A 144,179-nucleotide genomic window follows, 5' to 3' on the forward strand; every position below is an offset into this window, starting at 1 on the left:
TAAAGAACCCCAGGTGGTCGAAATTTCCGGAGCCCTCCTCTACGGCGTGCCTCATAATCAGAAAGTGGTTTTGGCACGTAAAACCTCATAATTACTAATTATTCGTTTAATGAACCGTCGTGATTAAACCAGTGATAAACACCGGGGCTGTACGTTTCCGCTGCGCTGGTTAACCATCTGTAAGCAGTGCTCGGGCGGTGATTTTTTTTTCACACACTTTACCTCAGTAACACAATGTTCCCCCCAATCGCACATTTTTCATCCCCTCATTAGCACAAAGTATCGCCCATTTTCGGCCGGACGAAGAAGTGCTAAATTCACCTTTAGCATTGTGTATTAACGAATGGAACTCCCTTCCGTCCAACATCGCCGAGATATCGCATCCTTCGACATTTCACCTAGCGCCGCTCGGCCATTCAAAAGTGATAAACATTGCTAACCTGTACCTGCTCGTCTTCGTTTCATACATGGGCTTCGTACGCGATATGTACGTAGTGTTCTTTCCAATGTACTTATAATCAGTGTTTTAATGGCTATTTAACAGAACGTTCTGTACTCATCATCAATGTATTTGGTTGATTTTCCTTTTCTTTCTTTTTTTAGCTACGATATTCTAGACACCTTGGTTTAAATTAACTCGCTGTTTCTTTCTTTTCTTTGTTGTTAGTATTCCTTTCTTCGATTTATATTATTTATAAACGAGATTTATGTACTCACCTGAAATCCCCTCTTACCTAATGCCCACTACAGCCTTTAAGGTATTGAAATAAATAAATAAAAAGTGTGCAATTTGTTAAAGGCAAGTTAAATTGTGAATGAAACTGATCAAAATAAACAGTTTTGTTGGAAAGTAGGCAGCAAATCCGCAAGGTCGCACAAGCTTGTCCTTTCTGTTACTCTCCAATTTCAGACCGGTAGGTTAGCACCGACGGAATGCACTGAGTGCAGTCTTTTCAAGCTTAACAACAAGCCGCCGTTCATGACATGGGAATTCATTCCATATGCTGCAATCCATTTCTTTAAATACATTTTCACGGTCGCCCTGCGAGTACTTGGCATTGCTCTTGCATAGCTTCTAGAGGCTAACTAGCAATAACGTACTTTCAATCTCTTGTCACGCTACTCAATATATCACCTTAGACCCCTGCATATTAATCCTTAAATTTTTTTCAAGACTCTGTCAGTTAACGTAGTCAGTCATTTGCTGTGAGTCATCTCCAGCATTACTGATGGGGACGTGCAATATCATATGCAAAGTGCACATTGCCGAGATATTTCCTGTTGACTCACACAGCTCATCCTTCCCAGCTAGTTCTCACAGTTAGAGCACATACTTTTTCCAAGCAAGCAGTGCACAGGAGAGACTGCATCTCCTTGAATGATCTTATTTTCAACTTTTTTTAAAAACCAATTGTGGTAGATGCAGGATCTACATAATATTCAAATATCCTTCCTTTACTCCTCGACTGCATAATGCCCTTCACGACTGCTGGTATTTCCACTGGATCAACCACTTCTTAGTAATCTATGAAGGTCATATAGAGGAACTGATCATATTCTACAGGCTTCTCAGTTACCCGGTTCACAACAAAGACGTGATCCATTGAAAGATACGCGTTTCTGAAGCCATTACGTTTTCTCGGTTTTTTGACGTCAAGTTTTGCACCATTCTATTCAAAATGACCTAGTGAATATTTTGTAAATTGTTACCAAAACCAAAACTAATGGGCCCATAGTTGTGTTAATTATTGTCTCTTTCTTTAAGTACCAATATTATATTGGCATTCTTACAAGTGGCATTTGAAGTCATGAGGAATTGCATATAGAGTCACAAACTGTTTGAGTACAACCTAACCTTCATCTTTTACAAGATGAGCTGTTATTTCATATTCTCCTTATGCAATTTTTTGGAAATATCCAGCGGAGCCTATCTACCTTTATCTGTAGCTACACACAGGTCTTTCATTTCTTTTTTGCAATTATGTCTAACAGTGGCCACATTGCTGTTATGGCTACTTTACAGTTCAGTATGGAATTCCTATGCTTTTACAACATCATCAAAGTTGCTGATTACATTGCATCTGTTTATATTTGACAGCATAAATCTTTTCCCTGATAATGCTAAGTCTGCTTCTTGCCGATTTCATGCGTCCATTTACTGCCTTTTGAGGACAATGCTTCGACTCTTGTAAGCACGAAATGACCCACAACAGATGTTTGCAGACGAAAACAATTTATTGAGGCAATGTCAAGGCGACAGAACAGTCACTGTACGAAGTGCACTCACTGCATTGATTTTCCGATGCACCACTGCACAGAGCTGAGGCAGTAAGAGCAAATCAAATGCTCAAGGCGCCAAGAAAACGTCCGCACAACTTTCCCACGTGGCTCACAGGTTGAGTTTCACTGTTGCTCTGGAGTGATGCAGTTCACTTGGTTGAAGAGCCTGTCCTTGATCACTTGGGACATGAGGCCATGGATGACCTCAATGGTCGTCTTGCAGCTGTCGCGCGTTGCCTTTGCCAGCTTGTCCTCGGTGCGCTTCTCATGCGGGTCCAGGCCTAGGACAAAGCCACCTCGACCGAGCTGCGACTCGGACTGCTCCAGCTTGTCCGACAGGTCAAACACTTGGCCTGTCGTGTAGTCGGCGTTCTGTGCGGTGGAATGTACAGAAATTAGCCGTCAGAGTAGAACCACATTTTAGTAACAAAGACAGTGCAAGAAACGGGACAGGAAAGAGAGATAAACACAACCAGTGTTGTGTTCGCCTCTCTTTTTTATTCCATCTCTTGCAGTGTTGTTGATCTTAGCATAGTGTACCAACTAGCCCAACAGCAAACTCACATTTTAGTTGACTTGACGCAGAATACACACAAAAACCGCGATAACGAAATTCCGCAACAACGTGATTCTCGTGACAACAACAGATTTTCACATTCTCGGCGAACGCGCGTAGGATTCAATGCATTTCGTATTACTTGACAACGAAATACATACTGTGCTGGACTGCAATGCCGCATTAAAAAAATTTGACAGAACATTACCCTGCAGACTACCTACTTGTGCAAAGCTAGCAGACTCCGAAAAGTGCGCAAATGTCCTTGCGTTGCACTTAAATTGCATAATATGCCACTGCATTACTCTTGCACAAGCACTGGCGTTTTTGTTTACAAAAACAACCTAGCTCCGGAAGCAATACAGCTTACGCTGCAAATGCATCATAGCCTCCATCTCATTTTTTGACCACCCACTTCAAATGGCCCGGCCACATGTCTCTATTGACAAAGATTTGTGTGAAGGGGCTGTATTCTCAGTCGATTGCTCTCAGGGATACAATACAATCAGTTTCTCGCTCGGCGCCAGATGCATCACCATCTACAGGCAACAGCGTGGGCTCGATGAAAGAGCGAGTGGTCTCGTTTGAGAGAGTATCTTTCTGCCTCACTTTCATGCCTAAAACGAGATTTCAATGCTGCTTCAGAAGAAGGCTACCTCATTTTGTGGCGTGAAATGTATATTTCCACACTTTTTTTAGTTTAGTTTTTCTTGCCGTTCTTATTGAATAATAATTTTTGCAAGTCCGAAATTTTGGGAGGCACTGTCTCTCTGCTACTCATTCAATTCTCCTTTCAATTTTTTTTTTTTTACTGAATGCCAGAGAGACCACTATGATATAGTGTTTTAGGACATGGCAACATTTTGAAATCTTGTAGAATTCACCGCTTGCAATTATGCAACTCTACAATTTCATAACTTGATCTAAAATATAGACACAAGCATTAAAATGCTAAGTTGCACTTTTTGTACATTCAGAAACATACCTGCTTAATTCTAGCGCTTTTGCTGCGGTACATTTCTTGCAACTTGCCTCGCAAATTTATAAAAAAAAAATGTAACTTTCTTTTGGTGTTGACTTAGGAAAAAGCTAATTACACATTTGCAATCAGCACGCAAGATTAAATATTTGCTGAAAATTTGATGTGTCTAGGGTTAATAACAAAAAATGTTTTTCTGGGAACTCAAGCACCCCCTCCAGGGAACATATGAATGCTAAGTGCAGAACACACACGAATTTGGTTTCTGGTGAGTATGGAAGTGCCTGACTTTACAGCAGATGACTTCGTGTTTGGTGGCACTGGCATTTTTCTGTGCCGCCCCTGTGCAAGCACTTGGAAGAGGAGCAATAGCAAAGTGAAAGCTGCACGCTGGCTTGTTCCCTTTCACTAACGGTGAACTGCATCGTGCCCACTTAATGATATACTCTGTAACCAAAGCTAAGAGAGCTATCACTCCAATACAAAACACGTAGACACATGCTAGTACCGAGGCCAATGAACTTACTGTGAGTAGACTGGACGAACTGAGTGTGTTGACCCAGTACTTGTTCCAAAGCGAGTCCAGGAGCCGGCGGTCGAGCGAAGACTTGAAGTAGGACACCTCGAGAGAGTAGTACTGTTTGCAGTGGACCCCAAAGTCTTCAATCTTGTTGAGCGGGATGGTCTGGTACTCCGCCGGACCCTCGTCTGGGGGCTTGTAACCCTGTGGAAGGAACACAGGACATGTCCACAAATGCTGGAAGGCGAGCAGAGAAACTAAAGAAAACGGTGCTGCATTTACGTAACTGTAATGCTTGCTTTTCACTAAAAGAAAAAAGGGCTGCTTATAGTGACATGCATATAACGTGCAAAATGAACACTGTTATCTAGCAGCACCTCATTGCGGTCAAACGTGAATGAATAAATAAACGAAAGGAAAATAAGAGTGGCAGTTAGCCCTGCTTGAATGCACTGCTGCAGCATGTGTGAATATTAAGAGCACTTGTGTCCATTACACCTTCTGCTGGTTTTCTGTATTAGCAGGCTGAACGCTTTTTTAATAATTTAGGATATATTGTGCTTCAATAGCTTAACGCAACATAACGCCAGAAAAGGCTCTGAGGCTAGATGGCTGAACTAGCACGGAACAATATTATGAAGCACATCACATGTAACTACGGCATCAAATTTAAACCACCTTTTCCTTTTGCCAAAAGAAGGTAGAAATTGAGATGTAATGCACGCCTTGGGCATTTCCAAGGCATCCTGCACCCAGTGATCTGGGCAGGAACCAATTTTCCAGAGCAAGTTTAAAGGGGGCTGTGTAACAGATGAGGGCAAGACAAATGCAGTATAGGAAATGAGATAGGCGACAGAACATTAAATCCTGTTTGAACCATCATCATCATCATCAGCCTAGTTACGCCCACTGCAGGGCAAAGGCCTCTCCCATACTTCTCCAACTACCCCGGTCATTAGACTTCAACCATTAGACTTCAAACACTTGTACTGTAAAGAGCTCGTGTTTCTGATAAAGTACTGCCCCACTGAACCATGTCTTGTTACAGCTGAATAAAATTAATGAAAAAGTAGGAAACATGATTAAACATTAAGTACATCACTAAGACGTCCAAGCAAAACACAAGAGGAAAAGAAAAAGAAGAAAAATGCAATACCTTCGGATAAGTCCTAAAGGCACCCAAATTCACTTTTCCAGCCGAGATGGTCCTCACAGGGTCAATCTGCAGAATAAGTGAGACACAGACGGGAATATAACATATGGCAGATCCACACTACAATAAGCAGTACCCAATAACAGGACCAAAACAAATTTTCAGAGCTGAAACTCATAAAACATGCAGCCCAAGTGTTCATGCAAATCTGATTCCAGGAACATCTGAAAGTGATGTTTGGAGGGTAGCCAGCGGTCTCCCTGCTGTGACCAATGGAGGCATTTCTGGCAAGTGCACAAGAACACATCACATGAACCATTTTGCGCATGTGAAATGTCACACATGCCACGGCGAGATATACACCGATGGGTGTTAGATGTGCATGCCACTTTTAAAGTCAGTGACCACAACTGCTCAACATAAAGCATGTCTAGCTACAGTATTACATTATAACTCCTCGCATCCATCAATGAAATACAAGCAACATTTACACACTAGAAATGAGCATGACAACAGCAGGTTTTGTTAATCATTTAATTTAATCATGATAGAGCCTACATTACATAGAGCCTACATAAACATTTAATCATGATAGAGCCTAATAAAGATCAAGTTTCTCTATCACTATTGGCTCCCTTCTGCAGCTTATGCAAAGGAGCCAATCACAAAAGAGAAATTCAATTTTGATCGGGCTTAATCGCAGTCGAAGGTGCCCAATATAACACTGATATTAGCCCAGTCTGCATGATTGAGGAATACTAGGCTTTATTCAGATTAGTCATTGCAAGTGCCTTGTTAGACATTTCACTGACCCCTTGAACAGTTGAGGTTTATCAGTACCGTGTTCATAAACCCTACAGGACCACTTCAACATTCTAGACAACTCTAGGGGTCCATGGACTGCAGTTCCCTCGAAACTATGCTCGTGAAGTCCAAGCAGAAACATTGCAGATGCCATTGATGACGATTGTCAATGTAAGTGAATAGCCAAACACTCCTAGAAAGCTAATCACTTTATTGCAGTGAGGATATTTAGATAGTGTTCGTTGGCTCATCACATAATTCTATAGAGAACAGAGCCGTTAATCAGGTCCTCTGTAGCGGTAGTATAGGCGGAAAACCTGTGCGTCTCAAAAAGTTGCTGCATTCCAAGACGAACGTACCCTGAAACTAGGTTGCATCGGCACGCACCATTTCGTCGGTGGTGAAAATCCAGCTCCGACCACTGACCATGGAAACGGGTGAAATAGAGACAAAGAAAGCTATCTGCTTTAATTAAAACAATCCAAAATGTAAGCGTGCTCACCACAATGGCAACGAATGGCTCCTGAAACTGCTGGTTGAGCATCTGGGTGCTGACGTCAATGCCTGACAGCCAGCAGCCATATCCTGGGTGTGAGTGGTACCAGCCCACTACATTCTCTAGGCGGCCAACAGTCTTGGCATTCTCCGTGTAATCGGCCATGTACTCGTACGCCTGAGCCTGGGCGTTCACCCTGGTCTCGGTTCCTTCGACAGGCAGCGCAAACGAGTCCATCACTATCATTGTATTGGCGTCAACCTGGCAGAAACAGACCGTAAAGAGTTGTTCAAAACTCCTTCAATACAGACAAATGGGGGTGTCTATTTAAATACCTTCAGGGCCAACAGCGTGTTGCAGAAGACATTGTAATAAAAAAAAATGCCACAAACACAAAGATGAGGACACAGAACATTCTTCACGCACATTTTTCAAAGAAATCCAGGTTTGTAATAGAGACAATCAAGTTGGAAAAATGGTTCCAATCATTACATGTTTGAGTAATGAAATAGTAAAAGTTGGTTTATATGACGAGAAATGGACACCTTATGACAACGTGATTCCATTATCGAAATCTCTGGCAGCATTCAAATATATATAAGTTGAGCTGCATGTATTGTGATTGATTCTAGGTATCCCAAAATGATTACAGCACATCATCTTGCCATTCCTAGGCTCTAATGACTGATAGGGCAATAAGTAATGTCAGTATCATCACTGGTGGAGGCCCAGAATGAAAACAAAAAAAAGAAAAAGCCAAATGTCTCACTCAAGGAAATCCTTACACACAAAAAAGTATAGCTGACCATCTCAGTGAAGCACTGAATCTAGTTACTGTATTCATGTCCTCAATATGTTACGTTTAACAACCGGTGTGAAGCAGATGTGCTAAAACCACAAAAGGAAGACGAGCAACTGGTCATGTACCAACTAGCCCAGCAGCAAGTTTGACTGTCTTATGTTTACTTTATCGTTGCCATAACTGCTCGACAATAAGACTGAGCCAGAAAAGTTTGGCAAGACACTAAAGGAAAAAGTTAAGTGCAGTTAAACTGAGGGGCTGACATAACAAGATAATAAATGCATGACCATTAAACAGAACGAATTTCCTGAACATTAAAAAAAAAAAACAGTGCAAATGTAAGGAATGGTGCCACTGGTCGGGGAATGCACAACCACCTCCTTATCATGCACACTGTCATGCCACTGACTTGCCTAGAATAGTCAGTCACTCGTAATGAAAAATAAATTACACTGCACATTAAAATTAAAGAAAATACAGTTTGCAATGCAATTTCAGTCTCAAATGAAACATCATTTTCTTTGTTGCCGCACAGGTGATCCGACAACTGAGAAACTATGTGCAACAGTTAACATCTTGCCGGATAACTTGCACTGGTCCAGCAAATGCTGCCTCATTTATAGGCTGCCTTCAGATTTGTTACATTATGTAAGCTTTCCATGGAGGCTGCTAATGACACATATGGCAAATGTAGCGAGTTATAAAGTTTAAGGTGATGGCTGATGACATTTGCTAATGATGATGACTGCTAGTGTCATCCCCTTTGAATCAAGGTGGCTATAAAAGACACCTAGTCAGTGCTTTACTATATGCATTGTAATATAGCATATTGGCCTATCTCTGCTTTATTTCGTAATGTCACCTATGTTCGTGACGGTCCGATCTCTTCCCAGCTTTTTTATTTTTCCACCAACACTGTCTTTTCCTTACCTCTACGACCGACCAGTCAATACTCGCATCAGCTTCAAACCCCAGTGCTTCTTGAAGGCAAAAGTTTCCCCCATGGTTTTTCTGTCTGGGTGGACATCTTTGCATTACATTTGAATGTGCCGAGTCATCACTCGGTAGCAAGCAGACAGCGCTCCCTATTTTCTGGATAAAGCAAACTTTGACCTAGACTTCTGCATTCAACGAGAGGCCAGAGGTAACTTGCACCAAGGAACCATCCTCATCGTTCAGAATGGAGACAGCGGTTCCTCGGCGCAGGCGAGCTTCTGCCCTCTCGCCGACAAAGGGCTGGTCAAAAACTGATTTTCTCGACCGCGCCGTCTCGAGTGTGCACATGGGCGCTTGTACAGATGAAAACGCAACACCATGTAAGCAAAAAAAAAAAAGAAAAAAGTGCTGCAGGTTTGGCCAGTATACTATAAGAATTCATCTCGCTCGATTCCATTCCTTTTATGATCATCCACCGTTCACGGCCGGCGCTATGACATTGTTCCACCGGCGAAAAGAAACGACATTGGAGCACAATCGTTGCATGATCCGAGTGCTCTCTCAAGGCTACTCACTTTTCCAAGAAGGAGGCCCATGACCTCGAGCGTTCCACCAGAACGTGCATGCATCACCATCTTCAACAGGGCCAGCGCGGACACCTTCATGTCTTTGAAGTAGTGAGGGCTGCGGGATATGGATGGCAACGATTAGTTAGCCGAAACGTACGAGCACGCCCCAGTCAAAAGCATTGCTCAAACCAGTTGAAAATTTCCAATTGGAACCAATTGGATATTTCCAATTGTGTTTTGGGAAACCCATTGGAAAAATCTAACAGGACCAATTAGTTTTTATGAACACGATTGGACCCAATTAGTCTCTGAATTAGACTCGGGATCAACATCAAAACCGAAGGAAAAGGGAAAAAAAAATCCTAGATGGGCCGTTATCTTTATGACACAGATATACTTGAAACTGCTTTCGACAAGCACGCTCATACATGAACACACTACGCCAATTCTCTTCATTGACATACCCAACACTCAACACTTCACTATAAGAGATACATGTCAGGTGCTATATACGTGAGCAAAATTTGGTAGACCAAGTTGTGCCGGTGGTTCATGAGAAATTGGTAAAATTTCAAGATAAATATTTAACTTGACAGAAAGCTAAATGCTTCTCTCCATTGATAACATCAAAATACAAGGATATTTTACTTTAAAACTGACATTATAGTTGTGCTATTATTATTATCAACTATTCTGTTGTTTCGTGAGGTTACTCATCGACTTTCAATTGGGTTCATTTGGGACCAATTGGCATACCAAGCTCCAGTGAAGTTCAACTGGACTTCTCATGATGCTTAATTGGAACCTGGGCCTCCGATGGCGTCCCACTGAAACCAGTTGGGTCCCATTGAAAAATACAAATGGTCTCATTGGTTTCTTTTTCCTGGGGCGCGTATTAAATCGCCCGCGGATAGCACCAGAGTTTCAAGCCATTCAGCAGGACATACATCTGACATGTGCAAACGTTTTCGTCTCCCACGCAACATTATCCTGGGCTGACATGCTGCGATAGCCAGTCGCTTTAACCGGTCTGGGCTCAATGATTGTAAAGGGCTCGGACCAAGCTAAACCTGCTTACATAATTTTTCAGGGAAGTGCCATAGCGACCTTAACTATTTCGACAGATTCGGGAGGACATATGTTACGTAGTCGCAGAAAGTGAATCGCGATGCGCCGGTGGCAACAAGCGCAAAGCAATGACATAAATTTCAATACTCTTTGTCCCATGGCTTGGCTGTGAGGATGTCCTGCTGCTGTTTTTTGTTGTACTTGTACAAATCGTCCACGCTCTGCACGGTCTCCACGTTGTTGCTCATCTCCCAGGTCTTCTGTGCCATGTGGGTGTCCATGATTGCGTTTATCCGCCCGAAGTGACCAGAAATGGATCGATTTTTTTCAGTCGATTTATACGAATGTCTGCAACATCTATCTGCAAATCAACTAGAGGCGGCCGCCATTAACGCAGCCACAGGTCCGCAGTATAATTTTGTTGTTAATAATAAAAGTTTAGCAAACAAAGTTATAAGGAGTCCTTTATCCTACTTAATAATAAACAAATTATTTAATTCAAATTTTGTGGTAAACATATAAATTATTACTGTGCAATTTCTGCGGTCCTGCGTTCTCCTTCAAGCATCGCACACGGTGAACTTCACGAAGGCAAGGATGGCAGCAGCAGTGGTTGTAGGAAGGTCACTCCTGCGAACTGTACGACAGACCGTTTGCATCAATGCTGTGCGGTTCAAATCGGAGGAAAAGCCACGTAAGCCCTGCTACTGTTTCGCCCACGCAGTTCACTTTCGTTTCCAGCTTACCCACACAGTCCGTGCAGCGGACGCACGGACTAAGCCTAGCCACACACATCGTAAACTGCAGCGTTTAAACTGAAATATCAAGCGCCTGTAACCCGCAGATCTAATTTTTCTACGGTGAATTGATGTGGAAGTGTTGGGCGCTCGCGTTTGTAGCTCGCGTGTCAGTTACGTGCTGGGGCGGATTTCGGGTAGCACCGAAACACGCCGGCTTTGAACCCTTTGCTAAATCACTTTGCCGGCCTTTTCGAATCACATCGAAAGTGGTCGACAAATCCCGATGTGTCTGCAGACGCTGCCTATTACCTTCGCCTGTGCATCACTGTCGGCTAAACGTTTGAAGTTGACCGACACATGCGCACGCCTTATTCTGCCGACTCTCGACCGAGTCTCAGTCGTAGCGGTTTCGGTATTCCGAGTCCCGAACTCATGGCAGTTGATTCCGTAAGCACGCCTCTCGAACGACTGCGTGGCTCTTTATGGTGGATGAATGACTGTGGTCTGTTTACATCAATTGTAATTATTTACCGACAGCTGCACATGTTTTGTATGGAGGGGCGTAAACAGAGTTAGTACCAGATAAAATCGGGGCCGACGATTTCCCCACAAACTCCGAACTCTCACGAATGTAGTACTTGCAAGCACTTCCGATCTTCACGTGCCTCTGACCTATCTTTTTTTTTTTTTCAGGTTTGTACACGGACATGGAGTATGCCACCGGACGTGAGAAGCAGGAACTCTTAGCCATGGCAGCCGGAAATGATGTGCGTTCGAGTGCTTCACTGTGTTTCTGGATGCGCTGATTGTCGCAATAACTAGTCTGTCACTCAGTAGAGCATTGATTAGAAAGATAAACCAACATTTCGACCTGCATGGGAGGTAGTCTACAAACCAATCCCCGTGGACTACCAACCAACCATTCTATATTTCTTCAGGGTCGGTATAATGTAAGGATTCATTTCACTAAATACTATTCCTTTTTTCGTTATCCGCCTTTCATGGCTGGCCGATCCCTCTTGTAGCTTGGGAGGGAATAGCATTGGATAGAATTGTTAGATTATCCCAGCCATTGGCTGCGTTAGGCTGAATGCACCGGTTGTCGACAGATCGCTGGAGCAAAGTGTCACTCAGCTCAACCAGTGCTTGAAAGAGGAATTGCCCGTGAATGTTGAGCACTGATCTTTCTGTTGCAGAGTAGCTCTGGGGTCGTGTTTTGTAACAATTAATTTCATTGATCATTCTTTCCTTTGTCATTGGCTTGGATGCTGCTGGGATCGGCCAATTGGCTTGACGAGGAATGGGAATAAAAAAAAAAATGGATCTATACACAATGCAGCCCGAGGTGCTTGCCTTGAGCAAGACTGTTACAGGTGTTAGTAGATCCACCCCTTCTCTCCACTCTAGCAGACGCTTATTACAAAACTTGCAGCTGCAAGTGAAACTCGAAAGATGTGCTTCCCTTGAGATGAATGTATAAGGTGTTCCAGCAAGTATGGACGCGAGCACAAGTAAAAGGAATGGACAGGAAAACGCCGAACATACAACAGTTGTAAGTCCGGTGTTGTCCTGTCCGTTCCTTTTACTCGTGCTCCCGTCCATATTTGCTGGAACCCCTTATACGTTCACTATGCACGAACTGACGCAGCAGACCACACTACTAAACTGCTTCCCTTGAGACACTTGTACCTGTAAGCAGTTCTTGAATGCAAGAGTTTGAAAGTTAGCTAGTTGGTTTGTGAATTTCATGGTGGTTCAGACAGCAGGACAAGAAAGAGTTAACACCTTTGCTATCAGCTGGTGCTTTCAATCAGAATAGTGTAGAATATATAACATTTGAGTTATCAGAGAGGAACGCGACATAAGAAAAAGCCTTTTCACAATTGATAGCCCCCATGTGCCTTGTAGCATGAAGTAATGCAAAATAAACATAATCACATGGGACAGTACGAAGACCACGTGATTGCCAACTTAATGAGATGACAATTGTTGGTAAGAGTAGAAATGCAAATGCACCACTGATATTGGAAGCATTTTCGGTACAAAATAGTGGAAGTGATTGTACCGACCTTTATAATAGATTTCCTTGACATGTGCATGTAGACACTTTCGTTGTGATAACCCTGTTTCACAAGTTTGCTGTTTGTTTAGTGTATGGCCTACATGGTTAGGCGGTCTATGCCAGTGAATAATCAGTGGGAGTTAGGGCTTGCCGTTAGTAATCTTCCATGCGATTATCTTGCACTACTCTCTCTTAACAAGCACGTCTAGCACGCGTAAGCCATGAGAGCTTTACAAGCCATAGGCGTTTTTCTTGTTCTTCCCCGATGAGTCGATTTTACATATTCTACACTATCTTGATGAATGAAACTATTTGGTAGTCAGCGCATGTGTTCAATATTTCTTGTCGTCCATGCTGTTCACCGTCATCTAAACATGAATGCGTCAAAAAATTTCTCAAGTTTGATCCAGACAAATAAAGGCTCCAGAGGTGAGGAAAATAGGTGCTGCAGGTAAAAAGCATATAAAGCAAATTCCTGTGCCGATAGTCACCATATGCATTTCACTGAAATGAAGTTTCACTTGATCAAAGATAGGTTGATCAGGTCCCTTGAAAGTTCATTTGTAAATTTTTAGTAGCAGTCCGAACTATCCTTTCAGGTTCTTGATACAAGCAACATGCTGGGGTTTAAAGCTGTAAATTTGTGAGATAAGTGCCATTGAGGCCCATGTGAACATTAGAGCACATTGCAAGTATTGTGGCCACCTCCACAATTAGGGTCTTAAAGGGAAAACTTCAACCAAAGTTTATTTTAAAAACCCACCGTTTCGGAGCCCATCCGGCTCCTCCTTCAGAGGTGAGATGGCGTGAGGCATATCAGTGTTTACATGCGTTCTTGGCGCTTTCACAGGCGTGCCAACGCATCTTGTAGAGCTTGAGCATAAATGGCGGGAAGTGTTCGTGACGAAAGATTGATGTTACCCGGCATCTTCTGGATGTGCCAGCATTACAAAAGGAACCGCTGCCAGTGGTTGTTTTCTCTCTCCAAGACGACCATGCCACTGGGGCTAATCCAGGGATCAAAAAGCTTGCAGCGCTCAAGGTCTACGAAAAGCGCCTGCACGCCCGTGAAAGCATCAAAAACTTATATAAGCTCTGCTATGCCTCATGTCCTTCTCACCCCTGAAGAAGCCAGTTGGGCTCCGAAACGTCAGGTTTTTAAAATCAATTCTGGTTGAAGCTTTCTTCCTCTCTAATTCAGTTGTCCCCAACCAGGCAGACATCTGCCGAATGTTTACCTTAAATAGGGTCTTGTACGAAAAGGAAAAGTAATATTTGAGATTGAAGGCATTATAACTTAAACATTTTGAGAAATTTCATGACATTCCTGCATTAACGTACACCTACCGTAAACCAAGTCTTTCTTAGCAATGTTTAAGCTAGCAATAAGTTGCTGGCCCCTGTGGTTGCATGTCATAAGCAGCGAAAAGTGTGTTCATTATGTTGCTGATGTTTTTTAGGTAACTTTAATGGTTTCTAACATGCAGCCTGACAAAATTGCAATACTTACGTGTGTGTGTGTGTGTGTGTGTGTGTGTGTGTGTGTGTGTGTGTGTGTGTGTGTGTGTGTGTGTGTGTGTGTGTGTCTGTGTCTGTGTCTGTGTCTGTGTGTGTGTGAACGATAAGTGTTCCTAACAGTATTGGTATTTTAGTAAGTCCACATTGGTAAACACAGGTGAACACAGGTTATAAAATCCAATATTATGGCCAGGGCTAGCCTTTATTAAGAATAGGCCGGTCTTCAGCTGCAATGTCAAAATAAATTTGTGTTTTTCTATGTTGACTCTTGATATTTTGTTGGCTACCTGTTTCACATTGAAAGTATTATTATTATTATTATTATTATTATTATTATTATTATTATTATTATTATTATTATTATTATTATTTGTTTTGAGAACATATATACATTTGACTGGAAAGGAAAAGCAAGGAGCAGGCTGGCAACTGCCACCGGAAGGGGCACAATGCCTGCCTTCTCTTCAGAAAGGAGGCGACAGAAACACAGAAATGGAAGATAGGAAGAAGGGGAGGAAAGAAAGAGTAACAGGCCATATGTAAAAGAATAAAGTAGAACACACAGTAGGGCCGGCCACTGAAAGTCACGCTACTACAGAATGTTGAATAAAGGAAATAATGGCTGAGCTACAAACGTAGATCGAAGTTAATTCTAAAGTAAGCTGTGCTCCACAAAAGCAGACATTCATATTGCCACCTTCCATTATCTAAACAAGCAACTCCAATAGCTCTGGTGAAAAATGCCAACACTGTTTTACCTCTCCTGAAAAAGCGGAGTTGAATTTTTCAGAACTAGTACCAATACCAAGTGTTTTATTTTGTGATGCAGTGTAAGCTTTGCATTCTGTATTTGGCATACATTTCTTGCGTTCGCTGATGCTCGTAGCGACTTTTGGATTTAATGTAGTTGTGGAGGGCTTGTGAATCATTGTTAGACTGCTTTTCGCTACCACAGTCTTCTTTAACAGCAACGTAGGATGAAGTTAAATGTTGCTTCGAAGCATGTGGGAATTTGATTTGTTGGTTCACCCGAGAAAAGATCTAATGTTGGCAGGGACCAAACATGAACTTTAGTGTTGACATGCTTTAAGAATGGGAATTTTTCATGCTTGAAATATGCAAGATGCATGCCTCGACCTGAAGAGCAGTATTTCACTTTTTTGTGCAGGATCCATTTGACATGAAAGTCTTCAAGAGGGGCCCAGGCACCAAGGACAATCCAAACCTGATCCCATCCCACTTAGAGAAGCGAATGATTGGTTGCATTTGTGAGTGCTCTCTCATGCAAACTTGTGTAAAACAACCTTTCAGCGATGAACCATTAATCATTCTTTTGTTGGGAAATTTGTGTAGGAAACTGGAATAGATGTTAAAGGATAACTGTGTCAGTAAACGACATGTGAAGGCTGTTCATGTGGAAAGAAAAAAGTTTTATGTAATTAAATTCATTGTAAATATTACCGGTGCAGAATCGGAGCAGGGCACAATGAGATTCCATAAACGCTAGGCCGCAACTGATAATTGAGGGGACCATACCAAATAATCATTATTAGAAGCTCCTTCCTTCCAGTGAGTGAGTGACAGTGACATTTATCAATGCTTGCTTAAATTGACGCATTTCTGTTGTAACCCTCATTGTCATGAGTGATAGCTGCTCATGATATAATCTTCATGAAATGTGGCTCAGTATAAAGTTCTTGTCTTTGCTTTTATTTGTCCATTATAGCAAATATACACTTAAATCAGGCATTATTAATTTGAAACTTGGCAACATGCAGAATGCCTTCCTTTTTTTCTCTTTACCAATGTTTCACTTAAGGTGCATGTTTTATACGTGCTATAGGCAACTTTAATAAATGCTCAACCTATGTGTACATTTAGGACATCTTAACTCCACAGCTACTGTTCTTCAAAGAAAAAAATTTGTTGGGCTGGCTAATGTTCTTGCGAGGTAAATTTTACTCTGCATTATTTTTACAAACCTCCCATGTATTTCTTCTTTTCAGGTGAAGAGGATCAGACCCACATCAACTGGATGTGGCTTCATCGAGGGGACCCAAAGCGTTGCGAGTGTGGATACTGGTTCAAAATTGTCGACGCGAAACCATTGTAGCAAGTGCTATGCCAGGCCTAGTCCAGTGTAGACCACAATTTTTATTTCTTAAAAGGCAGAAACACAACGCAATATAGGAGTATGGCAGCGCAGCTTGCAAGTACAGCACAATGTTTGTTTTGTTTCTCCTTGGCGAAAATAAAAAAAAAAGAATGCCAGAAGTTTCATTTGTTGTCACCGTGTCTATTCTTATGGGAATGCTAAGAAAAGCAAACTTAGTTGTGTATGTGTAACTGGTGTGCGGAGTTTTCGAAATAGGCGCTGCAAACGGTAAGCTTCCTTGCGTTTGCTATCATCATCAGTAAACAGGGCGTTGCTTAGCGTTTGCGCAAGTGTGATTGAGTGCTGATATTTGTTGTTTATTCTATAGCTTAGGTGCATAATTAGCGGAACAAAGCGATTAGGCGCCCAATCCTGTGACTTGCGTAGCGGTTTCATTGGGATTGATACATTCCGTTGGATCCGGCCGCTACGACAACGCAACAGAAGAGGCCGTCAACTATGCGCTGAAACAAGCAAGACGAGTACCGCAGCTTAAGCTGCAGCGAGATGTTGACAGACAAGAAGATAACGTTCCGGTCGAAGCGTAAATAATTTATCAGACGTGCCTCGTTTTCACAGACGACGTGGTATGGTGTGTACTAAACGGCGACTTGCACGTCGGCGGCTGACTTTGACGTCACCTTTCGGTTTCAGTATGGCGTCGTGCGGCTGGTGTTTGGACGAGTGTCTGTGCTAGGCCAACTTTGGAATCTCGTTTGCAGCGCGGCGATTCTACCGTTGTCAGTGTGCGAACGATGTCAATCAGGTAACAAGAGAGAATGCGCACAGGTCCGAACACAGGCGAAATGTTCATCACTCGTGCTCTGGAGAAGATACTAAATGATCGGGAAATCAAGCGATCCTATCACTCGCAACTGAGGAAAGCCTGTGAGCTTACACTCGGTAAGTATACATTTTTTTCTTTACCCGCTTCGTAGTTCCATGGCTCTTTTTTTTTTTCCTGTTTCGACGTAGCTTCGCTTACTCTTTTATCCAAACGACATTCACTGCCTGTACTACTGTCCCAGTGTGCGAGTTAAGTGTGTGGGTTTGGGTCTGTCCAGTGGAGAAACGGACATGAAACGAGCGCAGGTGTTTCGATCTCGTCGGGGTTTATCGTTCATTGAGCGCCCCATTGGCGTGGAGGTCCTTATTTTTGGGGGCTCCGGCGAAGATGAGCGACGATCTGAGCGTGTTTTGCGTTATACTATGTCGCAGTGCGGCCCGATTAAACGCGCACAACCCGATCTCGTACGAGACATACGCCGCAATCCGGAGCGGGGCCCGTGCTCGTTTTTGTTTTCGTTATTTTTGTTCGACGCGCCGGAACCATCTGGAGCCGTGCCTTAGTATTCACGTTTATTTTTTTCGCCTACAAGGTCCTCGCATTGTCGCCACAAGTGACTGTCGTCGCCGTCCCCCATAGCCGCGCTCGCTCAAGTTTCTTGTCATTGATTGTAGTTACTTTCCGTCTTCACGGTCGGCCTTTTCAAACGCACACGTGGGGTGTTTACGCGTGTCGGTCTGCAAGACCGTTCGTTTCACCTTGACAGTTTTGTTTCTCGTGCCCCCCACTTTCAGCTCGAACGCGATCTGCGTTGTTATCAAAAGCTCTGGATTAGTTGAGACTTGCGCCGCCGGGCAGCTGTGTTGATCTTAACTGTCATTCGCTCGTGACCGTCGGCGCGGTCAAAATGCCCTCTGCTAACAACCGCGGCGGCCTTTTCCACTTCGCTGGGTAGCTTTGCCTGCGTGGCGCACGTTTGATTCCTTTGCCAGAGTGTTGCGTTTGATAATAATTGCAGTGACTTCAAGTCACTGCAAACTAGATTGCAAACTTCTACGGGATTGCGCAATATGCGGGGTGCTTGCTTCGTGCGGAATGTTGCGTAATACGCCTTGGTATGTATGTTGCATAGTGTCGACTGCACAGAAGAAGAAAGATGAAAAGTAACGTCGCTGTTGCTAGCAACCAGAAGATAGAAACATTATTCCGTTGTGTTGACAAGATGGAGTTTTGATGGTAATAAGTAGTTCCAGTTTGCATGCACCACTTCGGCTATAATAAGATAGCTGTATATGTCTACAGAGGCTACTTGTTAGCCACTGAAGACGATATCTTCAAGGAGAAAAAGGTCCTACAGGGTTTAAAAAAAAATGTATCCTTTAATCAGGAGCCAGCCTAGATCTACTTACTCCTACTGCTGTTTCGGCTAGTTTTTGTGTTGGTACTGTCAGTGAAACTTAATAGACTAAACTTGGGAATATAGAAATAAATAAAAACATGCCGAGTGCTAGCCTGAGAGTTGTGCTGCTCGGTTTACTACAGTAAAAAAAAAAAAAAAAAAAAGAATGGCACAGAAGATGTGGTGATGTTTCCAAAAAGGACAAGCACTTTATTGAAGTTTTAATTCAGTTGCAACTTTTATCCAGTTACTTTGCTGCTCTAACATACTTATTCAAGTTTAATGTGGGGCTGTTGAGTTACTACCAGAAAACCATGTTTAACATGGATTTTGTTTTTGCAGCAATCTAATCATTTGTTTGCTAAAACTTGCAAACAGTTTTAACTTGCAAAGTTTGTTGCAATAACCACTCATTATAACATGGCTCTTGTTATAAAAAGCAGTGTGCATTTTTTTCTGCCGTGATATTGCAAGCCAAGCTAAGGTCTTGCCTAAGAAGTGTAACACAAAACACAGGAAAACTTAAGGGAAACTTTATGTTGGGGCCATCTGTGACCTCTATTCCAATATATGTAAAATGCAAAAATGACAGCTGGACCGATTTTAATAAGATTTGTTGCATTTAAGAGAGAATGCTGAATTCCAACCACTGTAGGAATTTAGGGTCTCGTGATTTTTACAGATATTGGCAAAGTTTACATATCCGTAAATCCGCACCAAAAAAAGATTTGACAGCTCTGTAAACTGGTCTTTTGGAGCATCTCATGTGGACAAATTTGACATACAGCTACAATTGCCTCGATTACTACAATGCTTGCAAGGGTTTTTACAAAAGTCCTTTACCCTAATTAATTATATATTTCAGAGTGGCATATCAATTTCAGATGTCTCAACACGTGCATTCTTGAATAGAATGTAACTGTCTCTTAGTGCCAAGTTACAGAGTGTTTCACTTGGCTCTTCAGTTTGTTTTATTTATTTATTTATTTTTCAAATTCTGAGATTTAAAAAATTGGTAAAGATTGATGGCCTAAATAAAAAGTGTTACTCATTACAGTCAATAGATTTTAACTTTTAAATGCAACAAACCTCATTAAAATTTGTGCAGTGGTTACCAAGAAATGCAATTTCTCCATTTTCATCTATTTCATATGGGAGCTTCCTGAAGTAAACATTCCTCTTAACCTGGGTCATTCATTAGGCTTGACTAGCGCTGCTTTCTAATGCAGGCTATTCCAATTCCTGCATTACGCTTTTCTGAGATGTGCGGCATAGTGTAATTTACCTACTCTTATTTTTTTTTCTGCAGAAGAGATCAAGAATGAAATCAAGAACCAAGCACCAAGGTATGGGATCTGGCATCGACAACAGCACTTGTATTTTTACAAGCCGTGTTTACATTTTCAGTGTGTTTCATAGACTTGCAGTAATTCCTGCATGGTTGAATGCACAGCGTGTCTGTAAAACTAAGCCAAGCAGATTTCTAATTGGATGCAGTGGTATGTTGAACATAGGAGCAGATGTTTAGAATGCGGTTATCTTTGCAGTTATGAACATGTTTTGAATCCACACTAACCCTCTCACAACCTCATTCAGTTTTGAAGCTACTATGCACATTGATGAAAGTTTTGCATCTTAATTGCGGTGGTTAAAGTTCGCTTGGAGCTGTGTTAGGGTCATGGATGTGATTTTATGCCACGTTTGTATTGGACACCCACATCTTGCTCATAAATTTTTATTGGAAACTGAGGAAAAACCATTGTGTTATCAATGTGAGCAACTTCTTACAGTAAACCATGTTTTAACAACATGCGTGGCCTTGGAACAAAAAAGACAAACGCTTTCATGAACTTTATAAAACACTAATACCACTTCATCCATCTTTGATCGTATCGGAAAATGCACTTATATCCCTTGACGATGGGTTCGAGTTTTTAGAGGTAGCAACTTTTCTAAAATAAACTGTGGATTAATGATTTTTGTTGCTTCAGGTGTTTTATCTGACTGTAAAATCTGACCTTGTTGTTGGCGCTTCATAGCTTCAGTTGTTTCTGTGCAACCCTGCATAACTAATACGGGTGTCACACGGTGTATTCGAGACCACGATCAAGCCCATACGGGATTGATTTTTTTTACAGCCATTGGCTCTTGCACAAGGAATTCAATTGCATTCGAGAAATGCTTTGTGTAACGCATGTATAACCGTGCTGGTATCAGCAGGGCAGATGGTTGACCATGTTGTGCAACATCACTGAAGTTTTCTGCATGCATTTTAAAAGCACATGATTGAGGAGGCTTAAAGATGTTGTGACCTGAGATAGAGGAAGATCCACATTTAGGGGTGTGCGAGTATTGAACACTTTCGAATAGTGAACTGGATAGTGATTCGGCCTTCGAATCGAATAGGCACTATTCACAAACGCAAATATTTTTTTTATGTATTTTGAATATTTCAAAGCTTCAACTGTGCCCATATAACATAAAATTGGAGCAAAAGTACAGTAAATTTTCACCCCTGCAGGCTTAGCAAGGACATAAAACACAAGTACTTGCATAGTGAAGCTAGCTACGTCACTTAGGTAGCCTACTTTACCGACTGTGCAGCGATTATTTGCACTCTCTGATGAGCCCTGTGTATGTAAAGAAGCTACTTGTTTGTTCCTAAGGCTCCATTTGTGCTTTTAATAAAGAACGCTTCATAACACACTATATACTGAGAGAAACTTGTTAACTTTAGAAATACTGAGATGTGAATTTCATTTTATCTTATTATGAGAACGGCTATTCATAATTCAGATACTATTTGAAAAGTGTTCAATTCGATTCACTTCTGACACTATTTGATTCGTATTTGATTCGGTCTTAAAAATGACTATTTGCACACCTCTACCAACAATGGGACATGTCAGTGCCCATGAAATTATTCATGAACACATTATACCTTTTTAAAGATATAAATTGTGCGTCTAATAAAGCTTTCATGCTGTAGTTCTTTGGTCAGTCTAGGTTGAGCAAAAGCAACGCTTTTAGGTTTTATTTTCTTTATTAATATTAAAATCATTGCACCTCTCTTTGAACCTTTATGAACTGGGCATTTTGGGCATTTCTACCTTCTGTATGCTGGAGATACTACAGTGAAGTTGTTAAGGGACATTCACAGCTGTGTTCGTATGGCAAAGGCCAGCGTGCAACAGTGTGATCAATATTAAATCTAAAAGCAAAGCAGTATGTGCCAGAGCCCTGAATTTGCTTTGGAATGTAATGATTAATTATTATAAAACAAATGTTACCTTGCGTATATGTGAATTGAATAGACAGATATATATATATCATAAGAAGCCAACAAACACTGACACCAAGGACAACATAGGGAAAATTACTTGTGCTTAATAAATGAAATGATAAATTAATAGAAATTAAAATGTATGAAAGAACAACTTGCTGCAGGTGGGAACCGAACCCACAACCTTCGCATTTCATTTATTAAGCACAAGTAATTTCCCCTATGTTTTCCTTGGTGTCGGTGTCTGTTGGCTTCGTATGATATGAGTAATAAAAATCAGGCCCCTCTGTTAACCCCCTTCCTTTTCGTTTATATATATATATATATATAGTAGATTTACATGACTTACTACTTTTTTTTTTTTCAACCAGTAATTCGTAATTTTTGTTTCTCACATCACATCATACCAGCTGGGTGTCAGAGGTCACCTAGCAGTTTGCACATCTGCACTCGGAATGCAAGGCCGTAGACCAGCGAATATACCTCTAGTATTTGTGGAGGGTGTGAGCAGATTACATCATACATTACATCATTACATCATGCTCATACGTCAAAGACAGCAAAGCTATCTTTGATGTATGAGGGATGTTCGAAAAGTAAGTTTCGCCATTTTTTCAAGAGAAGATGGTACACCAGGTGAAGCAAACAAATGTCATAATAATCCTTGCCTGTTGCTAGTTTAGTGCTGGAACGAGCATCGGTGGAGGAGGAATGACGCATGCGCAGAGCGCTAAATATGAGCGAGTAGCAGCAGGTCAGTGTGCCCGAGGTTTGAGTGCAAATCACAATGGCAGACAGATGTGTGCTGAAAACGTGGTCGGCAGTGGAAGTGTGTGGTGTTATCCGGTATGAATGGGCACATGTTTCCTGCATTGAAAACTGCACTCTCGGGACGTCACTTCCAAAACAATGCAAAGCTGGAGCAGGCTTTGTGACAATTCCGTGCGTCGCAGGTCACCGAGTTTTACGAGAGTTGTTTTTTCAAACTGATTGCACGCTATGACAAATGTCTCCATGTTCATGGCGACTATATAGAAAAATAATGCAAAGTGTATAGTCCATGATGCCGTGGTGTATTTTTCCTTTTTTTTAGAGGGGCAATAATGTTTCAGATTGAAAAATGATGAAACTTGCTTCCGGAACATCCCTTGCATCAGTGGCTCAGATTGAAATAGATCTGTGAAGGATCTTTTAATATTGCACTAAATAAATGCATAGTGAAAAGCAAGCCTGCCATTCTGCTATCCCTAGCCAATCCTACTTTACTTTTGCATGTCTGGTTCTTGTTTTCCAAGTAATAAACCGGTTGAAAGGTGTGATTGCCTACTTCAACTTTCAATCTTTAGTCCTTGATGCCATTATGGTACTTTCACATGCAATATAGTTGTCGTCCGCCAATCAGTGCCCACTTTGTGATTTTTCTCTTCACAAATGTTCAGTGACCAGGAAACGTCGTCGGCGCTTCCACTGCCGAAGGGCCAGGCGGGGCTGGAAGCAGAGAAGTACCTGCTGCCTTTTGAACTGGCTTGCCAGTCCAAGTCACCGCGCATTGTCATGACAGCGCTAGACTGCATCCAGAAGCTCATCGCCTACGGACACCTCACGGGTAACCTGCCGGACCCCATGGAGCCCGGGAAGCTGCTCATTGACCGCATTGTCGAGACCATCTGCGGGTGTTTCCAGGTAGGCTACTGTTTAGGTGCATCTTGTCATGGGTTAACATGTGACACATGCAGGATTTCAAACAGAGAACCATAGTCAGAAGCCAACAGTTTACTAGCTGAAATTGTGCCCCCCTAAACATCGATGAAACCGAATACACCAGACTCCACTTAAACAAAACTTAGAGAGACAGAAAGGTGCGTTTCGTTTGTCTGAAGTTTTATTTAAGAGAAGGACATTTTATTAAGAGAAAGACATTTTATTTAAGAGGAGGACAAGATCGGCCAAGAATCGTTTTGTTTTGAAAACGGTATTGAGTGATTTGATATTACTCTGGTGAAAGAAATTGACTTTATTACGCTCTGCTTCTAATATTGCAGCTTCTTTTGGGGAAGGTTGGTGGTCACGTGCATAAAAAATTCGCAACATTTGTTTGCGCTCTTCATGTTCAAAATGGCGCTGCAGACTTTCAACCGCATATCTTGCTGTCAGGTCCGAAACTGTAACTCTCCCTGTCACACTAATAGTACAGTCAAACCTCGATATAATGTTGTTCTTGCAGCATGAGACTTTGTTGAATCGCAAATTTTGTTAATTTGGAGTTTTAAAGTTTCACCAGTAAAACTAATTTCACTAATTCCCAGAACATTCCTGGTAGATAGTATCCTGTCAGTAAGCACTTATAAACGTTGTAAAAAGTTGGGCCATAATAGCGTGGTTATAAGCACAAGAACGTGTGGTGCAGGTTGCGACACACAATAAATCTGGGATGCCATGGCTCTCCGCGCTTAGTGCCCTCAGCCGTCATTGGATGCTCGCCTGCACTAAAAAAGTATAGAAATATACAGATATTTGTCCTGAGGAAAACAAAATGTCGTAGTTCCTTCACATTGGCAGAGCATTGATGGCGATAGGAAAGAGAAAACAGCACAAAGTAAGGTTTGTAGTTTTATTGGTGTCACACGCAATCAGGCAAACATGAACAGGGGCCCTGTAATGTAAGACTATTCCAATGTGTTTTTATTCCCATCTCCTGACATCAAATCAGGCGAAGTCAGGGGGGGGGGGAGGGTCCAAAAAAGTTTTTGACCAATCGTGGAGGGCTGATTGCAGAATTGGAATAGAAAAGCGTGGAATAGCTTTACGTTATAGCACCCACATCTCACTCAATGACCGTGAACACTTGCTATCACAATACGAGTGGGCGCGCGCACGGGAACACAATGTGCATCGGGGCAGCGAACATCTCGGCACGGCCTTTGCGTTTGCTGCAGATAACCTCCAAGGTACTTCATGTGGCTTGCGTATGGACAGCTAGGTGCAGCCTGGACAAGAGTAGAGAAGGAGATGCCCACTTCCCCTGCCTCCCCGCCCTTGCTAGTACGCTCTCGATCACATTGCAACAGTCATCCCCTCCCCACCCTTTTTGCGCTGAAGGTGTCGGCTCACCTGTTTCTCCGAGCTGCCAAGTGCACCACTGCTTCCTCCCCAAGTTGTTTACCAGTGCGACAGATGGCGCCGCAGTGTTTTTGCGCACGCCTCTATCCACATGTGCACTGAAACTTTTCGTGTTGAAGGACGCTCGCAAATAACCTTTGCCTCGGTTGACACATTTATAGTCTTGCTGCACAGCCGTGATTACAGGGACAGCCGCAGCTTGTTTATACGCCTCTAAATTAGATGTGCAGTTTTAGGGATGCGGCAACATGGTGGACTTTTATATAAACGTGCATCCTTGTCCGCATCGTCATTGCCCTTTGCTCGTTTTCTTGCACATTCTTGCATTTTCTTGTGCTTCCCCAGCGCAGAGGACCAGGCCAGAGCAAGCTCTAGCTCAGGCCAACTTCTCAGCCTTACTGGAAATAAATTTCTCTCTCTTGTGCACATTGGCTTCAGTACTTATAAAAGTTAACTTGAAAGCCATTGCATGAAATATTCATCCTTGATGTGAAGTTAGACACGTTTAGTACTGCGTGGAAGTGGTTTAACATTGTTCTTGCCGTCAGCTTCTTAAAAAAGGGACACTAATCTAGTGTGATCTAGTGTGACATCTAGACTGTTGTGTTGCTACAGACGACGAAACGCACACATGTGCATTTCAGAAACTGTGAGATTGTGTGAAAATCTAGGACACATGCCGATCCTCCACATGACAATACAGCATCTCTATGTTTAGGCAAGAATAAGCGGTTTTGATCATAGCAAAACATGAAGATTCGGTTACTTTGCTTACGTACATGGATATGCTTCTTTCAGCACTCAACTGCATCACTTAAGCAAAAAATGAGTGTTTAAAGCTAGTAAAGCTGTTCTTGCTTTTCATGTCACAGTAGGAGATCTGTACTAGCTGAAACCAGGCCTTTTGCACAGTCATAAATTTTGCAGTCGGCCTTTAAATTACATCACATTTTTACTACCTTTAGTCAGCCCTACCGGTGCGAAGCATGCTATCTGTAGTCCCCCTCCTAGCTAAGCAGCAGACACGATTAAGGTATCTTCCCTGTACAGTGGGCACTTTTTTGTGTAATGTGCACTGGTGCGTGTCTGTTCTTAGTCCATGTTTTATTTTTGAGCCTCCAACCCCTTCTAGTCATGTGCCAACTGGCCCGACACTAGATATTACTGAGAGACCTAAAACAGTGTTGCTTCCACAGGGCCCGACGACAGACGATGGTGTGCAGCTGCAGATAATCAAGGCGCTGCTGACGGTTGTCACAAGCCAGTGGTGCGAGGTGCATGAGGGCAGCGTGCTGCAGCCCGTGCGCACGTGTTACAACATCTACCTCGCGTCGCGCAACCTTGTCAATCAGACCACCGCCATAGCCACGCTCACCCAGATGCTCAACGTCATCTTTGCACGCATGGAGGCGTGCTCCGCTGCCAACGGCAGCTCTGTCCCCGTTGTGGGCAGCGGCGGCGTGCCCATCGCGACGACGCTGCCGGCTGCCATCTCTGCTCAGACCGAGCTAGGCTCCGCCGACACGGATTCACGACGCTCAGACAAGATCGGTCTGCCACAGGATATCAGAGACCAGATAGAAAATTCCAGGTATGGAAGCCCTTTAATAAAAGAAATTCAGTGTCCTTAAAAAAGAACAAAGCCGAGAACCAGTATAACTACTTGTAGGCTTTGGTGCTGTATAATCATACTGTGTACCGGGTACTATACTTTTGAAGGTAATGGAGCGTTTTCAGTGATCTTCTTTCTCTAGTTGAACAGAACAGCAATCAAGGACAAGCTGCTATATGGCCTTGGTTCGTGATCCCGAACCAGGATAAACTTTTCTTTAACTGGAAAGCTTTCTTTCTGAGAAACCCGGATGAGTTTCCTTTGTAGATTCCTGCTACACTCGGGTGGATGACAATTTTTACCGTTCATGAATTTTTTTCCTGTATGACAAATGAAACTTGAGGATTGAAAGTGGATTTGTCCTCACAGTTCCGTGGGTACAGTGCTGAAGTTACAGAAAAGAAACTTGACAACTAAAAAATGCAAAGCGACTTTTGTGACGTTTGCGTAACTGTATCATCTAGTGACTTGTGATGAGAATGAGGAAGCGTAAGAGCAAGTTTATTCGCTTGCCTTTCACCTATTCTTTCTTTTACCGGTGCAGCTCGGTGACGCCACCTTCCATTGTAGAGCCCTCGCAGACCTCGCCTCCTGCAACATCATCTGTGACCGAGGACAGCGCAGCCGAGGAGGACGACACGAGCAGTGTAACCGATGATCGGAGTCATGGAGTAAGTTGATGGGCCTGACATGGCAGTCTTCTCATTTATTGGCATCAAGCCTGTTACTGGGAGCCCCTGTCCTCGTAATGAGTGCAACTCGCCAAACCCAAGCGATGCAGCCAGAGAGCTGTGCCCAAACATTCATTTAGATGATAGAGCCTATACAGTCGACGATCAATTTTTCGGCCCCTCAAGGGACCGCAAAAATGTCCAAAAAATCAGGCAGTCCGAAAAAACAAATGTGCCCCTAAAAAACTCAATTTGTTGCTTACTTTTGAGTTAGAGGCTGGAAAAAGTAATTAATGGTCTTCTGAACCATGCTTCACTTGTGTGCAAGCAGGTCCGCCTGAATTTCGGCTAGAGTCGTCGTGTCACTGTAAGCCGACGAAAGAGTTGCGACCGCTTGCATCAGCTCAGCTTGCGTCGGCTGCGCTGCTGCAGGCGAGTCGTCGTCATCGTCGCTCTCGGACTCTGCAAGCACTTGGTGAATGATTTCTTCATCCGTGAGCCCGGCGCACAGTTCCAACTCGCAGTCCACGTCCGTGAACTCCGAAAACGAGACGGTCGAAGGAATTTCGACGCCTGCAGTGCGAAGGTCGTCGATGAGGTGCTCACTGCCAGACAGCTGCTCAACGACACTATCCTCGTCCAAGACAGCTGAGTCGCCATTCAACACCAATCTCGCGTGGCGGAAGCAGTTGCACAGCGCTGTGGGTGCCACCAACTTCCACGCATCAGCGAGCATGCTAAGTGCTCCAAGCAAATCAACAGAGCAGGCTTTTACACTGTCGAGGCACAACACCACACGAGAAAGCAAGCGTGACCAATAGTTCACCTTCAGGTTGCGTATCACGCCTTGGTCCATCGGCTGTAGGATACTTGTCGTGTTCGGTGGCAAGAACTCGACTCGCACAGACTTCAAGTTGTTTATGTGCCCGTGTGCAGCCCAGTTGTCGACGAACGACAAAACTTTGTGGCCTTCTAGATCAAATTTACAATCTAGTTTTCTCACATAGCTTTCGAAAAACTGCTGTGTTATCCATGCCCTCTTGTTCGCCTTGTACAAGACAGGCAGGGACTTTACGCCTTTAAAGCACCTCTGAGCTTTCGACTTGCCGATGACGGGCATCGGCAGTTTTTCTGTCAACGACATATTGCTGCCGACCAGAACAGTAACTCATTCCTTACTGTGTTTTCCACCATGGCAAGGGTCACCAGCAAAGGCAAGAGTCTTCTCTGGCATAAGCTTAAATAAAAGTCCGGTCTCATCGCAATTGAAAATGTCGTCCGGCAAATACTCCCGTAAGAGCGACTGCAGCTTTTCACAGCGGTAGTCCGCAACGACGCTCAGGTCAACAGCTGCACTTTTTCCGCACAGTTTCTTAAAACTGAGATCAGCACGCTTTTTGAAGTTTCTTAGCCAGCCGTCGCTGACCTTAAATCCTTCAATGTTCATCTGAAGCGCCATCGTCTCGGCTTTCTGTTTGAGGAGGGCACTGGAGATGGGAACCTTGCTGGCCACTGTTGACTTCAGCCATACAAGGAGGGCCTCCTTGAGCTTTGGATAGGTGCCTTGGCTTACATTTTTCTGACGACGCCCAGTAGACTTTTCCGCTGCCTCCAAAATCTTTTGCTTGTTTTTCTTGTAGTCCAAAAGAGTCTGGAAATTTTAAACTAATATGCGACGTCTGCCTGTGATCGGCCACCTTCGATAAGCTTGATGATTGCCGCTTTCTTCGCCATCGACATTGTGGCGTACTTGCCTCGGTTCATCGGAACTCTTGAGGCCTATGACAACATAAATTTCTTCTGCATTGTGAATCGGCATGCTTGGTTTAGCAGCACGCACAGCGCAGTCGTCGGGAAGTTGTCACACCTACTTCGTTGAGTGCCTCCTCGCTGCCACATTGCACGCAAAAATAAAAGTTCCGGAAACAGCGTCTTGAAGCACTGAAGCCGATTCAATCAAATGCGAGCCACAGTAGCGACAACGTGGTTTTCGCGTCTCCGCAGCACGACCACGACTAGGCCTACTCGCTAAGCTCGTCAGTGCACGGCAAACGAAAACAGGCAGTTGAAGGAAGAAAGAAAAAAAAGCATTGCGTTACGGCAGTTACGCTGTTGCGGAAGCGGAAGCCACTTGAATATAGCCTCAATCCAGCGTCCGAGTAGTTGAGGAACCGCCATGCAAGACCGGCACCGGTTTCGAAGCTACAGGAGGAAATGTAAACAAGCAAGATGGTGGCGACACAGCTCAAAATGCGCGGCAGTTGGCCCGGCTGATGCTTGGAAAGTCCGAAAAATCGAACAGTCCTCCCTAGAGTGTCCGAAATTTTGAGCCACATAATACATTGACTTTATGCGGTATGTCCTGGGTCTGGGAAAAAGTCCGAAAAATCAAGCAGGTCTGAAAAATTAGGTGTCCGAAAAATCAGTCGTCGACTGTACGTTGAGAAAGGTAGAGGGGAGGTGTTAGCTTTTGCGAACAAAGGGCACAGCAACGCAGTAACACAAACCCACAATGAGTACATAATAATGCTAACACACTGATACAGTGAAATCTCGATATAATGAACTTCAGGGGACGACGGCACATTGTTCGTTATTCTGAAAGGTCGTTATAGTGAGAGCCCCGAAATGAATCACTTTGCCTATCAACCCATCAGTTTACCAGTTGTCACCGTATGAGCTATCCACGAAAACGTAGCTGTTGGCTCTTGGCCTGCGCTGCTGCTATTTTCCATGCATTCCGCCACCATGCACCATTGCAGCACTGTATATAGAGTGGCACACACAAACAAGACACTGACACCGAGAAAACCACTGACAAAGAAGAAGCTCCATGTTACTTGCCTACAAAGCGTAATGTTTGTTTTTCACATTCCTTGCCATGGACACTGCAACTGTCTCTTTCAATGTGTACACCTGAACTATGCCAAAGTTCAAGCGCATGTAAACGACACCTTTGTGAAAGTGCGGCCTTGCGGCATTCTTGCGAGCATGGAGGTTACAAAGAAGTGCAAAAGAAAGAAAAGGCATGTCCAGAAAGAAGGGCGACAGAAGGAAAAAAAAGTTAACTGCACAAGCGATGAAACGAGAAATAATGCGCATAATGCTAAGGAAAAGAAAGACGGTGGTGTGTATTAGAGAGCAAATGGAGGTAGCTGATATTCTAGTTGAAATTAAGGGGAAGAAATTGAGTTGGGCAGGCTACGTAATGCATAGGGTAGATAACCAGTGGTATATTAGCGTTCATGAATGGGTGCACAGGTGAGGCCATTGGAAGATTAGGTGGTATGATGAAATTACTTACAACTGTTCAGTTGCCATTCAGTGTGCTGAGGGCTACCCTATAACTGTATTCACTTGATTGGAACGCAAGTTTTTTTCATAGTTTTCGTTGCTTAAGGTTGACCCTCTCATTACGCTTGAATAAGGGCGAAATTGACAGTTTTGCAACGAATAATCTGAATCCTGTTATTTCTAGTGTTATGTTGGCAGCCTGTACCTTTACATCTCGATCCAATCTATAGACAAGTGAGCCGAAGTCAAAACTTGTTTTTTGCTTGAATGGACGCCATTTTCGAACGGAGGCGAAGCCTTTCATGCTTTCACACCGCTACTGCTTGGCGGCTTGGAGTCAACAAGTCGGCGATCAGAGGATGGCAGGACCAGCGGGAGGCCCTCTATAATTGTGAGGCAGTGTGAATTACGGTCTGTGGATCTCGTAGTGGCCTGGTACTGTATGAAATGGTTGTGTAATCTTTTAAGGAGTGCTCTCACACAAGCTACAAGGCACGGAAGATTACTTGATTCTTGGGCGATCACTTTGGGAGATAGTTTCGCTGTTGCGAGACTCTGCTCGTCCCTGCACCAAATCCCTCGAAGTATACGGCCGAGAGTGCTCTTGGCACCACGCGAAGATAGCAAGCTTGGCATAGCGCCAGAAACACTTGTCGAGGATGCGTTTGGTGCTGAGTCAAGCAAAATTTCATGAAAGTGAAACTACAGTCAAACCCACTTATAATGATACCGATTTGAACAATATATCGGGTATAACAATTAAAAGCTGCTGCACCATCAATTTTTGTGTGCTTTCTATGGGGAAATAAACCGCTTACTGCAATGTCCCCCTGCCGCATTATTGGTTGTAACGATGAAGTCTGGCTGCTGGGTGCCCATGCTGGAAGGTAATGAATGTGAAATCCTCGAAAAGAAAAAAAGAAAAAGTTAAATGCGAGCCGCCGCGCAATCACCCGCCACCCCAATTGCCACTGCGCGCTTCTCTCCATGAGAGACGCACGCCAGCCTGCGCGCATCTTTGGCGTCGCTCTTCCGACAAAGGGGCTATGTCCATAGCTCTGCCCTGCGCCACCTTCCGAAACAAGAATTGACCGTCCCAACTGCACTGACAACGCTGCCGGTGCTGCGGGCACTGCTCTCAGATTGCACGCTGTGGCTGGGCCTTCACTCTGCGCAATCATGCTAACGAGTTAAGTTGCTCGTGCTTGTCTTTGTTCGTTCCTGGCCATATAGTTTCTCAGCCTCGTTTGACAGAACATGGCTGATCCACCCGTCAATCACCGGCAATGCACGACGTTGCCGGTGAATAGAAAGCGCCAGAAAGTGCTTCTAACTGATGAGGCGAACGTGCTTGCATTGGATAGCGACAGTGGTGGCCACGACAGTTTTTTAAATTCAATGACCAGACAGTTTTCAATGCCATTCTAGCCAAAACAAATGACAACATGACACCAGTTTGTCGTCCCTGAAAAAGGTGTGCAATATTAGCGGGCACAAAAAGGAAAGGTGTCATCTCGTGACTTGGGTAAAACATTATTTCGTGGCTGTCATGCAGTGCATACACAGCTTGTGGACACGTTTGCAGACTTTGTGCAGGAGCTACCTGCGCGCTCGCTGCCAGTGAGAGTGCAGTCAATTGTCTGCAAAGCTGCTGTGCCTTTGTAAAAATAAGCAAATGTAGTTTCTTTTTTTTTTTTCTTAAAGGTACAGAGTCGACCTACCGTACTTAGTGATTCTACCGTGCTCTCGATTGCAACGAGCACCTGTTTCCCGTGACCAAAACAAAGGAAGAAAAAAAAATGACCTTGATTGTAATGCGCACCCGTTTGCGGCGATTAAAAAAAAAAAGAAAAGTCCTTTACAGTACCGCGCAACTCATTATTTCTTACATTTCATTTGGAAAAACAGATTTACTCCCAATGCACTAAAGTTGCGATAAATAAAAGAAGTCGCAGTTTCGCCCAAAAGGCGAAGCTTCGATTACGACAGCAAATTAGTAGACAACTATACAAGAAATAAGGTTAGTAGTTTTATTGGCCGTATAAACTTTTAAACATTCTCTTGCTAACTAAACTAACAAGCATGGTTTCACGCGGGCACAAGCAAACATGAACACATCATCACGCAATGACCACAGAAACTCTTTTATCAAAACGCTGGAGTGGGGAAGTGCGGTAGCATGAGCAAGCAAATTGACCGTTGTGCAGCCTCTCGCTTCAGTGCGCACTAAGCGACAAAAAAAAAAAGCGCGGTGTGCCTAGATGCATAGACTCTGTCTCCATCGCAGATCGCTTTCAAGATAGGGTACGTACGGCTACGGCGTCTGCTACGTACGCAGCGTACGTAGCAGCCGCCGGAGCAGAAAGCTTCACCTGTTTGCGCCTGTCCCATGCGCAAGTTTCAGGAACTCCGAACGCTCGTACTGCGGCCCGATTTCCGTCCACCTCCGCACATGTGATCACTTTCCTTTTAATTGCAGCATCGTCATGAACGCGACATGTCTTTGCAGTTGACATTTCCATGCTGACAGAGCAAATGTGGAAAACGGGAAGACAGACGTTGCACTCGAAGCTCGTGCGAGGCAGCCATTTAGAATGCCGATGGCGATATGGTAATGCAGATTTAGAGCCGTACTCGATTCTAACATGCACACAATTTTTGGACCTGTTTTATCGGAAAAGAAGTGCTCGTTAGATTTGAGTAAATACAGTATAGTTCAGTTTATATGGTACTGCTACTACTACCAGCACATCTTTGCAGCAGTAGTGACATAAAAAAAGTCATTTGGATTGACTTATTCCTTAATCTTTTCCGTTTGCAGGAGTCCTCAGAAGAAGTGGTGGCTACAGTGCTTCAGGAAATCCTGAACAGGGTAGTTGCAGGTTCTGGTGACGCGCCGACATCGTCGTCGACGGTGTCCTCTACGCTCCCAAGGGCGGGATCTCAGGAGAGCGTAGCTGCTAGCTACGATGGTGGGGGTGCCGCGGTGCAGGCCCACTTTGCACACGTGGTGCAGAAAGATGCTTTCCTGGTCTTCCGATCGCTCTGCAAACTCTCCATGAAGCCTTTGCCCGAGGGGCAACCTGATCCCAGGTACGACTGCCAAACATTTTCTACCGTGTTACAACTGAATGTGGCAATGATCATTGCAAGAACAGCCTCCACTGATTATCATTGAGAGACAGCGTGCTTGGAGTGTGAAGCCACTTACTTCATGGGGGTGTTTGTCAGCAGCCCCTCAGAGCAGGCAAAAGTGACACACAGAATGGCGCAACATTTAATAAACTTAAACTCCACAACATACAAGCACCAGTGTTAAACTTAACATAAAACTTGCATCCTCACGAAGAGTGGTCACAAGTTATCCCTAGCCCTGGTCACAAGTTATCCCTAGCCCTGGTGGGGTACACGCTGCACACATGCGCACTTCCTACAGCAGTCCGAAGCAGTTTCCCCCTTGGGCAGTTCTGGATTCTGAAGCTCTGGAATGTGTATGCTTGTAGGCACAGCATTGTCATAGCGACGGTTGTAGTGCGATCGCTTTGATCAGCAGCGGACGTGATGCCGGAAATTCTGACGAGTGTCGGAGAATGAGTGCAAGTGCATAATGCGACAGAACAGCGTGAGAAGTGACATGGACTTCATAAGACTGGGCAGGCTGTAACTTTGAACTGGTCACCCTGCTTTGGTTTTCTATGTAAAGAAAATATATGGGTACGGTAGTCAAAGGTCGAAGGTCATGGATTTCTACGCTGTGCAATGTTGCAGGAAAAGGCGTGGAAGTCATTGTGAAGGCAGCCGTGGTCACAGCTGCACCCAGCTCAAGTGGTGCCGTGACTGTTCACTCGCGATAGTACAATTTTCCTCCTGGAAGAGCAGTTGATGGCAGTACCGTACCTACAGTGTGAAACTTTGAACATTATACAAAGTTAGGTTTGGCCTGAAAATTCGTACTGTCCCACAATTTGTGTTAACTGTGGTCCTTTCACATAGGTCTTAATAGTGCTGATTTGGAAGGGTGACTTAGTAGCTATAGCATTTTGCTGCTTAGAAGGAGGTTGTAGGTTTGATTTCTGGTGATGGTGACTTCATCCCAACAGGGGCGGAATGCACAAATGCTCTTGTACTTACATTTACGTTCACGTTAAAAAAGCACTAGGTGGCCAAATTAGTAGGAGTCCCACACTACATCCTCTCTCGTATGCCATGTGCTCCTTTGGTATATTAAGCCCTATTAATTTGGTTTGATTTGAGTTGCAGCGGTGGCGTAGAGGTAGAACACCTGCCTCACGTGCAAGAGGTCCGTGGTTCGAATCCCGGTGCCGGCAATTTTCCACCGGATTAAAAAAAAAATCCGCGTATTGATAAAATTGCATAAACAGGCCTGGAGTGTGGCCTGATCCCGGTGACCAGAACCGGTAACGCACTCCCTCACCAGAGGATTTGATTTGAGTTGACTGATAATGCAGCATGGCCTCTTAAAGGGACACTAAAGCAAAACAACAAATCAGTTTAGACTATTAAAACATTGTTTGAGAACACTGCAGGCAGCCATTTCAAAGTAATAGTATGAGTATTAGACGAGAAAATGCAGGTCGAAATATCAGTGTTTAAATTTCGCGCCTAAACCCCGATGCCAGTATGTCTGTGTGACGTCAGGGATTCCAAAGTATGTTTTCGCATTTGGGCCGCGTTGGCTTAGTAAAGGTTCCCGAAACTTGCCATGTTGAATATTCGGTTCCTTTAGAACACAATGTAGTCAATCTGTACCGCTATATAATTATGTAGGCTCTGGAGGATGCCATCAAAATTGATGACGTCACAGCGACCAGGTGCGGGAACAACAAAGGGGCGTCGCCACCCATTTTTCATTCTTGCACTTTTTCTGGCTTACCAAGCGCCTTATCGTGGTAAGAGTGGTGTTTTTAGTTTAGTAGAGAGGCAATCTACTGATCCAGAAGAAATAATTTTTCTCTTTAGTGTCCCTTTAAGGTGTGGATTAGCCAAATATCATGTTTCCATTTTGGTTTCACAGGTCCCATGAACTTCGCTCGAAGGTGCTCTCGCTGCAGCTGCTGCTGCTGATCCTGCAGAATGCGGGTCCTGTGTTCCGCACCAACGACATGTTTGTCAATGCCATCAAGCAGTACCTGTGCGTGGCCCTGTCCAAGAATGGCGTGTCGTCCGTGCCCGAGGTGTTTGAGATCTCGGTGACCATCTTCCTTGCGCTGCTGCAGAACTTCAAGACCCACCTCAAGATGCAGATCGAGGTGTTCTTCAAGGAGATCTTCCTCAACATCCTTGAGACATCCAGCTCCTCCTTCGGCCACAAGTGGAAAGTCATTCAGGTAAGTGCATATAACCTATCAGGCTCAGAATGCTACTTGACTGGTGGTTTTTTGAATGCCACATTACTGTTGCTATACTGGCGCCTTAGAGTAAAGTACCACTTTACTAGAATTTTGGCGCTGCAAGTACCAGATTGATACACCTGGTTTTGCTTCTTCGGCAGGTGCTAACACGGATCTGCGCCGACGCCCAGAGCGTGGTGGACATCTACGTCAACTACGACTGCGACCTGAACGCAGCCAACATCTTCGAGCGGCTGGTCAACGACCTGTCCAAGATTGCGCAGGGGCGCCAGGCCCTTGAGCTCGGTGCCACCGTTCATCAGGAGAAGTCAATGCGCATCAAGGGGCTCGAGTGCCTCGTCTCCATCCTCAAGTGCATGCTCGAGTGGAGCAAGGACTTGTACACCAACCTGACCGGTAACGCTACGGGCTCAACTGCAACCAATGCCAACACCGCAGCTGGCACCGGTAGCACGTTGGAGGCCCCTGAGGTACTTTAGCCCTCGCAGGTTTCCATTTGATTTGCGTGAAATGCTCCTTGTAAACGCTTTCTGGCATGAGACTAACTGCTGCACCAGTGTCCAAGAGCATTGAGATGGGCATCCCATCAATGTTTACCGAAACTTCATAGCCACGCTTTCCTTCCGATGCGCATAATACAGCATAGTAAATCTGGGATTCCTCAGACTCTTCGTCAGAATTTTCGACACAGCTTACCGGGCCCTTCACTTGACACACCACTCGCAAATATTCAGTCCTTCCACATGCTTGACATTTGACGTTTCGGTACCAGCATCTGTCGGGATCGGGATCTTTTCTGGTAGAGCGGCTGCCCCGGAAAGGTGGTGGTCCCGGGTTCAAGTCCTGGACCAGGATAAATTTTTCTTCAACTGCGAGGCTTTTCTTTCGGGGAACCCATATGGGTTTTCTTTGGTGGATGTCTGATTTTCCCTTTGTTAATTACTTCTCTCTACCTTGCGGGTTTCTGCAGAACTATTACGTCAAACCTTTTCTGCAATGATAACAAACACTTTTTCTTTTCTGAGCAGTCTTTCTTAGTGCCAAGCGCATGGTATTTTCCCTTCATGCTTCCACGCACTGTGTTCACTTCAGTGCGCTTCGCCTCTTCTATGTGCAGCTCTTTGATTTGGCGGTCTGCGAGCTCTTTCTCGAGTGCGATTTTACATTCGCCTCCAAAAGTTAAGCGCCCCATCGTGAAAAGAACGCTTTGTGCCTCTTGGTCGTGCAAGCCTGCTACTAGACGACTTCTGAGGGCATCATTTAGGAACACTTTAAACTCAACATTGCTTGCCGAATGCTTGTGCTCTGTCATGAAGTGTTTCACACTATCGCCTTCTTTCTGAACTCAATTATTAAACTTCTAACAATTATTCTAACAACTTCTAGCTCAATTATTGGTCTTCTAACAACTCCCACACTTGGTCGAAAGTTTTGTAGGTGAGCTTGTTGGGAACCAGAATTTTCTTAAGGTACTCGTACGTTCAACCACCCACCACGCTAAGGAACAGCTTCAACTTTTTCTCTTCCAGCATATCATTGAAGTCGATAAAATTTTCGAACCTTTCAATGTACGACTTTATGTTGTCCGCCTTCGGATTGAATTCTGCCATGCTTCCCAAAGGCCTTGAGGCATCAGGCGCAGCCGTTATGAAGAAGCAGTTCACTTATCTCTTCCAGCAACCACTCCATCCTTCGCCCTGTTCTTGCTTCTTAGCTGGTCCACGTTGCCACTGTTGTACACTGTGCTTCACCAGCTGTTGTGTCGAAATGCTGCTGCGGTGATCCCATCCTTGCCGCCAGTTGTTCTATCGTGGCTGAGACATGCGGCCGAACCGACGTACGGTTCGTGCGCCGCCCAGATGGAGGCGTCTGAGAAGGCGTTTGTGGCAAATGCAACAGACACAGCACAATCCAAACAGGCACGTGATGCCAAGAAGAATGATCATTTATTCGCATTGAATGCACTTCTTATAGAGCTCGTGTTAGCAACGCTCTGAAGCCACAGCGACGCGCTCGGCAGCGCGTCGACAATAGCAGCAATGGCAACAATGACAACAATGACAACAATGACAACAATGGCAGCGCAGTTACTCTACGTTGGCAAAAATTTAATGCTCTACTTGAAGAAAAGAGCGCTATGAAGACACAGCCTAAAAGAGGAACATGTACGACAGACAAGGTCCGTCGTACATGTCCGTTGAACATGTCCTATTTGATGCCTGAGGTGCTGCAGCTGAGTGCGTCGTGCACTAGCTTGGCTGACCACATGCTCTGCGAAACGCTGTCCTACAGTTCGGGTTCACTGAAACGGGCGTGCCAAGTATGGGCCTTCGGAAGATAACAAAGTGCTCGCTCGCCGTGTGTTTGTACGCAGCGAGCCAGTAGTGAAATATTTATTGAACACACGGCTTCGCAAGCATAATGCAAAGACGTAGGTTTGTATCCCACCTGTGGCCAGTTGTTTCTTCATCCACTTTCATTTCCATTATCATTTCTCTAATTCAGTTAGTAAATGCAAGCAATTTTCCCTATGTTGTCCTTGGTGTCTTTGCTTGTTAGCTTCTTATGATATGATTAATAAAAATCAGGCCCCTCGATTCCCTTTCTTTTCTTTCAAATATATATATATATATATATATATATATATATATATATATATATATATATATATATATATATATATATATATATATATATATAGTACTAAAATATTCATTAAAATAAAGCATTGCCAACCAAATTTTACATTCACTTCACTATAATTAATAACGTGTGACATTGAGATTTGATCATTGTACTAGGGCAGCTCTTTTACTGAAGTGACCAGCGGAGTTTGGTGTGAAATTGTGGGAGCCTGCTCCATGAAAGGATGCTGAAATTTTCAGGAGGAAGACCGGTCACTGGTGAGCCATGGAGGCTCGTGCAACTCGCTCAACTCTGCGACGAGCAGCTGCAACATTCCGGAGCAGCTGGAGGTGCTGAAGCAGCAGAAAGAGATCATGGAGCAGGGCATCGACCTCTTCAACCGCAAGCCCAAGCGGGGACTCCAGTTTCTGCAGGAGCACGGGCTGGTGGGGCCCCGACCGTGGGACATCGCTGAGTTCTTCCACTCAGACGAGCGTCTTGACAAGGTGAGATGGCGTTAAATATTGCATTCTGCCAGTAATAAGTCATGGGACTGGAACTTTGAGATTAACGAGTCAATTTGACAGGACGCAAAGCAGCGTGCATGAGAAGAAAGGAAAAACTATCAGTGGGATGATAAGAGACGAGAAGTAGGATGATGGCAGCATGTGTTATAAAGCGAATAGGGGTAACTAATAATCTATACGTCATTTTGCAGTTAGCAGGTAATGTTACGAAGGCTAGAGAGAAGTCTCTTAGTGCTCGCATTCCAAAAACCACCAAAAATAATGTCCGTCATATATGAAAAAAAGCATAGTTATTGCATAATTATTTCATGGAAGGCATAGCAAATCTGAACCTTTATACCACTGAGCAAGCAATGTGACATGTTTCTGCAACCAAAACATTGTTGTATGTTGCATACTGAAAGCACAACGGTGCACAAAGAGCACATGTGGTTTGATGCAAGCTTACACCTACACAATTTTGGTTATGACATATGAAGTAATTGTTCCGTAAAGATCTTTGCAGATCAAAAACAATTGCTCTGCAAAACGCACAGAGTGAGACTACTATGACTGCTCTAGCTCCAAAGCTTACGCAGCATTACCTGCTAAGTGCAAAACCTAGTATAGTTGAGATTAAGTGAGAGGAGAGTCAGACATGTTATGTGCTGCATAGAGAAGATAGCTGGCAATCTTGTGAAGGTAGTAAAATGGGTGCCAAGGGAAAATGCGGTTGGGTGCAGTAGAGGATTAGTCAGAATGCTGAGATTAGGAGGTCAGCAACACATAGGGTGCTTTCAACTGATGCAGAATGAAAGTTGCGGTATACAATTGGAAGAGGCCTCAATCCTGCAGTGGACAAAATAGGCTGCTGCCGGTGCTGATTGTGAATGCATGTCGAATGATCACAGTAGTCATCGCACACTTGAAATCTTGATGTCAAGTGCGAGCATACAGGTTGTGTGGACAGTTGCAGGCTGGTGTTCACGTATAACTAGTGTAAAACCAACACAAACGAAGAGACAAGGACATATGCAACATGCTTCGCTGGATTGACAACTGCAGTTTATTGAAAAAAAAAAGATTATTTGACAGTACAGCTGCAACCCTCATCTCTATGAAACAGGGGTGAAGGGAAGCAGCAATGCACAGATTGAAACCTTTCATTGGCATTAGAAACATTTTTATATATTCTGTAGTTTAGAACTGACAGGTGTATAAGTGCTCTGTCACTATCTGTGACTGAATAGGAATTTTAGCATCTTGACAAACAGGATCAGGCTTTTTTTTATGTGTGTGGGGTGCGGGGAGGGTGTTTTGCTGTTCCTGGTTGAACACGTGTTGGGATGGCTTCGATACTCTCCGTGTGCGTAGTTATTCAGGTGGCAGGAATTGTGTGTTTTCAAATAAATGCTCCTCCTAGTCCAGAAGCGTATTGTGTCCTCTTTCTTGTGGTTGTGTCAACAAAACGCAGAGAGCTGTGAACGGGGTTTGGCATTGTAACCAATCCAATCGCCAGCTTTCCAGCAATTTTATTTTAATGAACAACAGGAGGTACAGAGGAGTCCAGAACAATTAGGTACTTTTGCTTTGTGCCTAGGTCAAACCGTATTATGGGCGTTTATTCCAGCCTGTTTAGGTTCTATGCTGCCTTTCTTTCCTTTTTTTTTTCTTTGGTGTGAGCTGGGTTGGACTCTTTTCCAATGTTATAACTCGTCTACAACTGCATCACTTAATTTTTTTCTTTCTTCTTCTCTTTTATTTTCTTCTTCCAGAAACAAATTGGAGACTTCCTTGGAGAAAATGAAAAGTAGGTATACTTCTTTCTTAATTTCATAGATTCGGGGAAAGAAATCTCCTCATTTGTATTCGTCTTGCAATGTAAATAAAGTACACTCAGTCACTTCTCTGCAAATTGCAAATTTGGTTGCTTTTGAACCCACATTTAATAATGTCTCCCTCCTTGGCAACTCATTCAGTTCCTGATTTTGGTGATGGCTGCGTAAAAAATGAAGCATGGAGACCATTTGCCATGCTTTCACATATATAATCTGCGTCAAGATTGGAGTGCTTGATTAGTGCAAGCAATTAGAGCGATTTACCTGCGCCTTTTGTACATTCTTTTCCTTAGGTGAGGTTTCATAGCAGTGAGGAAGTGCGACCATTTTCATAGGCACAGCTTCATGGCATTACAGAAAGCATTGCTGTGAATCCCTGCTTGAAGGCAGAATTTCTGTATAGATGCCGCAAGGCATAGTTAATAAGCTCTCTTGACCGCTTGTGCAATGTATAGAACTACATCTAAACGCTAAACATCTAAACTGGGTTTCCTAACTTATGGCCTTTTTTATTGTTTTGATTATTTACGTGATATTAGCCATTCCAAAAAGCCCGTGCAGAGGCTTCTTGTAAAACATTATGACAGTCTTTAAGTTGTCATGGCTCTGTATTATTATTATTGTTATTATTATTGTATTAATTAATATTCTCAATGATGTGTACTGGGCATAAAGCAGTTCAAAGGAAGCATGTGATCACACATCGCTGTGTGAATTTGTGGGCATTGCACAAAACGTCACAATTTTATTTTCTCATTATTGTATGAAGCGGTGTACCCATGGCTGCAAGTTATAGGCAGGGGCAGGTTGTACACATGAAGACACAATTAGACGGTGTTTACGTGCACATGGGATATATGTTTTGGCCTTGTGCGAGCATTGGTGTGCTAGTGCTGTGACGTACAGCCTTGCGCTCGGTGTTTTTCAGAATGAACAAAGAAGTGATGTGCGCCTACGTAGACCAAATGGACTTTGCTGGCAAAGACTTTGTGTCTGCGCTACGCTGCTTCCTTGAAGGGTTTTGGTTGCCCGGGGAGGCGCAGAAAATTGATCGTCTCATGGAGAAGTTTGCTGCCCGGTACTGTGAGACCAACCCCAAGTAAGCTGGCTTCTTTCTTCCTTGCGCTTGTGCCTGTACTAGACTAGGGGCGCTTGCAAGTAATCAACTGTAGGATGTCTAGCCAGTGTGGTCATTTTTGTGGTGAGTAGCTGTTAAAAGGATACTAAAGTAAAACGATAAATCAGCTTAGCGAATAAAATGTATTCTATAAGCACATTAATTTCGTTTGCCTCGTGGTAATAGGTTGAGTGTTAGACGAGACAATGAGAAGATGAAGTTTTCTGTTTCTTGAATTTCGCATTGAAATCCCAGTGCCAGTATGTTGGTGTTATTGTCGTAAATTTCAAAGTGCTTTCTTTTTTTTCGTATTTGGCTGTTGTGGCTTAGCAATGCTTGTTGAAACTCGATAAGTTCACTCTTTGGTTGTTTTGAAATAGAATTGATTCCATCTTTACCGATAAAGAGTTAACCAGGCTTAAGCAGACACTGTTAAAACTCATGATGTTGCACCAAGCTGGTATTAAATGCCATCTGTCTTTCGGCATAAGAGGCTTGGCTTACAAAGCCTCTTATGGTGCATTTTTAGTATTGCATATTTTACAGTGCATTTTTTAGTATTGTAGAAAAGTAATTTATCAATACAGTTCCTCTATCAAGATGCCCCTTTAAGGGTTCATTAAATGATTGTCTAGTTTCTGTGCGTGTGTAACCAATATCATCAGCTCAAAGATCAACCAAAGGTACTGCTCATATGAGTCTATAGGATGGCTTTTAAAATGTTACATTTACAGGCGCATGGCTCCCAATGAAGTCTTTTTCCCACACTTTGCATGCTTTACTGTGAAAAGGAATATGGTGTTAAAAGAAAACACAGACGCACATTACACACATTAGCAGGACAAGCACGAGAATGACAAGGTGTCATGTGCTGAAGTTCCATAAACCTGCTGATGAAAACTTTGAAAATATATTTTGACAAAGGTGTGCTGGAAGGCAGAGCAGCAAAAGCAGTTTTTGATACTTATAAAATTCAAATACAAAAGATGTGGCAATATTGTTATAGATTCTACATAGAAGTGTAGAAGTGCAGTTTGTCTTCAGATACAGCAGAACCTCGTCGGTACATTCCCGTTACGTTCATTTTCCCGGTGCCAAGGTTTGCTATCAAGAAAAAAACAAACGCCATAGAGTTACGCTCATCTTTTACAGGTTCATACATTCCTGGAAAACAACGTTTTTCAGCTCGAACGTTCAGTATATCACCAAACTGCCATTGTATGATATGTGTTGTGACCACTGGATCCCATGTAAACAAGAAAATGCGTGCGTGATCGAAAACAGTATACAGTAGAACCCCGCTGTTACGTTCCTCACTGCTGCGTTTTCCCGGCTACTACGTCGTTTTCGTCCGGTCCCGGCATAGCTTCCATAGGATCCAATGTACAGTAGAACCCCGCTGTTACGTTCCTCACTGCTGCGTTTTCCCGGCTGCTACGTCGCTTTCGTCCGGTCCCGGCATAGCTTCCATAGGATCCAATGTATAAGGAACCCCGCTGTTACGTAGTAGCTGTGAAAACGTTCCCTCATGATGCGTCGCAACCCGAACCCGCCTGGGCTAAAGTAGGCAACGCGCTCCAACCGCCACTTTGGCTTTTGACGAGTTTTGACCGGGCTTGGCTATTGAACTGGCTGCAAGAAGCCGCACGCCAGTTCGAGAGGTCGCCACTAGGTGGCCATTCGTGAAAAATGCTCTCACTATCATCACTGTGATTACGGTCACCGCATGGTTTGTTGGACGTGTTGGGCGGGTCGACTCACGGAGGAAGGAAACTCGGGAGAGGCCCTGGCGTCACTATTCGGGAAGCTATAGCTAAAGAGAAGCCGGAAGTTGGCGTTGCTCCACCTATCGGGCCAGCTCTCCTCTCTTGTTTACTTTTCTCGCGAAACCACGCAGCGCTAGCAGCGCTGCGCGCAACCGGGCTGCTCGGACGCGCGCGCTCCGCAGCAATACTAAACAAACGTTAGCACGTTAGCATGATTACGCCAAAGAGGGCAAAATTTCCCGCGGATATTCATTCGTCCGTTGCCGTTGCCTGGCGCGGTGACGAGGAGGAGCACGAGCCGCGTGATGCCGGGGAGTTGCCAAATCCTAGCTTTGGAGAAGCTGTCGCAGCTCTGGACCTCCTCCGCAGGTACGCCGCACCTCACAGCGATGCTGACAGCAATGCAGCCTTCCAGGCTATTGAGAAACGTGTGGTGATTTCTAGCGAGCGAAAGAAACGGCAAGCCATCATTCTGGACTTCTTAAAGTCCTAAGCGCACTCTGTGGAAATAAATTGTCTATAGTTGAAGCTGCAATTTTTTAATTCATTTTCGGAGCTTTCCTCACTGTTGCGTTTTCCCGGCTGTTACGGTTTTTTTTCCCGGTCCGGTGAAAAACGTATGAACGGGGTTCCACTGTATAGCTGCTTGCTGTGGGAGCTTCATCGCAATACTCACCCATCCATCTCATGTGATAATGCCAGTGTGCACTCAATTTCTCATTTTGGTACCAGCAGATCTTTTCTGGGGTTATCGGATGCAGCACTCACAGCTATCACTGCCAATCCTATTGTGATAAGCATCTTCACCTATCCTTTTCACAGCGCATGGTGCGTAGTGCCATTGGTAGCGTACTGCACGCTTTTAGTAGGCGATAATCCGAACGTGCCTCTGTTCCCCACTGCAGGCCGCGCGATGTGGGCATCACATTTCGTTTTAATGGCATCCAGCACTGTCCACCAGCTCGATTACGTTTCTGTTTCCCGTCGCCCTCTTAAGACACCACGCAATAGGAAAACATCAAAATGCGTCTCGTGCAGCCAGAGCACCACCAACTCGATGTTCGTCGGCATTGCGCGCTGCGACGATCCACGCGACGCTTCGCATTCGTAGATGTCAACAGTAGTTGAGTCTGTAACATTTTTTAGTTGCCTCAGGTTGTATGTTTTCCTGGCTAGTAAGTTTTTTCTCATGGTTTTTACCAAAACGTATGAACGAGGTTCTACTGCACAAGGTAGAATTTATGACTCTATGAAATTACTACTAATCAACTGCATCAGTAGATCTAAACTGACCTTCAGTTTTTGATGCCTCAATTTCAAATCTTTTGCATGGTTATTTTTTAGCCATGATAGTATGTTTGCATACCGGTGTCTTATGTTTGTTCTATTGTGTGAATTTTTCACCTCTAATGAGTCATCTTTTGTTTAATATTGCAGCAACCGGCTGTTTGCAAGTGCAGACACGGCCTATGTACTGGCGTATTCCATTATCATGCTTACCACCGACCTGCACAGCCCACAGGTAAGCATGTCTGCTAAGAAAAAATGCCACTAGACTAATGGAAAAAAGGGAGTAGGAACACAGGAGCAGAGATCCCATTTCCAATTATCTTTTTTTGGGGTGGAAAGGAATTGAAATGTTACAATATTAATGTTACTAATCGCTGCAGCCTAAGTTACACTCAAGCAAAACTAATGGAATCAAACAGGCACACAACCACATGACCTTGATGAAAGAAAGGCTAGAGACCATACAGGAATGAAAACTTGTCACAGTTCGTAGAGTGAGGCACTGTTTGTTGCATGTTAGAAGTATGTGGGGTTACTTGCGTCGTCTTGTTCCTGTGTTTTATCTGCATAATGGTGATAATAACAGCAATAGATTATCAGTAAACTTATACTGTGTGTTTGCAGCAGCTTTTGAATGCATTTAACAATCTTTTTTTTTTCCCCTAATAAGCCTGCTCATGCATGCTGCATTCATGGCCTTAGGTTTTCTTGTTATTATAGATTGGCTTTAAGTTTTTTTCTAACGAAATAGGGTAGTGCTAATGCTGAGTACATGCGAGGCAGAAAATAACTACATTGATGTTTACTGTAAAATTGTCAAAAAGACACTGGAAAGAGTGGCCTTTATCTGTAGTATCATCATTTCATCATTTTGTTTAAATTAGCGTTTCTTTTTTCTGCATTAATGGTCATTTATTGAGACGAAGGCAACGTGTGCCATGTTGAAACTAAGATGCATAATGCGCACAGTATTAACTCAGTCTAGGCATTACTGTATTGATTGCATTAAATTCTTCATTAAGTACAGTGATGCTCTTATGATTGAATTATAAGTACCCAGAGACACCTCCGTGGGGCTGAGATTAAAGGTCTTGAGGTATCACTTGTACAATATTGCTGATATGTTTGTGATGATACCGCAGAACATGAAGATCTGCGAAAGTGTAAACCAAATATCCAGGAATCTGTGGGTGTTGTTATGGGCTTGTGCAAGCACAACATAGCATCCAGAAAAATGCAATAAGTGGGAAGCATCTTAGTGCAGCTCTACCGCATATATGTAATGCTCAAAACTGGCAGTCTACATACTTTCTTTTGTTTACTTTTACATTTCCAAAGTGCATCAGATTTAAAAGCATTGTTATTGCTTGAACTCTAAAAATCGTGAGACAGGTTCGTAGACTCATGACTGATATGTTGTTCTATGTTTCATATGTAAAGCACTTGTGGAGTTCATGAACTTAACTTTTATATTCGTCCGTCAGGTCAAGACAAAGATGACCAAGGAAGACTACATCAAAATGAATCGCGGCATCAACGACAGCAAGGACATTCCCGAGGAAGAGCTGTCGGCGATCTACGATGAGATTGCTGGCAATGAGATCAAAGTAAAGACCACTGCAAGTCGTGTGACCGGAAAGCAAAGTAAGAAGCCTCTTGAAGAGGGCTATTTTTCTTTATTCAAAGTATGTTCAAAGCTCTTCAAGCTTGAAAAGAACACCAAGGAGAAATACAGTAGAACTTCGTTGATACATTCTCGTTACATACGTTTTCCCGGCGGCAACGTTCACAGTTGAGAACACAAAAAAAGACCCTATAGAGTTACGCTAATTCATTACCCGTTCACACAGTCCCAGAAAACACTATTTTTCAGCACCAATGTTCAGTACGTTGCCAAATGGCCATCGTATGATACGTTTTCCGACCTCTAGATCCTATTTAAACAAGAAAATGCAGGCGATCGAGAGCAGTATATAGCTGCCCGCTGTGGCAGCTTCACCGCAATACCCGCCCGCCGGTCTCACATGAAAATGCCGGTGCTCACTCAGTTTCTTATTTCGATGCCAGAAAATATCCGCCCGTGTCGTCGCATGCTACATTCACAGGTATCACCGCCAAAACTATTGTGATAAGCATCTTCACCTATCCGTTTTACAGCGTGTGGTGCGTAGGGCCATTGGCAGCGTACTGCATGTCTTTAGTAGGTGATAATTCAAACGGATTCCCTGCGGGAGGCGGTGCGATGTGGGCATCTTGTTTCGCTTCGCCAGCACCTGGCGTCAGCGGCATCCGGCGTCAGCGGCATCCGGCGTCAGCGGCATCCGGCGACGCCCACCAACTCAATTTTGTTTCGGTTTCCTGTCGCCCTCTTAATACACTACGCAATAGAAAAAATAACAAAATGCATCTCAGGCTGCCGAAGCACCACTAGCTCGATGCACGTCGGCGTCTTGTGTGGCAGTGATCCGCACGACGCTTCGTGTTACGTAGATGTCAACGATTGTTGAGTCTGTCATACTTTTTTAGTTAATTCTGATTGTACATTTTCTCAGGTAGTGCTTTTTTCTCACGTTTTTTTTTTTTTTTTCAAAATGTATGAACGAAGTTCTGCATTAGAGTTTTAGCTGGTCCAGATGCATAATATAACTTGTGGAATACCGGGCTACTGGAAACGTAGACATTAGCAGCCATGCTGGCTATGCCATCTTGGGACATTAAGCTCTACCAAGAGCATGCCAGGGGTATTGTTCCAATGGTAGGCTATTATGTGTTACTCCACTACTGGCACGAAGCATTGGCAACAGCGTAGCCGTGAATGTGCTGTGGCTTTCTTTCTTTTACTTTTATGATAACAGCACTAAATAAAATGATGTTTCCCATACTTTATAGTTGCACAAATGGCTACAATTTGTTACTACCAGTGCTGTTGGTGCCGTACACGTCTTCGGCATTTTCTCATTCATAAAGTGCGATAACTATGCAGACAAGCTGAAGCACTCTGTTGAGCTCACATTGTCGAGTTAACAAATCATTGTTAACAAATCAATCTTGCAAGGAGGAAGGCTCGGTGAGCCACAAAGGAAGCAAGCACAAAAGACAAGGGACAGTGCCATGCTGACATTGTCATACCATTTCTGTGTGATGTTGATATTGATAAGATTTTGCTTGGCAGTTGTCATTGTTTTAACTGAAAAATAAGAAAAAGAAAAAAGAAAGACTCTATTTGCGAAATTGTTATGTACCAAAAAGACTGAGATGTGCGAAAGCTAGACCAATGTCGGTATCACTGCAGTTTGAAAGGAAAGTTCAAAAAGAGATGCTTAACTTTCTTTTTTCTGCATTAAAAATAAAATACTTTCTTGTAAATAAATTCGGATGGAATATTTAAAGAATGATCTATGAGCCTAAACTGTCTTATGGCTTTTGTTTAGTATCCCTTTTAAAGTTTTCATGTGAACAGGACAGCATTGCGCAGTAGCTCATAGCTGCTTGTGTTCAAATTTAGAATTGTAGTTTTCTTCAATGCCCTGCTGTTTCAAGGACATGAAGATAGGGAAGGCTGTAGATTACATTGCTGGCACATGATGTGCACATCACATGTGCACATGCACACGCACATGCGCTGCTACTTTGCGATTGGAGTTATTCCAAGCATGTAGAATAGATAGCACAGTAATTAACTAAACAAAAAACAAAGAAAGTTATCACCAAACGTAGAACAAGGAAAGCAGAAAGGCAGGTGTTTGAATTACTGACTACAAGTTAAAGCCTCGATGATTGTGGAGTGTACTGTTTTATATCTCAAGCTTGCGTCTTTGTTTTGAGGTTCTAGAGATGTTAGCGATGCTTGGGTGGTGACGTGACGTCGACTTGATAGTAATAATGCCTGCTGGCTCCTTTTACGTTACACAGACGTGTCAAGTGAAAAGAAGCGTCGTCTGCTGTACAACATGGAAATGGAGCAGATGGCGCGCACTGCCAAGGCGCTCATGGAAAGCGTGAGCCACGTACAGGCTTCTTTCACCTGTGCAAAGCACCTCGAGCATGTCCGGCCCATGTTCAAGGTATGTTTATTTTCACTTGATTTTCAATTGCTTATACACTGTCTCATGATCACTTTGCAGTGCAGCGAAAGCTATGGGCCACCTTATTCTTTTCTTTCATCTTCTTATTTATTCTTTCCCTTTCCCAAGCATAGGATAGCTAACTGGGCATGTCGTCTACAAGGCATGTAAGCCTTGGATAAGCCAATGTGTTGGTATCAGTCCGCGACATATGAATGCGTTCCAGTGCTAAACCACTATCACTTTAATACAAGAATGGAACATATTACAGGCTGTTATTTAGCATGTTAGAAAACTTACAAACATTTATATAGTGCTTAGCAATACTAAACCCATGTATATCTGCCATATAATCTACGTCGAAGCACAGAACTGTACTTTATTTTACAAGTTGTTTGCAGTGCTGTCGAAGGTACGAGGCATACGCTAGAAATATCTTTGCACAGCAGAATATAGTTGCGAGCATAACTGTTTGATTAATGGCAGGGTTGTAGAGTTTTGTTTTTGCATGGCACATGATATGCTGCAGCGATATGTGATATTTTAGGACCTTTGCAAATACACGTCATATATTGTAGATTCAGCAGCTGCTGAGCAGGTGACAGGGCGCATATGAACATATCTCAAGGGGCATTTGGCTTTCCCATTGGCTTAGGAGTCCTGCAGCTTCCACAGTGCTGCAAACCACTTCTGAGATGGAGTGTACATTCCGTTATGTACCATTCGGTGTACCTGCACCATGTGGTGGCGCCTTTGCATCCTTCGTATAGCTTTCACTGCACTGCTAGTTCATTTTGAGACGGAGTGTAACTGTCGTGCTCCTTTTCTTGATCACTCAAGTCAATTTTCTGATTGAAATGACGGTCAGAAGTCGCAGATTGGTCAACGAAGGTTATGCATTGCTTGTTTTGTGCGTGTGCATGTTCTGGACTTCGTTGGTGGGACTTGGAACTTTAAAGCTGTCATGCACTAGTACTGCACTAGTACTGCACTAGTTTTTGTGGAGTGTCAAGAGTTAACTCCCACTCGCTAAGCAGGGAAGCAAGGACACATTTGAGTTAGCACAAGAAAGAAAATACAGCTGTTCATAGCAAAAGCTGTGAATAAGGCGTGAAATTGAAACTTTTTAATTGAATTGGCCAGTGTTAGCTGATGTTCAATGCTAGAATAGCTTGAGAGGAACGCTGCAGAAGTCTCGGAACAGAATACAAAGTAGTGGCAGTTGTATTTAGTGTGCTATTACACGCAGTAAGGCACACACAGTGTCGCAAATTACACTGACTGTAGAAAATGCTTGCATTAATGCACGAACAATCTGCTCTGAAAAGCCACGTCTTCTGCTTCCTGTACATTCCTGTCATCTATTTTTATGCTTTGTGCTGTGGCATTTGCTTGACTTCTTGTACCATGTTCATGGTTTACGTCTGTCTCATGTGCCATAATGACGGTCTAATGATACTCTGCTCATTCTGTGCGCTTACACTTCATCAGTGTCCTAGTGAGATAGTTGGACACAGTTGATTGAAGCATCAGTATTCAGGAAAGTCTCAGGTACAAAACTAGTTGAGGTGCCTTACTTTCATAAATCTTTTGCACATATTTTATTTGCCGACCACATTACTTAAGATATTATGGTGGAACCAACCATGACCACTGCCAACAGCAATAGCAGTGACTTTTGGCGAGGGAACAGCCACTTTGTTAACATCTGCTATCTGTTTTCGACTAATTGAACTCAAGTGAGGTTTTCTCGCAGTTGAGCTTTAATAACAGCTATGTTCAGCAGCGAAGAATGTTTTGTACAAAAGTGTTGAAAAAACAAAGAACAGTGACAGCAGTAGTGAATGTTGGCATACAGCTTTGTGTCATGGTTCTCAACTGAAGGCGTCCTTACTTTTCCTTTTTTTTTTCAGCTGGCTTGGACACCGTTTTTGGCTGCATTCAGTGTTGGCCTGCAGGACTGCGATGACCCGGAGATAGCAGCACTGTGTCTGGATGGCATCCGCTGTGCCATCCGTATTGCTTGCATCTTTCACATGACTGTAAGTAACCTCTGGCCCCGCTCTGGCTGTTGTCTATGTATTCCATGTAATCGTATGAAAAGAACAACAAAAATTACTGCAAGATGCCGTCTTGGAGAAAATGGTAGCCGGCACCCTCACTGCGTATTTTTTTGCTGCCATCTTGCTATGGGAGTAGGGAGTAAAGGGGTTATACATGCAGCATGTGCAAAGATTTCATTGGTTACTGTCTTAAAGCCATAAAAGAGGAGTCCGCAAGCTCCCCTCACAGCTGAGTTTGTCGTGCCGTTACGTGGTGCTAGCATCAGAATGCTCATGCCATCTTGTCGTTTATGCACTTCTGCAACACTGACTACCACCATTGCATGCATTTCGTGTGGGGATAATGAACTTCAAGAGAAGCAAGAGTCATGCAGAGAAGACAAACATCGGGTTGGGGGTAAAGAGTTGAGCGTCCTCGCACACTTTACATTCCTCTGTTTCTGGTGTCTGCCTGTGTGTCCAGCCTTTTATTTCACTGGCAGCTAACCTTTAACCTCTTGAGCTGTTAGACCGGCCATTTTTGTAACAACATTTTCAGTGCACAGGCTTATCGGTAGATCATGCAGAATGCTTGTCGTTGCTCCACGTTACAGCTGGAGCGCAATGCGTACGTGCAAGCGCTGGCCCGTTTCACCCTTCTCACGGCAAACTCACCCATCACGGAGATGAAGAGCAAGAATATCGACACCATCAAGACGCTCATCACGGTGGCGCACATGGATGGAAACTACCTGGGCAAGTCGTGGCTGGACATATTGCGGTGCATCTCCCAGCTGGAGCTGGCCCAGCTCATCGGCACGGGTGTCAAGCCGCGCTACCTCGGCGGCTCCGGTTCTGGATCAGCTCAGGCTTCGGCTGGTGCCCACGGGGCCCTCCAGGACAGCGTGCTCGACCCTATGGAGTGTAGGTAGTCTTACGCCAATTTTTCTGTAAGTCCCGTTTGTGGAACCTTGGCGGTTCTCGGGAAGAGTCCAGAAGTGTCTGCGACAGCTGCTCTAGAGAAGTACTGTCATTTCTGGAATACAGTTAGCATTTCTTGTATACATAATCTTTGAAGGTGAACTGGCAATTTGTGGAACCTTGGGTGTCCAAGAAACACTCCAGAGGTCCACAGGCACGCCTTTAAATATGCATGACGTTTTCTGTACTACGGTTTATCCTATGTACAGTCCACTGTGATAAGTTATGGCTGCACTTAGTTGCACAGTTCGTAGGGGTTTAATCTAACGCATGAGGTGGAACTGGTGGAACATCCAAGAGTCTCTTGCCATGGTCACTTGCGTTATCAGCCAGACGGTGCGCATGCATTGTTGTGCAAGTCAAAAAGTCGATTATCAATAGGAAGCTTTTTTCTTCTGGGAAGGATATGCACTGGTGGTATTCTCAAAGTTGAAGCAGCAACCAGTACTAGTCTCCAGGCCTACAGCCAGTCACTGATGCATTGTGATGCTTTCTCTTGTGCCCCAGTGTTTGACTAGATAAAACATTGTCATTTTGAAACATAACTATAGATACTCGGCACACTAGAATAGCACACATTTTATCATGCGACAGTCATTTTCTTACCTGCTGACAAGAGAAAACTTGCAGTCCTGCAGTGCGAGTTCTACTCGGTTCCTCCCAAATGTTGTAAAGGCTTCATCGATAACATTGGAAAACAGCGACATAAGTAGAACTGGTGGGCAGGATGTACTGGGTTACGAGTTTTTCTCTTGTCATGCATTGACCTTCCTTCCTCACAAATTGCGCAGTGACGCGTCCCGGACTGCCCATGGACCAAAAGCAGATGGCGATGCTTCAGGAATCCATGGGGGAGACCAGCTCCCAGAGCGTGGTCGTGGCCGTCGACCGCATCTTCACAGGCTCCACTCGGTTGGATGGAAATGCCATTGTTGACTTTGTCCGTGCGCTTTGTCAGGTGAGAGTGTCAGGCCCTTTGATCGCCCTGCGTCTCGTTTTCTTTAAGTGTGAAATGAAATGAACATAAGTGACTTCACCTACAATTCTCGTACAATCCTGCCTACTGTAATTACTCGAGATGAATGAAAAAAGAAATGGTACCTTTATTTAAGGAATCAATTGGGAAACGAGTTCTCTTTACTTATCGTCGTCTGAGGGGGAGACGGAGCTTTCTGTAGGTGGTATTCTTGGGCGATCTCTTTCGGAGATAGTTTCCCTTTCGCGATATTGTGCGTGACTCGGCACCAGAAGCATCCCCGTCAAGTGTATCTGACACTGTCGGCGCTATACTTTGAGGGGTTGAGTACCGGAACAAGCAGAGTTTTGCGAAAGCGAAACTATCTCCATAGGTGATTGCCAGAGAATCCAGCCATCCGTGCCGTCGAGTTCGTTTGAGATGAAGTACTTCTTAACCCTTTGAGGGTCGATTTTTTTGGCCATATGTGACCACCCAGGGTCGATTTTTATTATTGCACATTTAAATTCTTCAGAGGGACCTATTTCGAAAAAAATTTACTGTAATTCTTCTAGGGTGACCGTAAAGCGAGAAAAAAGTGTTTTGCGTTGGCATATATGTACTGTTTATTCATGAAAAACAATAAAAAATAGCAAATAAAGTTATAAGAATTTTTTTAAAAATTGGCGCATTGTTATACACGATGTCCACACGAGAAAAATGCACAAGAAGAATGCGCACACGAAAATTTTTCGCAAGTCTCAAATCTTCCTCTTGCACTAATATTTCCAGGCTTGTCTATAGATTGAATCGAGACATAAAGATGCAGGTTGTCAATGTAATGCTAATAACCGCAGAGTAGAACATTTGTTTTAAAATCATCAATTTTGTCATTATCCGAATGTAATGCAAGGGTTGAGCTCAAGCAGCGACATTTGTGAAAAAGAAAAAAAAAGAAACTCGTATTACAATCGAGTAAATACTGTAAATTCCTTAGCAAGAAATGGAAACAAAATGGCCTCGTCTGCCGTCAAGTGATGTCCTTGTTTTGTAATGTATTACCTTTTACTGTCTGGGTTTGTTGTTTGGAGTCCTCCATTTTTGCTATTACCCTTTATATTTCATGCAAGGCCCATATTTCAAATCTTGACTGGGGGAGTTTCTCACAATTCCGGGTTATGGCTGCCTACTGACACTATAAACTGCATCCTGACTGCTTTGAAAAATGTGAAACCATAATAATTAATTGGGGAAACATTAACTGAATTATCTTTTTCCTGTTGTCATTAAACCTGGCATCCTCTGGCATACACATTAGTGAAAGTACCTTCTGATGGAGCAATTTCCAAAATTTTTGCAAACAGGGGAGGACATGCGGGTCCTACACAAAGGTGTGCCTTTACATGAGTAAACACGTTAGTTGGCCACTCCTTTCTCAGCTTCTGAGTGTTGGTACGTGTGGGTAACCAGCGCTGGAGTTTCAAGCTGACACAAAGCACCCCCTTGTGGACATCACGCATCACGCATACAAATATAGAAGAAAATGTCCAGCCACAGTACGGTGGGGGACGTGCAAAAGCCGTGAAAAAGAAAGCTTGGTGGCTGTCATTATTGTTGTGTGTTTAATTGCCACAACTAGAACAGCTGTATATAGCCCTATCATCCTATTATTTTTCTTGAAATCTACAAGCATGAGCGATGGTGACGTTGGATTCAGGCACACACAATTGCATGCCGTTTAAGCTATTTCTAGAGCTTCTCCGGCAAAATATCCGTGTACATTTGTTCTTATTGAAAGCTAATATCGCAATGCTTCTAGTATACTAAAAAAAATATGTACATGTTTTTGTACAAGAAGATATATATAGCCACCATTTTTTTCGGGGACACTAAGGGTAATACAGTAGAACCCCGCTGTTACGTTCCTCACTGCTGCGTTTTCCCGGCTGCTGCGTCGTTTTCATTCGGTCCCGGCATAGCTTTCATAGGATCCAATGTATAAGGAACCCCGCTGTTACGTAGTAGCTGTGAAAACGTTCCCGCATGATGCGTCGCAACCCGAACACGCCTGGGCTAAAATAGGCAACGCGCTCCAACCGCCATTTTGGTTTTTGACGAGTTTTGACAGGGCTTGGCCGGGCTTGGCTATGGAACTGGCTGCAAGAAGCCGCACGCCAGTTCGAGAGGCCGCCAAATAGATGGCCATACGTGAAAAATGCTCTCACACTGTGATTACGGTCACCGCATGGTTTGTTGGACGGGTCGACTCACGGAGGAAGGAAACTCAGGAGAGGCCCTGACGTCACTATTTGTGAAGCTATAGCTAAAGGGAAGCCGGAAGTTGGCATTGCTCATGGCGTTGCTCCGCCTATCGGGCCAGCTCTCCTCTCGTTTACATTTCTCGCGAAACCATGCCGCGCTGCGCGCTACCGGGCTGCTCGGACGCGCGCGCTCTGCAGCAATACTAAACAATCGTTAGCACGTTAGCATGATTATGCCAAAGCGGGCAAAATTTCCCGCGGATATTCCTTCGTCCGTTGCCATTGCCGTGGCGCGGTGACGACGAGGAGCACGAGCCGCATGATGCCGGGGAGTTGCCAAATCCTAGTTTTGCAGAAGCCATAGCGGCTCTGGACCTCCTCCGCAGGTACGTCGCACCTCACAGCGACGCTGACAGCAATGCAGCCTTCCAGGCTATTGAGAAATGTGTGGTGATTTCTAGCGAGCGAAAGAAACGGCAAGTAACCATTCTAGACTTTTTTAAGTTCTAAACGCACTCTGTGGAAATAAATTGTCTATAGTTGAAGCTGCAATTTTTTCATTCATTTTCGGAGCTTTCCTCACTGTTGCGTTTTACCGGCTGTTACATTTTTTTTCCTTGGTCCGGTGAAAAACGTATGAACGGGGTTCCACTGTATTAGTGCCAGCCGGCGTAAAATGTCCACTGGGTTCCAGCGGTGGGCGCTGCCATTGACAGTACCTAGTGATGAAATGAAAAGGAAGTGAATGATAATGCTAATCGTACAATCTCACAGTGAACACAAATGGTGAACACTGTTGTATGTTCGCACAATCACGCTGCATCAGTGCGTCGCCGCGTCTGGTGACACCCACATTAATTATGCGGCTTCTATTCCAGGCAAAATGATGTCCCCTAGAGTAAAGTGACGCGTAATGTTCACTTTATTAAAAACCACGTCCACGGTCAAGCATTTCGCATCAACTAAGGACCTAATACAAGACAAGTTCAGCTGTAACGTATGGCTACCGATGGTGCACAGCGAAATGGCTTGGTTGTGCTCGCATCGCAGCCAGCATCACCGCAAACATCAGCATGTTTTCTTCTTCGTGTGAAATTATTGCAAGAAGAGGTTAAAGTGGCAACAAAGGTAGCAAAGCATTGCTGCTTGGGAGCGTCGGCAATTTGTTCAGAAGCGCTGTCTTCTACAGATTCTAAGTGAACTGGAAATGCCTTAGCGACAATATCGGTAGCAAGCGATTGGCAGTGGTGAGGCTGCCTGCGACGCCAGAGTGTAGCTGCGAAAGCTCCTCCGTCGCTGAATGGCCACGTTGCTGTGGCAAAGGGAGATCCTCCATGTGACGGGCAGATATCGCCGTTTGCCAGCAAAACCGCCATCAGCCAGCTGTCTGCTAACTGCAAGCAGCATGCAACGAGTTGCCGTGTTGCAACGGGGACCTACCTTCAATTCCAGTGCCATGGACACCATAAGTAGCTCCAACGAAATCAAAGTCTTTCTGCTTATGAAGGAACTGTCCATTTTTGCGTCTGGAATATGCAGAAATGGAACAAGTGACCGTTTATTTGAATTCTGACGGTGTTTATAGCTTCTTCACTCGTAAATTGCATTTCACTGGAATCACGACCCGCTGTTATCAGGTGTAATTTTCTCAACCTAGAAAACAATTTACTGTATGCAATCCTGGTCCTTCTCGAGTTATTTTACATCAAAAACGGCTTAGAGAGGGTTGATCCTTTTGAAACCGAACCGCAACCCGATAGGTGGTATATTTACGCTTGCAGCTGCTGGTGCACGGCTCTCATGCAGTTTTCTGTGGAAGACACTTCCAGAGCATTTTTCACAAGTAAATTTGTCCTCGATGATCATAGCCTGGTTCACTTTTCAATATTCACATTGAGGAAAACGAAAAAGAAACACAAGCCAACCTCGCTAAGGTTACATTTTTGTAAAACAGAAAAAGAAACGTACTCCCTGCAGCTTTGCGTTTTCTTGGGAGACTAAAAGTTGCGGCGCTTTCACACTTAGCATTGAGAGCCGCTTCTCACGAGCGCCCCCTGGGCAGCGCTGGTGTCTCATATAACTTAATATAGACCATATTAAGTTGTTCCATCCTTTGTTAGGCTGACTTTGTTTTCATTGCAACCAGAGTTGGTATCCATTGCCTTCTTGCCAGTGCAAAACCAAATTTGTCTTTCCTTCTGAGTCCTTTCTGCAATATTCATGGTGTACAAATGTAGTCAGTAAACTTTGTCTTCTGTTTTCTCTCTTCACGCATTCATCTGTAATCCTTATTGCAGCTTGCTTACACTTTAATGCAGCTGCGCAGTGGTGTCCAACATCCTTACGAGAAGTAAAAGAAGTGCGAGTCATACACCTTTCTAGAAATTGCACCTCCTGGTGTTGGAGCTGAAAGAGCCAGCTTTCCTTCCTCCTCTTCCCTATCTGGACTTAGCCACTGGAACCTGTGCTAAAACAACCCTTCAGCTTCTTAATGCTGGATTCCTTTAAAATCCAGCACTAAGCATTAATTGCACTCATTAAACTCCTGTGCCGACAGCCCAAGGTGCCAACTCTTCAATGCTTCCTATAAATGACCTATATATGTGCAGATTTCTTAACCTTGTCATTCTGTCTGCTTCTCTGGCATCCTGATTACACCTCCCTTAGCATTGTGCTTATTGCACTAAATGGACCACCAGTAATTTGTTCTATGCATCGTATATCTTCCTTGTATCCTGCTCAGGATACAAGGAACATACACGACACTCTCACCAATTTCAGTTAGTGTCATCAATCTATGCTTGTTCTCTGTTCTGTGTCACTTGCTTGCCATCCCTGCAACATATACCACTAATTTTTAAGGTGAAAGCCTTGGATCTCTATTTTTCAAGGTAGTATTGTGAGGTACAGAAAATATCACGGGACTCAAGGAAGGCCAGAAGCGAACCAAAGCATGTCCAGCCGTGTATAAGAGATGCTTAATGATTAGCAAAGTTAATTAATGATTGATTACTGATTGGATTAAAGTGGATTAAGGTCAATTAAGAGGGATGAAAGAGGATTAGGGTGGATTAATGTCAATTGAGGAAGATTAAGATTGATTAGGGGGATTATGGTGTTATAAGGAAGATTAAGGAAAATTAAGGTTAACTACAGTAGGCTTTACAATGCTTTCACCTTTGCGCTAAGGACACCTGCAATAGCTAAGGACACCTGAAAATTATCTTTACATCTCTCATTGCATAGACCTCAGTCTGTTGGCACCGTCTGTCTTTCTAGTTTTCTATCAATAAGTTATTCGACCAAGTAAGGATTTCATTGAGACTCCCGCAGTGTAGACAATGGTCGTGGGGGTGTGTTGTAGCTGCAGGCAGTTTTAGCCTGGCAATTCAGGCCGGTAATATGAACAATTCAAACTTTTGCTGCTCTCACTAGACATTTTCTCATCTGTTTTTGTTTGAAAAAAAAAAAACAGGTTTCCCTGGAAGAACTGGCCAACCCGTCTCACCCGCGCATGTTCAGCCTCCAGAAGATTGTCGAAATCTCGTACTACAACATGGGCCGCATCCGTCTCCAGTGGTCGCGCATCTGGGAGGTTCTGGGTGAGCACTTCAACCGCGTCGGGTGCTCGCCATCTGAGGACGTTGCCTTCTTCGCCCTGGACTCGCTACGCCAGCTGTCGATGAAGTTCATTGAGAAGGGCGAGTTCCCCAACTTCCGCTTTCAAAAGGATTTCCTGCGGCCCTTCGAGCACATTGTCAAGCGGAACCGGTCACCCACCATCCGCGACATGGTTGTCCGGTGCGTCGCGCAGATGGTCAACTCGCAGGTGAGCTTCTTCTGTCTTTATAGATTGTGCACAAACTTGGGCAGATGGTAGAGTTATGGAGGGCAAAGCTGCCGTCGACGTGACTGTATCACAAAGCTACAAAGGGCTACATTAAGCTTCATTAATTGACAACTCAAAAATTCGAGTTGTCGATTAATGTGCCCTCACTCTGCAATCTGCTCGCCTCATGGTTAGCCGAGATAACAGAGCTGTCGCTCCGGAGAGGCGTTGGTCCCTGTTTCAATTTTCGGACCAGAATGAATTTTTTAACTGCAGTGCTCTCTTGCTGAGAAACACAAAGCGGGTTTCCTTTGTATTTTGGCGCTACAGTCGCATGGATGACAATTTTCTTTTTTAAGAGCCTTCCTCCACCTTGTGGGCTTCCGCAGAACTGATGTGCCGTAGTAGAGTTATTTTCACTAACTATGCAAAGCTAAAAAAAACTAAACAACACCTACCACACTGGCTCAGTGGCCACGGTGTTCTGCTGCTGAACAAGCGGTCCTGGATTCGATTCCTGGCCTGTGTAGCTGCATTCTGATGGGGGGGGAGGGGGGTGAAATCTGCAGAAATGATAGTGTGCTTAAATTTTGGTGAATTCCAGAGGACCCCAGGGAGTCAGAGCGAATCAGGAGTCTACAGCTAGCTTCCTCTTAGAGCCCTGCGCTTGCTTTGGGACATTAAACACAGCAGTTTGATTTGATTTTGAAACTAAGGTGCATGGCTTAAGTAAATGATGCTGGTGAGAGATAGTTTGGTTCCCTTATGAGTGGGATGGCAGGCATGGAGGAAGAAGACAAACAAGGAAGTTGCATTACGTCTGTGCTGCCAGCCTTCGCAAACCAACTCTCTGTAAGCCATCCCGTCCGCTGTTTCCCTCAAAAAGCCGGCCCAACAGTTCAGCTCTGAGAACCAGCGTACAGGCTGAGAAAAGTGAGAAAAGTTTGTTCCTGGTAGTTTTTAATCGATGCACACTTGTTTGGCTGCTCTGTCATGGCTCTTTCTGCAGACTAGAGCACCAAAATCTTAATAACCTGGTTATAACCTTAAGCTGGTTATAATCTTAAATTATAACCAGCTAGCTTATATCCATGGAAATATGGATTGTTCAAGGTCTCCTTTGGGAAACTAATTAGAGTTTGTGCTTGGTGCATTGCAAAAGTTGATTGCTTTGCTGTCTTCAGTGAGATTCATTGGTAAAAGAAACATGCTATAGTGAAGATAGCACATGGGGCGGGACTGCATCCGCAGATGCTGAGCTAACCAGTGTTAATTAAATGCACAGCATACAGAGCACACGCATTATCGCATGCTCCTGAACAGCTGCTGCATAGCCTAGAGTGCTTGCTGGCTTTCCACAGAGTTATATTTGCATGCACATTGCTTGTAAAGGCCAACTGCAACGACACTTCACTTTGGCTAAATTTGTAACAAATGAGTAGTGTATCTAAAGCAATCTTGGCAAAGCTGCAGGGCTGGCAATTGTCTAATTTTCTTACTGGCAGCCTTTAAGGAGCACCTAAGCAGACGACACGTGCACCTCACACTCGGTGGCTATGACAGAGGTCCCAGCGTGTCACCTTTGAGATTTTTCAGTGTGCTACGAGCAGGCAAGAGCAATGGCCAATTTTTTATGTCATGCCAAAGAACCACACTTTAACCTTAGTCATGTGTCACCTCTGGCGAATGCTAATGGCAGCGCTTCTTTCTTTTTCCGTTCTTTCTTTCCAGTTTCGGTATCAAAAATGTCTGCTATTGTGACCCTTCTTTGACATGTCCACTTGTATTTCAAACATAAAATCTTGTGCACAGAGGTTGCACTTACATGTACTCTACCTGAAACTAGGTTTTCTTTTTTTTTACATGGCACAAATTTTAGTTGGAGTTGGCCTTTTAATGTACATCTACTCAAAAGAGCTTAGTACCAAGATTGCTAAGTTGGACAGCGCATGGCTATATTTCTTCAATTTTTTTCTCCAAGAGTCAGGCTTCACGACTCCGTAGTTTCTGTGTTCGACTCTTGCTGGCTTTTCACCTTGCAGGCGGCAAACATCAAGTCTGGCTGGAAAAATATCTTCAGCGTGTTCCACTTGGCGGCTTCAGACAGGGATGAAGGCATTGTGGAGCTCGCCTTCCAGACCACCGGACGCATTGTCACACAGACATATGAGCAGCACTTTCAGTCTCTCGTCGACTCCTTTCAGGTGAGCACTGCTGTTGGCTTGCTTTTCATCTGTTTAAGGTTTTTCTGCCACAAATCAAATTGCGACAAATCCCTTTCAAGATTGATGTAGAGGAACCTGAGAAATCAGTTCGTCTTGACATAAGTTCAGCTTTTCAAAACTACGTTGGATCTGCAAGAACTAGACAAGAACGTCTAAACTGTTTAGCATAGACATGCTTTCAGCAGAGTTACTCATAAAAGGAGCTAACGCTGCCATAGGACATGACAGGAAATTGCTGTAGTGATGCATATGACATGGCCTGCCACATACGCATGAAACTTCACAATGTAAAAATAAGCTTGCTTAATGAATAAATCTTCGGGTACGGTATCCTTTTTCTACTTTCACGAAAAAATTATTTCATGTTTCAGTGTATTGGGTACTGATGTGATGCTCATGCTCATATCAACAAAGTAGCAGTGTTTTTAGTTGTTTTTCTAATGAAAGTTAACTTTTGTTCATCCTGCATGGCTGAAATTGAATTCATTGGTGTAGAATGTTGCTTTTGCCAAAGCCACGGCGATATAGTTACTTTGCTAATGATAAAGCTCACAGTTTGTTGCAACAAGCGAGTTTCTGTCTTCAACAAACTTGTTAGTCAACTGGCTTTAAGTGGTGTTTTCTTTAGCACAAAAAACACCATGCTAGGTCATGTCTTAAGAAAGGCCTTTTGAGAGATAGCTTGAAGGGAAGGAGGCTTGAAAAGCATGTTACCTACCCTCATTACACCACGCAGGATGCAGTGAAATGCCTGTCCGAGTTTGCATGCAATGCGTACTTCCCGGACACATCGATGGAGTCTATACGGCTGATCCGGCACTGTGCCAAGTACGTGGCGGAGCAGCCACGAACCTTCCGCGACCACAACATGGAGGACCAGACGGTGCCCGAGGAGGACCGTGTCTGGGTGCGCGGCTGGTTCCCCATCCTCTTCGAGCTCTCCTGTATCGTCAACAGGTACCGTGCACTTTCCCTGCTGATGGAATAGTTTGTGTCATTAAATTGACGAACAGTGAAGTCTTGATATAAAAAGTCACAGTTGACTTCCTTTTGTTTGACCTCTGATAATTCAACTTTTTACTTAATTTGAATGCGCCAGAAAGTCTTGGTTGGAAATCATGCATTGGCTTCAGATGGGAAACTCTTCTAGTTCAAACACAAATGCATGCCACTTCGGTTAATTCGACTCCCCACCGGCGCCCCCTCATGTGTGCAGCGGTTACTAAAAGCTGAAAAGTGCAAGAAGTTCAACAAAGCGCACTACTGCTTCCCTAAGCATGAAGCTGTTTTACTTTAGTCCTAATTTTCTTTTCATAACTTTCAGAAGTTTACTTTCCAGTCCAATGCTTAGGCAGTGTTTAAACATGTTGTCGCTTTTTGTCGCATGCGCTTGAGTCACTCTTCAAGAGCAACACGCAAAAAGACATTACAGACTACTTCAAGCAATAAAATGAAGATTTGAATGCATTCATTTTGCCGTCGTTTGTTCATTGAACTTTTCGAATAATTCGTCCAAGTCTTGCAGTCCTGCAAGAGTCGAATAAAATGTGGTTGTGTGTATTGGATATTACAATGTAAATGTGAAATTTGCTTGGCCATGCTTTATTTTCATGAATGTTTTATTTTACTGCATTACTTTTCTTCATGAACAAAGACGAAGATGCAAGATTTGAGGCAATATCTGTTGGAGCAAAATGAATATATGTCTGCTCACAGCTCGACATACAACATATGCATTCTGGTAGTGAAAATGTCAAATACAATTGAGTGCCTGTATATGGAAGTGAGTGCTTGGGGCCTCCGAAATCATTCGTTATGCAGATGATTTCGTCGTAAAGGTTGCGCACTGCATCACTCGCTATAGGACCAGGACAGAATTATTCCTTTACCATTATGGCCGTTATACAGGTCATTTCATTGTAGAAGCCTTTCTTGCGGAGGCGCTCAACTGTACTCGGCAAAGGAAACTTGAAACGACACATCTAGACATGCATGCGCATTTTAGCCAGCAGCTTGGCTTGGCTGGCACGCGGCCTGCAATGGCGTGACTTTGTACTAACGACTGTAGGTGCACAGTTGCTGACTGTACGTCGGGGTTTGATTATTGTTCTGCACGATGGCAGGTGTAAGCTGGACATCAGGACCCGGGCCCTGACGGTCATGTTTGAGGTGGTCAAGACGTACGGATTGTCGTTCCGGCCGCACTGGTGGCAGGACCTGTTCCAGATCATCTTCCGCATCTTCGACAACATGAAGCTGCCCGAGCGGCACAACGAGGTGACATCACTAGACTAGGACAATTTTATGTTTCGGCAGTGTTGGTTTTGCGGTGTTTCATGTACAACAGTTGCAAAGTGTTTTGTTGTGCCTGAGAGGAAGGGACGCAGCTGTGGCAGCGTGCAAGGGAAAATGACGGGTCTGCGTTAAAACGCAGTGACTGTGCTGCAGTTGGTAAAGCAATAATGTGTCTGATTAAGTTTCTTCTTTTCGTTTTTCGTTTTTATTTTATTTCTTTATAACTGTTTAATTAGCAGTCTTTTGTTAATGCAAGCTCTGAATCCTTCTATAGCCTCTCAGCTGTCTACGGAAATGTGTATTGTTTCTCTTCCTGTGCACCGACTGCATTGCCGTCATGAGGGGCCTTCAGGCACTGTCGAGCTGTTGGCAACAGCTTTTTCAGTGGAGTTCATTTGGGGTTGCTGGAAACAGTTTCAAAGTTACGTGCAGTCTGTTATTCGTCTAAGAATTCATTTTTGTGGCTACAGTTCTTGTCCTTAGAGTAATGTGATCAGCATAAGCTAAGTACTGCAAGTGAGTCGATTTTCTATCTACAGTCTGCATAAATATAAGATTACAGGAGTCTTTCAATGACTCAGAAAAGTTAAAAGTAGCGATACTATGACTGTTGCACAATTAAAGATGCTTAATGCAACCTAGCAGCATGAAAGCGTTTGGTGTGGCACGTGCTGGATTGACGACGCCCATAAAAAGAAATCCTAAGCCAAGAGCACGAGACTTGTGAACAGCGAATTTGTCCTACTCTAACATCCTCTTTTGTTGGGGATGTTTGGGATAGTGTTCTCAGATGTTCATACCAGCCATGGTGATAAGGAGGGTGATTGCATTGTTTGTTTTAATTAGGAAAGTGAAGTGTTAGGGGGAAGGAAGGAATATCATGCCAAACAATGCCGGATTCATCTCTCTTCCTTGTACAGCATACAGGCATCTCTATAAGCATTACTCTGGTCAAATTGCTTTAGTCCATGCATAATGTAGCACATGCGCTGTTTTGCTATGACAACTGTGACACTATAAAGTATAGTCATTTTTGGCAAGGAGATAGTAAATCAAAAGATCAACTCATATATCCTACTCATAAACCCTATTTTATATGTTTTAAAACAAATTATGATTGATCCTTCTTTCATAAGAATCAGTAGAACACAAAAGTGAAACATCTCTTCGCAAAAGCTGTTCATTGCATGCGCTGGAGCATTGTGCAAATCCGCCATAAACCACAGGCATTCGCAAACCGTATAAGCCAAACTGAACAGGTTGTAAGCAAATCGCTTCGCGAACTTGCAGTTCGCTGCAGCGAAAGGCGCACAATTTGCGGGTCGGCGACTGCGTTTCAGGTTTTCTTGGTGCGCGGCGTCCTGTTGATGAGCAGTGCCCTGTTGCTGAGTCGCTTCGGCGAAGGTACGAGCATTTTGCTTCAGATCCATAGTGTCTTGGGCAGCCAGTTGAGCGGCGACGCACTCCGCTTCAGGAATGTTAGTGGCAGAGTTAGCAGCATGCACCGCGAACACTTGAAGGCATTCTGCTTCATACTGGCATGTCTCTCATCGGACCAAAGCAAGATTCGCCCGTCGATGTCGTTGCCTTTCTACACCACTTAGCGCAGCAGCTTTCTTAGTTGGTGCCATTTCAAGCAAAGCAATAGGCAGCGTGTAAGCTCTGCTGATGCATGTTAAAGCTGCACTCCATATGTGACAAGGCGTCACAGGCTAATCTGACGGGAAAGACAAACCGTGTGCGGAAACTTCGTCGTCACCTCGACAGAAGGCCTACACTGCCTATACACCAGGCTGCACTGCATTAGAGTCTCGGCTGTGCTGAGACTACCGAAGTGCTCACTGTCGGCGCTTGTTTGTGTCATGATGCAGTACTTCGCTTCACCACTCCAAGATGACTGTGCCATCCCTGCCAAGAGAGAGCACATTTTACGCACTCGCAACGAAGTCACATCTGTTATAGGAAGATGATGATGGACCCCGGCATAAAACACTTTCGTGTTAACATATAAATAACAATAGAGAAAGGAAGTTGATTGCTTACAGCTGAAACTCTGCTAAGTGATACGTTTTGTTAAACCATGGAAATGTTACTTTAGTACAGTCAAACCTTGATATAGCAATGTTGGTAAAATTGGCAATTTGCTTTGTTATATTGTAATGTCGTTATATTCAGTTTCAACCTTTTATGCAAATAAGTACTGTCGCTGATAAACTTTTCTTACACGGAAGGAGCTGCAAAATTTTACAAATCATTAGACAATCGGAAAAACGAAATTGAATAAAAAAAATCATTTTTCCTAATTTGAGAATCGGCAGCGAAAAACACTGTTTCATGTTGTTTCAATGATATCTACACATTGACAATTTGAAGCGAAGCCAGCCCCGCTTGTCACCCGCAGTGGGACGACGCTAACATGAAAGTGCCGGCAGCGGGGAGCGAACGCTGCGCCTGCCTCTTGCTTCAGAGCATCTCCGAAACTCGAGATTATGCCACCATTAGTACTCAACACGCAGGGAAGCAGCACGCATGATGCCACGCTGTCTCGATACACCTACTCTTTACACACGTGGCAGATTACGTCTAAGACAGCGTGCGCAGGCTGCCTATGCACTCAGCTGCGTTGACAGCCGTGCGAAGCCACAGACTCGCAGCAACCTGCGATCCTTCGCACCTGTCCTCTTGACTGTGCTTGAAGGTAGAACTCGTCAAGCCACCATCCTCGGCCCACCTTTGCACGCTTTCACTCGTGCTCAAAGCAAACAGCACATGGGGCATGACAGGATCTTATTGCACTTGGACTTTGTACGGCACATGACGCTGCTCCGCTTCGGCGGTCGCTCTGAGTCGCTCAGTTTGAGAGGTGCGTTCGTAAGCAGGTGCCTGTAATTCAAACATTTGACTCTCTGCGTCCGTGGAACTTTCCATTTATTGTCTCAGTCTTTCACGGCGGCGGTGAAATTCCGTTATATTGAAATCCTGTATAAACATACTTCGTTATATTGAGGTTCTAAATACATTGTGCTCTATGGACAAGAAGTTACGGAAAGTCAAATAATTCTTTATATAGAAAATTTTGTTATATCTAAGCTTTAATAAATGTTTTAGCACCGCCAGTAAGTTTTTGCGTTCACTCGATAAATGTGCTAATGGCAGCTTCACTAGAAATTCCATGTATGAATGACCTGGAATACCAAATTTTGGCTGTATTTACTATTAGTTTGTGACTGACGTGCTCAGATCGACAGCCAAAACGGTTTGGAGGCTTCAGGTGAGGTGACATGTATTTGGTCTCAGCCTCCTTCATTTCAGGCGAAGAACACCAGCTTACTAAGTTCACGAGCCCATCTTTGTCTCCGATTCTTACGACTTCTTGCACAGAGAGGAGGCTAGTCCTGGCATGTCTTGTAAGAGTAAATAGCTGCGGCTTGTTAAGGAGTGTGCCCACTTCATTTTCGGAAGCACCACAAGTGCAGTGCGCACACTTCTCTGTGTGCAGAAGGCGGAGTGGATGACCACCACTTGCAACCACGCCCTGTACGCCATCGTGGACGTGTTCACCCAGTACTATGACGTCCTGGGAAACCTCCTGCTCGACGAACTCTTTGTTCAGCTGCACTGGTGTGTTCAGCAAGGTGAGTTCAGGCTTTCTTAACATTGCGGTTGAAAACGAGTCGTACAAATGTCCTTGGCGGTCTAAAACTTATAAATGTGTTGCTTTTGGCCTATCATAGTTGGTGCTGCGTGGGTTTTATTTTTTTTTTTTCTCCACATACCCTGAATCCTGCTAGCAGATTTGTCTGGTGCGTGTGGTACCATGCCAGCATGAAATTCAAGCATGAAACGAACTGGAAGGCACAGTTAAACCTCAATATGACAAAGTCGGTAAAATTTGCTTCATTATGTTGAAATTTCTTTATATTGAAATTTGATTTTTATGCTTGAACTTTGATTTTTATGCAAGTTAGTGCAGTTGCCGAGAGATTTTTTTACGCGGAAGGGGCCACAAGGTTTTCCGAATTATTGGGCGGTCAGAAAAAGCAAATTTTAATTATTTTGTTGAATTTGAGTAGGGGACAAAAGATACGGTCTCATGCTGTGTAAACGATATCTTCACATCAGCTGTGCGAAGTGAAGCCAGCCACAATTTTGTGTCCAATGTGACTCCGGCTGTAGTGTCGCCTGCGGTGGGATAGCGCTATCATGGAAAACGCCCGCAGCAAGGAGTGAATGCTTCATCAGCCTCTCACTTCATTGCATCTCCAAAACATACACAAACTCGAGTACTCTATGCATGGGAAGACAGTGTACATGATGCCATGCCATCTCATCACGCCCATTCTTTGAACACGTGGCAGATTACATCTGAAACAGGGTGTGCAGCCTGCGTATGTGCTCAGCTGTGCTGACAGCAAAGTGCAGCCACGGCTGCGCTAGGAAAGGAGACGTGTGCCAACCTGCCCCCACTTCATCCACCACCACCCTTGCGCGCTCTTGATCACGTTACCCCAAGCTCGCTCCTCTCCCATCTTTCCTTTCATTTGCACGGAAACATGGTGCTCATCAAGCCACCGTCCTTCTTAGCTCACCCTTGCAGCTTTCACTTGCACTGAAAGCATACAGTACACAGGGTGTGGTAGGTTCTTATCACACTTGGCCTTAATACTACAGGACATTGACGCAGCTCCTTGGCAGCAGCTCTTGGTCACAATATTTGAGAGATGCGTCCACAAGCAGCCACTTGTAATTCAATGATTCTATTGAATTGATTCTATTGATTCTAATGATTCTGTTGATTCTAAGTTAGTTATATTGAGGTTTAACTGTATGTTTCTTTTTCCGTATTTGCCAGTATTTGCCACAGGTTGGATTAATCTATGTGTGACCTGTCATAATGTTGCAGTTGCTATGGCATATGGCTGCTGAGGGTGAGTTTATGAGTTTGTGGGTTAAACTGTGGGCTGGGGTGGCCGCATTTTAATTTGGACAGAATTGGGTAGAATCGAGAGATCAAGAAGCCCTCCACGAGGCGGTCACACGGAGCGCATCGACAAGAACACGAACTGGCGCTGTTTCGCACCCAATAAGAACCGACTAGCGTTTGGTCAGTGCACATGCAGCAGCAACCAGCAGCCTGAGAGAAAGAAGCTAGTTCCTCCTGCGCCCGAGTATCCACGCCGTCAGATGGCACTAGCATCCGAACACTCGTGCCATCTTATGTACTGGTGTGAACCACGCCAACTTCCGCTATCCCATATGCTATGCGGATAAGCCGTATTCCAGGAGACACAAGAGCCATGTGGGAAAAACATCGGGGAAGTGAGAGAGTTGAGCGTCCCCACAAATGTTTGCTGTACTACACTGAAGAGCCCAAACGCTGCCAGTCCTTTTGTCTTACATTGAGTGTTCATGCATTACATTTTGTAGGACGTTTTGGAAACTTGAATGACAGCATACTCTGTTTGCTGTGGATGCTCCGGCACGCAACGACGCAGCAAGAGCATGGCTATTGCATTGTAGTCACAGTTCTTTTGTTCACACGACAAAAACAGCAGAAACGATAGAAAACCTGCAGAAACAATGTCATGCGGACCACTGAGATCTGCTGTCATTACATTAATATTTCATGAATTCACTTGAATTGCTTTGTTCATGGCAGAGATCATACAGAGCAGTGTCTGTGAATAACTTTAATAAACAATAAACATCCTAAGCTAGAAAAAAAAATATTTTTGTATTTCTGACCAAAGTTTAATATCTTTGGGTTTCTACTGCAGTATTTTTCAAACATTAACGTTGACTACTCTGTAACTACAATAAACTGGCTTCTGCAGCATGGCACAGTTGTTGTGCAGGGGAGGTGATGTGAGAGAATTTGATATACTCGAATTTTAAAGCCCTAAAGCCATTGTGCTGTCAAATAGGGTCTCTAGATACATTCATTCAACTGCAGACAACAAGCAGCTGGCACGGTCGGGCACCAACTGCCTGGAGAACCTGGTGATCTCAAACGGAACGAAGTTCAACACGGAGACATGGGACAAGACCTGCCAGTGCATGCTGGACATCTTCAGAACCACCCTGCCTGCAACGTGAGCGTGCTTGCATGCGGTGTTTTTGCGTCTTGTTCTTTCCCCCCCCCCCCCCCCCCAGCATGAGGGGCTCCTGCAGTGTTTTCTGAGCAGGCTGTAGGACTTGGCATGGCCTCCAAGATTGCCGGCACGGATTCTTTGCCATGCTAAGATGTGTTGATTATATATTTCTGCTAGTGGTGCACAAATACTGAGTAGTAGCTTTCTATACGAATATCCGATATTCGGAAAGAATCCGAATATCGAATTGAATATCAGAAAATTTTTCACAATATTTAATGCTTGTAAATATTGGGCAAGAAAGTAAAGGGCTACTTATGTGTGGGAGGTTCCTAGTATTGCATAATGAGAATGTCGCAAGCTATCTGTAACGGGCACAGAGAAATGTGAATATACAGTGCGGTCTACTCTTGTTAAATGGAACGCCAAATCAGTATGCCAGATTGCAGCTCAGTTCTGGTATATGAAGGTCTGGAAAATATGCTTTAATAGGCATGTGAATGCTCGACTATCATTGAATCACACAGTAAACATTCAAATAATTTGATTTTTGAATTGAATATCTACCATTCAATGTAGAGGCCCGCGCAGTGGCACATCTCGCTTACGCTGCGTAGCTTCTGGAGCTCGATGCAGCGCAAGAGAACAGCTCACTTTGTTTTCGATGCAAAAGGAGCACCGAATGCACTGCAGACAGGTTGCCCCGGCTGACGTGGTCGTAGACTTTGTCTCTGTGCACTCCCCGATGTCGTCCTGCGCAGTGCCTGAATGCCGCAATTCGTGGAACAATGCTGCGTTGGTCAGGGCTTAATCCTAATCCAAGACAATGCAATTCATTAACACGCATCGTGTCATTTCTGTGCTGATGCATCTCGTCAGGTCTATGAATGCGAGAGTCACTGAAAAATCATAGAAATTTGGTGCTCTGAGCACTCGTAGCTTGCGATTCAGGCGGGTTGAGAGGAAGACGAGCCTAACTCACTATTGTGATAGCAAGAGTGCAGCCATCTCGGCAATTCACGCTGGAACGATATCTTTGGGTGACACCAAATTTTGAGTACACTATTTCTTAGCTCCCATTAAACTTGCCAAATGATGTAGTATGTTAACACAGTGTACATAAACCACAGAACCCCAGTAACGTGCGGAGCACACACGGTGAGGCAAGCACTATTTCTGTGCGTACATAAGGAGTTTATCTTTGCCTGTGAACACCATTCTAAAGCTGTCTGTTTTGCTGCAGTATCAGTTTTGCAACTCGTAGCCTCATTTAAGAGGTGTGAAGGATTTACCTGGGAACTTTCACAAACGATCGACCCAGGCAAAATCACTCACAGAAACATATAAATAACAAAGACAGCTGCTTGCAAGTCATGTGTCAACTTCACTGTACTTATCTTTATTGGCAGATTCTAATTGCACTTTTTTTTAAATGAAACCCTACAAAGACAACAAATATGGAGCCATGCTTGGCAATCCTTTGTTTACTTTGGTCTGAAGCGAATGGCTTGTGGATTTTGTCATAAGTCTTCTTATTTGGGTCAGTGATCATCCCTGTATAATACCCGCGCACCATCACAAGGGCCTCCTTGCCTTGTGCTGTTTTCTTGTTAACCTTGGGGTCTTCTTGTTCAGGGCCTCAGTCCAGAGTTTTTCACTCACGGCCATCTTTCGGGAGAATGTATTCAGGTACTGAGGCTGAGAACTATGCAAGCTTCAAAGTGCATGCATACGCTCCAAGGACACAGCTCCAAGTAGAACAAGATGCCTTCGTTTGTTTCAAATGCTGAGTGGTTCCGCAGATATGAGGTGCGCCCTTTGGATGCCTGAAGTTTTTTCTTAGAGCCTTTACAAAAGGGCGAACATCAGGTAAAAATAGTTTAACCCAATTTAAAGCTTGTTCGGCGTGCCCAAATCGGGAGTTATCGGGTTTTATTCAAAAACGAAGGGCCTTATGCATATCACGTGATGAAGTTGTGTGAAGTAATATGCTTCATTTCTTCACTTTTGCCCAGTTTGCTCACATGGAAGCCCAACAAGGATGGGAGTGGAAACCACGAAGCAGTGAGTGGTCACGATGACACGGACACAAGATCAAGTGAGTTTTTTGTTCCTCCTCGTTGCTGGGAAGTGCGCGTTCTGGTGTGGTTCCCGCAGCTAGAACTGTGTGCTACGTAACAGTTTTGGTTGTCCAAAAGTGCTGGCTTTGCATTACCGTATGTACTCGTTTAAGGGTCGCACTCGTGTAAAAGTCGCATGCTCAACTCAGCCCAAAATTAAAAAAAACAAAAGACGAAAAGAAGGAATGGTTATCTACTCTTAGACATGAGCCTTTGACATTCGGTGTTTTCGATCATTTTTGTGAAAGGCTTTAAAGTTGCTAGGATATCTCTCACCATTCACATCACGGAGGACGACTGTCTGCACAAGTGTGCTGCCGAACCAAGCCTGAGCGGTGGAGAAAGTGACTGCATCAAGGAATAGAATAACGTTAGGTCCATAGTGTGTACGTGTGAAGAAATAAATACATTGTGAAAACAATAACGCCCCTTTCTTTGGTACGAAAAGACCAGGGTGGTTATGGACGACTAGAATAGTTGTGCCAATATGGCCAGCCCCTTATCAATATCATGAAAAAAGTTTGGCCCCTACACTAGTGTATTGTAGTAACTATTGTTTACCCAATTCTCAGAACTTTTGAACTTTGCCGCAAATAACTGTTAGGGGTTCATCAAAAGGTTTGTAAGTCCTCTGTGCGTGAGTAATCAATGTTGCACTACCTTGGTGACAAACCAAAGTGAGCGAGAGTTGACAGGGAGGGAAAACATTAGTTTATAAGCACGTGCTGCTAGCAAAATACTTTTACAGGCTTCTCTTCTTCCTTGAGGCTCCTTGTAAGCATTGAAATGCAGAAAAAGGAAAAGGTTTAGCAAAGGATTGACACATTTGCAGCACTAAAAGAACGAAAGCACACAACATGAAGACTGGACGAGCGTTTCATGTTACGTGCTTTCCCCTTTTTGTTGTTGCTTTAAATATGTCATACTCCTCAATCCAGCTAGTAGCCCAGCTTTTTGTCTTTAGTTTTAGCAAAAGCGTACAGGAAGGCAGAGCGCCAACAGCAAGTTTGCATTAAAGCATACTCGAGCTCTGCGCTTTTACCACTCAGCACGTTATTGCATGTGGTTGCGCATGACGCCACATAATTACAGATGGTTGCCCTTGATTGGGCGTGATCGCAGAGGATTTTTGTGGGGGAAATGGCAGCTGCTTGCTGTAATTACTTGAAGCCGTCATTTCCATATGGGTGCAGAAGTCGTTGCTCTCACGAAGAGAAGTCAAACCTAACCTAACCTTACCTTGTCCAAAATCTGGCTTCGACCCAAGGCTTCCCTTGTTTGAGCACTGTTGATCACTTCATGCCGTCCCGTGAACGTCTGTCTTGTTGGAATCTAGGTATCATTATTGTTGTTGTCACTTTCTGTTGGCTGGCTTTTACTGCTTAACATTAGAGCTTGTTAGCAGGCTTCTCGGATCGGTTACACAAGCATCCCAGTGTTAGAGTGACATTACTGCACTTAGGCAGGAAATATGTTTGCAGGTGGCGAGGTTTTTGTTGCGCTAAAGAGAACATCAACACTGCATGAAATTAAAAGTTGTGAACTGTGCAGTACATAGGCAAACATTGCATGAGATTACACATTGCGTGGAATGAAAATAAGCACAATTGTGTGCATTTCACTTAGTTGCACAGCACTTAATTACCAGCTTCACGTAGATTCCAACACTTGCGTTGGAGCTACATAACATTTTTACTCGGGAGAACAACAAAGTTGCATAGATTGCTTGCATATTTATGGATTGTATGTGTGCATGTATGTATAGGTTGTATGCATATATGCAAGGTTTGCACACGTATCCAAGACCTCATTTGAGATGGAAGGACTGCCGTCTCAAAACTGCATAGTTTTGAGAAATCTAGATCTTTAGTCTTGCATAAATGTGAAGTTGCACTTCTTGTTCATTTTGCACTGGTGGTAACGATTAGAGATCCTAGCTTTAGTTAAAATACCCTTTTTTTTTTCTTAAATCCTTATCGTGGCTATTTGACATATAAGCATGAATTATGGGTCTATAAAAATTTTACTGGCACCTTTAATTGTGCCTATAAAAGCTTGTTTTGATGTTAATGCCTATTTTGGGTTTTCAGGGCCTTGTTGCATGTTTTATATTGTAGTCTTATTTTGTTTATAATGTTAAACCCACTGGAGAACTTGGCTGATTAATACCAGAATTACATTCTCAGTACAAAGGTGGTTATTGACAGTTTTGCAGTAGATGAGAACTTCACTGTGAGATGGGCTCATAATTCTCTATGCAGTGATACTTTTGGAAGCGACTTAGCATATACTTGTGTGCTGACTTCACATTTGTAGCCGACATAATTGAGAGACTTGAATGCTCGGTCGTAACTGTGACTGGATATGTGGGTCCTCACCATCCCCAATGGACTTGTTGATGATAGATTTAGTTTGAAACTTTAATCTATCTTGAACAAAAATTTTGGTTTTCGGTTTTGAAAGAGCTGTCAAACGTTCTGACCATTTAACATTCTCCAATTCCAGAGGGCATTGATCATCAAACATTCCAAAGTAAAATTGTGTGCTGCTAACTTTGGTGGATGTCGAGTGTTTCCTTTTCTGTACACAAACTAATACCCAGGGAAAAAGGCACAACATGAAACCCGAACGTCTTGAGATGGTGCTTGTTAATCACTGCTTTCATGACTTCGCTTATCATGTCTAGTCACTCTAGAGTTCAGAGAAATCATTCGTAATCTATGCAACTTGCCTGATTCCGTTGTATCGAGAAAATGAAATGAATTTCACAAAACAAGGATTCATTGGGCTGTGTTCTTCATAAAATCAGATGCACAGCAGAATTCCTTAATAATTGAGCCTGTACATGCCTAAAAGAGAGTATTTGGTGGCAATGTATGCTTAAATTACAGATCTAGCATCTGTTATGGGTGCCTGTTTTTAGTGCCAAAACATCGGGTCTCTAGTAATGAGCATCATTAGTTTGTGAACAACTAAAAACCCTTGCGCGTGCATGTACAGAGGACGAAGTGCTGTTCAACTCCCTGAAGATCAAGTGCGTGGTTCAGCTGGAGCTCATTCAGACAATCGACAACATTGTATTCTTCCCGGCTACGAGTCGGAAAGAGGATGCAGAGAACCTCGCAGCTGCACAGGTAACTACTCATTTCTCTCTTGTCATCTTCTGTAGATAGCAGCAACATCCAGCATGCAAAAAGGGTTAGAAGTACTATCTTATTTACTTTTTATTTTTTTATTTACACTTTTTTTCATGGAAAATTGATACGAAGTTAAGGGGTGCGATAATTACGCGGAAAAGTTTTCTAAGAGAACAGTCTAGGTGCAAATTAAAAATGGAGTAGCTGTGATTCAGGGTTCTAATGCCATCCCCTGTAACCTCAAACAAAATATTACCTGCAAACAGCAGTTACCTCTGTAATGAGAGCACAGGTTTTACACAAGCAGGAACTGCAAGCGTTTGTCCTCCTCTGTTCTATGTGTCCTTGTGTAATTTATTCACGCTTGGTTTTCCGTTCAGCATGTCGGACCAACCAGCCCAACAGTTATTCCTTCTGGAGGAACTGCAAAGGCGCTTTATTTGCAGACGCTAGTTGAATGTAGAGTCACCGTCATCACCGGCCAGTACAAGTGGACCGCAGTCGCTGCAACAATTTTAGAGGGTGCAATGATTAATTACACAAGGGAAAAATATATATAATTTTGGATGGCCATGGGGGGAAGGGGTGCAAGCATCATTAAATGTAATACAGTATCATGTTCATTATGAGTTGCAATGCAAAAGGAGGGGCCAGAACACTCTTTGGGGCTCGGCTAGTGGTGCAAACATGCAAAATGGCCAAGAAAAAATCGAGGGAAGCTTTTGCCATTCCCATGAAGCGCATCAACTCCTGTGCTGTCATCATCTTTGGTTCTGTGCGGTGCGCCTGTAGCCTTCCAAGTAGCCCATTTGTTCGCCTGCAAGGTAGCCCAACTTCCCATGCTTAACATGGCGTGCTTCATCATGGCACGCCACGGGCTCTCGCCAGGATTGGGCATTAGCACTTCGCGATATAAGCCCACCGACATCCAAAGAAAGTGCAAGACAAAACAAAAGGGTTAACGTGTGCTGCTGGAACAGCAAGACCCTCTCCACAGCTTTTTCTTGAGTGTGTCGCAAATTACTGCCATAAGCTGGGTGCAGAGACCACTCTGGTCAGGGCTCACATGTTGCAACTTGTACTAAATGCGAAAAAAAAAAAAAATTAGCGTATGACAGCGAGTCTCATAAGTTACCCTTTCAGAGCTCTATCTGCATGTTTTTTTTTTTCAGAAAAAGATGGCTTTTCAGTGAATAAAATTAGGCCAGAACTTTCCATGTCTAATCTCACTCCCAATCCACAAAGTGGGGATGTCATAGAGCCATCATGAATTTTACGCATTTTTGGGACCATTGAGCGCAGGAAAGGTTCCATGAAAAGTGCTGGTTTGGGGTTTCGACTTCTTTTCTGGTGCCACGCGTGATCTTGCTTCCTTCCTTTCTTTATTCAAGAATAACCCTGCATTGCCCTTGGGGCTTACAGTTCAGGCATTCAAAGTTGCATTTCATTAATAAGCAATGGGCGGGGCTCAACAGACTGAAAGCAGCAGCTTGGCATAACAGCAGCTGCCTGTTGAGCTGTTGCCTCTCACAGCTGCAGTCATTCAGTCGTATAGTAGCCTAGTACTGTCCAAGAAGCTCATGGTGCCTTGAAAAATTGTGAAAAGAAAGAAAGAATCCTGTCTGAGAGAACATCTATACAGGAATGGATGATTCGTAAAATTCCGTATATGTGACAATTTGTCACCTGCTTACCCACCACTCGGCTCATATCAGAGACTTATTGCAACAGCAACTAAAGTTGTCGAAACTTACGAAAAAAAAATTCCTGCAAAGTTTGTGCCCGTTTATTTGTGGTGGCTTCTATGAAAGTAAACAAGTCTGTGCGAGGTTGCAGAAGCGAAAAAGTGTGACAAACTTCCCCTGTTCTAATCGGTGCAGTAATAAATCTGCAGTAGCTTCGCCCCTGCAGCTTTGCCTGCACAGGAAGGAAAAGTTCACGGGTACAGTTCGAAGAGGATGAATCTTGGTGTCCATGGACTCTTACAGCTTCAGACACTGTACAGGGAATTTGTGGACCTTGCAGGCAGAAGTGGCTCCATCGCAGCAACAGCAGCAGCAGCAGCAGCAGCAGCCATCGGCACCAGGTGGCATGGGTTATCTGACCGAGCGGTTTTCCCGCTCCCTCTCGCTCGACCAGCAGCAGCAGCAGGAGGAGCAAGGCATGTACAGCTTTCTGACATCAGGTCAACTGCTTCAACTAGTGGACTGCCTGCTTGAGTCGCACCGATTCGCCAAGGCCTTCAACTCTGATAGCGAACAGCGCAACCTCCTGTGGCGTGCGGGCTTCCGTGGCAATGTCAAGCCCAACCTGCTCACTCAGGTAGGTCACAGCAGCTTCTTTTATCGTGGGGGGCTAGATCTCATTTTGTGTGTGCGTGTGTGCGTGTGTGTTTGCATGTGTGTACGTGCGTGTGCCGCAGTCTGGTAGTGTCACAAACAACTCTACAGTTTCCATCCTACAAGCTGCCGTTGCCTTGTGGCTTGAAAAGACAACCCATGAGTTCCCTGTTCATGTTTGTATGACATCTTAACTGGCTTGCATGTCACTACACGCTACCTGCCAATTGTGGTAACTCCACTACATGTTTTGCTTGATGTGACGTATATCTGGTTGTCCAGTAATGGTGGCAGTTTTTGCAACATTTAATTGTGACATCAAGTTGTACTTAAGTGTTTTCGCTTGTCTCTGAAGTTTGTCTAAAGCCTCTTGTGTGTTTTGTGTGCTCCCGAAATGCGTAAGCGCGCATAATTGCATTAGCAGCTCGTACTTGCTGTCTGCACTAGTTTGTGTCTCTTTATCTGAACCCTTTGTGTGTCATATGTCTAATCATAAGCATAGAAATGGCGTAAAAAGCAAAAGTTTCTCCACCTTTTTTTATTTAGGTTTGGCACGTCTGCTAGATCAGCTTCTTGCTGAGCAATTTGGGACAGTCTTAGAGGTAGTGCAATAGTTAACTAGGCCTGTTAACTAGGCCTGTTAACTAGGCCTGTTAACTAGGCCTGTTAACTAGGCCTATCCCAGAGACAGTGTAATCCGTGGTTGCAAGGATCACACTGGGTTGCTTGGTGGGCGTTTTTGCTTCTTCCGGGCACGCACGTAACAGGTATGCTGCAAACCGCATTGCGAAATATGGAACAGCTTTACAGAATTTAATTAGCTGCTTCTTGAAAGCTTCGCTTACATAGATTCTAAAGTGTGCGTTGTACCCCTGCATTTTTTTTTTCACACTGTTCGGTGCTCTCACAACATGGTGCGTGCAGGAAGCACAGAGCCTGGCCTGCGTGCTGCGCATCCTCTTTCGCATGTACCGAGACGAGGGTCGCCAGGAGGCGTGGCACACAGTGCAGGACCGTCTCATCGGTGTTTGCCGAGAGGCGCTCGAGTACTACCTGGCGCTGGCCACCGAGAGCCACCGGGAGTCCTGGGACTCCCTGCTCCTGCTCTTCCTCACGCGCGTCCAGCGGCTCGACGACGAGCGGGTGAGCCCACTAGCTCGAGGAGCGTTCATTCCGAGCCGCACGATCGTGGCACCGAGAGTTTCGCATAGCAACTACTAGAATGACATCTAGGAGAAGTGTCCGCTGGGGCCACAGTCTCGATAAATAGGCAGCTTTAGCGGAGCGTTTACCGCCTGCTTCTCTAGGACTAGCGCACCGTAAGGAGCTTTCACACAGCTATTAAGTGGGAACACTACCGTAGACTTCCGGTAATCCGACTCACTTAATCGTTCGCGTCTCTTCTCTTTATTTGTTTGCAGTTTCGGGCCCACGCCTCGGTCTACTATCCGTACCTGTGCGAGCTGACTTGTATGGAGGTGAAGCCCGCAATACGGGCAGTGCTACGGAAGTTCTTCCTTCGTGTCGGAACCGCCTTCAACATCTCGCACCACTAGTCGCCGTTGTTGCTTACACAGACATGTTTTCTTTTTTCAATGCCCTCTGTGCTGTTGTTCTTTCTTTGTGGTCACTGTCGATGCACAGAAGACCCACTCGAAGGAGCGAACTGGTGAAATTAATGTGCTACTGGTAAGAATGTTCAAGGATGCCAGACTGGCAGTAGTGCATAAAGCAGTTTATATTACGTTGGAAACCTCATGTCCCGGCAGTCCATAGCATGCATGTGCTCAAGACGTTGGTCTGGTAGTTGAGTTGAGCTTTCAGTGAAAGCGTGAGCGTGCAATAGGTGGGAAGTTGTGTTGGTCCTTAAAGAAGAATAAAGAAGGAGGCCCTTTCTTCACCACACCTTCCTCCGGTGATGTCCGGTTATATAAGGTCCGAATGGCAATTTGTGCATGACGAGAAGATGGTGATCTTTTCTAAAATACGTACAGATCTTGTTTGTTTCATCTTCTTCCTTTTTGCATTTTAGGCATACCCGAAAGCTCCTTTATAGTGATTTAGCCTCTCACCTCGCTTTTACATGTTAATGTGCTTTAGTGCACAGGGGTGATGAGCTGGCGACCGAATCAAGCAATGCGGCAACAATGAAAATGAAAAAGAAAAAAAAAAAGAACGAATGGGCCTTTTGAAATGTTACCGTTGGGGTCAGCACTGAAAAGGAACGATGTTCTCTATGCAACGCAAGGGACATATGTTAGGACTTGTTGTTGTGGCTACCTTTTTTTTTATTTTGTCATTTTTCTTTGTGAATCTATGCCGTCCTGAAGTAGTTTGGGCGTGGGACAGGACATCGAAAGAATCATGGCCACACCATTTTTCTAGCTGTGCTGACTGTCGTACCATAGTGTATTTTTCTCGGAGTCATTAATTTATTTTTGCCCAGAGAAAGCAGAGACATTCCAGCGTGTGTGAGTGTGTTTGTTGTGTGTGTGCGTGCTTGATGCGGTGAGAAACATTGTTGCTTCTTTTTGTCTGCACAAGAGCTTGTATAAAAAGCAGGCTGTGGCCATAGAGGAAAAATAAATGAAATAGATTCAGGCTTTATCCTGTGTTTTGTGTTTTTCTATTTGTGCTGCATGTGGGTACAGAATAGAAGTATAAGCGTACCTTGTTCCAACTGAAACAAAAATACAAGAAACCCTAATTAACTCAAACTGTGATAATATCTCGAAATATCAGTTAGGTGGAAATATTTTTCTGGGCGTGGTGTCAACCCTTGCGTTTTTCACCTCTTGATTGTATCTGATCGGAACATCTCAAAATCTCGAGTTCAAGAATGATGGAGAAAAGGCAACAGCGCGGCATGGCAGCATTCCTTGCCCTCACTTTTCACCCGTTGGCAGCTTGCTAGCTGAGGCCGCACTCCCTGGTTTTCATTGTCCCCGTTTTGTCCATCACTACTCGTGCTTCCTTGCTCCTCTGCTCGCTGCTACTTTGTTGTGGCCTCGCGCAGCAGCGGGGAGCTGGGAGCCGAGGTCTTTCTTTTCTTTCCCTCTCATTTAGGGTGCTGTCTGTGATGCCATCAATGTGGCCACAGCTTATTAATCGCGGGCTTCTATTTTCACAATTTCGGTTATCTTGAGACTCTGATTATCTCAATATATTTTTCCAGTTTTTACAGCTTCGAGTTAACGGAAGTTTACTGTACCTTCATTATAGATCCAATATTCATCATGAGCATGTAGTGACATGCGTACATTATTTAACATTTCCCAGTGACCATTTTTCACCAGCTCGGCACTGCTACAATGTTATCGCTTGATGCAAGATATGACTACACATATTGGGAACCTTTCTGAATGTTATTGCTGATTCTGTAGTGAAACTGTCTTTTTCACCAGCTAGCCACTACTGGATTGCGTGCACGACGTGAATAGTTGTGCACATTCTGCAATGTATGTGAGCACCAGTGAAGTGCGCTGGAATGTATGGTGCATCATGTATAAACAGTCAACGCACATAACCTGGAGACCAGAGTTTGACGACTTATAACTGTGCTTGCCGCTATCGCTGTGCTTTGTGTGTTGCTTATTTTTCTGGGCACAAGTACGCCCACACTAGCGTCACAACAACATGACAATGTGCTGATATTGTTAAAAAAAAAAAAAAACAAGAATTGTGATCGGGTTCATGTGAAAGAAACATACAGATGATGTCTTTGACGGGACAGTAAAGGGCCTCGTGTTGATTTTGATGGCCCAACGGCAGCTTGCCATGCGAATATGTGGCATGTGAACAACACTAAATGGCAAAAACATGCACTTGGAACTGTCGTTAACCCCTTTCTCTACTGCCAACAAGTGCACTAGTAATCGAAATTTGTACCGATAGTATAGTCGGATGACGAGTACAGTGCTTGAGGAAACGTACCTTGCAATGTGAGCCAGTGGCATGGCATACCCATCGGCTTGCTTCTAGTTGCATTTCTTTACACTAGATGGTGTCGTTTGTCAATGGTAGTTTTCTTTTCTTCTCTTTTTTTATTGTTTAACCTAGGTAGGACATTAGGCAGTATAATAGCAAGTGCTTGGTGGCGCAACCCACCGCCCCATTCCAAAGGGGACGCTCATAACATCCATCCATCCATCCATCCATCCATCCATCCATCCATCCATCCAGTGGAATTGTGCGTAGTACTTATGGGCTGCCTTAATGTTTGCATTCAAAACACAGTTGCCTGTGCACCACATTTCTGGAAAGCTTCTGGGAAATTTCCTGCTGTACTGAGAAGGTTGATTTGCAACTGTGGGATTGACAACTTGGCTTGCCGGCCATGTGCCAGCTAAGCCAAGCCATCGGCCAAAACGCATACGTGTGTCTAGAATGTGCGGTTTCAAGTTGCTCTTACTTAGCATTTGACATTTTTACTACCGGAATAAATATTTCAAGCTTCCAGGAAATAAATGTTCGCTTCACTGCAACTGAATATTGCCTCAAATGTTGCAACTTTGACTTCGTTTAGCATTAAAAGACTTGTTGAAGTTGTGGGGGTTCCACTCTGCGTGCGGCTAGGGCTGAAGGCGAGCTCCGGATCTAGCCCCACGCAGTCGCTTCGTGGTACTCCCAACCCGTAGCGCGGGAATCGCGGCTATTGCCGGGTTCGGACGAATAAGGCAACCAGCGGTGTCAACGGTAACAATGTTTATTGCTATTAGCAATGGCGAACACTCGCAGAGGGACGTCCTCTCAGTAATAGTAGTAAATAGGCTTGCCTCGTTGTCTGGGTGGGTCAGACACGAGGTCACTCACGGGAGGCGGCAGGTGCTGTCGTGCAGGCAGTCCAAGGTGTCGGCGTCCCAAGAGAGTGAGTCTCCCCCGGTGGCGCGCTTTTATGCCTTTTTACCTTTTTGCGAGGGGAAGTCCTCCTCGCCCGCCGGACACGTTTCCCTTTCCCGTGAGCCGCGGGGGGGAGAGGGGTACGCGCGTCACAAGAGCGACGGAGAAAGGGAGGGCGCGTAGTGCCTCTCTCCCTTGTCTACGCCGGCCCGACCCGTCGGCCACGTGCGAACGGGACGACGCGGGTATGCGGGAGGAAATGGAGGTGGGTGCTCCCCACAAAGTGAAGCACAGCCAGCCAAGTTCCTTGCTTTTTCCATTATATCCGACAATCCTTTGCAGTTGAACTTTGATATAATTAACACACATGTAATGAATTATTGACTATAACAAAACTAATCTAAAATTTTGCTTGTCATGCATTATTTCTGTGGAGTATTATCCTGCAACTTGTTGCACGTGGCCCAAAATGTGTTTCTGGCCGCAAAAGTGTTTGTGAAAATTTTTCAGGTGCCTGATTATTTAGAACTGCATGCTTACTGGAACTTCATGGCACCGCAAACTTTTTGACGGCGTTTTATTTTTCGGACATTACGGCGGCCGAGGACAAATTGGCCGCCATGCACATCGACTCAGCACTGCAACAGAACGTTGGTTGCCGACTCTCAACGAATCGGCGCAGGTTATGCATAATGACCCACACACTAGGGCTGTGAGGAAAATTCGCTGACAGCTAGCAGAGCGGCTGACAACAAGCCGTCGCTGAGAGCTCGCGCTGTCGGTATATTGATACCAGTAGACTTTATTGGCGATAGAGTGCGAGGTCGCACGTTGGAGAATGAATGAATCAATGAATGAACGAATCATGGAGTTTTACGGGTGAAAACCACGATTTGATTTTGAGGCACGCGATAGTTGAGGACTCACATTAATTTTGGCCACCAGGGGCCGCATTTCAATGGGGTCATGCGACGAGACCGCACGTGCTCCCAATGCGCGGGACACAGGTGTTCTTGCATTTCGACCCCATCGAAATGCGGCCACCGCAGCCGGGACACGTATGGGATAGACTGATTTGTGTGTGTGTGTGTGTGTGTGTGCGTGTGTAGTGGCGAGTTTGGGTCCACGTGTCCAAAAAATCGGTTGGCGAGTGTACTAAGCAGGAGCAACTTGAAATGGCACGTATTCTGGGCGCTTGTGCGCATTTTGGCAGGCTGTTTGGCTTCTTTGGACTGCAGCCAGCAAGCCAACGTGCCGATCCCATGTGATGATGCACACGCTAATTGCCCAATTGTATGTTAGCAACGGTACAAAGCACATATATGTTATTTGTTGTTGCACCCGTGCTACATATCGGCACAGTAAACCTCGTATGGGTTATCAGTATCCACGAGATGCCCTTTGCTGGCCCGTCGAAAACATCACGCTCGCGTTTCTTTTGCACAGACGTGATCACGATTTTTTTTCCAATTTATATCAGCATTTATGTTTACAATGAATTTTGGTTATCATAAATGTATTTTCGAGGTTTGACTCTTGGGGTACGACTTTTATGGTACCAGACACACAAGAAAGACTTTTTGCATGCTTTTCTATGAGTCGACTTGCCCTTGTGAAGGACACAGGGGTATTACTTGAGCCAAGCCTTTAATAACACTTCACAAGTTTACACGCTAATTGCATGTTTGAGATCATCTGAGTGCAATATTGTTGTCGAATTTCGGGGGGCTCACTTAAAATGCCTGAAGCAGTTTTGAAGGAGTTCGTGCATGTGTGCATGCACACATACTGCTGCACAAAAATACACGTAGATTGCATCTAGTATGATGCAATCTATGTGTATTTGTGTGCAGCAGCATATGCATTCTTTTAGCCTCGTGGGAGAGGCCTGCATATGTTATTTGGCCACAAAATTAAAGGCAAGCAGAACAGTTTCAAGCGTACTGCTTTCGTTCCCCAGAGCACTTCAATCACATCAGCTTGGGTGTGCAAATGCATATTGAGATTTCTTCCTACATATTGAGATGTGCTTAAAGTTGGGGGGGGGGGGGGAGCCCGGAGTAGCCCGACATCCCCTCCAAATTTCTAGTGGGGGGGGGGGGGAGTCGGCAGGTCAGTTGTAGCATTGTCGCAGCCATTCAACAAGCATTGGAGGTGATTTAATTACTAGTCATGCCTTGTGCAGTGCAATTCTAACGTTCTAATTTTTTTATTCATGACGTAATCGTGATTGATCAGTTGATGTGGCATGCACAAAAACAGGAAGGCAGGTATTGTTGCACAACTGCATCCATTTCCCCGAGGCTCTCCACATGACAGTACACCCAAGATTATTGACACCGCATACTGTTTCATACATGAGCCTAAATCTACCTGGTCGTGAATTAGGGTATTTTCACCTTGGTTTCTTTAGGTTACCAGTTAATTTCCATTCATGTAGTTGTGCATTATGAGTGCTCTGTTTTACCAAAGGCACACGCATTTTGTCCACTTTTGTATGTAAGTAGGTGTGAAACCATAAAATATAATGACATAGTGCTTGAGGTTGTCAACAAAGCAAGGTAACTGATGTTCTATGTTGCAGCTAGACTTGCTTGCTTTGGGTTCATATATCTTTAACCCTTTACCTCCCAAGTTGTTTTTGAAAAAAGTGTTTGCAAAATGCCAATTTTTTCTAAGTACTTGGTTGAATCGGCACATTAAGTAAATGCCTGAAACACAATAAGAACAATGTAGTTATTTACAGAACACCCATTAAAAAATTCCCACGGTTCAAGCATTGTGCCGCTTGCTTATCTCCATGCAGCCCGGTGTCATTATCAATGTTGTGGAACTGGAACCAACCAGTATAAACTCTTATCAACCCTCATCGATCATTTGCTTTTCGGCAAGTTTAATTAAGATAGAGTTCCTTGTGGCACTCAAACCCACTACTACCGGTATTAATGAGTTGAAGTTAACCACAGTGAATTAGGGTAGAGTTCGTTAAGGCACTTGAACCCTGAACCTTTGGTGGGAGTCGAACCCACGACCGTTGGTGTTAATTAACCCATTCAGGTGTCAATGAGTTCTGCTGATTGAAAATTTAGTATCATTGCATTTCTCGTATATTCAATATTATAAAAAAGCATAAAGCTGCGGAATAGATTAAGAATTTTCAATTCTTTAGTGAGTTTCATCAAGTTTACAGAATAAGAACTCCATGAAAAAACTTGCTGCAGGAATGTTACATATGAGAACATCAACTATTCATGTCTAGCAGGCTTGAAAGGCACCTATCCTGCCTGGATGGATGCTTAAATTTATGCCTGGTGCAACACAATGTTAAAAACCATGAAAGGAGTGAACGCACTACATACGACATACTTGTACCAAGCAACTACACAGAACCGTCTATCTTATTACTCGTTTTACTAAAACATTTTGAGCCCGTTATTCAAACTTTCGACATGATTTCAATTAGAACAGTTTCAAGATGCATGCAACACATTTTAATTATCATTGCTTCCATGAATGATTTTGCTGTTGATGCACTCTTTTGGCATACACAATTGTGTACACAGCGCCTTAAAGGGTTAAGGTTAATTTAGCAAAGCTGTTGCAAAACCACCACTGTGTTTGCTAAGGGGGGCATGTAATGCTTTATTGATGGTTCAGATGTTTGTTCTGAGCTTGTTCTTTATCGAAATGTGTGCTGTTCTGTGTGTCGCATGGGCGATTTAAATGTATGTATGCAATGTTTGCTTCGCTTTGCTGAGCGTTTGTAGCCTTTGCCTTACGTGGGCATGATTCACTGCATTTTTTGCTTGCTTATGGGGGTATGAGTCATTGCTTACAGGCTGTGAGCCATTCATTGTCTTACATTATGAACAAATTTTTCGTAGGGAGGGCATGAAAATGCTTACGCATTCAAAATTTCCTTAATTCTAGAGAAAGTTGGCTTCACTACACTGCTTTTTCAGAGCTAAAAAAGTAACCAAAAAGTGAACGTCCCAAACACAACTGCTGTGGCCTGTGAAATGTTCCCAGCCGAAACTTCAGGCAAATCCTTATATTTTTTCCTGCGTGCTTCCATTCTTTGATCTGTTTCACATCCGGATTCAATGCTTCACTGATATATATGAGCGTGTGTGAGTGCGCTATACTGGTTGCCACCCTATGAGGGCCCTTCCTCAACTGAAGGGATACTTTAAGCCCTGATTCTGAGGGTTTCATTAGGGCCCCGTCCATACCTCCCAAGAAAAAGAGAGAAAGAACCACGTAAAAGGAGGTCATGAAAGTATTATTTTCATTTTGTGCTCGTTTGAAGACTTGCACTTCAAACGAAAAATCTTGTATTATTGACCTCGACTAATTATAATGCACTGCAATGGACCTTTCCAGAAATGCGCACTCATTGTCAGCAGTGACCGCAACGCAGTATGGGAAGTCTGAGTGGCGGTCGCTGCTGACGGTGCATGCACATTTCTTGAAAGGTCCATTGACAATTAAAATGTTCCATGTTCCATGCAAAATGTTCCATGCGAAATGCAGCTGGCGTCTGATTAGAGCATGTACTTGTGTTTCCCGGTATATTTTGGTTATTTATGCTACTAGTGGCAGCTATTCGGAAATTTTTTTAAAGTAATAATTGCACATTTCTATATCTTCAGATGAGGGCAGCACCTTTTCCTCTCCCCTTTATTCATGCTTTAAGGGACTTTCGCGTGATTTCTGGCCTGAAGTGCCAACAGAATGGTGGCGTTTCCTGTATGTGCTTTTTATGGATGAAATTCATGTAAGTTCAGTGCATCAGAAGGTTATTTTAGTGCTGTGGATGAATATATTTCGCCTTCAGACGGTCAGCAACCGTCCTCGGATGAGAGCGCTTTAGAAAACTTATAGCGACTATGAGGACCCTATATCTGTAGCGCAAATCCTGTTCTCCATGGATGCTCAGGAGAATGCTTCGAGCACTACCGCAGAGTGCTCAAGTATGGTTGAGAGCTGCAGGAGTGACTAAATATTCAGAAAAAAAAATGCAAAAATGAAATCGCTGTCTTCCTTTACCTGAGTGCTTTTTTTGCACGGCGTCTAAATGTGCGAAATGGCTCCCACCAAATGGGTAATTGCACATTAGCGCCAAGAGTATTTCAGATATTCATATCTAAAATGCCATTTATAATAAAAAATGTCGCAGTTCTGCTTGAAAAGCAAAGCATCGATTGCGATAGCAAATTATTAGACAGCTATACGAAGTAAGGTTAGTAAGCTTTATTGACCGTATAAATGTGTAAATATTCACTAATTACTAACTAAATTGACAAGCATGGTGTCACATGTGCAAAAGCAAACATAAACACATCACTTGATGGCCACGTATACTCGCTGTCAAAACGCTGGCATGTGGAATAGCGGCAGCAGCAGTGAGCGACTTGATTGTGCTGTCTTTTTCTTCAACGCGATAAGTGGCGAGAACACAGTGCACACGAAGCTCTCAGCTCTCGGTGCACTTAGACTATGTACCCATCGCAGATCGCTTTCAAGATAGGGTCTGCGCAGTCACGCTGAGCCATGCCCTATGCAGCCACCGCCGGAGCAGAAGTGTTGCTTGTGCCGTCGTCAATGCGTTTTCCTTTTGCGTCTGCCTTCCTTGCGGCAATAATGCCTTTCAGCAAATATGCCGCACTAGGCCTACATTGGAGCAGTTCTCTTGAATTCGATACATATTAAGGCGAAAGCCTTAGATCTCCATGTTTCCAAGGTCGCATAATGAAGTACAGAAAATCGGAGCGCTCGCACCACTGCTTGCTCGTTCTTTGTCAACCTCTTCCACATCGCCACCACACCGATGCTGCTAATAATACCAAAAAAGGCACAATTAATTATTAGTTACCTATAAATAGAGTTAATTAAGGCACTTGAAAGCACGACCTTTGGTATTAATTAGGGCAAATTTGATTAAGGCACAGTTAAGGTAGCTTTAATTAGGACACTCGAACCCGCAACCTTTAGTCAGCGAAAACAAGTAATAAGAAGTAACACCGTATTCGAATGAGAATGTCAAGTAATTTAATGGATGCCTCTTGAGCATGCAGGCTTTCGCCTTCACCCTAGTTGGCGTGTGCTAAAATGACTGGCAATTTTTGTCTAGTGACTGCAAGGACTCAACAGTATATATGTGCAAACGTATAGCATATATAATACATGTATAGTTTCAGTATTGTCAAGACACTGTAAAGAAATAATGTGCAGTACATATCGACGATGATTGCCAATGTAAGCGAATAGCCCGAAAGAACAAGCGAGCTAATGTTTTCCTTACTGGGCAAATCACAAAGCAACTCGTCGCGCGAAAGCTCCACCCCCTCCTCTCCCTCCTTCCGAAACTCCTGCGCGCCAGTACCCTTTTCCTCAGTGCCTTTGTTATGTCTTTGTACTGCAATGAATTAGCAAGTCTGACTGCCAACCACGTTAAACAGGCAAAAAGGGCTTTAAAAAATTTCGCTTAGAATTTTTAAAATAAATTAGCTGTATTGTTATTTCCACATAAAGAAAATGTCTTTTGAAAATTCGGTGGGGATGATCAGCACAGAGACGCGTTCAAGCTTGGTATCGTTTAAACCAACGTCTTTAGATTACAAATAATAATAATAATAATAATAATAATAATAATAATAATAATAAAAGAAATCTAAGAACGTTGATTTAAACTGGCAATCTGCACAGTTTTTCTTCGGCTGGATATATACTTTTTCCCTTGTCGGAACTTCGTACGGCCAGTGCAATGCACGTGTACATTAATTGGTAAAATGAATGAATAAATAAACAAATAAAAAATAACTACCCGACCACTTAGCTTAAAATAATTATGTAGAAACCGTTCAGGATGATCCTCTATGTAAATTAGTAGCCCGATCGAAGGAAGGAGCGAGCGAACAAACGTTTTCCTTGCCGAGTCCGCCCGTCAACCAACCTCAAAAGCCGGCGAAAGAGGCAACGAAAGCAGTGCAAAATGACTACAAATCGTTCACCTCGAGTCCTACGTACGAGCAAAAGAAATATCTGAACCATAGACGATGCATATTGACCTATTCAGGGAACACACACACACGAAAATAACAACAATACAGACATTTGGAATTCTAAGCCGAATTATATGTGACGAGTTCATTTACTGATTGATTTACTGCCTCGCGCGGCATAGTCGCTGATATGAACAGTTTCTTCAAGTAGTTCCCTCGCTTGCTGCCAGAAGGAGAACGGGCATTCGATGAAAACGCGCAACACTTCATAAAGCCACAAATGAAGCGCGTGAACGCACGGAGCAGATCGCTGCCGCTCGTGCGCAGCGCCATCGCTTCGTCACGTGCGAGATGACGTGCTGCTTCGGATCTTTCCGTTGTGTAAGTTTTTGCGTGGTTGTGCGTGAGCTCTTGTTTCACTGGCGTTGAGTTCGCGCTGTGATCAAAACACTTCGTTACATTTGGACGTGCGCCGTGCTGATACGCGATTTGTAATATCGCGGCTACGGGTCAGCCAACGCGACACCGGCCTCTATTGTCAGGTCCGGTTTTGTTTTTGTTTTTGCGCGCGGGCTGGCGCGCTGCCATCGGAGAGCGACCGCGGCTGTGCCTGAGCTGACGGAGGCGCAGAGCCGGTACTGAGCACGTGGGATTTCCAGTTTTTTTGCTGCAGTGCGCTTTTTTGGGGCGCGCGTTGTAGATGTCGAGAGGATTTAGAGACTGGACAGTGGCTGCATAGCGAGGTCAAGCCTCGGCGAAGGCAATGGCCCCGATAGAACTCGAAAACAAAGCCGAAGAGGAACAGCGGCTAGTGAACGGCGGCGACGACAACAAAACGCTGCCTCGCGGCCCACCGGAAAAGATTGTCCCCGCGGACACCCTCAAGCCGCTGGAAAAACCTGCCGGCCCTAAAGAGAAGTAAGTTCGTGAGCGGTTTTGAAACTTTCATATTTTGACCAGTGATTTTACGCCCAACATGTGGTTATGTTTCCCGGCGTTTGGTGAAGGCGTGCCTTCGGACTTGTTTAGAGCGAGCTGTGGTGTTCTGCGTGACATTATTATGCTGTATTTCGCTGCTATGAGCAAGCGGTACGCTCGTACTTCACGGACGCATACGCGTTGCGGTGAGCGGTCAAAGACCGCTGGCATTTCTGGCCTGCCGCGCACAAGTGCAACTTCGGTTCGTGGGGAGCAAGTTATCGATTTCTCCCGCTGTTGTAAAGGGCTGGCGGTCAGCCGTCTTGCGAATAGCTGGTGTGGCGTTGAATGCTTTCCCTACGAGAGCATAGTGTTTAGCTGTTACGACACTGCTAAACAGTTTGTGCGAGTTCGTCGTCGCCTCTTTTTTTCTCCACTGCTGCACGTGGGCTTTCTAGAGAAGGGCTGGCGGCGCACCGGGCGCGTATTTTTAGCCGCGACTGCAGTCGCGAAACGTGCAGATTACAACAGCAGCCAGTCAAATACGGGGCCGGCGTAGCAGCAGCGCCGCGCATCTCACGTAGTACAGTAGCCCCGGAAAAGGGGCGCAGGACGAGCTGCGAAAGCTTTTTCCCTGTTCGCCAACCGCGTGCGTCTGAACGGTAAGCTTATGTTTTGCCGGCTGTGACCTTGCCATGACGAGCGAACGCAACCCACCGAGCTCAGCCAGTTCGGACAGGTGAGTGGATGCTCGCAGGCGTCGGCGCGGATGGCTGGCTTTTTTTCAGGCGCGCTATACGCGTGTTCTATTGTCACTGTCAGCGCGGAAAGCGTTGCGTCAAAGGAAGTCGCTCTGTAAACGAGCTTGTGTGCCGCGCCAGCCGTTTGCTCGCACGGGAACGCGCTATCGAAACATACACAAGGCAGCGATGCGATCGGCCTTGGCTTCGTGGCCACGTTCAATGGTGCAACCGTGGCCTCCTTCCGGGTCAGCTGAAAAGCGTGTGTTGCCTGGCGTGGCACTTAGGGGCACGCGTCATGTTCGATGTATTGCTGTCATCATGTCGCGTGAGAGGCCGTCTTGCCTACATACCACCTTTATGGTGCCCTCTGTACCGATAAGGGCGTGCCGTAGATCTAGGGGAGCTTGTTCTTGTGTGATAAGTGCCAACGATTCTCATCTAAGTGCTGTAGTGATAATAGTTGATTTTGTTCAAATTATCTTTGCTCGCGCAGGGCCGAACTACCGGTTGATGTTGAGAGGTGAGAGTGAGGTTCTTTAGATTCCGGCATCACTACATTTCGTGCGTCTTCGGTGTCGTTAGCGGTAGTGGAAATTTGGTTTTTTGCTAGACGTTTACTGTTGCTACTTTGTTGCAGCTTTCTGCAGTAAGTATGCTAATTCTTTTGTTTCAACAATTGGAGGGTTGGTGAGTGGTCTGTTTCTCATGAAATAAGTGAGCTGTATTCCTATCTTCATATATGCTCCTAATTTTTCTTTCATGTCCATGTAAAAAAATAAGAAAACAGTCTAGAAGTAACACTTCGTTGCACTACATGGCATCTGCCCTGTTTGGTATGAATATTAGTTGATTAGTTCTCAGTGTAGTAAAAATGTTGCTGCAGGCAGCGCGGACGCTTTCAAGCTTGACATTATTTGAACGCAATCTGCCCAGCTTTTCGTCGGCTGGGTTAACTTTTTCCCTTGTCAAAACTGTGTGGGATCAGTGATAGAATATGTGTATATAATTGTTTCCAAACATTCTTTTCAACGCAAACTGTAGCCAGAGAAAGTCTCTTTTTGACATAGTGCTCTGTCCTTCCTCGAAACCAGATTGCCTAGCGAATATCAGCTTCTGCTAACTTTTTGTATGTGACACAACTTTCCGCAGGAAAACATTTGATCGCAACTCTTGGAGTGAAGCCAGGTAACCGGGTCAGCTTTTGGCGCAGGCTCCTTACAGTACCATGCTATTGTCAGGAAAACCGTGTTATACATAGTTTCTTTTTTCGTTTTTACACACAGTGGTAGCTTCGATGATGTGGGAAGTGCCAGCGACCTCCTGTCGGAAACCCAGACGCCATGCATGTCTCCCCGTCGCATGCGTCGGGAGAGGCTATGGTCTGGGTCTGCAAAGGACGACTCCCTGCTGCTCACCCGCCAGCGTACCATCTACACAGCAGGACGACCCCCCTGGTACGATGTTCAGGGCCAGCTCATGGAGCCTTTCGTCATTGGCATCTGCGGTGGAAGCGCTTCGGGCAAGACGACGGTGGCCAAGAAGATAATCGAGGCACTCAACGTGCCTTGGGTCACATTGCTCAGCATGGATTCATTCTACAAGGTCAGATTCATTCTACACGTTGCAGCATTGTGATATGACTTTGTGAACCTTCCTATCGAAACCAGTGCTGCCTGCCGTGGTGGCTTAGTTGCTATGGCGTTGCGCTGCTAAGCGTGAGGTCGCAGGATAGCATCCTTGCTGCAGCAGCCACATTTTCATGGAGGCAAAATGCAAGATCGCTTGCGTACCTTGCGTTGGGGTGCACTTTAAGGTACCCAAAGTGGCAAGAATTAATCCAGAGCTCCCCCACTACGGTGTGCCTCATAATCACATCCTGATTTTGGTATGTAAAACCCCAAAGCTTAATTATTTGAAGCCAATTATTGCTAAGTAATTTGGTCCAAAACATATCTCCATATGTGCCCAATTACAAGCACTGTCCCTGGTCTTATGTTCTACACCAGGTACATTACCTGCAGGGCATTCAGTATCTTTGTTCCCAATGTTTTGGACCAGTTCATGTTAATGCTCCTTACAGAATCGTTATTTAGAAGCTGTATTTTTGCCTTGCTCATTGATTGCATTCTTACATGTGCAGCCGTGTATCCAAGGCAATGTTTTTCTTACCTCTTTTTATGTATTGGAAATGATATTGTCTGAATTTAGGCCATCTTCGTTCTTGCAATTGCTGAATGTTGCTTTGATTTCTACTACATCAATGTTATTCTCATGTGCCAGGCACTGTATGTTGCGAGTTCTCTATCTCTGATGGGCTTATGACATTGCCTTGGACCAGCATAACGTAAAGCTATTCCAATCTGGTTTTTATTTCAAATCGGCCATTAGCTGTCCATGATATGTCAGAATGTTTCGAGCTATGCCTATATGGGTGTGGTGCTGGCCCATATGGGCTGGACTCTAACCAGTCTGATCTATCGCGGAGGTCTAATGGCCAATTTGAAATAAAAACCAGATTGGAATAGTTTTACGTTATACCGGCCTTGATTTGCATTAAATAAAGAGAATTATTCCAGCAACAACTTCTTCATACAAAATCAGGCTGAGCCATAATTTAGCCTTAAACATGATAATCTTTCAGCTTAACTCGTTTACTTGTCTTGTGTGCCTAAAGGTAAATAGAAATATTTAGTTAATCCACTTTGCTTTGTAAACTTTTCTGGTCATTTCGCTTCTGATAAGTTCTGATGCTTTCTTTTAAAATTAATTAGGTTATGACATTTTACGTGCAAAAACCAAGATCTGATTAAGGCCGCCCCACATTCAGCGTTTTCCCGGCGTTTTCTGGCGTTTTGTCACCCGGCGTCGCTCGGCGTCGACGCTGAGGCTGGCGCCAAGCCAAAACGTCGTGCTCAAGGGACACCAGATCTCGCCGCCGCCGTCGGAAGCGGCTCGACAGCGCCGACCAATCAGCGCGTGGCAGGGCGTGGCCGCGCTGCTGGCAACTCTTGCAAGAAACTTCCGCAGATTCGCAGTTCGCGCCGCCATTGCTGTTTGTTTGGTTGCTTCAATCATGCTACCGGCGAACATCGATAACGAGCTTCTTATAGCCATTGTAGAAGCAAGGCCGATATTGTGGCAGACCAAACACAAGGAACACAAGAATCGTGTTAAAAAAAACGTTTTGTGGATTGAAGTCGCCGCCATCGTCCTGCCGGGTGTACCAAATGAGAAGCAGGAGCTTCTTTTTTAGCAGCAAAAGCTGCTGCCTTCTTTCCATGATGTGGCGTATGGCGTCTAGCAATAAAAAGCACCTACTTCCCCCTCTATCATAGAATAAAGAACCCTCGATGCTCAGCTTCGCACGCCGACGCGCCGACCGCTCGTGATGTTCACGCCGATAGTGCTGCCAGTTTTCTGAAGCTTAGCCTTGTGTAATTTTTCTACACAGCCCTGAATATTTTATTTAGCGTAAAACTATGCAAAAGGCATAAGTATTGCATTGAAGAATACTTATGACAGCTCTTTTCATTGACATTACACAATTAGCTTAGGAGGTATCTGGTAAAATAAATCTGGTCACATTGTGCAACGCTGCGCTGGCGCTGGTCCGCGTGCCGCTCGTGTGGCTGGACGCCCTCTCTGGCGCCGTTCATGCGACCACGCCGGGAGACGCAACGCCAAAAAACGCCGGTAGAAACGCTGAATGTGGGGCGGCCTTTATGAAGCATGCCTTAGTGGGGGACATTGCAAATTGGGACCACCATGGTTCTTTAACGTGCACCTAAATCTAAGTACACGGGTGTCTTCGCATTTTGCCCCCATTGCAATGCGGCTGCTGTGGCCAGGATTTGATCCCGTGACCTCCTGCTTAGCAGCCCAACAGCACAGCCACTAAGACACCATGGCGGGTGCGATGCTTTGTTTAGCAGACTGAGAAAATAACAAAAATGTAACAGTCGGTTGTTGCAAAATATTTTGTTAGCTTCAATATTCGAAAATACCAAATAGTTCATTTTTAAATATGATTAGTTAGTCTGTAATATTTGACGTGTATTTGAAACTTTGAATGTTTGCCCGCCTTTAAATTTTTTTTGCAAGTTACAATGCACAGCTAAATCTTCAATTGCTGTAAGTAGAAAAGTGGCACTGCCTTTGCGTGATTTAATACTACTGCGCTATCACGTGCAAAAGTGTGGTTTTGTTCTGGATGAGTTTGCATGACTTAATGCTACCATTCCATCACATGCAAAAGCATGGTTTTGTTTTAGATGTGTTTAACTTCTCTTCTGGCAGAAAAGAACGCCTGCAGCCATGATGAAGGCGCATATTTATTTAAAAAAAAAGCAATAGAAATCTCAAACGTCTGTACATCAACACACACTTATTGCAGCAGCTTTTTATTTTCAAAAGTGGCTGAAAAGGTCGAAATGCGTAGGGTTAATGAAAGTTGCACTCACTCCTCTGAAGCCACCCGTCGTTCTGTTTTCCCAATTCGCAAGGTAGGCTATTGACGTCGCTTTCTCTTTCGAGTGTTGCTGGCATTAGGACTTCTACTTTTTTAGAGATTGCTCAGGCTGAAAAATTCTGCTCACAAAATTTTCATGTGTTTTGGAATAACCGTTGCAGATGTAAACACTTCCAGAGAGAAGCTTTTCGTTGTGCCATAAAAACTAGGTCCCTAAAAATTGATTGTCAGTCCCTGTAGAAAATATAAATAAGGCTGATTTTTTGTCTGGTTAAATTTTGTGCGGAAACCCCAGTGTCAATTTATCAGTGTGATGTCATAGATTTCAAAGCATCTTCTTGTATTTGGGGCATCGCGGATAAGTAAAATTCCCAGAAGTTTCTAAGATCACTTTTTTTGTCCCCATTAGAATACAATGTAGTCAATCCTTATTGATAAAAAGATTAGGCCCCACCAGACACTCAAAATTCATGACGTCACGAGCTGGTGCGATAACTCCAAGGTGGTGTCTCCATGCACATTTTTTTTTTCTGGCCTACTGAGCCTCTTTTCATGTTACAGTGCCTTTCTTCGTTTTGTAGAAGGGTACATTACTTCTGCAGCTCAAATTATTTTCTTCTTCAATGTCTGTTTAGCCCCTTTCACTGTTGCCTTTTCAATGTGATTAGATTCTTAAGGTGCTTCACATGCTTTCCGGCATGTATCTGTTTGTCTGTCAGTCTGTCTTTAACTGTTTTCCTGCTAAGTTTTATCACTGGGCTTGTGCTGCTGGATATGTGCAACTCTACAATGACAAAATGTCTTATCATTGTCTCTTCAATGACAAAAAAAAATGTTGCCCGAATATATATTCACACAGCCGACACACGCACTTTGTAGTGGTGCTGCCACTGAATGGTGCAGCTTGTCCAGAGGGAAGCTTGAGAGCATAACCCTGCTGCATACATGCCTCATGCACAACATGTCCCTGCAGCGGCAATACATTGTGTTGTTACGTTGTTTTGACGCTAATTGCATTAACGTGCACATTCATCGTGTGGTGGGCTCTGCCGGAATTTTTTCATGCTTAGTGTGTAGGCATCAGCAAAGTTTACTGCATCGCGGCTACTAACTCATCGCACTAAACTTAGCGGAGTTGCTTTCCCATGCGTTCACAGGTGCTGGATGCAGAGCAGCACCGGCAAGCCGACGAGAACCAGTTCAACTTTGACCACCCAGATGCATTTGATTTTGACCTGCTCATTGAGACGCTCAAGAAGCTCAAGGAAGGCAAGCGTGTTGAGGTCCCCATCTACAACTTTGTGACGCATGCACGTGAGAAGCGCTTCAAGTTTATGTATGGTGCAAACGTCATCATCTTCGAGGGTATCCTCTGCTTTACCAACAAGGAACTGCTCAATGTAAGTGAATTTGTGGCTACCATATTGAACTTTTTCTCTACCGCTGTCTGGTATAGTCATCATAGGAATTTGTACCCTTATTGCCGATGGCTAGCGTAGTTGTTGGAAAAAAAAAAGCAAACCTTGCGCTGCTAATTGATGATGAGTATATCAGTTAGCTCACTTCTAGTTGCAGTTTTCGGCAATGGATGGCAGTGCATGTTGGTTATAGTCCAGCGCTTGTCAATTGTAGTGATAGACAAACCTGAAGTTATCAGAAATGTCAAGCACCATCCTACCGAGTTGCTGCAAAGTGCCATCCACCATCTTGGCTACGGCATGGCAGAATGAAACTGCTCTCTCTGTAGCATAGCTGCTGAGGTCACCTTTGTTCTGGGGTGCCCTCCCACTGCTTTTCAATGCTCTAGTTCAAGCCACGAACCCATGGTAACACCGGCAAAACCTAAGGATGGTATCTTCAACCGTGAGCACAATAAAATGAGCAAAAGAATTGAATCCATATTCTAAACAGTGGGAAACCTTGGGCAACGACATTGCAGACCGAGTGCTACTATTAGCACGCAGCAGGAACATTTCTTACATCTCTCTCTCATGTCTTTACTATAGCTAGTTCAATGCCCCTTCCCCCTAAAGCATGGTCATATTCTTTAGCACGTAAGTCCCCCTTGAAATTGCATGCAAGGGCAATGCTACCTTATGTATGAAAAATAATAATAAAAAATGTCTGCTTAGCCTATGACTACGACTATACTTGTGTATTGTTTTATGTGAAGGTACTGCTCTTTTATGGGAACACACCTTGAATTTTTTCACACTTGAGGGATTTTAGTTGATGAAATACCTTTTGTGCACAGAATAAAGAGCATCTTGCTAGCATTGGTGTGCCAAACATTTGCCTCTTAAGTTTTTGTTTAGACTGAGTAAAAATTAAAAGCTTTAGAGAATACAGTGCTATGTTCACGGAAATTTTATTTGAAGATTTGTACTGAACAAAAAGAAAAAAGAAAATGTGCTTTGACAGGTCAATATAAGCATCTAGATGGATCATTCATTATTGCCATTTATTCGGTGAAAAGGTAAGACAGCTCACCGAAGTTCATCAAAGCAGTGTGAGAATCAAGTGGTGCAGAGAACTTGAGCAAGGGAAAACATGCACAATGCCCTATCAAATGAAAACTTATTGTGGGCTGAGATGAGTGGGTAGAAAACAGCATGCGGAACAAATGAACTCCTGACCTTCACGTTGTTGGTCATGTTTGTCCTCCATTTTCATAAGACATTACATCTGTGTCCCGACTTGCGCAATTTCAGTTCGCACGGTCAAAGTGAGAATCCAGTGCAAATCTAGCAACCGCAGTTCTCGTTAGTTGCATGCATGGAGCTTTGTCAGCATCGACGAACAGCGTTAGTACCACAGTTTCGATTTTTCACATACAAAGCATTTTCTTGAAGGCACAATGAATCTGGGGCATTGCATGGCAATGGAAAGTTGTTTTAGAGACTTCATGCAAGAAATTGAGAGTGAATGAGCAGATTTCAAGGCACTCGGCTCAGGTACGAAGTGCAGGCTCAGTACGAAGTGCAAAAAGAGGCTTGGTGTAAGTTTTGTTTTCAATCCGGTATGCCTCTTGGGAATGCCGTCCAGGTGAATACCCAAGGGGTCAAAAGCCTGCTGTTGTGGCTTTGTTGATTCATGGAAGTGCAGTGATGCTCGCTGTTCATAAATCGCTGGACGATGAAGGCGATCGTTGCATTTTAGCATCCTGAATATCCACACGGTGGCGACTAGCGAGGCTCACAGCAACCAGCTGATGTTGCAGCTGCGCCGTAACAATGATGGCGGAAATGGCTGCTGTGGCTTGTTCGATGACTTGTTCTGCACCTGAAATCGCTGCGGACGCTGTACACGAGTGCAGCAAAATGAAACATTCACATAGAACTCTTGTTACTGTTGTTCTTGTTAGGGGTACGCGAATACCAATTTTTGAGGCCGTGTCGACTATTGCCAGAAGCGAACCGAATATTGAATAGTTTTCAAGTAATAATGAGCAGCCATTTTCAGAATTGATGTTAAATGGCATTCACAAGCTTAGTAACTATCTGTCATCTCCTCGTGCATTATCAAGCGTGAATGGATCATTAGAAACACTGAGGCTGTTTGTATTATGCAGAAATTTTAAGGGAGTGAAAATGGTTCCTTTAATGTAGCCTGTTACACTACAGAAGTTCCCTAGTTTTACATGTATGTTATGTCCACGGGGATGAAAATTTTTGTACTTTTGCTCCAAATTGTTTTATTGAAAATTGCCTGTGCAGTGCAATTGAATACGAAACCAAAAGCACGTTTGCGGCTTTGATATGCTTCACCGATAACACGGCTGTATAGCGGCAAAGCTTTTTGAAAATTGTGTGATGAATCTGACTTCAGCAAACCGGCCGCTATCATGGAGCACATGTTGTAGATCCTTGCCCATTTTTTCGTGCTAAAAGGAGTGTTTATGTAATTTCTATGTTAGCTTTCTACTTTGGACACACAAAAATCATGCGCGCGTTTGATTTGGGTGCAAGTTAGAATTAGGGGGGCACATATGTACTGCTGAATGAATCGGGGGGGGGGGGGGGGGTGACTTGGCAATGTTTTCTGCATCTTGTTTAATTAGACCCGCCAGATAATTAGGTCAGTTTTGTTGCTCCCGCAAGGGTCGAATTAACAAAAGTCGACTGTATTGCCATGTGTGGCTAATTCAAGAAAAAGAGCTTGTTAGCATAGCTGATGCTCCCATCACACCACCCCAGCGACAGCTCCCTTACTGTACCAGAAACTGATCTCGAAGACCATGTTTTTATGTGCTACAGGCGCTGGAAGCGATATCATGGCTTCCGTGTCTTGTACACCACCTATTGGATAAATTGTCAGCAATTTGGCAAGCTAGTTTTAACTCTCGAACAAAAATATTTCTCATTTTACAAAGGGGCTTCACAAAGTGATGCTGTTTTGCTGCTACTTGATTTGCAGCAATGGAAAGGGTGGTGTGACCTCTCTCATCTGTTTGAGACCTTTTTCTCTTTTCTTTTTGCCGTTCCAGATGATGGACATGAAAATTTTTATAGACACGGACAGCGACATCCGGCTGGCGCGACGGTTACAACGTGACATCACTGACCGTGGCCGCGACCTCGAGGGCTGTCTGGCCCAGTACGAGCGTTTTGTGAAGCCGGCCTTTGACCACTACATAGCCCCGTCCATGGTTCACGCTGACCTCATTGTGCCCAGAGGTTTGTATTTGTTCATAGCAGAGCATACTTATGTTTGCTGTTCAAATAAGCACGTAACTGCTGCTGTCTTCAAAGAGGATCTTTGCTCAGTAGAGTTTGCTTGTCTTAGACTGGGGGCTCCCAGCTTTCTCCTACGTAGAAGGCACCACAAGAGATATCGTGCAGGGACCGTGCACATCTCACTTAAAATGTTTGAAAAAAGATTTTGCCCTTACTGCTGCACTGTTCTTACTCGAATTTCACTGAGATTGCATTTTGGAGTCTACATTGTTCATTGTAACACTTGGCTCAGTTAATTGGCTGGTTTTTAAGAAAAAAAAATGCGTAGTTGCTTTCGTTTATGAGGATGCAAGCTGCTGCTGCAACAGCATTAGCATGAACTTGTTTTGCCTTCTGGCGGCTGCTGCAGAGAGTAACCGTTTTAGGGAGGGTTGCCTCATTTTCAGGAAGAGGGCGAACCTCTCTGAACGTGTTGTTTTGAAACCGTGAAATTCGTGTGCTACTTCATTATATTACTGCAAAAGAACTGAGTACTAGGGGAGGTTATAGACGGATTTACAGTTCACCGTACACAGACGGTAAAGACAGAGAAAAGCATGAATGACCTTACTTTGCTACCCCTTTCTTTTGCATTCTCATTTTGTTTTGTTTTTCTTTTTAATTCATTATATGTGGACTTCACCCACATTCAAGGTATCACATTCCTTTGACAAAAAATATGAGCTGATTGGGCAGGCAGTGCAGTCTTAACACAGTGTCTCAAAGTCCTAGCTGTCACGAGGGAAGAATCTGAGAAACTCGTGCACAACTTATGCACCAGGCATTTGAAAGAGTGATTGAGTTTGAAAGAGTGCACGAGGGAAGCATGCTTGCAATCGTGGCCTTAACGGTTCGAGCATTGGGCTGCTGTGCTGAAATACCAAAGTTCGATGTCACAGGGTATCTACCAACTACAAAAATCAGGAATTCTCAGTGATTTTGAATATTCTGGAAATACTCAGGGAAAATTCAGGGAATTCGTGCTTCTATCAAGGAAAATTAGCTGTGATTTTACTGAAAGGAAACAAAAGTCGCGCTAATGCTGGCCCGAGTAACAGAGGAATCGTAATGAGTCGTCTTTGATGTCTTGTCGTCGGCTGGAGGCGTTGCCAGTGTACAGCCAACGACCGATTTTCCCGGCGCCCGATCTTTGGGACATGCCCGATAATTCAAACGGCTTCATGTCACCACCACCTACCCCATAGAGTCAATGTATAAGAACATCTGAAATTTAGGACGCAAGAACCCTTCGCCGTCAGATTTTCCAGACATGTTGCCATGACCACAGGTCCGAAACGGCATTAACCAAAGCCACCACCGCCGCTATTTTGATTATCTTGCCGCTTCGAATGGGCACTCTTGCAAGCAGATCCGCTGGCAGCCGTAGCCACCAGTGCTGCAACACTAGGCCTAGCTACTTCAAAGTTCACTACCAAGCGTCTTGCTGTTCAGGGCCATGTTTTTCATTAAAATAATTTGCCGCACTTATCAGTGGCGCTGAATACGCCTTTGTAATCCTCGCCAACGGTTCAAAACTCGGGAAGCACAATGCATTGCAAATGCCGGTTCCCGAAAGTCAGCTTCGCCTCAATAAAGTTATGCGGTGAAGCATGCGCAGAGTATTGCCGTGAAGCATATCAAGCATGGGAAGAGGCAGTTGTGGCGAACACAGTATGTGTTCCTTAATTATCCGTGCGTGCACGCACCGTCTCCTGTCACAGTAAGAGCACCAATACACCTAATAAATGTACAGGCAGGCCTTCAGAGCTATTTCGGACGTGCCTGTGACGATTTGAGCCCTTGGTGGGCAGTAAAAGCCATGCATTTGTTTTTCCGAACTGCCAGATTTTCTGCGGCCACTAGGGAGTCCAAAAAATCTGATGTTGACTGTAATCAATAAGGCACGTTTTTTAAATGAAGAAACTCGCACGTTCGGCAGAACTGTATAGGTATTATGGTGGGATCTTGCAAATACATTAATTGTAGTCATTTCATCAATTTTGTTAAACAATGGGCAAAAGAAACCGAGCAATGAGCTCTCGATATGCCGGTGTGCGCCGGCACAATCTGTGCCATTCTTTGCGCCCTGGTTGGCCACATTATTTTCTCACCACTGCCGCGTCGAGACACTAAGTTAGAAAAAGGAAATTTTGGATAAAAATAAATACCTTTAAAAATTTCTCAAATACTTCATAATTTCTTAAACTCTTATTTGCGAGAAGACTCGGCGTCATTTCAAAACATCTAAACTATAATATTCCCAAAGAAAGCCATAAGATGAGTGAATGACATCACCATTATCAAAATAGCGGAAGCTCGGTTGGTCTGCAAAATGGACTCTTAACTACAGCGTGAAAAATTCAGTTTGACAGTATTTCTCAAGCTTCCTTCTAAAAACAAAGCCCAGTGTTTCAATAAATAAGTCATACTTGAAATAATTGTGGTCTCATTCGAGCAAACTAATCCACTTAGTCTTCCCACAAAGCTTGAATACCAGTCCTCTTCAAAGAAAATTAAAACAACTTGCTCACGCGTATTTTGGTCGTGGAGAGTATGTTGGTATGAAGAAAACAGCGCAGTTATAATTGAGTGAAAATTAATTAGTATGGCAATTACTTAATTAATAACCAATTTGCTGAACTATTCACAGCTGAACACTCCCTCCAGAACATCAGAAAGGCTAGTAGGGTCTGCACATTGCGTTTACAGCACTAAATAAGATTTTTCAGGCATCAAATTCAGCATATCAAAAATGATGCGTGGGGCTTTGTGGGGCGATTAATTGCATGTATCCAATAATTATCTTGCATGTCACTTTGTGGCCAACTTTGTGGCCCAAGATTTTTGAACGGCAACTGTTCGATATTCAATTTGGAAAATCACTGGTCGCTTCGAACTCAGAATCCACTATTTGCACAACCCTAATAAACACACTTCGTTATATTGAGGTTCTAAATACATGGTGTTTTGTTGACAAGATGTCATAAAAGGTAAATACTTCATTATATTGAGAATTTTGTTATATTGAAGTTCGTTGCATCAAGGCTGAACTGTGCTACGTTATTGCTTCTCTGTTGCTGTCTTGTGCCTTGACTTCGTGAGAACGCGTAATACTAACTTGTGACACCTTGGTTGTGCTGAATTCATGGATGCATTCTCAAGGCCGGATATCTCGTGCAGAAATAGTACTACTCTTGAACAGGAAAGTTGTAAGATGTTATCCGTCTGAATGTAGTGCAAATCATTAATTTACAGGAAAGGGTTTGCAGTTCACCAAAACTGTATCATGTTGTGGGACTATACCAAATACCACCATCATTTCAGGGGAGTCATTCCACCATCTGAGATAACCTGGAGGCTTGAAGGCGGCAGCATAACTATTATTGGTCAACGAAAAATGCTGTTGAACTTAATATAGCCTTATGACACTGGAACATGGATTAACCAAATGTGTTCGGCAAAAGCTTTCAAGGTTGCACTTGATTGAAAGAACGATGAGTTTATGTCATTTGAGTGCTGGACAAAGCAACGTAATACATTTAGGCTGATGCAGTTTGTTTCTTTTTTTCTGTGAATCTCCACTTTTTAGATTTTCACTGAACTTTTTTGGCTAAAGAGCATAATTTAGCAAGAATAGCTGGTCATGAATGACAGTGTTCATTGGCAAAGTTATGCATAAAATTGTTGGCTCTGAAATGGCTTTTATCTTTGTGCTCAAAATAAACTGGTTGCTGCTGCTTCAACGCTGCAGTCGTCCTGCCGCTTACGCACTGTAGGCCGACTGCCGGAGTCATGTTGTCGAAACCACTTGAATTCTGGAAGTTTTCGTTTTTCTGCCCCCTCTGCGCAGGCATTTTTTTTTTCTGGCTGTTCGCACACCCTTGGAGTAACGTCCTCAAATTTTGTCTTTTAGGTGGCGACAACCACATCGCCATCAACCTGATCGTTCAGCATGTCCACACGCAGCTAGTCTCGGTGAGGCTGTCATCAGATTCGCAGGGTTACGAGATTGTTGCCATTGATTTTCTTGCTTTTCCAACGCTGGTGTGGTTGTTTCCTGTCTCTCTTTTTCCCTCTTTCTTGTTTTTCTTTTATTTTTTTTGCTTGGCACTGTAGTGTAGTTTGGCATGAGGCATGACTGTGTTTCATTTGCAGTGTTGATGGCTGCATGCTTTCTAACCAAGCTTATTCGCAAGTAGCTGCCTCAGGATTGTTTTTTAGAATGCGTCGCTTGGTCAATTGCGTTGCATTTCTCTTTTTCATTGCTCCTCTTATGAGGACATAATTTTCACATATTTTAGTCCGCTAAATGTAAGAAAGAATACTTGCTTGGAGCTGAGCTCCTGGGATGCTGGACTGTTGGGACAAGGGCTAAAGTAAAATAAAAGGTACAACTCGTCTCACATAAATTTGTAATGTTCACAAACTTCAGCCTTCTGTAGACTTGGAGCGTATTATTATGTGTCGTGTTATGAATCGCCAGAGAAAAAAGATTTGGGGAGGGGGGCATGCATGTTATAGTAGTTATAGAATGTGAAAATGACAAGCCTTTTACAAGTGAGCTTGTGCATGATTATGTTTGAGCTATTGTTAAAAAAAAAATTCGAATTTGCTGATGCAATAATGCAATAGGGGGTTCATCATTTGCTGTAGACATTTTGTTGCATAGGAGAAATGGCGATTGGGTTACATGCTAGTACTTGTCATTTCCACGTGGTCTCCTTCTCAGCGGCTGACTAACAGCTTAATGAATGCTGCCCAGCTTTGGCAATCTAATGAACTGAAACATCAATCATGGCAGGGCCGACAGCAGAAAAACTGTCATTCTTTGCGCACTTGCAGTCTTACTTTGTCGTAAACAAAGATATTCAGCAAGTATTTCGCAACAGGCTTCAGTGTGTGAATTTGTTGAGATTGCTGTAGTACCTCTTGGCCTCGCTGGAAATGTTGGCTCTTGTAGGTGTACTCCAGTTGGGTAATTGTGGACGGGGCTTTGCAGCAGGCTAAAGTTTAGGAACAATGCTTTAGTCACCCCACTGTGGTTATATGCTTAGTAATGAGCTTTCATATTTGGTATTAGTGAGGTGTCGTCAGTGGAAAGAATAGCTCGCTGAATGAAGTCTCTGAGGCAAACGAAATTTGCCCGTGCATTACTCTTTGTTTTCAAATTCATGAGGGTGTATCCACAGGCTAGATGTGTGCTGCACATGGATAGCTTGTCGTAGTGGTGAAATTCTTATTGCCATCTGAAGGTTGCTATATGTTGGGAAGCGGTGAAGCGGGTCATTCTTGCACGTGTCTAAATCCGGTGCATGTTTCTGACTGTTGTGACATGCTGTGTCTATAACTTTTTTTTTTTCATTAGCATGTGTCACAGAGCAGGCATGCGTAGCTTGCAAGTCACAGAGCAGGCATGTGTAGCTTTGTGAACTTAGTTGAAGTTATTTGTTCCTCTGCATGCTGAAGAAAATGCTGCGGTTGTGTTCATGAAGGTGTATTTATTGGGGCACCTTATCTGCAGAGCATTGTTGTTATGGTCAGTAAACAACGTGCCAAGAACTGCTAAGCTAATTTTGTCGTGGTTTGTTCTGAATACTGTTTGCACACTATGTATAGTGGAAGGCAAATTCCAGTGATTGCACCTCTGGATTCAGCTACAATGTTTGGATATCCTTATACTTGGTGCAGCCCCTGTTTCTATATTATGCTTCACCCTTCGCTGCAGAATTAAAGTACCAGTGTGCCTACAATTATACCAAGAAAGTTCCGTGCAACTGGCTTGACACTGCAATTATAGTCACTCCAAAATGACATATGGGTGCTTAAAGGGGCCCTGAACCACCCCTGGGGCTTGGTGCAATAACATAGTCCGTGGGTAGCATACGCTGCTGTGAACATCTCGGCCAGGTTTTGCTGTCGTACGTGGCACGTGGAGTTCGCAAGCCGAGTGCGAAGTTACCTTTCTCTCAAACTTTGTCTTTTCAAACAGAAGCCTGCTCCTCATTCCCTTCTGGACACTTGATTTCGTAATAAAGTGGATTCCCATATGCGGCTGCTATTCACAGCTGCGGTTGGCTATGTAGCGTAGATACTGCGGCCACCACGAGGTGCCGCCACTGAGTCCACTGGCTAAGCGCACTGTGGCTTACTGAGGACAACCACATTTGTCTTAAGTTTAGCATGTTGTAGGCACCAAAATCGGAAGTCCTAGCATCCACATTAACATCCAAAATGAAATTCGAACTGTGCGCCATGGTGGTATTTAGTTGTGGGCATGCCCCACTCCGCCATAGCCTTCGCAGTGCAAGGCTTTGAAGAAGGAACAGGAGCACAGCGGAGGCCGTGTTTGATTGCCAATAACTCCGCTTCTGTTGAATGCATGGAACTACTTTTTTGTGGCAAAGTATTTCTGAAATAGCCTATTTTCACTTTTAAGTGCCTTTCTCCACTTTGATAAAAAGTGGTTGAGGGCCCCTTTAATAATCATATTTTGCCCACACAACATGAAAGGCTGTACTCAACGAGCCTTCTTTTTTAAGTCGGTCAAATATTGGAATAATTGTGCTGCCTTGTTAAAAGTCAACTTTGTGTGAAATATACTACTAATCGCTGATTTGTCCATGAGAAGTATATTTTCTTGTTTCACTTTGCTTTGCATTGTCTGAATTGATTGCCTGCAGTGCCTGGTATAGAAGTAGCAAGTTCCTGATAATGTAACTAACAGTGTGGTGAGGAGGAGGGCGGAGGTAAGTAGCATAAACGAGGACTCTTAACTAAACATTTATTATATAAATGTACCGCTGGTAAGTGCATACATTTTTCAGCATGTCTGGAATAAACCTTTATCTGAAGGTCAACGCTTACGTTATGTTGCTTGTCACATTTCTCTTCTTTACCATGCTTCTTAGATCAAGCAAGCATGAGTCATCATCTAACCAAATGCATGGTTAAACTGCGCATTTCTATAGATAATGAATTGGAACCAACTTGCCCTTTTTTTTCGCGTTGGCGCAGTTTCCGATCGTTTTGGTTTGGTTGGTTGTGTTTTACTGTGGATCATCTTGTTTCTTAACTTAAGGACCATAGCTAGTTAGGGGGAGCTGGCACAATTGCATCTTTATCCACAGCATGAACAGAAGGAAGGACAAAACCATAGGAGTGCCGACTCGTGACACAAGTCTCGAGTCGGCGCTCCTGTCTCGCTGTCCTGTCTGTTTTCTTCACTGTGCAGGCAAAGGTGCAACTTGAACCTGTTGTCTGAATGGTGCATTCTGTCCTGCTTCTTGGTTTGGAGACTGGTAACTAACGGCGGGGTCTTCCCTGTGGGCCTTTGTTTTGGTACCGCAGCGGGGCCTGAAGCTGCGCTCCAAGATGGCCGAATCGCACACCGGTCAGCCTCTCCCGGCCTCGCTGCACCTGTTGCCTCAGACACCCCAGCTGCGGGGCATCCACACCTTCATCCGCAACCGGGCCACGCAGCGTGACGAGTTCATCTTCTACTCGAAGCGGCTCATGCGCCTCCTGATGGAGTACACGGTGGCACAGCTTCCCTTCCAGGACGTTGCCGTGGAGACTCCCCAGGTGAACTGCATACCTGCTGACTCTCCCAACCTTTTCACAAAGGTTACGAATTCGGGCTGTCTCTACGATTTGCTAGTGCAAGACTCCATACACCAAAGGGATGTTTGTTCCAGCACGTTTGTTCAGTCATTGTGATCTAAAAACAATGTGTTCCTTGTAAGTATTTCCTCTTCCACATTTGCTGCTGCTTATGTGCTGCGTCTAAAAGTAGATTATTGTTCAAAAAGTACACATGCATCCCACGAAAAGGTGTGCGCGCAGCGAAACTTCATAAAAAAAGAAGAAAGAAAAAACTGTGGGATTCTTACAAATTTTAAAGTTCACATTTTGGCAGGTATGGATCTGTGCTCATTCTGTGTAGGACACCTCTGACATTTATACATAAGTTTCTTAGGTGAAACCCTCCTGAACTTGGCTGACCATGGCTGCTTTTGCTGGGTGCTGCTGCTGCCGTCATGCTGAATAGCGTACATACTGGACAGCATTCTCATCATTAGAATTGTCCTATATGTTGCCACACCTGTACCACCCATGCACATGGGCTGGTGGCTGGTTCTGTTCTCTATGGAATTAGTGAACGACCGACCAATTATTCGGACTCTGATAATTCGGACATGCTTGATTATCCGGACACCACTGCGGCATCGCCACTAGACCCACAGACCTGATGTATAAGGATGACTGAACAGTCGGACACATTACAGTGCACATTGCGATAATTCGGATTCCGACTTCATGACCACGTGCTAATGTGGCCACTGAGTAGAGCAGAAATAGTGATATTTTCGTTTTGAGACGTGGCCAGCGTGGTCGTCAGCCAGGTCGTTGGCGTTCTGCGAAACTAAAACTAGTGAAACCAAACTAGAGAAACCTAGTTGGTCTAGTAGTCGCTGATGAGAATTCGGTGGGTGCATTGACTGTACTTTCGTCTACCTGTAGTGACAGCATGACAATAGTTGAAATACAAGTCACGATTGTGTGGAGACTCCTTCAACTCAATTTTGTGGCGCTCTTGTCATCCACTGCTCGTGGCCGGCTGATCCTGTTGATAATGCGTACGTAGTGTTGCTCTGACCACTGACGAAGCTTGAAAAGTATGAAAAATAGCATAAAAGGCACTCCTACAAAATCACAGCCACGAAATGTTTCGACCAAGGTGAAGCGTATGTGAGCGCAGCAACACGTGCTGATAAACTTGGGCCGTATTTCTGAATGATCGCTTTCAAAATATACTTTCATTTTTGCGAGATTTCGCATAGCTAGCACAGGACGCATTCGATGCTAGAAAGAAAAATAAAAGACAAAGAAAAGCAGTTTTTACAGAAAAAAATTGGAGGACGCTTAAGCTTCGCCTTCAAGAGTGGAACGCGACAGCGTTCCCGTTGACCCGCCAAGGGGTGTAAGACAATGGGCTACGGCGCAGCGACTACGCACCCCGCATTGGACGCGGTGAGCGTCGAGCAACACAGCGTTCGGCGCGACAACGAAATGTGCGCCTGAGCAAGCGGCTCACGCCTGAGCCTTAGAAACGGCTCGTTTCTAAGGCAACACCGCATTCACTAGAGGCGCTTTTGTACCGCTTTGAAGCATCGAACTCGTGGCTCAGTGGTAACGTCTCCGTCTCACATTCCGGAGACCCTGGTTCGATTCCCACCCAGCCCATCTTGCAAGTTGTTTTTTATTCATGAAGTGCCTGCTGGGATTTATTGCTCACGGCCAACGCCACCGACGCCGACGACACCGGCTTTTCTGCGACACGAGCTCCTTAATGCTGTCGCGTTAAAAACGGGATGGTTACTTTGTACATGGGGATGCTGCCTTCGGAATCTGAAGGTTGCATTTAACTCTTTCTGTGCCAGTGACGAGTCTTGCTTGTCCAGGGGTTTCGTTTCACTTACTATCACAGACGAGTGACAAACCTTTCATCATCTTGGTATAAATTCTGCACTATAAATGGTACCAGCTTCCCAAAAAATAATTTTTTTAGCGCACAGTCAGCGGAAACGAAGCGAAAGTCTGCCTACCCTGGGTTTTAAAAATGGCGGCATGGAAAGAGATAGCTGCAGCAATGGCGGCTGCATTTTCATTGCTGGTATAGTGTCTTCATAGTGTTTCTTCAACCTCAAGTAAATAATTAGACTTGGAAACCTCCAGCAAGTCATGTTCGATAGGTTCCATTTAGTATACTAACGATTGTCGGAAAGATTTAGAGCTTCTGTTGAACTATTTTGTGTGGACAAAGCTCGACAAAAATGCTTTGCTGCTGGCACATCTGTGATTTACTTCCCGCATCGTGCCAGCAATAAAGCGTCACACAGAGAGTAATAAAAGCATGCTTGACTTCTGTTCCAAGAAATATTGTGCTTCATATAGACTGTTCCTGTGACTTTGTCTACCAGCAACATGAAAAAATAATTGACCACGAAAATTAACAAATGAACTGCTGATGTTGCAATGAGGAAAGCTGTTCACAGTGAATCAGTGTGAAAAAATTCAGGGAAGTTTTATAATTTCCTGGTGAAAAAACTTGGCAGATTGAGCTGTATTTGATGTCTACGTAATACAAAACATTCATGATTTGTAAAGAATGCTTGTATGAATAACGCTGGGTACCAAGCGGGTTTGTAGAGATTATAAGTCTAGGTGTTTACATTTATAATAAGTGAGACAGAATGTTTGTAATGGCAAGATATATGAATGAAAGCAATCTAAAACTCATTGGCATATACCCAGGGGTCCAGCACACATAATTTTAGATTTGCACAAAGGAGGGCGAGATGGGCTCATCCATGAGGAAGTGGCTGGACTTGGAGAATAATGCTGGCACAGAAGGTGTTGAACAGCAAATGTTTTTCATGTTTTTAACATACCGGTTGGTTAAAACAACAGTCTTCAAAGGAAACTATCTCCCTTAGCTCTTTTTATGTATCGCAAAAATACAGTCAAATCTCGATTCACGCAGGACCGCCAAAAATTGTTCGTTATTCTGAAAGGCTATAGTGAAAGGCCAAAATTTAACCATTCCGTCAATGAACCCATCAGTTGATAAGTTGTGACTGTTTGAGCTATCCACGAAAACGTCGCTATTGGCTCTCGGCCTGCACTTTTGCTATTTTCCGTAGATTCCATTGCCACGCACCACCGAAGCACCATAGAGTATTAAGAGGGACGTGTGCAAAGCAGATGCTGACGCTGAGAAAACTACTGAAGAAAGGAAGTTCCATGTTGCCTCCAAAGCGCAGTGTTTTTGTTGTTTGTTTTTCACATTCCTTGCCCATGGAAACCGCAACTGTCTCACTTGAGGCGGACGCCTGAACTATTCCAAAGTGCAAGCGTGTGTAAACGACACTGCCTGGAGAGTGCAAAGTGCGAACGTGTGGCATCCCCGCGAGTAGGGAGGTTACATTTCTCCGCCCATGTAGCTAGTACAGCCCCAGAAAGAAGCGCGAAATGAACAGGCGTGTGCAGCAAGAAGGGCAAGAGAAGGAAGAGACATGCCTCCGTTGCTAGGCGACACTTGCCTGGGCGGAACATGCGCTCACAAAGCCCAATGCGTCGTTGCCTCCATAATAGATAAAACAAAATTTCTTGGTAGTTTTTTTTTTTTTTTTATTGAGCACTGTCTCAGGTTTCCGGACGGCGTCCACTTTCTGCGCCTTGTCATCTGCTAGCCTACAGTTTCGGCTGCCATGAAAGATGCACGACAATTTAAGAATCCCCAGATTTCTGAATATTAGTTCACAGTACTGAGGTTAACGTGACACCGAAACTGAATAACGATTGTTATTCTGGAAAGTTCGGTGTTCTGAAATTTGTAGTACTGAAATATTTTTACATTGGAACCATAAGAAGTCAGCAGAGAATTTCTGAAAAGTTAATGTGGTGTTTGTAGTAACGAGCTTTCACTGTATTTTTGTTCTCTTCACTGGTGTCATTTTCATTTTCTCATCGTTACAGGGAATCAGCTACAACGGAAAGCGCAGCGCAGCTGGCAAGATCTGCGGTGTGTCCATTCTTCGTGCAGGCGAGACCATGGAGCAGGCTCTATGCGACGTCCTCAAGGATGTCCGGCTGGGAAAGATTCTCATCCAGACCAATCAGAGCACGGGAGAGCCTGAGCTCTACTATCTGCGCTTGCCCAAAGACATAAAGGTAAGCAGTCGCACTGCTTCCCATTGTAGTAAGCTGGCAGGTTTTTCGGTTCCAGAGAATGCGTGCAGCAGGAGTGAGATTGAGTCACATTGAAATGGTGCAGAAAGCTTGGCTGCTGTTCTGGTAAGTGGATGTACAGGGTGTCCCAGAAGCCTTCCCCTGATTACAAACATGCAGAAGGCAGAAAGTATGACACATAGACGTGCATCTTTTATGTTGAAGTGCAGGTAACTTATTCAAGTTTTTGTGTACACACACACAATTAATAAATTTCAATGTGTGCTCCTTTGGTTGTCTGAAGGATATCCAGGCGATATTCCAGTTCCACCAATGTGCTGGTCAACATTTCGATAATTTCGGTAAGTGTCTGTAATTCTGCGCTGTAATGCTGCATAATGCTGTATGTATGTACGCACCAAAACTTTAATATGTCACATGCAATTCAAGATAAAAGATATATGTCTATGTGTCATATTTTCTGCCTTCTGCATGTTTGTAAATTGGGGGAAGACTTCTGGGACACCCTGTATATTGTTCAAGATGGCCTTGGAATTCTTGAGAGGTTGTCTTCTGTATACAGTGGCAGTGATGCGGTGACGTCATGCTGCATAGCCTGTCTCAACAATAGTAGCTGTGTGTAATAGTACAATGTGATCTTATCACATCATCTTATCTTGCCAAAGATAACAAAGGCCTACTAAAGGCCTACTCCTTGCCTAATCATTCCAGGTGCTGCTGCTGCTAACCAAAGTTAACCAGACTGTAACCTGAATGTGCAAGTGCGTCGTCACATTCCTACTTCGTAATGCATGAGATCTGAATGTTTGAGTGCCACAAGTGTATGTTAAAGCCGTGGTTGCATAGTTGCTTTGGCATTGCGTTAATACAGTATTTACTTGCATAATGATCGCACTTTTTTGTAAAAAAAAATGATGCAAATTCAGGGGTGCGATCATTACGTAGGTTAGGCTTCCCGCGAAAAAAAAGATTTTTTCATCCCGCGTCTGCTGCAGGATGACAACAGGTCAACAAATAGGCAGCTGCCGCTGTAACAGTGCAGGACACCAAAACGAAAATGGCGGCCGGTGGAGCAAGCGAAATGCGCGGAACGCGATTTTTTTTTTCTTCTTGTGAGTATGTTACGTGCATTGAAACAGTTTCTTTCGTACCAGTAACGAATAATATTGCTATCGGCAAGTTTGCGGCAATAACATAGCCATGACCACTTTAGGGGGACAGAAACAGAGATGGGTGCGCCTAGCTGCCAGTGACATAGAAATGCACGGTGGGCACACTGCGGAAACTGTGGCATTTGTCTTCACTACTATCCTAATATGGCACGTTTCCGCTAAGCGTGGGTGAATATCTTACCTGTGTTGCAAGCGTCGGCATATGGTACAGGGTACATAGGGTTCACTTCTAATGTATCAGTGCAAACGTGGCTACTATCGTTGCTGCTCGAAATTTGTTGCATGTCCACGAGTGAAGACAAGAAGAATCGAAAGGCACCTTTTTTGTTGTTGACCGCAACCATTATAAAGCCAAGGCAAGTTTGGTTGAAGCTTTTTTTTTTTTTCATGGAAGTGCGGAAAGTGATGAAAGGAATGAAACGGGGCATCTGCTTAAGAATGTTTGGTGCGTGCAGACTGCTTGGTATGTCTTGAAGAATCGTTCGCCTAGCATTCGACAGATGGGAAGCGTGATCATCACTAGCTAGACTTGGTACACGACGTATTGCTGTGGCAAGTTCAGTGTGTGATCATTACCCGGCAAAGGAAAAAAATGAATTTTTACGACAAAATTTAAGGGTGCGATCATTACGCGAGTGCGATCATCATGCAATTAAATACGGTAAGTCTTAGGCCGTGAAATAGAATCCCGGCTGCTGCAATCGCATCATGACGGGGGCAAAATACAAAAATGCCTGTGCATGGTGCACTGGGTCCATGTAAAAGAAGAGAAGGGGGTCAAAACTAATCCGAAGTCCCCTTATGGTGTGCCTCCTAATCATAATGTGGTTTTGACACACAAAACCTAGAATTTTCTTTTGTCATTGTCTAAAAGTCTGTTGAGTGAGGCGTCACCCTGTGAAAACGTGTCAAACTTGGTCGTTGGCTATACACTTGCAAATGGTCGCTAAGAAACGGTGCTCCTCGGAAACATCAATGAAGTCTTCAGTTAAACAGATTCCTGCAGTGTGTTGGGATCCTCATTCCTCTTCTTTGAGGTTTCTTGAATGACTTTTTGCTAACAAGCTCCAGACAGAAGGACACACTGTTAGAGATGCTAGATAATTGTGACGGATATGCAAGCAGCCTGTTGGTGGCAGTAGCATTAAATATTCTAGCCCCATTCTTCAAATAGTGCAACGTTTCCATGATAACCTTTTCAGTCAGCATCAGGTATCGTTTTCCTGTCTGTCATTTCTCAAATCATCTGTTAGCCCTCTCTGTGTCTTCCTGTTAAGTTTTTCCACCATTTTCAGTTGCTGTATCGACTTCCTAAGGGAAAACAGTTCTGCTCCCTGAACTGCCACTGCGGCACATTTTCTTTTATGTGATGTGCCTTAACATGTTTAGAACACAGAAATATTACTGCAAATTCAGTCAACGCCTGTTACAACTGATACAACATATTTTCGGATAGAGCAGGCTACTCTGGCTGCCTGGCAATTCATCTCCCTTAGTTTGGTCTGCCTGTTTTATCCACGCAATCGATTCTGCTTTTAACGTGCCTGGCTATGAGGGACTATTGGCTAGAACAGGCTAATGTGTGGCGAAATTTTATCTAGATGGTCCAAATTCAACGCCCTTTGCTTTGGCGATGCACGCGTGCGGCAGTGCGCTACACGGAATTATTTCTGGCTGCTTGCAGAATTTGCAAACATGCCATTTTTATTAAGGAACGAATACACCAGCGGCAAGCTTCCCGCAACAGTTTGCCGTGCAACGCTCCGCCAGCCGAGAGTTAGTTGTGTTGACCACGCAAGCGAACCACTGCTGCCCAGAGGCCAAGCAAGTGCCGAGAGGGCATCTAGGCCTAACTAGGTTCGAAGCAAAGCTGTAGCATACAACGCTTCAACAAACTGCCGACGATCGCAAAATGTACCATTTTGAGAACACTATTTCTCATTCCGTTAAGTCGCACAAAAGACAAGATGTGCTGCTATTTACGGAGTCCAGACCACGAGGCCCGTCATGTGGTTAAGGTGTCTTGCAGGCAGTGAAGCAGTGGCCAGGCACTGGACTGGCATGCAAGTGCGGGCTCCGAGTTGAGCTGACCTTATACCGCCGCTCTCGTTCGTGCTACAGATTTGACAGTGGTTGTCGCTTGTTTCGAAAGATGAAATTGCGACATTGGTTTATGCTAACGGCCAACATTTTTGTGTGAAGAACAAACTGTAGCCGACGTTCGTGTCATTGGCGGCGACAACGTGCTTGGCCCTGGTGGCCAGCACAGCAGTGCTGGACGACTGGCTGGCTGACCGCTGTAGTGCTGGCCGTTAACCTTGCTGCTCTGCGGGTGTATACATGCTTAGTACTGGGAAACTGCCATTTGTCAGTGACCAGGCACCTGGAAAACAGTGGACAGGAAAGCGCCATTCCGTGTGGTACTTGTACGATTACTGTGCAAACCCCTCTATCTGTAGTTATTTATTTTAATTTCAATGTTTTTATTCCGTTTTCAATCACTTACGGGTTAGAGAGTCGTATATGCTGTTTCACCATTTCACAACATACCACTACCCTAATTTTGGATAGAACGGACTTTGGATATAACGGTCCTTTTTCGCTATAGAATTCCGATCCGTTGCAACGGGCGTCAACAGTAGTATTGCAGTAATTCTAATTCAGTATGAGCTGAAGGTAGAATGCGTACCAGTATCTGGATTGTGAAGAGCACTTGTCATAAGCCAAAAGGTGATGATTATGTGTGCCGAGCTGAGGTCGTCAATTAAGCAGTTAAAGGGTGTAGGGCTTTAATTGATTCAGTTGTTGCATGCAGGACTACACAATCCTGCTGATGGACGCCACAGTGGCAACCGGTGCAGCATCCATCATGGCTGTGCGGGTACTGCTCGATCATGACGTGCCCGAAGAAAACATCATGCTCGTGTCTCTGCTTATGGCTGAGTCTGGAGTCCACTCGGTGGCGTATGCGTTTCCCAAGGTGCGCATCATCACTACAGCCGTTGACCCTGTGGTCAGCGAGAAGTTCTACATTGAGCCAGGCATCGGTGAGTTCATGCTCTTTTTGTTTAGGCTTTTGTTTGCTGCATTCCAGCGTAGGAGTCTTTAGTTCATCTTCTTTTATTTTGTTACCTTATAGTCGCTGTGTGACAGTGCTAATGGTAGGAAGTGAAGCTTGTGTAACACGTGAGTAGTGGTGGGATACCAGGTGTTTTAGTTGTAAGCAGTGAGCACTTCGATGCTGCGGATAGGTTATAAAATAAGTTAGCTAGCAACAAGATGGATTTGAAAAGCTCTGCTGTGTAATCCATTGCGGATGTGTATGCTAATGTTATGATGTTTGGAATGACCCAGCTGGGATAACTGGTTGGATGAGTGACTTAATGGGGCATGAACAGGGTATGCAGTGTGGCCATGTCATAGCTTCCCGCAGGTGGTCATTGCGTATGTAGGAAGAACTGGAATTCAGTGTAGAGCAGTTACGGTATTCTCGCAAAAGCAGCACTGCTGCCTTAACTCTACTATCTTGCATGCCAGGTAAGCTGTAGTTGTGAGGGAAAGTGTTACTTTATTTAACTTGCATCAGGCTCAATGCACTGCAGGCTTGTACACTTTATAAAAAATAAAGTAACATTACTTTATTATTACATTACTTTTTATTATTACTTGTACGTTACTTTCCTCGCAAGCTTTAGTAACATGGCACAAATATAGCAAATGGAACAAGCTGGCCTGGCTCTTTCAGTGTGTCCTCTGCAGCCCTTCATATGTTGTTAAGCTTACCTAACACTTACCTTCGTCGCTCATCTTCCCTGGTTTTCTTGTAAAGGTGACAAGCAGAGGCATTGAAAGCTTGCTCAGTGGGCACACTGGAGGGAAAGGTAGTGTTGTAATGTGTGAATACCTCGCACACGAGATAGCGGTTACTCAGTGCTGTGATGATCGCTTCAGGATCCTCTGTGAAACACTGCACTTCATTGTTGCATAGTCTGGGCGAAGGTGCTCCCGATAGTACTCGTGGAAAAAAGAGCAAAAAACTGAAAGATCATCAATAGGCGATTTCTTGGCATCAACGTCTTAATTGGACATAGCTATTGAACCATAGAAGTGCTATTTCAATTCGTCAACCAACACCTGATCAAGCTTGACCCTGCTGGAACCCTTCACTGGTTTGCCATTTAGCTGTAGGAATTGTAATGAACGCCAGCTGATGTTCACGGCTTCCAGTTGAGCTCACGTAGTGTGTAGATGCATCTTGCATGTGCTCTGTGCCTTTTCACAAATACAGTAGAACCTTGTTCATACATGTTAGAAATAACTGCAAGAACAAACATACTAATCGGGAAAACGTATGATCCGAAATAACAACAAAAAAAAGTTGACAGGCTCAACCATTGCTGACATCTGCGTAATGCAAAGCATTGCGTTGAGCTGGTGGTGCTCCGGTGGTTCGAGACGCGTTTTGTTGTTTTCCTGTTGCATGGTGTTCTAAGGGCGACGGGAAACCGAAATGAAAGAGAACTGCTGGGCGACGCCAGTTGCCGCCGAAGCGAAACGTGATGCCCGCATCGCGCTGCCTCCATCAGGAAATGGCGGTGCATTTGGATTATCGCTGCCTATAAAAATCATACAGTACGCTACCAATGGCACTACGCACCACACGCTGTAAAACAGACAGGTGAAGATGCCTATTGCAATAGGTTTGGCGGCGATAGCTGTGAATGCAGTGTGAAACGTCCTAGGCAGAGATTTGCTGGTAACGGAATAAGAAACTGTGCGTGCCACTGTTTTCACGTGAGACGGGCGGCTACATACAGTTCTCGATCATGTGTGCCTTGTGCCTTTTCCTGTTCACATAAGATCTAGCAGCCGGAAAACACACAGTCAGTATGCAGCAGAGAAGGGCAGCACGTTTCGGTTATCGCCTATTATAAAAGCATGCGCTGCGCTTCCAATGGCACCACATGCTGTGAAACAGATATGCGAAGATGCTTATCGCGATAGGATTGGCGGTGATGTCTTTGAATGCCCCATGTGACGACACTGGAGAGGATTTGCTGGTACCGAAATTAGAAACTGAGTGTGCGCCAGGATTTTCACATGAGACAGGCGGACGAGTATTGCGGTGAAGCTTCCATGGAGGGCAGCTATATATTGCTCTCGATCGCTTGCGCCTCATGCATCTTGTTTACACGTGATCTAACAGCTGGAAAACGTATCATACAATCGCAGTTTGGCAACTCTGGCGTTGTTGCCAAAAAATCATGTTTTGTGGGAACTTATGAACCAGTAAAAAATGAGTGTAACTCTAGGGTCATTTTTTGTGTTCTCGGTTGCGAAGGATGGCGCTGGGAAAACATAACGGGAACATATCAACAAGGTTCTACTGTCTCTCCGCAACCGGCTCAAGTAGGCCTTTCTTTCTTGCCATGGACCTTCGCTAAGTGATTCAACACCCATACGGACCTTTGGAGGAACCGGCAAAGCAACGTTTTCTCGGATTTTAGCCTATTTCTGCAAGCGCCATGCCACTCCGACGTTGGGCCTAACCTTGGCTTAGCTCAACAACGAAGCCTGCTGCTGCTTACCAGGCCTAACAAGCCTGGATCGAGCAGCCTAGCATGGAATACGCTGTTGGAGTTGAGGATATCGACCCTGCAGAGCTGACCGATGGGTTGTGGCAGCAACCGAAAAGATAGACCAGCCCACTAGACCTGCAGAAGCATTTTTGATGCAAGAAAACCGACCTTCCAGGTCCTGCCGAACAGTTTGGTATCATGGACGCCTCTGCTTCTGCCAAATGCAAGGTACGCTCGCTGCGACTGCCACGGCAGAAACCTATGCCCCGTCTCCCCAAAGATGATTACAAGATAGCGCTGTGACCCAAATGTGCGGTGAACTTATACAACATTGGTCTCGCAGCACTCTTGGAGGCAATTCATTTGGCCACCGAAATTGATGCTGCACAAGAAGCCAACCACTATCACAATTAGCACACCAGACTGAGGTTGGGTGAATGCATATCAGGACTATTGCACAGCTATGCAGTGGGAAATACAGCATCGACATGCGGTGTCGGCATACTTGCTTGCCCCCGACGACTCTATACGATGGGTAGTGTACAACGCCTATACTGACGAAACGGACCAGTTAATCCAAAGCGAACTGACAAGCAAGAACCCGTGATTACTGATAGTGAATGCGAGACGACTGGGCTGCTCCAGGTATCTCGTGATGACTTTCGCCGGAAAGGACCTACCGTCTTTCATTCTATACCGATGCTTCACCCTGAATGTGTATCCTTTCAAGGAGAGGCTGGAGACATGTTTTAACTGCTGGAAGCTGGGCACTGCACAGACATATGCCCAAAACGTAAGCCACAGACGTATGCCCCCAGGTGCCGGAAATGCTGGGAAGAACACGCACCACCACCAGAAGGAGAAATACCGATGCACGTGGTGTGTCACAGGAAAAACCTAACCGGCAGCTGCAGCTACAAACATAATTTCTTTCAACCAAACAGACTGGCAAAAGCATAGCCAACAACACCAAGAACCAGACACAAGCTTCTACCACCAAAGTGGACAGACAATCCCGCTTCAGACAAAGAACTCTTTACACTTTACACTTACTATCAATGTAATGACCTTTACTGTAATGAAATCTTTGATGTAAGAAATCGTTTAACTTTTTTTTTAACTTTATATAAAGTTCATAGAACATGTATACAGTCAAACCTCTATATATCGAACAGCGCGGTGATCGTGAAATAGCTCGATATAGCCAGAATTCGATATATAAACTCGCACAAAAAAAACATGTCATAAACTCCTGCAAATCAATCAATGAACCAAAGTCGCAATTGGGGATCTTTGTTCGGAGTGCGCGTTCAGTTGCGTCGTGCGCAGTTGGCCTCGGCCGCGCCGACTTCATACGCGGGGAGTGCGCATTCGGTTGCGCCACACGCAATTAGCCTAGGCCGTGCTGACTTCGTCAGCCACATGAAGCTGGCGTGGCCTAGGCCAAATGTGCGCGGCACAATTGAATGTGCGCTCCGAACAACAATCCCTGATCGCGCCCCTATCATGGCGCAGTAAATACTTGAAGCTTTGCACAAAGTATTTTATTTGGCCGAAAGTACTACAGCAGTGTGTACTGGTGTTTATTCGCAGCCTAGTGCTTAAACACAGAGTCCTCAGCATAGTCTAAACGATCTACAAGCGATAGGCCGGTGCCCTCCATTGCACTGCAGTAGCAGCATAGAAGGGCCAAAGCAGCTACAGCGCCAGTTGAAGTCGGGAGCGGGACAACATCAGTGCTTGTGAGAGCCACCTCGGCAACGTCTTCGTTTGGCCGCTACTTCTCCTGCGATCTCCACATCCGTCAATCGAAGCATTTTGAAACACCGTCAGTAACAAAGTCATAAGTGGCATTTGCCAAGGCTTCTACGAGTGATCCTAGTGAGCGCACGCCGTCGCGCGTCATTGTGAATGCAAACCGCCAGTCCTCGCGAGGCATGACAGGCGCAGAGCGCGGCACCGAGGAGGAGGCAATGCATTGTTGACATTATTGAACTAGCCAAGCCGCCGCATGCGTACGCCACTAGGTTCAAATGGCGCCCTCGGTGCGATCAATGTGTGCAGCAACAGTGCGCAGCAGTCGGGAACGCCCATTGCGCCACCGCTATCTTCGAGGGTGTAGCGGGAAAGCTCACCGCCTGTCAACAAAGCGCACGTGGTGTGGGGTGGTGGAATTCGATACATCCATTTTACATCCGACCCCATTCGAAATAAAAAGTAAAAAATGTATGCGATTTTCCAGGTGATATAGAAAATGTTCGATATGCGCAATGATTCGAAATATCTGTGTTCGATATATCAAGGTTTGACTGTATTTAGCTTCAATATAAGAAAGTATATTTGCAATTTCAGTGCAATGAAATTCCTCGCTGTAGCAAAGGAAGATGGAGACATTAAATGGAAAGTGTACTGCACACGCCAGTTTTCTGGTGGTTGTATTATGTCTCATTCTTTGTAGATGCACCAAGTTCAGCAATCGAGGTGATTACAGTGCAGGAGCGATGAAAGCCCACTGCGAAAACATGTGTAGTACCTGAAGAGCGTAGGAGTCCAGGTGAAGTGTGCGTGCATTCAGGGTGGTACTGCCTACATAAAAAGGGGCACACCTGCGTTGCACAAATGTGTGCAAACAAGGTGGGGAGTACTGCCAAACTGCAGAAGCAAGCGAGGAGACCTACGTATATGTCTCTATATGCACTGCACCGATAGCGCGCTGCTCACTGGCGCAGCTGCCTTTAGCGATTTGCACTGCACATCTGAGCCTGTGCGACGTCCAAGGTGGTTTTCTTTGCAGTGGAAATGGCTTTCTAAACACGTAGTTGCAAAGTTAGTGATGAAGTTTAAAAAAAAAATGTTGGGTTGGTATGATACGATTACTGTAGGTGGGAAGTCGTTTTCCACTTTCTTACTTCTTCTTGATTTGTATATGTACTCAGAAGTGGTTTACTGGGCAGTGGAAAGGTGTCAGGTTCTTTAATGCCCCTAACAAAACTTGTGAGCAACTTAATTTGTCCATTTCTTTTCTCTTCAGGCAATTTTGGAGATCGGTACTTTGGCACCGAAGCACTGGAGTACTTGTGACGACAGGAACAGTCCAGTGGTGGGACCGGCTAGCCTGTGCACTGCTCAAGGGGGCTCAGTGCTGCGTTTTGCCCCCTGACGCACACTGTGCAGTGATACAGCGCTGCACGAGGCTTATAATGTGTGACGAACGGTCTGTGATGCTGACGTCGAATCTCGCCTTCTCTGCGACAAATCATTGACAAGAAGACGCAGCACCTAGTTTTCTTTTTTTTTCCATATCTCGGAAAGGATGACACTTTGATGCTTGCCTTAATGTTGTTATGCAAGAGAATCCATTCATTGAAGTTCTCAGGATATTGTGCTAAAAGCCATAGGTCAAAGTGTTGGTTCTCGGCCCATGTCACTTGAGCTCGGGGTCATCCTCCTTGAATGCTTTGGCGTCACCGTGACTCTTTCTGGCTTTCGAGTTGTGTTATACTTCAGGGTAATTTGGGCAACAGTCATGCATTTGTTAGTTTTTCTTTGTATGTCTCTTTTTCTCTTTTTGTATGGATATGCAGCAAGGCTGTAATGTTATGAAATTCACATTTGCATCAAATTTTGTTCTATACAACATTAGTTCCTTGCAGCCAAGCTGAGGAAGATCTTTTTTCCGACTTTTAGCCTTCTTTGTCTTGTTCGAAACATGAGATTTAATCAGTCTGCTTGGCAGAGGCAACCTAACATTTTTTTATCCTGGGATATGAGAAGGTCCTGGCTTCTATGTAACTTATATCAGAGCTCAGTGACATGTTTTTTCACTGTAATGCCTCTGGAAAGCGATACTGTCTGGTTTGGCCAGGCCTGTGAGAGCCAATTCAAGGCCAGAGAAGTTTTTAAATGCAGTCTGATGTTTTTTTAATCTATATATACGCAAATGGACACGCAGATGGTGCAGTTCTTCATTTGACAAGTCACAGTGTGAAATAATATAACGGACCAGGAAAAGTCTTTCTCGTCGCAATATGCCAAATGTCCAGTATTTGCTAGCTGCCGAACTGTACTGCCATTCTTGAGCTTACTGTCGTGGGCAAAGCAGAATTGTGAGTGAAGGCATGCATTTATTGTTTTGTTAATGTGTACTTCTATTTCGGCCTAATATGAATTTCCCCATTTGACTTTGCCCTTATGATAGTTACTTCCTTGTAATTAAGGGAACATGACATGTTTTGACGTTGGTATTTACTTGAAGTAAGTTCCTCACAGATAAAAGGCACCCGTAATTTTCATGTCCAGAGAGGCATGCGTGTCTTATGCTTGATATACCAGGCCATTGTTTCGATGATGAATCGTGTGTGATGTGCTACATTAACCACAGATACCATATTTATTCGCATGATGATCGCACTTTCCTGTAAAAAAAAAAAAAAAAATTGACGCTAATTTAGGGGTGCGATGATTACGTGGGTTAAATTTCCCGAAAAGAAAAATATATTTTTTTTTTTCCATTTTGCGTTTGCTGCGGGATGACAACAGGACAACAAATAGGCGGCTGTCGCTGTATGTAGTGCAGGACACCAAAACAAAAATGGCGGCCGGTGGAGCAAGCCGAACACGCCGAACGCGATTTTTTTTTTCTCGTGAGTACATTACGTGCATTGAAACAGTTTCTTGCGTATCTGTAATGAATAATATCATTAATATCGGCAAGTTTGCGGCAATAACAGCCATGTCCACTTTGAGGGGACAGAAACAGATGGGCGCGCTTAGCTGCCAGTGATGTAGAAACACATGGCGGGCATGCTGCGGGAACTGCGGAATTTGTCTTCACTACTATCCTAATACGGCACGTTTCCGCTAAGGGTGGTCTAATATCTTAGCTGTGTTACAAGCGTCAGCGTATGAATAGGGTGCACTTCTAACCTGTCAGTGTAAACGTGCCTGCCATCGTTGCCACTCGCGGTTTGTTGCATGCCCACGAGTGCAGACGAGAAGAATCGAAAGGCGCATTTTTTGTTGTTGTTGACCACAACCATTATAAAGCCTACACATAATAAAGGCTAAAGTGTGGTTGTAGTTTTTTTTGTCATGGAAGTGCGGAAAGTGATGAAAAGAATAAAATGGGGGCATCTGCTTAAGTATGTTTAGTGTGTACAGACCGCTTGGTTCGACTTGAAGAGTCGTTCGTGTAGCATTCCACAGATGGTAAGCGCGATCATTATTAGCTAGACTTGGCACACGACATATCGCTGCGGCAAGTTCAGGGTGCGATCATTACACGGGAAATTTAAAAAATCAGAGTTTGAGGACAAAATTCAGGGGCACGATCATTACACGAGCGCGATCATTATGCGAGTAAATACAGTAATAACGTCGGCGCACAGTTCACAATCGCATATACAGTTGGAGAATTCTAGCTTGTGTGGACGTTTTTATATTTTGTATTATGGATTTAACACTACTTGACAATTTATGCGTCGAAGCGTTGCTCGGAACGTCGCACATTCTGACTGCTGTGGAACTCTTCACGCAGTGTTCTCATGTAGAGTATCGCGGATTTTAGCATGGCGTATAAGAGAGCAGGGCAATGCTATTACGATGCGCTGTGGTAATGCACAGCCGTTGCTACGTGTGTGCCTTTTTCTTGTTTTATGCTATGCCACCAATGTCTCTCATTGTGTGTTCAACATGCATGTTAAAAGGGGCCCTGAAAAACTTCTCTAAATTATAGTGTGTCTAAATTATAGTGTTATAAATGAAATTACGTTGCCTTGCAAATCTTCCGCCAGAAAAATTTTTTTCAAATCCTTCAAGCACAAGTGAAGTTAGACATAGTTATGGCACCGATGAGCAGCATTCTCTCTCATTGCCACAAGCGCTGGAAGTTACACAAGGAAGCGGGCAAGGGGGTGCAAAGGAGTAATGACCCTCCGGCCCTGGCCAAAGGTTGAATGTCTTGGCGGCGAGACGGCTTGTGGTGGCACTCCGTGGTAGCCGCAGTATCTGCGCTATGCTTTTCGTCTCGAAGGCTGCGTGCAGTACAAAGATAAATTTCTTTTCTGTCTTTTTGAGATTGCATAAATAGATATTTTTTAAAAATTTATTTGACTCAAATGAGCAATAATTATATTACTGAGTTTTTCTCGCAATATCGAAATCAACCAATAGCTGTTCTGGGCCACGCTTCTTGCAGTGATGCTGTGTAACGATATTGTGAAACGGGGAGCAAGCGATTTTCCACTGCTTTTGAAGCAAGATTGTGAAACGCACTGTGGTGGCATAGTGGCTATGGCGTAGCACTACTAAGCCTGAGGGCGCGTCATTGAACTTTGGCTGTAGCAGCTGCATTTCGATGGGGGTGAAAACAAGAACACCTTTGTGCCGTGAATTGGGCACACGTTAGGGAACCCCAGGGGGCCGACTTAATCCGAAGTCCCTCAACAGTGTACCTCACAATCAAGTCGTGGTTCTGGCACGTAAAACCCCAGAATCGAATTACATTTTTCTTGAGAGGGCAGCTCACAGGCACCCGTTCCTGTGGCAAGCGTCGTGGTCGTCCCTCGGCATCCTTGTAATTGAGCGAACGAGCACAGGAAAAAGATTAAAAAGCGAATGCGGAGCACGAATGAAAGACGGCGATTGTGAAGAGCGCGGGAAGAGGAAAGCGGAGGAGGAGGGTACAGCAGAACCATGAGGGGGAAAGCGGAGGAGGAAGTTATGGCAAAAGTGTGAGAAGAAAAGCGTGCCGCGCACGACGGGCTTCGCAGTGACGAAGGCTACGAGATGGCGCCAGGTTAGTGCACATCGGCTGTATGGAAACAAAGTGCTGCACGAGCGAAGCTCTTGTCTGCCGCAGCTGCTGTGAATCGTGCCCACACATCACGATTAGTGAGGCAGTCTCGCCACACTTCGCTCAGTTTGCGATGTGCTGCATGAGACATTGTATGCACCAGCCAATATATCGCACAATGAAAACTCGTGTACAGCTGCACTCAAATTTTGCGTTAGGGAGTATTGTAATCATCGGTGAATTTTTTCGCGCAAGATTGTAAATTCTCTGCTTGCAATAATAGTATTTGGCTCGCATGTTCACAGGAGCTTCGTTAACATATCGGCAACGTTTTCTTACTATGTTCAAAAGGTTTTTCCGGGCCCCTTCAAGAGAAGTGAGTTTTGTGCAAGCTGTTTTGAAGTGTGCAGGCCAAGCTGACACTTGCAGGTGACTGCTACTGTTTATTTTGGCTGCACACATTTTTGAGTTGCAGGTTACAGAGTTTTTCCGCTGCAAAATCCAGTGCACATGATCTTGCAAGTGCGGCAGTGGGTGCACCTCCTGTATTTTACAAAGCCCAGCTGCTGCATCATAGTCTTCACACTGGTTCCTTTTTATTTTGTGATGATATACACAGGGTAGGGCAGATATTAACATGTTAGTCATGGTCGTATTGTCTCTACAGGTGATGCTGTGTTATTTTGTGCTTGTGCTGCTGAAGGCCATTAATAGTTGAATATCGTGAATGAAATTGCGTCTGTCATGGAAATACCGTCATTGTATCTGAAATTTGTTGCAAGTGTGTTCGTTGCACGCTAATATTGAATAGAAGTATTTTAAGTTTACTTCACTATATCATTCATTATATCATTATACTCATTAATTCATTATATCATTGCTCTTTACGTGGAGGTTTGACTATGAAATTTTTGGCAAGTGTGCTGCTTGGTAGCCTAAAGTTCACTTCAAAATGGTGCCAGCGTTGCTGGCTGTAACATTGGGACCCTCCGTTTTCCCTTGTGCATAGTGCACATTCAGAATTTGTGATACAGGCCTTGCTTGACGCTTTTGGGTATTTTCTTTCTCCTTATTTTTTTTTTTACCCATCAATAAGGCATCCCTAGTGCTTACCGGGATGGCCTTAGTGTATGTGCACTTTTCATGGCTGTCCTCACTAATTCGACAGCATAAAGTCATTTCTCTTTGTACAGTTTTGAATATGTCTGGTTACAAAATAAAACTGGGGTATCGGTGCTTTGCCCGACAATGTCTTTTGGAAAGAATGAACAAGGGCCTTGGCCTGGTGCTGTCATTTTGACTGGTGAGTGGTCGCATGGATTTATGACCATTGGAGAAGTTTTCCAAAGAGGGCATGGGGGATACACAGTTGAACCTGTTTATAACGAACTTGATAGTTCCCCGAAAGGGTGGTCGTTGTATCAGTTCCTTATAAGTGAACAACTCTCCCTTCAAAACGCTAAAAAATTAACGATACTGAAGCTGGCCGCCGGCAGTTACGGTTCAGTGCCACTTTGGTCCGGAAATCGTGTTTGGAGTTCTTTTCACTTTTTGTTCCCAACACTTTCCCGCATGCTGCAAGTTTACATTCAAACATTCGCAGAACGAAATGCCTCGCCGTAGCCGGTTCCCATCTGCCATTTTGGAAGTACGATAGCTTGCGATATAATTTACTATCTGCGAGACATGAGCGAATTCTACATAGGGTAGCGAAGCGTTCTAGTCTGGTGGAAGCGAGGACTACCGCGACATGCTGGCATTTTTGCAAAGATCTTGTCGTTACGGCGCCACCCGACCATCACACACGCACCGGGAGCTGCGAGGTTACGTTTTCTACGTCGCTCCTGTCGGAAAAGTAGGAAGTTCGAAATGTATTAGAAAGCCATTGCGATCCGTTGTCGGCAACGACTTGGAAAGGAAGCGTCGGCAAACCGTTGCGACAACGGCGCAGTAACCACCGGCTCTGCAATTTTGCGCGGCAGCGAGGCGTCATGTTTTCTCGCCGACCCGGGGCCACGTGAGTATCGGCAGCAATTGCAGAAAGCGTTACTTGAGCGGCCGTTAGTCGGGCCCTAATAGGCGTGATGCCGCACGGAGAACTGCGCAAAAAACGTCGCAGTTTCTCCCGAAAGGTGAAGCGTCGATGGCGATAGCAATTCAGTAGACAACTATGGGGAACCAGCGTTGGCCAGGAGGCGCTGCGGCAGTTTTCGTGTGTAACTAAAATATGCTGACAGCGTCCGGTAGGGAGGCTACGAAGATGGCGTGACGCTTTTAACGATAAGAGGCGCGCCTGTGTCAACGTGTGCAAGTTCTTCCCGTGGCCATGCGCGTTGCGTTAAGCGCGTGCTCTGCTACGTCCTGGCGCGTTGGCTCCCTGACATTTTAGAAGCACTGAAAAGTGTCTCGAGATGATCGGTGAATTTGCTGACACGAAATCGCTGCATGTACTTCTGGAGACTGTCCACCGCTCGCTAGTCTGCCTGTGACGCACTGATGATGGCACGCGAAGATTCAGCGCTGGCTGCCCATACAAGAAATATGTTTTATCGGCGGTACAAACTTGTAAACATTCGCTTACTAACTAAATTAACAAGCATGATGTCGCGCGCTCGAGCAAACCTGAACTCGCTGTCGAGACGCTGGATTGAGGAAGCGCGGCAGCAGCAGCGAGCGAATTGACCTTCGTGCTGCCTCCCGATTCAACGCGAAGTGGCAAAAACACAGCGCACACGAAGCTACCAGCACTCGGTGTACTCTGTCCCCATCGCATATCGCTTTCAAGATGAGGTCCTGGCTGCCGCGCCATACGTAGCAGTAGCTGGAGTAGAACGCCCCTCCTCCACTCCCCCCCCCCCCTCGCTGCTTTGCGCGCGCGTTATTGAGGCGCCATCGTCAGCTCGCTCTCGCACGCTTTCACTCGCACATACGGCGCGCGGCGACGATCTTATCGCCCTTGGGCTTTATGCGGAACATCATGGCGAAGACGACGGCTGAAATTGCCCTGGAGCGTCCGCATAGTTGCTATCGCAATAAAACGAGAGTGCGGTCGTCGTGGCCTCCGAGATTGCACGCGGTGCTGCACGGAAAACTGCGCAATGTGTGCCGCCGCCGTGGCCTCCGAGATAGCAACGGCACGCACGCCACTGCTACCTTGGAAGCCCCATGGCCGCCATACGCTGTACTGCCTCGCTCGAGAAATCAGGCTCGAGGAATGCCTTGTACGCGTGATTACCGTAGCATAACTGGAAGCTAGTGACTTTCCCCGTGGCTTCTGAAATTCACGCGCGACGCTCGCTCATCCCGGGGGTTGTATGTTTTCGCGGTTGCCGTGCGCACTACTTTTACCGCGACTGTGTTTGAAGTGTTCGTTGTAACACTACGGCGCTTCTGAAAATGTTTGTTATATCCGGACGCAGTTTCAATAGGCGGGGTCGGAAATTCGTAAATGCAGTGAAATGGCGTTATAACAGATAATTCGTTATGTCAGATCGTTATAACTGGGTTCGACCGTATCGCATTCAGTGGGAAAAGGACATGGAATTTTCTACAAGGCAAGAAACATTGCGTACTGTATAGCTCTAGGTGCGATGTCACAGATGCTTGTGCCAACTCCGAGCGCTTCCATGGTGTACGACATGGTACGACATTGATCATTACGTTGGGAAACTTTCATGCTGTGACAAGGATACAGGTAAGAGCTTCAGCCACTGTGATGTTTAAGCCTAGCTCGTTTCATTGATTGACCAAGCACGAAGACATTTAAGCATGAGCATATAAGAGAAGTTAGAATACGAAAGTAGATTGGTAGAAACTCCACTTGTAGCTGGAAGGTTTCAATTGAAAGAACTAACCAGCACATGTGCTCATGTGACAGAATGGTGTATGTATTCATTTATCGCAGCAAGAAAAAAAAACTCTAGGGGACATGCATGTTCGGCTTCGGCTTACACGCTTGAGTGAGTAAGTGAAATAACTTTATTGGAGGTCCGGCGAGGACGCGAACTCGTAACGCACCCGGCTAGTCCCACGTCGGGACCGGCAGGTCTAGCCCACCGGCAGGGTCGCGGCCATGGCGGACAGCTAGAATTCGCTTGTCTAGAGCAGGGCTACGCAGAAGCGAGTCCCACTCCTAGCTTGCTGACAGTGTCGGCGCAGGTCGTTTTTCTCATGCTTCAACAGGACGTCCTCCACCCGGTAAGGGGTTCGGAAGACAGCATTGTGTTCTCTAGACGTGAAAAAGGCATTAGATACGATTTCCCGCGACACAATACTGGAAGGACTAGAAGCGATAGGTTGCGGGACGCGCATTTACCAGTGTACGCAGCTTTCTGAAAAGCCGTACGGCCACCATCGCGCTGGGCTCAACTAGGTCGACACCTTTTGCAGTTACCGATCGAGGCACCCCACAAGGGTCAATACTCTCCCCCTTCTATTTAATGTGGGGATGCGTAAACTCGCAATGGAACTGGGGGCGAAGCAAGCCCTAGGGATCACCATTTACGCTGACGATATTACGCTATGGGCAAATCGGGAATCCTATAGGGATAAGCAGCAGCTTCTCCAATGGGCAATCCAACAAGTCAAGATCTTCCCGCAAGGGGCCGGCATGACATGTACCCCAGAGAATTGCGAATTTTTTTTCGAATAACGACAAAGTACGCGAGACGTTGCCCGAGTTTCGAACTGTTCTCGGACGGTGAGCGTGTAACAGAGGTGGATAAACTGCGCGTCCTGTTATTATGGATCCAACAGACGGCCGGAGTAGCGCACACGCTCCATCTCCTCAAAGGTACCACCCAAAACGTCCCTAAGTTGATCCGTAGGGTTACCCGAACTCGCGAGTGCTTTTCGGAAAAGGAAACGATCCGACCTGTGAACGCTTTTGTCATCACTAGGATTACGTGCGGACTCCGCTTCCAAAACATTACTAAGCAGGCGCTCAAACACCTTGAAGTCATCTTAGGCGGGCCTTTAAAGGTGCCCTAGGGCTTCCGGAAAATACCAGTACAGAACGTTTCCAGAAATTGGGAATCGCAATACCTTCGAGGAGTATGCGGCGGCCACCGTCGTCGCGCAAAGGGAACGCGGCTGCGCGCAACAACGCAGGGTCGGGCCATGCTAACGAAAATATAGGCTTTGCACTCCGCCCCCAGTTCAGCGCCGAAGAGACCTTGCAGATGACCCGAGAAGTCAGGTAGCACATAGTGGTGTCCCCAGTTCCGAAAAATACGAGTCCGAGACATCATGCGGGACGTCGAAAGGCCGAAGCGAGAGGCCTAGGGGGCAAACGGACGTGTACTACGCGGACGCGAGTCTGTCGGGAAAGGACAAGTACACGGTGGCAGCCACGAACCAAAACTGCGTGATAGCGGCATCGGTCAGGGCAAAATCTGCCAGCATGGAAGAAGCCGCAGCAATCGCAGTTGCAAATTAGGGACGCGGAGAACAGGGACATATCTGCGGCCATACTCACGGACTCGCAAACCGCCTGTCGCCTGGATCTCACCGGGACGTCGCCACGATCCATGGCCTTTATAGCCTAACCAAATTTTCATTTTTTTTTCGGAAAAATTATTATGGGCTTATTCGTTTAACTAACGCGAAAATCGGCGTCTGCGCGCTCGTGGGGAGCGATTTATACGAATAACGAGCGCTTTCATGAGGTCAGATACTTCTTTGCTGAGGCGATATTTCCATGGCCTTACAGATATTTCATTTTTCGGAAAAATTAACATGGGCGCATTCGTTTATCGGGGAAAATTATTCTGCGCCTAATCGTTTGTTTATCATGTTAAACGGCATCAGCGCAAGCCCGGGGACTCGTATATGCGGAGAACCAGCGCTTTCAATATACTTTACTTTTCGTCGGAAAAATGATATTTTCCTGGGCTATTTACCACTTTTACAATTTTTCGGAGAAAATTATTCTCTTCCTAATCGTTTATTTATTGAGTTAAACGGCGTCTGTGCAAGGCCGGGGACTCATATATGCGGAGAACGACCGCTTTCAATACACTTTATTTTCCATCGGAAAATTGCTATTTCCCTGGGCTATAGCCTTACCATTTTTTCGTTTTTTCGGGGAAAATTATTCTGCGCCTAATCGTTTATTTATCGCGTTAAACGGCGTCTGCGCAAGCCCGGGGACTTATATATGCGGAGAACGACCGCGTTCAGTACACCTTATTTTTCGTCGGAAAATTACTATTTCCCTGGACTATATATAGGGTTACCATTTTTTCAATTTTTCGGGGAAAATTATTCTGCGCCTAATCGGTTATTTATCGCGTTAAACAGCATCAGTGCATGCCCGGGGACTCATATATGCGGAGAACGACCGCTTTCAGTGCACTTTATTTTTCGTCGGAAAATTATCATTTCCCTGGGCTATAGGCTTACCATTTTTTCAATTTTTCGTGGAAAATTATTCTGCCCCTAATCGTTTATTTATCGCGTTAAACAGCATCAGTGCATGCCCGGGGACTCATATATGCAGAGAACGACCGCTTTTATTACACTTTATTTTTCGTCGGAAAATTGCTATTCCTCTGGGCAATTACCATTACTTACCGTTTTTTCAATTTTTCGGGGAAAATTATACTGCACCTAATCGTTTATTTATCGCGTTAAACAGCATCAGTGCATACGCGGGGCCTCATATATGCGGAGAACGACCGCTTTCAGCACACTTTATTTTTCGTGGGAAAATTGCTATTTCCCTGGGCTATAGGCTTACCATTTTTTCGATTTCTCGGGGGAAAATTATTCTGCGCCTAATCGTTTATTTATCGCGTCAAACAGCATCAGTGCATGCCCAGGGACTCATATATGCGGAGAACGACCGCTTTAAATACACTTTATTTTTCGTCGAAAAATTGCTATTTCCCTGGGCTATAGGCTTACCATTTTTTCGATTTTTCGGGGGAAAATTATTCTGTGCCTAATCGTTTATTTATCGCGTTAAACGGCGTCTGCGCAAGCGCGGGGACTCATATATGTGGAGAACGACCGCTTTCAGTACACTTTATTTTTCGTCTCGAAAATTGCTATTTCCCTGGGCTATAGGTTTAACATTTTTTCAATTTTTCGGGGAAAATTATTCTGCGCCTAATGGTTTATTTATCGCGTTAAACGGCGTCTGCGCAAGCCCGGGGACTCATATATGCGGAGAACAACCGCTTTCAGCACACTTTATTTTTTGTCGGAAAATTGCTATTTCCCTGCGCTATACCTTCAGTGACCTTCTGATGGTAGTTCATATTGGCACTTTGTCTATGTTCCCTGCAGAAGTGGGTGGCCAAGCTCAAGGAACACATTGAGTTCAGCCGGCACTACACGCATCAGGGCATGCGAGCCTCGGGACTTACCATTTTTTCAATTTTTCGGGGAAAATTATACTGCACCTAATCGTTTATTTATCGCGTTAAACAGCATCAGTGCATGCCCGGGGACTCATATATGCGGAGAACGACCGCTTTAAATACACTTTATTTTTCGTCGAAAAATTGCTATTTCCCTGGGCTATAGGGAAATAGCAATAGGGCTATAGGCTTACCATTTTTTCAATTGTTCGGGGAAAATTATTCTGCACCTAATCCTTTATTTATCGCGTTAAACGGCGTCTGCGCAAGCCCGGGGACTCGTATATGCCGAGAACGACTGCTTTGAATACACTTTATTTTTCGTCGAAAAATTGCTATTTCCCTGGGCTATAGGCTTACCATTTTTTCAATTTTTCGGGGAAAATTATACTGCACCTAATCGTTTATTTATCGCGTTAAACAGCATCAGTGCATGCGCGGGCCTCATATATGCGGAGAACGACCGCTTTAAGCACACTTTATTTTTCGTGGGAAAATTGCTATTTCCCTGGGCTATAGGCTCACCATTTTTTCAATTTTTCGGGGAAAATTATTCTGCACCTAATCGTTTATTTATCGCGTTAAACAGCATCAATGCATGCCCGGGGACTCATATATGCGGAGAACGACCGCTTTCAATACACTTTATTTTTCGTCGGAAAATTGCTATTTCACCATTTTTTCAATTTTTCGGGGAAAATTATTCTGCACCTAATCGTTTATTTATCGCGTTAAACAGCATCAGTGCATGCCCGGGGACTCATATATGCGGAGAACGACCGCTTTCAATACACTTTATTTTTCGTCGGAAAATTGCTATTTCCCTGGCTATAGGCTTACCATTTTTTCGATTTTTCGGGGGAAAATTATTCTGCGCCTAATCGTTTATTTATCGTGTTAAACGGCGTCTGCGCAAGCCCGGGGACTCATATTTGTCTATTTTTTCAATTTTTCGGGGAAAATTATACTGCACCTAATCGTTTATTTATCGCGTTAAACAGCATCAGTGCATGCCCGGGGACTCATATATGCGGAGAACGACCGCTTTAAATACACTTTATTTATCGTCGAAAAATTGCTATTTCCTGGGCTATAGGCTTACCATTTTTTCAATTTTTCGGGGAAAATTATTCTGCACCTAATCCTTTATTTATCGCGATAAACAGCATCAGTGCAAGCCCGGGGACTCATATATGCTGAGAACGACTGCTTTGAATACACTTTATTTTTCGTCGGAAAATTGCTATTTCCCTGGGCTATAGGCTTACCATTTTTTCAATTTTTCGTGGAAAATTATTCTGCCCCTAATCGTTTATTTATCGCGTTAAACAGCATCAGTGCATGCCCGGGGACTCATATATGCAGAGAACGACCGCTTTTATTACACTTTATTTTTCGTCGGAAAATTGCTATTCCTCTGGGCAATTACCATTACTTACCGTTTTTTCAATTTTTCGGGGAAAATTATACTGCACCTAATCGTTTATTTATCGCGTTAAACAGCATCAGTGCATACGCGGGGCCTCATATATGCGGAGAACGACCGCTTTCAGCACACTTTATTTTTCGTGGGAAAATTGCTATTTCCCTGGGCTATAGGCTTACCATTTTTTCGATTTCTCGGGGGAAAATTATTCTGCGCCTAATCGTTTATTTATCGCGTCAAACAGCATCAGTGCATGCCCAGGGACTCATATATGCGGAGAACGACCGCTTTAAATACACTTTATTTTTCGTCGAAAAATTGCTATTTCTCTGGGCTATAGGCTTACCATTTTTTCGATTTTTCGGGGGAAAATTATTCTGTGCCTAATCGTTTATTTATCGCGTTAAACGGCGTCTGCGCAAGCGCGGGGACTCATATATGTGGAGAACGACCGCTTTCAGTACACTTTATTTTTCGTCGGAAAATTGCTATTTCCCTGGGCTATAGGTTTAACATTTTTTCAATTTTTCGGGGAAAATTATTCTGCGCCTAATGGTTTATTTATCGCGTTAAACAGCATCAGTGCATGCCCGGGGACTCATATATGCGGAGAACGACCGCTTTCAATACACTTTATTTTTCGTCGGAAATTGCTATTTCCCTGGCTATAGGCTCACCATTTTTTCGATTTTTCGGGGGAAAATTATTCTGCGCCTAATCGTTTATTTATCGTGTTAAACGGCGTCTGCGCAAGCGCGGGGACTCATATATGCGGAGAACGACCGCTTTCAGCACACTTTATTTTTCGTGGGAAAATTGCTATTTCCCTGGGCTATAGGCTTACCATTTTTTAAATTTTTCGAGGAAAATTATTCTGCACCTAATCGTTTATTTATCGCGTTAAACAGCATCAGTGCATGCCCGGGGACTCATATATGCGGAGAACGACCGCTTTCAATACACTTTATTTTTCGTCGAAAAATTGCTATTTCTCTGGGCTATAGGCTTACCATTTTTTCAATTTTTCGGGGAAAATTATTCTGCACCTAATCGTTTATTTATCGCGTTAAACGGCGTCTGCGCAAGCCCGGGGACTCATATATGCGGAGAGCGACCGTTTTCAGTACGCTTTATTTTTCGTCGGAAAATTGCTATTTCCCTGGGCTATAGGCTTACCATTTATTCGATTTTTCGGGGGAAAATTATGCTGCGCCTAATCGTTTATTTATCGTGTTAAACGGCGTCTGCGCAAGCCCGGGGACTCATATATGCGGAGAACGACCGCTTTCAGCACACTTTATTTTTCGTGGGAAAATTGCTATCTCCCTTGGCTATAGGCTTACCATTTTTTAAATTTTTCGGGGAAAATTATTCTGCACCTAATCGTTTATTTATCGCGTTAAACAGCATCAGTGCATGCCCGGGGACTCATATATGCGGAGAACGACCGCTTTCAATACACTTTATTTTTCGTCGGAAAATTGCTATTTCCCTGGGATATAGGCTTACCATTTTTTAAATTTTCGGGGAAAATTATTCTGCACCTAATCGTTTATTTATCGCGTTAAACAGCATCAGTGCATGCCCGGGAACTCATATATGCGGAGAACGACCGCTTTCAATACACTTTATTTTTCGTCGGAAAATTGCTATTTCCCCGGGGGTACAGGCTTAACATTTTTTCAATTTTTCGGGGAAAATTATTCTGCACCTAATCGTTCATTTATCGCGTTAAACGGCGTCTGCGCAAGCCCGGGGACTCATATATGCGGAGAACGACCACTTTCAGCACACTTTATTTTTCGGGGGAAAATTGACATTTCCCTGGGCTACAGGCTTACCATTTTTTAAATTTTTCGGGGAAAATTATTCTGCACCTAATCGTTTATTTATCGCGTTAAACAGCATCAGTGCATGCCCGGGAACTCATATATGCGGAGAGCGACCGCTTTCAGTACACTTTATTTTTCGTCGGAAAATTGCAATTTCCCTGGGCTATAGGCTTACCATTTTTTCAATTTTTCGGAGAAAATTATTCTGCACCTAATCGTTTATTTATCGCGTCAAACAGCATCAGTGCATGCCCGGGGACTCATATATGCGGAGAACGACCGCTTTAAATACACTTTATTTTTCGTCGAAAAATTTCTATTTCCCTGGGCTATAGGCTTATCATTTTTTCGATTTTTCGGGGGAAAATTATTCTGCGCTTATCGTTTATTTATCGCGTTAAACGGCGTCTGCGCAAGCACGGGGACTCATATATGCGGAGAACGACCGCTTTCAGTACACTTTATTTTTCGTCGGAAAATTGCTATTTCCCTGGGCTATAGGTTTAACATTTTTTCAATTTTTCGGGGGAAATTATTCTGCGCCTAATCGTTTATTTATCGCGTTAAACGGCGTCATCGCAAGCCCGGGGACTCATATATGCGGAGAGCGACCGTTTTCAGTACACTTTATTTTTCGTCGGAAAATTGCAATTTCCCTGGGCTATAGGCTTACCATTTTTTCGATTTTTCGGGGAAAAATTATTCTGCGCCTAATCGTTTATTTATCGTGTTAAACGGCGTCTGCGCAAGCCCGGGGACTCATATATGCGGAGAACGACCGCTTTCAGTACACTTTATTTTTCGTCGCAATATTGCTATTTCCCTGGCTATAGACTTACCATTTTTTCAATTTTTCGGGGAAAATTATTCTGCACCTAATCGTTTATTTATCGCGTTAAACAGCATCAGTGCATGCCCGGGGACTCATATATGCGGAGAACGACCGCTTTCAATACACTTTATTTTTCGTCGGAAAATTGCTATTTCCCCGGGGGTACAGGCTTACCATTTTTTCAATTTTTCAGGGGGAAATTATTATGCACCTAATCGTTTATTTATCGCGTTAAACAGCATCAGTGCATGCCCGGGGACTCATATATGCGGAGAACGACCGCTTTAAGTACACTTTATTTTTCGTCGGAAAATTGCTATTTCCCTGGGCTACAGGATTACCATTTTTTAAATTTTTCGGGGAAAATTATTCTGCACCTAATCGTTTATTTATCGCGTTAAACAGCATCAGTGCATGCCCGGGGATCATATATGCGGAGAACGACCGCTTTCAATACACTTTATTTTTCGTCGGAAAATTGCTATTTCCCCGGGGGAACAGGGTTAACATTTCTTCAATTTTTCGGGGAAATATTTCTGCGCCTAATCGTTTATTTATCGCGTTAAACGGCGTCTGCGCAAGCCCGGGGACTCATATATGCGGAGAACAACCGCTTTCAGCACACTTTATTTTTCGTCGGAAAATTGCTATTTCCCTGGGCTATAGACTTACCATTTTTTCAATTTTTCGGGGAAAATTATACTGCACCTAATCGTTTATTTATCGCGTTAAACAGCATCAGTGCATGCCCGGGACTCATATATGCGGAGAACGACCGCTTTAAATACACTTTTTTTTTCGTCGAAAAATTGCTATTTCCCTGGGCTATAGGCTTACCATTTTTTCAATTTTTCGGGGAAAATTATTCTGCACCTAATCGTTTATTTATCGCGTTAAACAGCATCAGTGCATGCCCGGGGACTCATATATGCGGAGAACGACCGCTTTCAATACACTTTATTTTTCGTCGGAAAATTGCTATTTCCCTGGGCTATAGGTTTACCATTTTTTCGATTTTTCGGGGGAAAATTATTCTGCTCCTAATCGTTTATTTATCGCGTTAAACGGCGTCTGCGCAAGCGCGGGGACTCATATATGCGGAGAACGACCACTTTCAGCACACTTTATTTTTCGTGGGAAAATTGCTATTTCCCTGGGCTATAGGCTTACCATTTTTTAAATTTTTCGGGGAAAATTATTCTGCACCTAATCGTTTATTTATCGCGTTAAACAGCATCAGTGCATGCCCGGGGACTCATATATGTGGAGAACGACCGCTTTCAATACACTTTATTTTTCGTCGGAAAATTGCTATTTCCCTGGGTATAGGCTTACCATTTTTTCGATTTTTCGGGGAAAATTATTCTGCGCCTAATCGTTTATTTATCGCGTTAAACGGCGTCTGCGCAAGCCCGGGGACTCATATATGCGGAGAACAACAGCTTTCAGCACACTTTATTTTTCGTCGGAAAATTGCTATTTCCCTGGGCTATAGGCTTACCATTTTTCGATTTTTCGGGGGAAAATTATTCTGCGCCTAATCGTTTATTTATCGCGTTAAACAGCATCAGTGCATGCCCGGGGACTCATATATGCGGAGAACGACCGCTTTAAATACACTTTATTTTTCGTCGAAAAATTGCTATTTCCCTGGGCTATAGGCTTACCATTTTTTCAATTTTTCGGGGAAAATTATTCTGCACCTAATCGTTTATTTATCGCGTTAAACAGCATCAGTGCATGCCCGGGGACTCATATATGCGGAGAACGACCGCTTTCAATACACTTTATTTTTCGTCGGAAAATTGCTATTTCCCTGGGCTATATAGCCTTACCATTTTTTCAATTTTTCGGGGAAAATTATTCTGCACCTAATCGTTTATTTATCGCGTTAAACAGCATCAGTGCATGCCCGGGGACTCATATATGCGGAGAACGACCGCTTTCAATACACTTTATTTTTCGTCGGAAAATTGCTATTTCCCTGGGCTATTAGCCTTACCATTTTTTCAATTTTTCGGGGAAAATTATTCTGCACCTAATCGTTTATTTATCGCGTTAAACAGCATCAGTGCATGCCCGGGGACTCATATATGCGGAGAACGACCGCTTTCAATACACTTTATTTTTCGTCGGAAAATTGCTATTTCCCTGGGCTATAGGCTTACCATTTTTTCGATTTTTCGGGGGAAAATTATTCTGCGCCTAATCGTTTATTTATCGCGTTAAACGGCGTCTGCGCAAGCGCGGGGACTCATATATGCGGAGAACGACCGCTTTCAGCACACTTTATTTTTGGTGGGAAAATTGCTATTTCCCTGGGCTATAGGCTTACCATTTTTTAAATTTTTCGAGGAAAATTATTCTGCACCTAATCGTTTATTTATCGCGTTAAACAGCATCAGTGCATGCCCGGGGACTCATATATGCGGAGAACGACCGCTTTCAATACACTTTATTTTTCGTCGGAAAATTGCTATTTTCCTGGGATATAGGCTTACCATTTTTTCGATTTTTCGGGGAAAATTATTCTGCGCCTAATCGTTTATTTATCGCGTTAAACGGCGTCTGCGCAAGCCCGGGGACTCATATATGCGGAGAACAACCGCTTTCAGCACACTTTATTTTTCGTCGGAAAATTGCTATTTCCCTGGGCTATAGGCTTACCATTTTTTCGATTTTTCGGGGGAAAATTATTCTGCGCCTAATCGTTTATTTATCGCGTTAAACGGCGTCTGCGCAAGCGCGGGGACTCATATATGCGGAGAACGACCGCTTTCAGCACACTTTATTTTTCGTGGGAAAATTGCTATTTCCCTGGGCTATAGGCTTACCATTTTTTAAAATTTTCGGGGAAAATTATTCTGCACCTAATCGTTTATTTATCGCGTTAAACAGCATCAGTGCATGCCCGGGGACTCATATATGCGGAGAACGACCGCTTTCAATACACTTTATTTTTCGTCGGAAAATTGCTATTTCCCTGGGATATAGGCTTACCATTTTTTCGATTTTTCGGGGAAAATTATTCTGCGCCTAATCGTTTATTTATCGCGTTAAACGGCGTCTGCGCAAGCCCGGGGACTCATATATGCGGAGAACAACCGCTTTCAGCACACTTTATTTTTCGTCGGAAAATTGCTATTTCCCTGGGCTATAGGCTTACCATTTTTTCGATTTTTCGGGGGAAAATTATTCGGCGCCTAATCGTTTATTTATCGCGTAAAACAGCATCAGTGCATGCCCGGGAACTCATATATGCGGAGAACGACCGCTTTCAATACACTTTATTTTTCGTCGAAAAATTGAAATTTCCCTGGGCTATAGGCTTACCATTTTTTCAATTTTTCGGGGAAAATTATTCTGCACCTAATCGTTTATTTATCGCGTTAAACAGCATCAGTGCATGCCCGGGGACTCATATATGCGGAGAACGACCGCTTTCAATACACTTTATTTTTCGTCGGAAAATTGCTATTTCCCTGGGCTATAGGCTTACCATTTATTCGATTTTTCGGGGGAAAATTATGCTGCGCCTAATCGTTTATTTATCGTGTTAAACGGCGTCTGCGCAAGCCCGGGGACTCATATATGCGGAGAACGACCGCTTTCAGCACACTTTATTTTTCGTGGGAAAATTGCTATCTCCCTTGGCTATAGGCTTACCATTTTTTAAATTTTTCGGGGAAAATTATTCTGCACCTAATCGTTTATTTATCGCGTTAAACAGCATCAGTGCATGCCCGGGGACTCATATATGCGGAGAACGACCGCTTTCAATACACTTTATTTTTCGTCGGAAAATTGCTATTTCCCTGGGATATAGGCTTACCATTTTTTAAATTTTCGGGGAAAATTATTCTGCACCTAATCGTTTATTTATCGCGTTAAACAGCATCAGTGCATGCCCGGGAACTCATATATGCGGAGAACGACCGCTTTCAATACACTTTATTTTTCGTCGGAAAATTGCTATTTCCCCGGGGGTACAGGCTTAACATTTTTTCAATTTTTCGGGGAAAATTATTCTGCACCTAATCGTTCATTTATCGCGTTAAACGGCGTCTGCGCAAGCCCGGGGACTCATATATGCGGAGAACGACCACTTTCAGCACACTTTATTTTTCGGGGGAAAATTGACATTTCCCTGGGCTACAGGCTTACCATTTTTTAAATTTTTCGGGGAAAATTATTCTGCACCTAATCGTTTATTTATCGCGTTAAACAGCATCAGTGCATGCCCGGGAACTCATATATGCGGAGAGCGACCGCTTTCAGTACACTTTATTTTTCGTCGGAAAATTGCAATTTCCCTGGGCTATAGGCTTACCATTTTTTCAATTTTTCGGAGAAAATTATTCTGCACCTAATCGTTTATTTATCGCGTCAAACAGCATCAGTGCATGCCCGGGGACTCATATATGCGGAGAACGACCGCTTTAAATACACTTTATTTTTCGTCGAAAAATTTCTATTTCCCTGGGCTATAGGCTTATCATTTTTTCGATTTTTCGGGGGAAAATTATTCTGCGCTTATCGTTTATTTATCGCGTTAAACGGCGTCTGCGCAAGCACGGGGACTCATATATGCGGAGAACGACCGCTTTCAGTACACTTTATTTTTCGTCGGAAAATTGCTATTTCCCTGGGCTATAGGTTTAACATTTTTTCAATTTTTCGGGGGAAATTATTCTGCGCCTAATCGTTTATTTATCGCGTTAAACGGCGTCATCGCAAGCCCGGGGACTCATATATGCGGAGAGCGACCGTTTTCAGTACACTTTATTTTTCGTCGGAAAATTGCAATTTCCCTGGGCTATAGGCTTACCATTTTTTCGATTTTTCGGGGAAAAATTATTCTGCGCCTAATCGTTTATTTATCGTGTTAAACGGCGTCTGCGCAAGCCCGGGGACTCATATATGCGGAGAACGACCGCTTTCAGTACACTTTATTTTTCGTCGCAATATTGCTATTTCCCTGGCTATAGACTTACCATTTTTTCAATTTTTCGGGGAAAATTATTCTGCACCTAATCGTTTATTTATCGCGTTAAACAGCATCAGTGCATGCCCGGGGACTCATATATGCGGAGAACGACCGCTTTCAATACACTTTATTTTTCGTCGGAAAATTGCTATTTCCCCGGGGGTACAGGCTTACCATTTTTTCAATTTTTCAGGGGGAAATTATTATGCACCTAATCGTTTATTTATCGCGTTAAACAGCATCAGTGCATGCCCGGGGACTCATATATGCGGAGAACGACCGCTTTAAGTACACTTTATTTTTCGTCGGAAAATTGCTATTTCCCTGGGCTACAGGATTACCATTTTTTAAATTTTTCGGGGAAAATTATTCTGCACCTAATCGTTTATTTATCGCGTTAAACAGCATCAGTGCATGCCCGGGGATCATATATGCGGAGAACGACCGCTTTCAATACACTTTATTTTTCGTCGGAAAATTGCTATTTCCCCGGGGGAACAGGGTTAACATTTCTTCAATTTTTCGGGGAAATATTTCTGCGCCTAATCGTTTATTTATCGCGTTAAACGGCGTCTGCGCAAGCCCGGGGACTCATATATGCGGAGAACAACCGCTTTCAGCACACTTTATTTTTCGTCGGAAAATTGCTATTTCCCTGGGCTATAGACTTACCATTTTTTCAATTTTTCGGGGAAAATTATACTGCACCTAATCGTTTATTTATCGCGTTAAACAGCATCAGTGCATGCCCGGGACTCATATATGCGGAGAACGACCGCTTTAAATACACTTTTTTTTTCGTCGAAAAATTGCTATTTCCCTGGGCTATAGGCTTACCATTTTTTCAATTTTTCGGGGAAAATTATTCTGCACCTAATCGTTTATTTATCGCGTTAAACAGCATCAGTGCATGCCCGGGGACTCATATATGCGGAGAACGACCGCTTTCAATACACTTTATTTTTCGTCGGAAAATTGCTATTTCCCTGGGCTATAGGTTTACCATTTTTTCGATTTTTCGGGGGAAAATTATTCTGCTCCTAATCGTTTATTTATCGCGTTAAACGGCGTCTGCGCAAGCGCGGGGACTCATATATGCGGAGAACGACCACTTTCAGCACACTTTATTTTTCGTGGGAAAATTGCTATTTCCCTGGGCTATAGGCTTACCATTTTTTAAATTTTTCGGGGAAAATTATTCTGCACCTAATCGTTTATTTATCGCGTTAAACAGCATCAGTGCATGCCCGGGGACTCATATATGCGGAGAACGACCGCTTTCAATACACTTTATTTTTCGTCGGAAAATTGCTATTTCCCTGGGTATAGGCTTACCATTTTTTCGATTTTTCGGGGAAAATTATTCTGCGCCTAATCGTTTATTTATCGCGTTAAACGGCGTCTGCGCAAGCCCGGGGACTCATATATGCGGAGAACAACAGCTTTCAGCACACTTTATTTTTCGTCGGAAAATTGCTATTTCCCTGGGCTATAGGCTTACCATTTTTCGATTTTTCGGGGGAAAATTATTCTGCGCCTAATCGTTTATTTATCGCGTTAAACAGCATCAGTGCATGCCCGGGGACTCATATATGCGGAGAACGACCGCTTTAAATACACTTTATTTTTCGTCGAAAAATTGCTATTTCCCTGGGCTATAGGCTTACCATTTTTTCAATTTTTCGGGGAAAATTATTCTGCACCTAATCGTTTATTTATCGCGTTAAACAGCATCAGTGCATGCCCGGGGACTCATATATGCGGAGAACGACCGCTTTCAATACACTTTATTTTTCGTCGGAAAATTGCTATTTCCCTGGGCTATATAGCCTTACCATTTTTTCAATTTTTCGGGGAAAATTATTCTGCACCTAATCGTTTATTTATCGCGTTAAGCAGCATCAGTGCATGCCCGGGGACTCATATATGCGGAGAACGACCGCTTTCAATACACTTTATTTTTCGTCGGAAAATTGCAATTTCCCTGGGCTATAGGCTTACCATTTTTTCGATTTTTCGGGGAAAAATTATTCTGCGCCTAATCGTTTATTTATCGTGTTAAACGGCGTCTGCGCAAGCCCGGGGACTCATATATGCG

General features: G+C 44.2%; 4 protein-coding genes across 8 annotated transcripts; 3 read left to right on the plus strand and 1 right to left on the minus strand.

Annotated features, from left to right (window-relative positions):
- Positions 1-2,218: 2,218 nt before the first annotated feature.
- On the minus strand, positions 2,219-10,575 carry CSN5 (COP9 signalosome subunit 5). Its single transcript, XM_075668889.1, has 6 exons — positions 10,311-10,575; positions 9,102-9,210; positions 6,795-7,049; positions 5,492-5,557; positions 4,342-4,539; positions 2,219-2,652 (listed from the first exon to the last, which is right to left on the minus strand). The coding sequence occupies exons 1-6, from the start codon at positions 10,442-10,444 to the stop codon at positions 2,404-2,406; spliced, it is 1,011 nt and encodes a 336-aa protein (XP_075525004.1). The 5' UTR covers positions 10,445-10,575; the 3' UTR covers positions 2,219-2,403.
- Positions 10,576-10,705: 130 nt separating this feature from the next.
- Positions 10,706-16,763, plus strand: LOC142557202 (cytochrome c oxidase subunit 5B, mitochondrial-like). The gene is made up of 4 exons (XM_075668890.1): positions 10,706-10,857; positions 11,597-11,670; positions 15,652-15,751; positions 16,490-16,763. Exons 1-4 carry the CDS (start codon positions 10,761-10,763, stop codon positions 16,594-16,596), a joined length of 378 nt encoding a protein of 125 aa, XP_075525005.1. The 5' UTR covers positions 10,706-10,760; the 3' UTR covers positions 16,597-16,763.
- Positions 16,764-17,161: 398 nt separating this feature from the next.
- On the plus strand, positions 17,162-80,265 carry Sec71 (ADP ribosylation factor guanine nucleotide exchange factor Sec71). 2 transcript variants are annotated; one of them, XM_075668887.1, is made up of 28 exons: positions 17,162-17,541; positions 20,134-20,170; positions 23,547-23,790; positions 26,424-26,818; positions 27,384-27,510; positions 33,626-33,897; positions 35,840-36,152; positions 36,317-36,646; positions 39,062-39,307; positions 41,083-41,117; positions 42,074-42,244; positions 45,466-45,550; positions 46,803-46,962; positions 49,231-49,382; positions 51,296-51,424; positions 52,039-52,348; positions 53,197-53,363; positions 59,097-59,450; positions 61,493-61,654; positions 62,412-62,632; positions 63,799-63,952; positions 67,473-67,605; positions 69,924-70,062; positions 72,078-72,160; positions 75,183-75,316; positions 77,345-77,641; positions 78,583-78,801; positions 79,080-80,265. In XM_075668887.1, exons 1-28 carry the CDS (start codon positions 17,418-17,420, stop codon positions 79,212-79,214), a joined length of 5,328 nt encoding a protein of 1,775 aa, XP_075525002.1. In that variant the 5' UTR covers positions 17,162-17,417; the 3' UTR covers positions 79,215-80,265. The 2 variants fall into 2 exon arrangements, with proteins under 2 accessions (XP_075525002.1, XP_075525001.1); XM_075668886.1 differs by having other exon boundaries at positions 17,164-17,541; positions 67,470-67,605.
- Positions 80,266-89,851: 9,586 nt separating this feature from the next.
- l(2)k01209 (uridine-cytidine kinase-like lethal (2) k01209) lies at positions 89,852-126,876 on the plus strand. 4 transcript variants are annotated; one of them, XM_075668892.1, is made up of 10 exons: positions 91,339-91,407; positions 92,312-92,347; positions 92,446-92,764; positions 96,788-97,030; positions 100,117-100,306; positions 104,259-104,320; positions 107,693-107,926; positions 111,884-112,078; positions 116,084-116,315; positions 121,879-126,876. In XM_075668892.1, the coding sequence occupies exons 1-10, from the start codon at positions 91,349-91,351 to the stop codon at positions 121,926-121,928; spliced, it is 1,620 nt and encodes a 539-aa protein (XP_075525007.1). In that variant the 5' UTR covers positions 91,339-91,348; the 3' UTR covers positions 121,929-126,876. The 4 variants fall into 4 exon arrangements, with proteins under 4 accessions (XP_075525006.1, XP_075525009.1, XP_075525007.1 ...); XM_075668893.1 differs by lacking the exon at positions 91,339-91,407 and adding an exon at positions 91,450-91,487; XM_075668891.1 differs by lacking the exons at positions 91,339-91,407; positions 92,312-92,347 and adding an exon at positions 89,852-90,419.
- Positions 126,877-144,179: the final 17,303 nt, after the last annotated feature.

This window comes from Dermacentor variabilis, chromosome 9, assembly GCF_050947875.1.
Source record: "Dermacentor variabilis isolate Ectoservices chromosome 9, ASM5094787v1, whole genome shotgun sequence".
NCBI classification, from domain to species: domain Eukaryota; kingdom Metazoa; phylum Arthropoda; class Arachnida; order Ixodida; family Ixodidae; genus Dermacentor; species Dermacentor variabilis.

Coding starts and splice junctions, on each gene's coding strand:
- CSN5 (XM_075668889.1), bottom strand. CDS start 10,444: ATGGACACCCACATGGCACAGAAGACCTGGGAGATGAGCAACAACGTG. Junction 9,211..10,310: donor GCCAAGCCATGGGACAAAGA/GTATTGAAATTT, acceptor CATATCCCGCAG/CCCTCACTACTTCAAAGACA. Junction 2,653..4,341: donor GTTCGTCCAGTCTACTCACA/GTAAGTTCATTG, acceptor TCCACCGCACAG/AACGCCGACTACACGACAGG.
- LOC142557202 (XM_075668890.1), top strand. CDS start 10,761: ATGGCAGCAGCAGTGGTTGTAGGAAGGTCACTCCTGCGAACTGTACGA. Junction 11,671..15,651: donor CCATGGCAGCCGGAAATGAT/GTGCGTTCGAGT, acceptor TTTTTTGTGCAG/GATCCATTTGACATGAAAGT. Junction 15,752..16,489: donor GCGAATGATTGGTTGCATTT/GTGAGTGCTCTC, acceptor TCTTCTTTTCAG/GTGAAGAGGATCAGACCCAC.
- Sec71 (XM_075668886.1), top strand. CDS start 17,418: ATGCGCACAGGTCCGAACACAGGCGAAATGTTCATCACTCGTGCTCTG. Junction 46,963..49,230: donor TCGTGTGACCGGAAAGCAAA/GTAAGAAGCCTC, acceptor TACGTTACACAG/ACGTGTCAAGTGAAAAGAAG. Junction 75,317..77,344: donor AGAACCTCGCAGCTGCACAG/GTAACTACTCAT, acceptor TGGACCTTGCAG/GCAGAAGTGGCTCCATCGCA.